Here is a 121,896-nt window from a genome sequence, read left to right on the forward strand (position 1 = left end):
GAAAAAAGACCAACATAAGGACAGATCACACCCTGTGGCAAGTGGAACTAAAGGAAGTAGCAGATGGTATTTTAGCACAGTAATGGTTTTTAACTGGCTATGCTCTTCAGGGTGGCCATATGGTCATGGGCAAACCTCCGACCCAGGAGCCATTTTGAAAAAAATGCCCACAGGAGATTGCCCACTTTGCAAATGTTTCAAGATCCCTATAATTCCATGGGAGGACCAGAGCACCTGGAACATACTTCACAATGGAAAAAAGAAGACAGAGAGCTATGCTCAGCATGAAAAAAATGCTATATTGAGAGGGTAAGAATATGGAATGTGGGGAAAGAGGGAGATTAGCTCTAATTTAGCCCAATACACAATTAAGCACCCGAATGGAAGGACTTAACTGTTTTACTTTCTTAAACATCTGACTTCTACGTTTTCTTTATCACATTTATTAAGAAATTTACACATGTAAATTTGTAACAATGGATTAAATGGAAGCTTTACTCTTCAAGAGCTAGATAAATAAAACAAAAGAAAGCACTAATTTTCTTTTAATTTGGTATTTTCCAAAGACTATTAAACTTTTTCACGTATATGCTTAGATAGCATGTAATTAATTGTGGGATCTCAAAGTAACTGTACAAATATTATATAGTCCTTTTGAACCCTGTGTTAAATTTTATTTAGAACATAATTTATTCTCTCCTTAAGATGGGGTGCCAAAAGCCACTCTTACTGAAAACTTTAATTGAAGGAATGGTTGTGTCATTTTTGAACATGATTTCTTTCCACAAGCATAAATTCAAGCATGCAGAAATATTTGGAAAATATTTCCAAAATATTGGAAAAGCTACAGTCTTCCTTTTGCAATAGTGAAGGGCTGCTGAACTGATTAACAGTTGGGTTTGAAACCTGCAGTCAAATCATCACCTCCTCTTCCCCAGCTTTGTTGAATTGTTCTAGAGTAGGGAGCAGGTGTGGGGGGGGGGGGTAGAAAAAGCTGGCAGAACAAGGAATGAGACTCATGGGATGAAACGCTGGAGAGAAATAATAATAACACCAGGAAGCAGATGCTGCCCATTTTAATATTATTTCAGCATGGCCAGATTTACATCTGTATCAATAGAATGGGCGTCTTCAAAGCTGACAATGCAGCCAAACTCACTCGGTTCATGCATCACCTCTTTGTCAGTGACTAACTTTCACTTGTAGCATTTAGAACTTAGCAGCTTTCGTTAATTGCTTGTTGTGCTTTCTATTAGTCACCTGCCTTCAGACATCAGAAGTCATGCTCGTGTGCCTCTGAGAGATCTCGTAAGTTAGATGAGTATCTGTTTAAAAGACTTCCTCAGGATACGGGAGAGTCAAGCTGTGACTTTGCCCATTCTCACAAACTCTGCATGAAAAATCACAAATACTATGACGGAATCCTTTGCATGAATACAGGAGAGAAGCTGAACTTTTTCATATTAGATTCGTGATCTAATGCAAAGAGAAGGGCATCCTTGCCATATTTTTTATTTTAGAGCAGAGGTCTTCAATAAGAGGTCATTCAAAAGCACAACCATAAATTTCTGGTCATTAATGCTTTTCAGTTATGCCATGCCTTCAAATTAGAGTCCCAAAGGTGCTTTTTCAGGAAGCAACTGGGTTTTCTTGTTTTTTGTTTTTGAAGATGTTTTGCTTCTCATCCAAGAAGCTTCTTCAGCTCTGAAAGGATAGTGGGGAATGGAAGGATATGAAAGAGCTGGAGAAGAGCCTGTCAGAGCTGAAGAAGCTTCTTGAATGAGAAGTGAAACGTCTTCAAAACAAAAAACAAGGAAGTCCAGTTGCTTCCTGAAAAAGCAACTTTGGGACAACCATGACTTGGATGACTAAGAATCTCTGCAGACTTTCGAATTAAAGTGTTAGCTATTTCAAGTATGAAAAAAGCAGGTTGTATTTATATAAATATAAATTCATTTCATACCAGCCAGATGTGAGATTTACATCTGCTGATAATATTTTAATTCTGATTCTTCAGAGGTTTCAATATTTACTAAGCATTGCCTTAACAAGAAATATGTGAGGGAATTCAGCTTTTCTTCTTACAAAACTCTTTTTTAATTTTTCTACATTTTCATGGTGTTAGCTAAGATTTTTTTAGGCAAAGGAAATCTGATAGCAATAGCACTTAGACTTCTTATGTACTGCTTCATAGTGCTTTACAGCCCTCTCTAAGTGGTTTACAGAGTCAGCATATTGCCCCCAACAATCTAGGTCCTCATTTTACCTCATTTTACTCAGAAGGAAGGCTGAGTCAACCTTGAGCAGGTCAGGATTGAACTTCTGGCTGTGGGCAAAGTTAGCCTGCAATACTGCATTCTAACTACTGCACCACCACAACCCATATAAATACTCATGCAAATACAAAGGGACACCCAGTTTTGCAATAATCCTTATGATACAGATCATGGAGTAATCATTAAACTGAATACCAACAAGTGGTGGGATATGGCTGCAAAAAAGACAAAAGTAATTTTTCATTGCTTCAACTGAACTACAGTACAGTATAGTTTCCAAATCTAAAAAATAATAGATTTACTGTATTCTGCTTTAATACATAACAACATCCTCAGTATTGAATCAAAGGTGTTTGCAAAGCTTCTCCCAATTCTTCAGATCAATTGTTGGAATCAACCAAAATTAATGACATCAAACTGTCCTTGTTTAGCAACCGACTTGTTTAGTGACTGTTTGCAGTTATGAAAGACTTGAAAAAGTAACTTAAATCGAAACCTAGCACTTATGGTCCTTGCTTTCTTTGGAAAGCTGAAATAAGATGTTAAGCACAGTTACAGGTTTACTAGATGATTGCTTTGCTTAACAACTAAGTCGCCAGCCTTAAATGTAATCACTAAAGGAAGACTACTTGTAAAAAGTTACACAGTGTGGTAAATTGTACTAAATTGTGGAATACCTGATGGGAAAATGACAAAAGAGCTGCCCTTTTCTGAAAATGTAGATGCTTTGGATAGAGATTTGTTTATGTAAAGATTTTTGTCTAATGGGGCAAATTTTTATCCTCCTATAAACAGGACATATTCTGTCTCTCAACAGGAATAGATCCAAGGAAACAAGGAAGGCAGTTTTTGTAGATCATGGGAAGGAATTGTTTCACCCCTACCCTGCCCCGGGCAGAACCTGTTTGGAGTTCTTTATCCAGCCTCCCAAAAGGAAAGGGACAATTTGGAGGAAATTCAGAAGAGGGCTATCATATTAGTGAAGAGTTAAGATAAAGGAACTGGGTATCCTTAGCCTGTTAAAAAGATGACAGGAAATAGTTATGACAGCAGTCTTCAATTATGTGAATGGCTGTCACACAGACGATTGAGTGGACTTATTCTCTTTTGTCCCAGAGAACAGGATCAGAACTATTTGGTTAAACCTACAAAGAAGCAACTTCCCGCTAGACATCAGGAGCAACTTCTTGATTGTATGAGCTCTCATCCAGTAAATTGGCTGTCACATGAAGTGGTGAGTTCTTCTTCACAGAAATCTTACAGATAAAGACTAGACCATCATGAAATGGTCTAATGCAGTGAGGATTGCGTGAGAACTTGATGGTGTTGTGTGAGACATCAACAGCAAAAGAAAGAAAGAAAGAAAGAAAGAAAGAAAGAAAGAAAGAAAGAAAGAAAGAAGGAAGGAAGGAAGGAAGGAAGGAAGGAAGGAAGGAAGGAAGGAAAGAAAGAAAGAAAGAAAGAAAGAAAGAAAGAAAGAAAGAAAGAAAGAAAGAAAGAAAGAAAGAAAGGCATTCCAATGAAGCCCTTTTTTTTCTTGTCATTAGAGCTTTGCCTCTTGATCAGGAGTTCCAAGATGTATTTTTATCTTTAACTGAAAAAGGTTGAAAATCCCTGCTCTAATGGATTTCGCTGTGAGCAGAGGCTGAATCAGATGACCTGTAAAGTACTGTCCAACTCTATAATTCTATTATTCTAAGGCATTGGTAACTGGGTCAGTGGTGTACATTTTTCTCAAAGCTGCATATCTCTAACTATATACTGCCTAAATCTAAAATAACATCGCAGTAATGAATAATAGCTGGAGCTAAATGAAACTGAAATAGTATTTCAAAATAAAACACATCTTTTGCAAAAACTTGAACTGCAATATAATTTCTTATATTATCTTTTTTTTTAAAATACTTGGTTAATCCTGCCAATAACAAAATGTTTGTCTCTAAGATTCAGCCAAGTTTGTTTTGGATTCAACACTGACCATTTTTAGGTTACTTCATGATCAAGGAACATCCTCTTCCCCAAGACAGACCTGCCATCTATTGACTTGAAAGAACAGTGGTGTTTAAATATAGGGAATTCACAAATGCTCTTTGCTGTAATAATAATGTCCTCTGATTTTTCCCAATCAATTCATTTTCTAATGAGCTTTCTCTCAATTTACTTTCTTGTGCTTTTCCAACCTAATGTATAATTGCAAATCAATAGTACATTTACTTGCCAAGGAGACATGCATAACAGTTCTACATTTGAAGCACTTATCTTTCCATCTTCCTGGCCATTTAAAAAAATAACATGGGAATGTCAATATTAATTCCACAGGCAGTTTATACTTTCATATCAGCATCTTTGATTGGGGGCGGGAGGGCGGGATAGTAAAATAAAATATCCCAATAATAAATGAGAGTTCATTGAAGCCAATGTGATTTTACTTCATGTATAGGAGTCTCTACGATTTCTGAATATGCAGTTTAATAAGAAGAGAGGTCTTGCCATTTTTAAATCAGTTTTTGTATATTTATAAAATAGTATTTGAATAAAATGAAAAATCTGGAACTCGCAGTGCAGCATTGTTTAAATGATGGTGCTCTCTCTTTCTTTCTTGTATACACAAAATGGCAGACAGCTTCAGGAAAGCATCATTACTGTTCATCTTACTCCTAGGCCCTCCCGCTGCCATCTTCTCCCCAGCTGTGATGCTAACAACAATACTCCATCCCACATATTTCAATATATTTTTGCTTGCCAGGAGAGTGTGGGTGTACTAATATTTTTTTTAGGGGTGTTGGTCCTTTCTAGAATAAACGATGTACTTCTTAAAAAGGATTTGCTTGCAATTTAAAATTTTATTCCAAGGTGTTTAAGAAAATTCAAAGAGTAAACAAAGCTCCACATTTTACAAATATACATACTATAAAATCCTGGACATATATTGTGCCTATGTCAAGCTAATTTAATAATCTGTTTATCAAACTGTGGGATAACATCCACAAATATAGGCAAAGCTTCTTGATAATTGCTCATAAAACTCAGAACATAATCTCAATATAATAATAATTTACATTCAACTGAATAATGTATGTAGTCCAAATATTTATTGCCTTGCCTAACAAAACAGGACAAATTGGCCATAATCAGGCACAATATCTAAATACCATTCAAAGGAGTCAATCAAAAAGGCAAAAAGAAAACAAAAGGACCAAAACATTTCCTCACCACCCAGATAAGCAGAGATTAAAACCAAGATTAACATTAGACCAGCAATCAAGAAACCAATACACCTGAGAGGGCCCTGGGGATATGCCACAATGGGCGGGCAAAGGTAGAGTTTTCCTAGCAGTCTGTAGCTTCTTTTGTTCTTCCTCCTACAATAAAATGGCAGGCAATTCTATGGGGAGGAGGGAAAGGAATGGGGGAGGAAGAGAGGGAGGTTGCAAGCCTATATTATATGTGGAAAGAAGAATTACCCAATAGGTTCCGGTTTATCTAATTGTATATAAATTGCTTTTATCAACTTATTACTGATATGAACTATGAGCCATGGAGAAACAGTGGTTAGAGTGCAGTACTGCAGGCTATTTCTGCTGACTGCTGGCTGCCTGTAATTTGGCAGTTCAAATAACACCAGGCTCAAGATTGATTCAGCCTTCCATCCTTCCAAGGTGGTTAAAATGAGGACCCATATTGTTGGGGGCAATATGCTTACTCTGTAAACCTCTTAGAGAGGGCTGTAAAGCACTGTGAAGTGGTGAATAAGTCTAAGTGCTGTTGCTATTGCAACATGTGTATTTGGGTTTGTTGAGGATTTTGTAGGTACACTTTTTTTTTTAAATGCTTCATATCATGGAGGCTTTTTTTTCTTTTCCTGATTTTTTTAAAAATATTATAACCCCAAAATTATATGCTTTAAGAAGTGCTGACATCAGCTGTAAAAATCTTGTCCATCTCTGAGATTGATGAACACGTGAGCTTCACGAAAATAGATGCAAGGGCTCCGCAAATACTTTCAAACAGGTGGTTTGCAATGTGGGGAAATGTTTGCAGATCCTTTTTGAATCTGTAAAGCTGCTGCATCTTTTTTCCAGGCTCACATGATCATTTCAGAAACTGTTCCGAGCTGTCTCTGCATACATCACGAATCATCCATATGTGCATGAAAAAAAAGGCACATCTGCTTTATTGACTCAAGAGAGTGTTTTGTATGTCTTCCCGCAAAGCTATAATAGTTAATTTTCAAAATTCTTAATTTATAAAAACTGTCTTTTGCTTTTCTGATGAGCTTTCCATATGAAGTCAATCTCTTGTTAATGAACTTACAACCTTAGACATGCAGCGCCAAAACAGTCTGATCTAGAGAGCTTTTAGCTATCATGTATCAGACAAATAAAGACAATTTCACAGAACAAGATTTGCCTGAATTTATTTCAAAAGAAACAGTGAAGCTGAACCATTTTTTGATTCCTAGACTCTGATCCAATTAAGTTGAAAGGAAGATCTCATTAACATTAATTGGATGTGCTGAACCATTGCAGAATAGATTTATTTCCTATGTTAGATATTGAGAAGAAGCTTCTGTGCCTTTTCAAATTACAGTACAACTGAAGTTTCACAGAAATACAATAAAATGTTTATATCAGTCATAAAGGTTATATGCTGCAGTGGTGCTGGAATAAGGGAGCACTACATCCTCTCTCAGCTCTCACCAATTTTTAGCTTTGCCAAAATGGGAAACAGTGAACTATAGGACAAGTAGTGCCAGAGGAGGTAAGCATCAAATGTAAGCATCAAAGTAGTGCCAGGGAAGCTGTGGTGGTAAGAAGCTGCAAAGAACACAGCATCAGAATCAGTGGTGGATTTCAATTTATTTTACTACCAATTTGCTTGTGCACATAAGCAATGCTTCTGCACACACACTATGCTTCTGCACATGTGCAGAAGCTTCTGCCAAGGTGCAGAAGTGTCTGGGCGGGTGGGCAGAGCCTCCCGCCACCATCACTATCGGTTCGCCTGATGCAGGGCGAACCAGCAGAAACCCACCTCTGATCAGAGCTTCACTTTGCTGTTAGAGACAAGAGGAACCTATTGTATTAGGAAGTGGGCTTGAGGTTGTGCTTCACCTGAAACTTCATTCAAGCTAAGCATACTTTCAGAGATATCTACTATTATGATACATTTGCAGTCCTCAAATTGCAATATATCATAGCTACCTTATGAGCACAGAAAATTGCCCGCTTGCATGACATGGTTAACATAGTCAACAAGCAAGTTAATGTCTTCTAGAAGCACTGAAAAGAGGTAAGTTGATCTAGAAAAAAGCGATTAGAATTAGCCACCAAAAGATTCATGATTGCCCAGTGATTTATTATAAAGCAACAAAACTCAATGAACTGTCTGATTTTGCTTACCTAAACCTATCTAACTAGACAGGCAATATAATTAGTGAAAAGCAATCATCCCCATTACCAAATTCACTACAAAGACTTGGCTACCACCACCAGCACATCAATACTTACTAAACCACAGCAGTCAAGCCATAAAGATTGGTATAGAATTAGTGACATTTAAATTAACAGATTAACAGAGTTGGAAGGGACCTTGTAGGTCATCTAGTCCAACCCCAAGTCATCTAGTCATTACATCCTACCAGTTTGTTCCTGACTCATGAGAAACCAAATGAACCTTTCATGTGATACAGAATCAACAAAAAAAAGAGAGATCTCATTCGATTAATGACTGGGATTTTTGTGAATTTTATGAACAGGGAAATTGAATCAGAACATACATGCTCCTAACCCAATATTATTCTAAATATTATTCTGAAATCAGGATTTCAAAAGGATTTGCTACCCTTTGATATGGCAAATATTAAACTTGAGCTTCTGTGCATAGCTCTGCTTGTTTTTTGTTTATTTGAAGACATTTTTCATTCAACAAAAATATTCTTCCATTTATTTGCCCAGGGTATGAACAATTTCTATAAATCCAAGTTTTGCTTCCATTAGCATGGAAGCTAATTCCATTTGTAGGCAGGTGACAAAGTTCAAGAAGTGAAACCACAGAGGCTCTTTCAGGATTTCTAAATGGAACTTCATTTCATGTGGGCATGAAGCAAAAATATTTTTAAGAAAAAATAATAATGGAACTGCAGCAAAATGATTTAGTTAGTAGTAAATATTTAAAGACTAACAGGAACTACATAGCATTATAGTCACTTGAGAGAAGCCCAGAGAACAATCTAACCTTTTGAAACTGCCTAATAAAGGAACATTGTGGCAGTGCATAGAAAGGCAAATCATAGAACATCGAATAACACATTTGGAAGGGACCAGCATCCTGTGTAAGCAGGAAACCCTATACTATTTCAGACATCTAGTCCAGTCCAGTCTCTCCTTAAAAGCCTCCAGTGATTGGAGCACTTACAACTTCTAAAGACAAGCCATTCCACTGGTTAATTGTTCTCACCATTAGGAAATTTCTCCTTAGTTCTAGATTGCTTCTCTCCTTGATAAGTTTCCATCCATTGTTTCTTGCCTTGCCTTCTGGTGCTTTGAAAAATAGGTTGACAACCCCCCCCCCCCACACACACACACTTGTCTCTGAAGGAGCCCCTCAAATATTGGAACACTGCTATCATGTCTCTCTTAGTCCTTCTTTTTACTACACTAGACCCAGGCTGAAGGTTCTAAGCAGAATGCTTATCTGACATTTTCACAGAGGGAATATATGCATTACAACTTTTAATTGTATCTCAGTATATATTAGAACCATATTCTTTACTTGATGTTTAATTTATTTTTAACAAAAAAGGTCTGATTGACTGGTAGCTAAAAATCCTTGAAACAGTGAGCATGGATCCAGAAAAGGTGAATAGCCCACAGCTGTTTTGAAGAATTATGTCAGAAGGTTATGGCTTCCTCAAGTGTAGAACTATTTCTGTAAGACAAATTCAAATAAGAAATGAGGAGGACATTTTAGTTACTACCTACTCACTCTTATCATCCATTGTTACATCTGAGATAAACTAGAATTGAGAGAGCAAGAATCTAGTGCATTTATGTGGGAGAGAACTAGACATTTGTTGAGTTGTGAAATCCTTTCTTGATGAACACCTATTTTTATTAAGTTCAGTCTTTCGTGATTCAGCCAAAAGGTTGAATCTCTTTTTCACTGGATGAACGAAACTATTATTGATTGTTTTTTCTATCTCTCAGTATTCTGTTCTGCAATACAGAACAGTGTGATTTTACACCTGTCCAAAAGAGCAACTGTGTAACTCTCCTAATATTCTAGAACTAGATCAAATGGCAGTGTTCTTCACAGCCCTGATAAGCCATAGGGGGGGGAAAAAAAAGATGGCAAGTTAGTTTGCAAGGATAGTTTTGTGCAGTATAGCAAGAAAACATTCTGTTGCCCAGAGTATCAATTGAATTGTAACTTCAAAATATATGAAAATAGTTACAAGGAACACCTTGGCTCAGCCGCAATATGATCTTGTAGATGCAATGTAATTAGGCAAAGACCTGTTTTTTAAATCTTTACTGAATTATTTTGAATCTGGTTCTACAAGGAGTTCGGCAGACTTCACTTCTCTAAGAGTCTTTTGCTCACCTTTCTTTTAACACAAAAAACAATTTGACTACTGGTTCTGTGGGCATGGCTTGGTTTTGTATGGCTTGGTGGGTGTGACAGGGGAAGGATACTGTAAAATCTCCATTCCCTCCCCACTCCAGGGAAGGATACTGTAAAAACCCCATTTCCTCCCGATCAGCTGGGACTCGGGAGGCAGAGAATAGATGGCAGCAGGGCCAGTCAGAGGTGGTATTTACCAGTTCTCTGAATTACTCAAATTTTCCACTATCGGTTCTCCAGAACAGGTCAGAACCTGCTGAATACCACCTCTGATCTGAATGTAAACTTTTGTTTAACATTTCAAATGCAGCTTTTGCTAGAAATTCACTAAAACATTTTCATTTGATACAACTGCTAAGTGCTAAAATGTTTCTGCAAAACTTGAGACAAAGGAAAACGTGAAAAGTTACAATGAAGGGAAATTAACAGGACAGTGCGTGTGATTTTCATAATTCCATCAGTTTTAGTCCTTAAAAAGAGAGACTCAGTTCAGTTATCATTGTATTGCAGTTTCCAGTTTTCCCCATAAACTGCGTTAAGTCATAATGTGATCTGTTCTGCTGGGGCTCAGTATATTATTTGAAACCAGACATTGTACATTGTTCAATGAGCGAAGGGCAAGAATCCAATAGTAACCTACTGCTGCATTTTCTCTGAAATAGTGCTGATTTACCACAGCAATCTCTAATTGAATCTCTGAAATTCAATGCAGATAATTTCCGTGTTTTGAAATTCTGTCAATGGTAAGCATTTCTTGATGTTCATAGAAATACATGTAGCACATCTGAAGGTTTAAATGCAGTTGGTGTAATTATGTGCTTTGTGGTAATCTATGAAGAATCCAGGGTGGGAAGCTCTTCAAATGGCCTCACCATAACAAAATCTATGTAAAAAAATCTGACCTAATTTAAAAGAAACCCAATATACCCACAAAGTGCTATATAAAATGGAGCATTCCTTACCCCCATTTTATGGTAGTGCTAATAGCAACCAATACATCCCCCCCCTGCTCCTCATTCATATTTTATGATTATTTAATAGTCTGTGGGAATGACCCTGGGATTTAGGAGGAAGAGCTACAGTCTAGGCAACCATCATGCAAAGGGTATTTCAACCTACTGAAGAAAAAAGGACATGAAAATGTCTTAGAAGGCATTCTCCCTAGTTTTCTGGAAAATAAAAGTAAAAGCAGGGAGAATATTCACAAGATTCTGTACTTGTGATCTTACAGTAAGGGTACTACCAAGGGTGCTATTAGGTTTGAATTTCTTGTCCAAAATACCTCAAAGGGCTGACAAACCATCCCTAATGGCTGAACTATGTATGCCAGCAATTCATTCTTACAGGCTAGGCCAATCAACATCAAGAAGAGGTTCATTTTCATTCAAAACTAGCAACAATTGAACCACTGCCTGTATTACTTCCCCGCAATGTTCTGATGCTTCCTATAACAAGTTAAACGATGCTTCTGTTGACACCGTGTTCTACATTCAAACATTGAAATAATGAACATAGACTTCTGAAGGAAGAAGATGGTCCTTGGTAGAAGAGAAAGCCATAACTAGCGTAACAAGCTAAGACCATGGTGAAGGTACATGATCCAGTAGTACTCTATACAAAGAGTACAGAACACAAGAATTAATTTCACCCTGACAACTCTGCTGGAGATTGAGATTGAGATTGACTATACAGGAAGACCTCAATTTATATTCATTTGGTGGACATTTGAAGTTATAACAGCACTGGAAAAAAGTGTCTTACAACCATTGCAGCATCTTTAGGGTGACATGATCAAAATTTGGATGCTTCATGATTGGCATGTACCTACAATGGTTACAGCATCATGGTGTCATTGACTGCCATTTGTGACAAGCAAAGTCAATGGGGGAAATGGGACTCATTTAATGGGACTCATTTAATGACTATAGGATTCACTTAACAACTGCAGTGATTCGCTTAATAACTTAATAACAAAAAATGTTGTAAAATCAGACATGATTCACATAACAGCCACCTTGCTTAGTAATGGTCCCGTTTGTGGTCATCGGTTGAGAACTATCTAATAACACAAGCTTAGAAATCTGATTATGGTCCTCTTCTTCCTCATAGTCTATTGAATTAGAGAGACATCTGCCTGATGCAAATGTTACCTCTGGACTTAATAATGTTTCAGGCTCTTTTATCCACATAACAGTTCCTGTGTATTTCCATCAATGTGGTCTTCCTTATTGTTTACACAACTCCACTTGGATGTTTGAGTTCAGCATTTTAACACAATTACAATGTGTGGTGGGGAAGGCACCAAGTAGAGGGAGAAGTGGGACATAGGCCCCACTGGCACACCTATACCGATCCTAAGCACCAAACACATATGCACATCTATGAAGGCAACTCCTTGTGTTAGTCAGGCACAAAAGGACAGGATAATAATAACAACAGTCGGACGTTAAAAATCAAGAATTCATCTTCTTTGTGCCACCACAGCTTCATGGAATTTTAGATGCTTAGATAAACATGTTTAGGGTGGCCCATCAATCCTTGTAACCATTATCTTAAGTTCAAGATCCAGAGGGAGAATGGATGGGGAAAGTAATAGCAATAGCACTTGAACTTATATAACACTTCATAGAGTGCTTTGCAGCCCTCTCTAAGCGATTTACAGAGTCAGCATATTGCTCCCAACAATCTGGGTCCTCATTTTACTGACCTTGGAAGGATGGAAGGCTGAGTCAACCTTGAGCCAGTGAGAATCAAACTGCTGGCAATCAACAGAATTAGTCTGCAATACTGCATTGAGCCACCCCAGCTCTTCAAAAGTCACTAATGGAGGCACAACTGGCAAATCTGGCTCCACATCCACTCCATTCATTGTTTGACTCCATGATAACCTTTACTGAAAATGAACAGATTTTTTCTTCCTATTTCTTTTAAAGCCTTTTCTATATGTAGTATAAGAAACATCTAATACAAAATTTAACAAAAGAACAGAGTAACAAAAAGAACTGAGTTGCCTAAAAAGATAATAATGGTGTAGGCAGACAGACTGGGGAGAGGGGTGAAACTTGGGAGAAGTGAGGTTAAGTTGTGTGAGAGAAAGGGTAAATGCAGAGAGAGAAGCAAGGAGCATATTCCAAACTGATTTTTATTCAAAGAAGAAGAAAAATGTATGTAGCAAGAACATTGGGAGGTAAAAATAATAATTTCATTTTTAAGAATCAAAGCAATTGGAGACATCTAAAATGGGTTCCTTTATTAAGCTAGCAAAGAAATACAGCAATACAGGTGTCTTGCTATTGGATCCATCCAGATTTTACGTAGGTTGCATCACCTTTTAAGATATTACACCATGTTCCAGGAAATCTTATGAGAGTAGAGGATAATTAAATAATTGTTTTGCCATCATCTAGAAAAGAATGCAGAGAATGTCCTCAGTGGAAAGAGGACACCTACTTGTTCAGAAAAGATAAATCACAACACGTGGGCCATAGCTTATCAAAGACACAGAATCAAATAGATTAGCCTTTCATGTTACTATAACAGTGAGACTCTTCTGATTTTCTAAACATAGGAAAAACTTGAAAGAATTTAGAATGTTTGTCCTTGATAAAGAGTAATTCAGCATAACCAGCGGACACTCAACATGAATTTCAAAGCTTTCTTTTAGATACGGGGAGGGCGTAATATAGAATGTATGAGTTACATACAAAGAATGTGGATCTTGCTAGTGCTAGGAAGATAACAGTTTGGCCTTGCTTACTTATGAGGTGAGAAGTATGCTACACTTCAAAGCAAGCAGTTTTCATCACAGCCTTCTCACTTCTATGCTATACTACTACTACTACTCATTTTTGTAGGACATTTTTATTCTGCTCTTTCTTCAAATTCCTTCATATTTGTCTTGGTACATGTTTTTCCCAAAAATGTTGAAGGTCTGTACACCATTTGGTATTTCAGTGTAGGCAGTATCTACAAATCTCACTGTTGTGATATATCTATATATTGTAGGTATGTAAGAGCTGTAGTGGCACAATGGTTATAATGCAGTACTGAAGGTTAACTCTGCTCATAGCCAGGAGTTTGAGCCTGACCGGCTCAAAGTTGACTCTTCCATTCTTCCAAGGTCAGTAAAATGAGGACCCAGATTGTTGGGGGCAATATGCTGACTCTGTAAATTGCTTAGAGAGGGCTGTAAAATACTATGAAGTGGTATATAAGTCTAAGTGCTATTGCTATATTGTTAATGTATTTGCAATTTGAACATATTTATTCTGACATTACCTTCATTTATAAGTCACACTATTGGGAAATTCAATTGTTAACACTTTCAAGGGATTTTTATTCTATTAAAATTTGAAAGGGTGAGAATTTAAAATAAAATTTAAAAAAATCTTGGTTTTGTTTATCAATGAACTGTGCACATTTTGTCTGTTTCTAGTTCCATCTGATTGGGCTCCCTGGACCTCCATTATTAAAGCTCTTCTCGCATCACCCATTACTCTGAAAAGACAACTAGTGCTGGTAAGAGACTTAGCAAAATAAAAAATAAAAAGTGTGAGGTCCTTTATCATTGTAATTTTTACAAAGTTTATAATAGTCATGTTTGAGTACCATTCTGAAAATGCTACAATATCACTTAAACACTTAATGCAAACTTGTGTAGTTTCCTACTATAAATTACATGCTCAATTGTGCCTGTGAAGAATACTCACCATGAAGTAGTGTCATTCAAAAACTCATCATCTACAATTCTATTTTGCTTCTTTGTTCCTATTCAAATTTACTTATAGAAAGAAAATACATACATACATACATACATACATACATACACACCCCAGGGGTGTTATTGTGTTCCAGATATGTCAATTATGAACAAATTTAAAATCAGATTTATATTTTCCTCAAACTTGGGAACTAGAGAAGAAAAACATGGATGGATGGATGGATGGATGGATGGAAGGAAGGAAGGAAGGAAGGAAGGAAGGAAGGAAGGAAGGAAGGAAAGATGTGCATAGCTTTAATTTTATTTAAAGCATCTTCAACCAGCATGTTTCCTTGTGAGCATCATAAAATTTATACTCACAATCTTGCATTGTCCAGATGCATCTTCAGACACCGATTAATTTCATCCTAAATAGCAAGAGTTTTATAGCACAGCCCTAGTTTTAACTCTACAAGGATTTTGTAAAAAAATGTGTAGCAAACAGAAAAAGGAACAGGTGGCAATAGAGGCATTTTAAAAAATAAAAACAGATACAAAAGTCATCAAAACATTTTACATATTCAGTAAAAAAAAATAAAGATGAAAATTGTGCTATTAAGCAATTTCTTTGTTCAGCTACTGCTATCAGGTTTTCAGGCATTCAAAGCCTTCTTCATTCAGACAATTTTGTATACTTGAGAATTAGGCTTCAGGCCTGCCCTCAGCCATGGAAACCCAGGGCTGTATGCAACTTTGAGTCAGTCACCCTCCCTTAGGCTTAAAAAAAAACTGAAGGCAATCTGATTTGAGCTCATGTAGGAAAGGCAAGGTAGAATTCGAAGACAAAACTTGCCCAGGGATGATGAAGGCAATCCTGAGGGACTTTCCAGCTTCTGGAAAGTCCATGGCTAGGATGTACCAAGTCAGGCACCTCTATTGTTTGTGAAAATTCTGGTTATAATAAAGGTCAGGAATGTATTTGCTTTTCAATAAATAAATAGCTCAGAATAAAAGTAACTGAGCAATCTTTTTTTCCAGATTTTTCTGAGAAATAAAGCATCAGGGAATTGAGATACATTACAAATTTCCACATCAGCAGCCTTTATTTTAAGCTTACGGCTACTTTCCCCCCTCCCCTTCTCCAAGCTAGTTTTCTTCATCGCTTGCTTTCTTTTCTCAACAAAACCTGGATCCTGTCCACTCTCAAAAAAACCCTCTCTTGTAGCCCTTTGCAGCATTTACCTACTAAATTGCATTTAAAGGAACAGCACCCATTATCTAATGTTGCCAGCATCTTTTCAATCCTGCCAAGATTTTAATAATGGAGTAAAAAGGGGAGCATCACCACACAGAAAAGGGAGTAGGTGGGGGGCGGGGTTAAGACTGGGATGCAGCTGTCCTGTTCCTTGAGACTGAGAGGCATGTTTAAACAGTTTTATGTATTTAAATTCATTATTCCCTGTCTACTGTGGTACCAGCAATGATTAGAGCCAAGCAATAAACACCAAAATGAAATGGCAATATTTCATGGAGACCATAAAATGGAGAGCTAGAGATAAGGCACAATAGGAAGTTGTCTTAGGTCTTGTGTGCTTCTTTTTTTTTTTTACACATGAATTGGGTTGGTATCTGAACAAACAAATGATTTGAGCATCAGTTATTTTTTTAAAAATGGCCTAAGAGATTACTTTTTTTTTAACTGAGGAAGGTTTGGTACGTGGTTTGTTATTTTATACAATTTAAGGACACAGTTAACCTTCTAATTAACTGAATATGTCTCTGGAGAACCTTAAAAACTATCAGTTATGACTACGATGTACAAAGTTAGTAAGCACAGGAAATGTAATTTGTATACAGCCCTCTGCTCTACAATAAAGGTAAAGGTTCTTCTCACACATATGTGCTAGTTGTTCCTGACTCTAGGGGGGTGATGCTCATCTCTGTTTCTAAGCTGAAGTGCCAGCGCTGTCTGAAGACGTCTCTGTGGTGATGTGGCCAGCATGACTAAACGCCAAAGGTGCCTGGAACACTGTTACCTTCCCACCAAAGTATTCCCTATTTTTTCTACTTGCATTTTTACATGCTTTCGAACTGCTAGGTTGGCAGAAGCTGGGACAAGTAACAGGAGCTCACTCCATTATGCAACGCTAGGGATTCAAACTGCTGAACTGCCAACCTTATGATCAACAAGCTCAGTGTCTTAGCCACTGAGCCACTGTGTCCCTCTTGCTCTACAATACATAATACTAAAAACACATGTCCTCGCTTTATAACAGTGACTAGAGATAATCTAGGAAGATCACACTTGCCTACTTTGTCTACTGGGTAAAAACAGGATTGAAGTACCTGCAGAAAATGACTGTTGCTGCTTAGAAAAGCACACTTTTATGATGCATTTATATTCTGAATATAACCAGATTTCCCAAGCCACTAATAAAAATAATGCTTAGCCACATGTTTGAAAATCTTCAGAGGTGCACTTTTAAAACAAAGAATAACAATGCCCAAGTCCATGAGGCTTGAAGTCTTTTTCCAGCTCCTGAATTGCAGTAAGTAAGAGAAGAATTTTCTGTTTCAAAGATGTATGAAACTCTTCACTCAAAAAGCAGAATAGTTCACTGAGAAAAGTGTACTACTTTTGCCTCATTGTTTGCTTGACTAAAACCTACAAAGCTGCTTTATATTATTTGCTGCTCAACAACTGTCTTCTTTGACTAGCAACAATTCTCGAGAGTGTTAAGCACAGCTCCTTTGATGCAGTACTATGTGAAATTCTTTTTTTAAAGTGGAAATCTGGACTGAATGTCATATATTCTCTATGAAAGAAATATTGGGTTCTATCACAGATCTTAGCCATTTAAGTTAACATGAACATCATAAGATGCTTTTGTTCTGAACATTATAATTCAGTTGTGATGATCACATGCTTTTCTCTTATTTTTAGCCCTACTTTTTTTGTTCTGCGGGTTGAGGAAATGTTAAGATCAGGAATCTACTGAGGATATCAAGGGGAAAAGTCTTCAGTAGTTGGCTGAGGCTGCCACTGAAATATAAAAAAGGCCCAAAACTTTGCTGAATATAAAAATCTCTATAAAAATTAAAAAGTATCCCTCTATTCCTCCCTCCTTTATTTAACCAAGAGATCGGTGGATGTGGCAGTGGTTAATTATTTCTACTCCTGATTTTTTTCTTCATCTTAATTTTAATTTGGAACATTTCATATTAATGGTTTGTGATTTGACACCAACTAATTTTCAGAGATATATCAATTTTATATGTGGTAGAGCACATGCAAGTAGCAGCTATACAGACAGCTATCTTAAATGGTTTAATTTCAAGGCCAACTCTTGTTTCTACAATTTTATGTACCAGTCCAGATGTTTACATTTTTCAAAATCCATTAGAAACCTTTGCCTCTAATAATTTTTCCCTGTCATTTACTTTTAAAATTAAGCATTTTGCTTTTATTTATCGGTTTTATAATTGTAGCTTCTTGGCTGTATCAATCACATGCATCTGTGTACATAAATATGCCTGACATACATATTTCTGTGTTTTTCCTAATTAAACAGGCTGTGTCACAACACTCAGCAGAGTCTACATTCCTCTATTACCTTGTGTTTTGAGCCAGCTGTCCAGAGTTCTGTATTCTGCTTTAAAATTGAATCTAAAGACATTTTCTTCAAGCCCTGTTTTTCTCCATTCTGGAAAATTGATGGCAAAACAGGTGTAATGTTTAAGCTCTGGAGGTTTTCTTGTTGTTGCTGCTGTTTTATTCAGTAGGATTAAATCCCTACTGAATGACTTTGCCTCTACCTCACAAACAAATCCAGAACAATTCAAGAAAGCAGTCTCACTTCCCAGTCAGCATGTACGCCCCACATACCAACAAAATATCAGACTAGGGAAGATTACTATAACATACAGTGGTGTCAAACTGGTGGCCTATGGGCTGGATGCGTTACACACAGGCCACGCCCAACCCGGCTCCGTAAATGGGAAAAAATGTCTTGAAATGTCACATGACATCAACGTGACATTGCAAGTTGGACAACCGTGCTATAGATCAATCTGATGTGGAATACTGCTATAATAATGTTACTTAAAAATGGACTTGGAGGACCAAGTGATGCTACAAAGCCACAGTATCAGATTCCTGAACAGTAATCAATTGAGCAAAGAAAGACAAACAAGATTTTCTTCCAACTAATTACATTTCCCTCTGATTTAACTTACAAAGGGGCAAAGAAATACCTCTTCTTTGGAAATGGTGCCTAGGAAAGAGATGATGAAGCATTTGTCTTCTTATTCGGTTCTTCCTCAATTTCACAGTATTGAGCTGCTTATTTGAAAAACACAAAGAAGAAGAAAAAGGCTGGACCAGTCAGTGCCTCCAGATGACTTACAGAACGTTCTGTGATCTACGGAGTGATTGAAATTCTCGGACGCTACTGTTTAGGTTATTGAAAACCAAAAGCTGTCAGCTCCAACATTATGGATGAAGTCCACAAGTGAGAGCTCAGCTCTTTCGCTGTTACTGTTGTGCCAATTTACTTTTGAGTTTGTAAATTGTAATCCATAAATAAGGTGGATATTTACCGCTGAAAAAAAATCCATTCAAGCTATTTGTGTTTACATATGTAAATATTTTAATGCATTGGTTTAAAAACTTTAATTGAGAGAAACAAGGTTAAGATTTTCTCATTTGTATATATTCATTCATTTCACCTGAGCTAATTGAAAGTTTATTTTGACACTGAAGGCAAACTTTAAAGTAGCAAATAAATACTCCAGAAAGAAAATAAAATGAGATTTTAAAAAATCTATTTATGCGTCTTTATATGCAGAACTGCATGATGTTCTCTTTAGATTTGGTTTACTACATTGTGGCTTGTTCAATAAATCATGATGAAGCAATTTTTAAATTTAACATGATGCAAGGAAGCAGGAGAGTGAAAGCTTTGTTGTAATCAGAAATTAGGCTTATATAAGAAAACCTTATTCGGTCAGACTACAAAAACACTTCACAGTTGTATTACATAACACACCCTATCAATTCTCTTAGTTGATAGACTAGTCCAATGTTTCTCAACCTGAGCAATCTGGAGATGTGTAGACTTGCTGTCTGGGGAATTCTGCCAATTGAAGTCCACTATATTCAGGGTGTTCAGATTTTTAAAAAAACCACTGGATTGAAGCAGGAAATGCTCTGGGACAATGTTACTCCAGTCTTCCACTAGTAAATAAAGCTAATGACTATTATACTCCAAGAAGGGACAAAATCAAGCCTAATAGTGTAAAAGTTTGTGTTTCCTATAGCCTACCAAACCAATTGATCATGGTGAACTTTGAACCAGGCATAATCTCTCATCTCATTGCCTTTTAGATAACATGATTATTACTAAGAAATCAAGCTATATCCAATAAGATTTCCTATTGAGTCCATTGCCTCATTTGCCATATTTATTATCATCATTCTAGCCATTGTCTTTCCACTGCAGGATGAAGGCTTCTTCCACCTGTTACCAACCAATTTACCATATTATCTTCAGAGAAAGCTATGAAACCAGAGAGAGTTGCTAGCATCTTCCTTTTGATTTAAAGGAAGGGAGTCAGACGGCTTGTTATTTCAAGGAGTAGAGGAATTTTGTGGAGAGGATTTGAATCAGACCATGGGCACATTTGAAATGACAAATAATGAGCATGGATTGGCTCCCACTGGCTAGCTCACGATGAGGAACGATTGGCTGAAGAAGCTTCATCTTTACAAGCTTGCAGACAATGTCACTTTGGATACTTCTTCCCCCCCTGCAGGTGGAGAGGGGGGAATGCAATTTTGATTTAAAGATTTTCAGAAAAATGTATGGTGGTGTATCATAAGTTATGAATTATAAATTCTAATTCAAACCAATCATTTAAAAAGTACCGTAACCGTTTTCAGATACACAGCCTTAGACATATAAGAACTACCCTATGCAAGTATGAGTATCTGGATTTTAGAATATAAATTAAAATAATTCTGTGAGTTCTCACACATCCATAGACAAAGATAATATGATTGCAGATCTAACCATTGTGGAGACAAAAGTCAAGGGATACAAAAGCATTTGAATGTTAACTCTATAAACAGAGCTTACTCTTAAACATTGCTGTCACTGGAATGCTTTATTTATTTGATTTTATTTCTATAGCTGCCCATTTCAACAGATAACTCTGGGTGGTGTACATCATTATTATGGCTTACTCTACTAATGCCTTCAATATAAACTACATATCAACTTGCCTAATTAGCTCTACTCTTGCTTACCTGCTGAAGACTTCCGCAACCAAAAGTAGAAGGGAACTGAATATTAGCTCACCAACATACAGCATCATTGTTTTCAGTTTTGCAAATTCTAGGACAGCCTGATAAGATACTTATTTCTGGAAAAATTTTCACAGCTTTAAACTGGCAGAGTTAAATGTCCCATCAGAAGTAAGTAACAGAAGTAATTTGGGTACAGCAAATACAAAATCAGTTCCTCGTCACTGCCAAAAAATGCTCCATTCCAGAACCTACTTCTTAACACTATTTTGTTCTAAGAGATTTTATATTTCTCCTGGATTTTTTAAAAAACAAATTAAATACTTTAGGGGAATGGAAGATTGTATCCAATTGCTACCTGTTTACAGAAAACTTTGATTCTGCAAGAACATCCAAGAATAAAAGGTGGGATTGAATTGCACTCATTTCTTCACTGAATCCTACATGCCGAATGCCATGGGTGTCAAACTCATGGCGCCACGTTGCCATCACGTGATGTATCATGACTTTTTTCCCCTTCACAGACTAGGGTGAGTGTGGCTCACAGGCCGCCAGTTTGATACCTCTGCAAAGACCATCAGCATTGACCAAAAACATTATCAGTCATTGCAAATGACAGCTTCGCTTGCAACAGCTTACATTTCTGCAAAAATACCATTAACATCAACTTCTTCCTACCCCAGATCCTGGGGATGGACTTGATAGTGGATAAAAATGCCAAATCAAGGCTAAACATCTGGTTGGCAATCAACTATAATAATAGTAATTTATTCAACTTGTATGCTGCCCAACTCCATTGACTCTGAGCAGATGTATGCATATTTTAACACCTGTATTTTGCTTTAACCACAAATGAGGGGGGGGGAGCAAAAACTCAGTAAGTAACATATTTTAAAATGTCTGAGAATGAAAGCAATACAGAGTGGGTGAGGGAATGACAATCTCAATCAGCTACAAATACGAAATGAATTCATTGCATGAATAACTTCTGGGCATAATTAAAATTTAAGGGACAGAGGGAGAAAATGCATGGATATCATTAACTACCAGAACTTCTAGTATAGCACGTACATTATTAAGTCCCAAACTGAATCCTAAAAGTGTTCTCCCCCTTCTCCCCAGCTTCCTGATTGTGGAGCTTTAATTTGGTTTATTCAATGAGACCAACTCCCTTGTAAATATGTGGAGAACCATTATCTGAGCTCCCAGCAACATCCCAGCTTGGCCTACAGCAATTTTGCTTTAAGGACAAGGAAAGAAAAGAGGCTCTTTATCCAAGCAGCAGCTTAGAAGACAGGTTGCCCTGGGCTTAGGTGAAAGCTGCCAAGTGGTATCTAGAACTGTAGCTGAAAATTACTTCAAATAAAAACAAAAACAGCTGATTTTTTTTAAAAAAAGAACTGTGTTAGAGCTTTGTGGGGAAGTGCATGGAAAATAAAGAGGTGATAAAATAAGATAGAATACGTGTTGGAATCTATTCAATATTTTTCATGATCTAGAAACAAAACCTAGGAAGAATGCCCAGGAAACATTTAAAAGAAAGAAGACAGTGTTCCAAACGAATAGCATGCAACATAAAAAGATCATCTGGGATCCAAAAGGTCTGGCAAAAACAGTCTTTTGCTAGCAAAAAAAAGTGGCTCTAGGAGGAAAAAATGAAGCGAACAAGTGAGCTTCCAGCTAATACAATATTTTTTGATCCCTCCGTGCCTTTATATTTTTTTACCTTCACCTATTTCTTTCTCCCCGTTTTTTTCCCATAAAAATCCTGTAGCAGTGAATGAGTAGTAAGGGAAAAGCTGAAGCCTATAAAAATGCTTTCCATTGTTTTGTTCATATCTGGTGGAAAGAAGAGCACCCAGAGGTGGTGTACTTTGGGAGAAGCGGGGAGAGAGAGAAAGAGAGAGACTATATCTTCCTTGCAAATGAAAGCCTGAGCTATTGCTGCAAACAAAACAACACTTTTTATTTAGTCTGAATTCCTGCCTTCCCAAGAGTTTCTTGAATAAGAAATGTAGAAATGATAATTTGAGTGCACAGATGGGTGATACACCATTTTGAAAATTGGTGATTATAAGCAAGCCCATTAAATTTGATACATGCATCAATCTATCTGAACTAAATCGATATGTAATGTCTTTTTTTGAGCACTTATGGAGCAGTACTGCAAAAACGTTAGGTGCTATCAGAATAAAAATCACTTCTTGTACTGTATAATCAATTACCTGTAAATAAATAATATCCTTCTGCTACTATTCAAATAACTTGTGAGCACAGAAAATAAACCATTGCTACCATTGTCAAGATGAGTAGGAAGTCATCTTATTTGCTAGATAGAATAAGAAATCAGAGCAGAAATCAAATAAAGAAATAAGTAGCTTATGTATTGGGTTTGATGCATTCTTATCTCTTGTGAATAAACTCTGCTTTGGAACATGCTGATAAAAAGCATGTGGGATTGCATTTTTAGAATGGAAGTCTAAATATGTTTGCTTAGACATTCATCGTAGTATTATCACTGGGACTTATTCCCTAGTAAGCGTGTTTAGGATTACATCTTGGTAGAATAATAACATGGAGCCCTACTTAACAGTAAATCCAGCTGAATTCAATTGGTTTTCCTTTGAGGTGGGTGAGTCCTCAGGTTGCATGGGTACATGAGTGTTATTTTTCATCAGACACTAAAAATGTGAAAAGTAATATGTTAGTTATCAGTGCACCTTATATTGAAAGATGCCATAGGAAGAAAATTAATAAGCTATTATGTTAGATGTTCAACTTGTATTGGTTCACAGTTCTAACTGTTCCTGGCCTCTACCATACTGGCTGGAGTTTATGAGCCTAGCAACCCAAACATCTGGAGTGTTGGGTTGCTTATTGCTGGCCATCAGCAGTTGCAACATTTGGATAGTGTTTTGCTGCTTGTGTATTATATTGCAATCTGTCTTTAGCTTTTACAGATTCCTTGTTGGGTCTGCTGGCGAATGATTTCAATTGTGGTTTATTACCGATCATCTATGCTATATGTGGTTTGATTCAGAGGTGGGTTGCTGTCGGCATTACAGATGGTTTAGTGTGCACGCAATTTTGTGCATGCGCTCTCGCTTCACTCATGTGCCAGATGCGCACTCTGTACGCATGTACAGTTGCCCATAAGTAGGTCTGTGCATGCACAGAAAATTTAAAAAATGAAACAATAACATGCCATGCTAACCGGGGAACCGGTTTGGAGGCATGGCAGGCCTGGGTCGCTGCCGGTTCCAGTGATCCAGGCTGGCAAACTACCAGTTCACCAAACCAGTCTGAACCAGTAGGAACCCACCTCTGGTTTGATTACTCTTTAATATCCTCCTTTTATTTGAGAACAATATTTTTGTATATTGGTCTATAACAATAATGTTTGTTAGTAAATTTACATCTCACCTTCATTTTGGATAACCTAAGGTGGAGTATTTAATGCCCCCTTTTCCTATTTTCGCCACAACAGTAATCCTATGAGGTGGGTTGGGTTGAGAGTGATTAGTTCAAAGTCATTCAAGCAGCTTTTATTTCTGAGAGGACTACAACTTACAGTCTCCTAGTCCAGCACTTAATTCCTCTTCTATTTGAATATTTCAGTTTTTTTACATTAAACTGAATAACCATCAGCAGCGGAGAAATTCATGTATCTTCACATCATCTGTCTGAATTCTACTTATCCCTTTAGGAACCACTTCAATACATTCTTCCCTGTATTATTACTAGGTATACATAATACACACACAACTGAAAATGTTGAAAATAGAAATAGGTAAATAGTCCATGCAGCAAGTAAACTTTTGCCTGGAAAAAGCTCTTTCACGACATTTCAAAAAAGGATAGCTGGATTTGTTCATGGTCAAATTGCTACAGTTTATTGAGTTACTAATTCTCTCTTTGCCATTCTCTACTTTCTAAATTTCTTCAAACTATGTCTGGCTTTTAGTATCCTCAAAGCAAATTCAGGCATGTTTGAGTTCTCAAAATCTGCTTCACAATGAAGAGCCGAGGTGGCGCAGTGGTTAGGGTGCAGTACTGCAGGCCACTTTAGCTGACTGTTATCTGCAGTTCAGCGGTTCAAATCTCACCGGCTCAAGGTTGACTCAGCCTTCCATCCTTCCGAGGTTGGTGAAATGAGGACCCAGACTGTGGGGGCGATATGCTGACTCTGTAAACCGCTTAGAGAGGGCTGAAAGCGGTATATAAGTCTAACTGCTATTGCTATTGCTAATATTCACAGTACTGCAAAATTCAGTAAATAACTATGGGGAAAATGTGTACAGGTAGTCCTTGACTTACAACTACAATTGAGCCCAAAATTTATGTTGCTGAGCAAGACAGTTGTTAAGTGAATTCTGCCCTATGTTTCAACCTTTCCTGCTATAGTTGTTAAGTGAATCAGTGGAGTTGTTAAGTTAGTAACAAGGTTGTTAAGTGAATCTGGCTTCCCCATTAATTTTGCTTGTCAGAAGACCGCATGTAAAAAGTGATCCTATAACCCCAGGACACTGCAACCGTCTTAAATATGAGCCAGTTGCCAATCACAGATAATATTCTTACACCAGGGGGATTAAAAAAAAAACCCATGCCTACTGCAAAATCAGCATTTAAAGCATAAGCTACTATGGTATGCAACCTAATAAAGCTCGTGCTATTTTTAGACTCGTGCTGCAGTGTCACTCAACATTTGGTTCAAATACAGACTCATTTATACTACAATATAAACTTTTACATCATTAGAACACTTTGTTTCAATTGTTGGCCCAAAATATCCCAGAAACTTTGTTGTCTTTTACGAGAGCAAATTATACATGGTCTATTCATCATTTATCACCATGGCAAAGCGCAAATAAAAGGATTGGGGGATTTGGTGCAGGCAGATTGGAGGAGTATATATTTTTATGGTGAACTACAAAGATAAATAAAATTAAAGCATTGAGGGTTAGACTTGTATTGTATGTTGGGAACATTTGTGTGGCTATTCTGATCCATCAATAGATATATAGTTTTAGAAATAACAATTGGAGCAGTAGATTTATGAATTGCCTTTTGGTCAATCATTGATTGGCATGGGGAAGGACCAGAGGTGGGTTGCTCCCGGTTCGGGCGAACCAGTAGTACCAGTGCCAGGAAGCTCTGCCCACCCGCCCGGATGTTTCTGCCCCTGCACAAAAGCATTGCACATGAGTGCACACAGGAGCGTGCCTGAACCGGTAGTAGAAAAATTGGCAACCCACCTCTGGGAAAGACATCATTTTAGAAAAGTATCATGGTCATTGAAGGCTAGATATACAACTCCCCATGGCTAATATTTTATCTTTATTGCCAGAAAGTAACATTTCCCACCATTTTCTTTTCCGTATGAAACTTTGGGGGATAAGCAGGCGTTTCTTCTTTCCCCATGCTTCCCCAAGCATAACATGAACACTGATAGTTGCTTGTTTGTTTGTTCACTAAAAAAAAAAGGTGAATTACTTTACAATGTGGAAAGTGCACCTGCCAATTACATTTCATGCAGCAACTCGCAGCAGGAGTGCTGCTGTGGGTAGTTGAGAAAACCCATATCACACAGCAACAGACCAAAGGAAAGTTCTCCGTTACAAGAAATGCACTTGCTTCCCCCCACCCTCCCCAAGGACAGTGTTTCTTCTGACAAAAAAGATTGACAGGGAGGAAATTCTCTTAAAGAAGACTGCTCATGTCCTAGGAATAGAAATTAGCAGTATATAGTTTTAAAAAATTGTAATGTTTCCTATGCTCATTTATGGACCTCAAAATATCTGTCCATGAAACTCTTGGGGACCCAAGTTAAAAAAAATACTTGAACTAAAGCAAGTTGAACCCCTCCCACTCCATTCCTTGGAAGGAGGACTTTGAATCAGTCTGCCTTTGAGGATTTTTATCAAGATTTCCAAACTGGTTTGCCACTGCTTGCTTCCTAGGGTTGAGAGAGAGTGACAAGGCTAAAGTCACCCAGTGGCAGAGGTGGGTTCCTACCAGTTTGCACCTATTCGGTAGAACCAGTTTGTCAAATCTACCGAATCGGTTAGAAGAGGTTCCACCAGTGGACCTAGAAAGCAGGCCACACCTACGGAAGAGGTTCCCAAATTTTTTGAAACCCACCACTGGTCCTTGGATATGATTATTCTACACTGTCATGCTCATATTTATAAAACTCAGTGCCTCTGAGAAAAGTAAGGATGACTACTGCGTTTGTGGTGCAATCAGAACATTGCATGTGTTGAAGTTGTTTTAACGCAAACCAAAGATGCCTTTTAAAAAACAAATTTACATCATATTCTTATGCACGCCAGTGCTGTGTGTGAGGTAATTTAAGGTGGTTCTGACAAGTGTCGTCGGCATCTTCATATCCGGTCACATGGGCAGCAAGCCACTCCCATCCGATCACATGGGTGGCAAGCCACTCCCACAAAGGAGGCCACACCCACAGAGTAGGTTCGAACAATTTTTGAAACCCACCACTGCCCAGGGGCTTTGTGTTCAAGGAAGAACTAGAATTCACAGTCTCCTGGTTTCTAGCCAGAAGTTGAAACTGTTGCTTCTCTCTCTTTCTAGCCTACTTAACATTCACTGTTAAAATATGAGGGATATTTAGTCTTACTGATGATAAAATTCAGCAGGTAATTGCTCGCCTCTCCATTATAGGTACCTTTTTAGTCATGCAGAAATATATCCGTGGAATAATGCCTGGTGGCACATCCTTTGTTAATGTGCCAAATTTCTACATGTTGCCAAGACCTCCCAGCTATATCTAAACAGGCTTCAAGGGGATCCATTTAATTCTGAAGCTGCAGAATCTAAAATCGATTTAAATTATTGTTCCCTTTGCTTCAGTTCCCTATTTCAAGCTCTTATGTATGCATGTGGAAACTCCCAACAAAATAGCAAATATCCAGGTACAAAAACACCTGTATGATAGAGTGGTAGGTATGAATTATTCACATCCCTAATTGATTTTTTAAAAAAACTTTTTTTTTTACCTCTAATCTCTCTTCCTCCAAGAAAGTTTGTGGGGTTTTTTTAATGCAGTTTTTTTTTTACCATAGCTTAGTATAGAGAAATGTAAACACAATTAGCACTCCGTGCCTTAATTATATAATTATATAACAAATCTCAAGGCTTGCTGCTAATATTCTCTGGCACCCTACTGACACTGTTACAGGTTATTGCTAAAGGTTTCAGACACACTGGTGAAAATCTACACAATTCTGATGGAAAATACAGCTGCAAAACTAGATAATAGCAGGGATGTTATTTCTACTGTGTGCAATTCTACCATTTTCAATGTGGCTTAAATAATTATTTTATAATTGTGCTGCTACAATGGATGCTGCCAAGGGTTTATTTTTATTTTTCCTCTAAACAGCCAGGGAATATCATGCCAATAAGTTGGAAAGGGGCACAACATGGTAGGCAGAGAAGTGGTGATAAATGGGGATACCAAATAGTACGATAAAAGTAAGGCACTCACTATAGAAGTTATATTTAATTAAGTGCATTTATCCCTGCTAAATCCAATATGGACTTTAGCCATTTCATAAAATCCAGTAAAAATGAAATCTATAGATTGTACCAAGCTTCCATCCTAAAAGCAGGCAACCACGTTTATATATCTGTTGTTCTGTATAAGATCACAAATAGGATCTGTGTGTCTGTCTGTCCATCCAGTGGATAGCAAAACAAACAAACAAAAATATTTAATTCTGAAGAGGCTTTAGACTGAATCCTTTTTGATGTTTGTTCAGAATACTTTCCAGGTAGTCTAAGATTGCTCTCTGGAACCTAGAAAAATATGTAAAGCAAATAAAGAAATGTTATCTAATACAATAAATTAATAAAATATCTGTATAGAAATATTTACAGATTTATTATATCCTAATATTTTAAAATACAAAACCGGGCCAGAATACTGTTCATATTCTTTGTCAGTTCAGCATGTTCGGTAGATTCGTTTAGTTGGCCTATGATGACAGCAAAGTGACATGTGGGAACCTTTGGAAGAGATGGGAATACCTAATATGCTTTAATCCTTTTCTTAACATAAAATCACCAACCTCAGAAGGTGTAATCAAAATTCTGAGAGCTAATTACATACAATAGTCCATGAAGGAAAGAGCATCCTTTCAATGAAGTTCTGCTCTCTCATCTGAGGTTGATAATAAATTGTGAAGGAGAGGAAATGTTATTTGAAAATATCCCAAATCAGTGGTGGGTTCCGGATCCCATTGCCCTGATACGGTGCAACAGGGCTGGGTGCCCACCACATGAACGCATGCAGCGTGCATGCGTACTTACCGCCCGCAATGCTCCGCGACACTCCAGCTGCTCAGCGGAGCATCGTGCAGGCGCCGTGTGCTCCGTGCACCTGAGTGGAAGCCCTGAAAACTTCAAATACCAGTTAAGGCGCGCGGGCGGATGGGTGGGCCCTCCGGAGCACTGTACCGGAACGGTACCTGGTGCTCCCGGGAGGCACCAGTATGCGCATACTGGGGTGTATTGGTCGTAACCCACTACTGTCCCAAACAAACCTTCACACAGGGGATGTCAGACATGTTTTGAATGTTTTCTCAGTGACCTTCAATTTTTAGCCCCTCATCAAAATAAAATCACACTTAATGCAACTGAAATCAGAATTCAATAGTGATTATTGAAATGTAATCTTACAAGTAACCATGAGCCCCACATTGCCAGTTGATACATTCAACATTCTCAACAATGTAAATAAAATCATATGAAATGAGAATATGAAAATTAGTATCAAGGCCTTAGGAACTATATTTCATTTGGATAATTTATGCTTGCTTATGTTTTGTAAGCCCATTTACACTCATATAATCTTTCTACGGTACTTTAATTGTTTTATGTTTAGGCTGCTAAGGAGATAATATGAATTCTTTTTCTATAGTTTGCATATCTTTTCTTTTTCCTTCTTTTTTTGCTCCTGGATATTCTGAATTGAAGATGCAGGAGAATGAATCTGTTCTGTACGCAAAGCGCATGATAGATTAAGGCTGTAAAATGCAGGTGACCATTAGAGGGAGGGACAGAAAACCCTCTTGCTGCTATTGGTGGTCATTTAGAAAACCCTCTTGCTGCTATTGGTGATCATTTAGATGTTGCAGTCCAGATGTGGTGCTCTTACATATGATCAAATAGTGTTTATTGAATGTTCCTATTTTCCAGCTGTGATAGATCCCATAGGCACTGGGATCCTGGCTGGAGCTTTCTTTGACATGTTTCTAAGGGCAGAAAGTATTTGTGTTTGCACGTCTTCATATATATCTCTTGTTGCAAGCTGTACCAGTTCTTTACTATTTCTTCCTTTAACTTGGCACTTTGAACACATATGCAATTATAATATGCACCACTCAATGTTGGCAGAGGAACTATAGGATCTGTAGTCCATTAGGAATATAATCTAACGGTTGGGTTGGCAATATATAAATCATGTAACAATGCTGTACCTGTTTCTTTAAATCCTGCTGTAAATGTGATTGGTTGCTGTTTCCTCAATCGGCCATAAGATGGAGCCAGAATCACTGTTAGATGCTAATCTGCTCTGAAAGTTTGGAAGCTGGTTATTAGAAGTGCCGTATCATGATCAACATCAGCTATTGTAAGTTTTGCAACTGCTAGCAAACTTTGTGTACCGGGCTGTTTGTATGATTATGGACTATGTTGTTTGGATTATCCCTTAACTGAAAGACGTTGGTGTCTTAACTGTGTATGACTTGGACTGTGATACCTCTATTTCCACAAAAGTAAAAGCCTATTTAAACTGCAGTGTCTCTGTATGCTGGTTTGTGTGTTCTCCAATACCACTCTCACAACACTTCTCTGAACGCACTCGCTCTCCCAGCGAGGAGCTTACCTAACATTGCCTTTGAAAGCCACCAGAGATTGGCTTTTTATGGACCATTGCTAATGTGATCTTGATTTTATATAAATAAATAAAACTATTGGGAGGTAATTATAGACAAGATACCAGTTTATTCCAACTGCAATAAAGATGAACTATCTAAGCATGAGAAAACACAAGAAGAAACACTGATGAGTACAGATGAATAGTTAAAAGATAATTGTGTTAGACAGGAGAGATTCATCATTTCTACTATATCTTCTTAATCTAGGAAAAATAATTGGGACCTTCAGATGTTGACTTGCAACTCCCAGCATCCCTTGCCACTAGCCATGCCAGTGGAGGCTCTTGGAAATTGTGGTTCAGCAGCATTTCAAGAGTCACAATTTGCCACCTGCATTCTATTTTCTCATAGCTTTTTTTAAATTTCCACCCACTGGAAAGTCAGCACCTGTGTGCAACCTGATTCTGACTGGCTTAATGATCAATAGCACTTTATCATATATAGTAAATTACCTATGTTGTACAACCAGCTTGCAAGAAAATGAAAGTCATGTAATTTTCATAAGAGTATGCCTTTTCTCAGTAATCCCACATTACATATGTATTTCATTTAAAATGTGGGCGCTCCAATGTGGAGGGTTACAAAGAATGAACTAGAAAAGTAATCACATTCCATCTCAGGAGACCTGGTGGTATGTGGTTAGAATGTAGTATTACAGGCAAACTCTGCTCATAGTCTGGAGTTCAATCCTGACTGGCTCTAGGTCGACTCACTCTTCCATCCTTCTGGGGTCAGTAAAATGACGACCTAGATTGTTGGGGGCAATATACTGATTCAGTAAAATGGCTTAAAGAGTGCTGTAAAGCAATATGAAGCAATAAATAAGTTTTTAAGTGCTATTGCTATCTCTTGACTTCAGTCTTAACATGGTCCATGAAATCTCACCAGAAAATGATACTCATATTCTCCAATTCTCTGGAGGTGTTTCTGTGGAGTACAGAGAAAGGAAGGAAGGAAGGAAGGAAGGAAGGAAGGAAGGAAGGAAGGAAGGAAGGAAGGAAGGAAGGAAGGAAGGAAGGAAGGAAGGAAGACAGAAAGAAAGATGCTTTGCCTGTGTTGTTTCTTTCTTTGTGGGCATATTTTGTTCCTTATGGATCATTAATGAAATAGCATGCTTAATAGTGTGTTAAATTGCCCCAAACAAGCAAATTCTTGATTATCCTAGGCTGCCTTGGTCAAGCTTAGAGTAATAAAATATTTCATAGATATGTGTAATCAGAACCCATATATAATATACAACACTGCCCTTTATTTGAACAAATTGTACAACTGAGAACTGCATATGTGTATCTGATTGGAGTAAACTGTAGGGATGATACAAATATATGATTTCCATTCCTTTTATTTCAGTCTTTTACTTTATTTTATAACACATGACACTAGCATTGTTTTGTGTTTTGTATTTCATTATAGTCTAATAGCTAATCAATAAAGTATCAATATTATAAGCGTACTGGCATCATTAAGCCATTGTTTTGTGAAACTTTACACATGGCATCTCTCCCCCCCCCCCATTAAACATTATAGTAAGGTGCAAGCTTTAAGATTTTGTTATAATGGCATATTTGATATTAATAACAAGATGTCTATAAAAAGAAAAACTTCAGAAAGCCCACAAAAAATAAAGCTGGATTTAGCCCCTGTCAATTTTGTTTTCGTTCATCTTTGGTTTATCTACATTTTCCAGCCCATTGGAAATCCCTGGCAAGAAGCAGAAATGATGTTTCAGGGCCAGTGAGAAAGAGGCATTTCAAATCTTCTTGCAGAAATCCCTCTGGCTGACAAAGGTGCTTAACAACATGTAGCCACAAAGCTATCTTGCAGGGAGATCAGAAAATATATGGTCTCCGCTCTCCTGATTTTCCCAATATAACACAACACACTGAAAACAACAGATCGGCTGTAAATCATAGGAATGGGTACATTTGGTTGTCTTTCCACTTAGTTGTAGTCTCGGGGGATGGGGGATTGCTGTAAAAATAATATGAGCCATTGAATTCATATAATATCCTTTGCCATTGACAATGCAACCAGGCCTTTCCCCAGGAACTGAAATAAGCATGAGGATTAAGAATATATATTTGTATTTATTCATTTCAAAAGCACACCTGTGAGGTGGAGAGAAAAAGGCAGCATGACCTAGAAATGACATGAATTATGTATTAAATATTATGTCTGAAAAATACATTTTTACAGGTCACATAGATGAAACTTTTAAAAGTAGAACTTTAGTTTTCACTGTTTTTGTTCACTATCAGACTTCTTTTATTATCACATTTTTAGGTATAGTCTTCTTATAGAAACTCTATTAGAAAAAAAGTATTCCTAATTTCTATGCTCTAAACGTAGCAAAATAAATTTCTTCTAAATGTCCATACAATGGTGCTATTTGTTCAGTGTTCTTACAAAATCAAAAGAATAAAATCTTGGGTGAAATACCAAACGAAGGGTTATATTTAGGCATTGGTGAAGAAGTGCTTCCCTCACTTCCAGAATCTGATCTTCCACTGACTTTGAGTCTCCATGAGCATCTTAACAGGATTGATGTTTGGTTTACTTTTATTTTATCCACAATTACTGCCTATGAATGCCAAAATGTTGAACAGTTGCCTGGATAACTTGAAGTAGTAGTTCAGATTACAGTCTTGGGACAGAATGAATTAGAATCAGCATCCTTTATAAGAGGGAAAAGTAAATCACCAATGCCATTTGTGTCTTGGAACCTCAACAGCATCAGGACTTCACCAAGACAAGACAACAAATTTATATTACAGAATTTACCTCCTTGAAAAAAAAGAAAGAAAAACAATCAAAGCTTCTGTCCACACAATGTAATGGAAGGTCTCCACAGACCCCCTCCCCCAACATTATTGTAAAGCCATTTAGTCACACACTTAGCCAAGTGAATGGTTCTTGCCTAATGCTTATCCTATTGACTGACTAAATCCACACAACCCATACAATTCTATGAGAAACTTACAATATTACTTCACCATTTGAGACCCAAGAAATACACTTAATACAAGGGCTAAGGTGCAGACATTATCCCATCTTGGAGCAAGGCACAACTACAGATCACACCATAGCCTCAATGCGTTAAAACTGTTGAATGGATGTAACACTGAATTGGATTTGTACAGTGAATACCTTTGCCGACAGGCTCAAACCACAATTACCACTTGTGAATTGCTTCTACCCTGGCCTTCCGAAAGGGTATTAAAACTTGGTTTTACTGGTTGGTTTGGGATCCCAAGGATTGGAGATGTTGGAGATGGTTGACTGCTGGAAATGATTGACAGGGTAAAAAGACTTCATTCCCATGTAGTCCATCTCCTTGGTTGTATGTAGGTTGCTGTTGTTGTTGTTTTTTGCAGTGTTAAAAACTTAATTGTTTTTCTATTTATCTTTTTAGGCCCAGAGTTGCCTTATTGAGAAAGTGAATAGTATATACATTTAATAAATAAATACTTTTTTTTTTTAAAAAAAAACCCTCCTCTTATGCAACAATTTCTGCATGGCAGAACAAAGTCTCGAAGTCAACAATGATTTTGTGGCCTCAAGAAAAAGGCCTGGAGACAGCCAGCAGTTGCCGTGTGAAGGATCAGGCCAGCACATCTCATCAACAATAGAAGGAAGAAGACAATGGTTGTCTTATGGGGGCAGCAGGGCCAATAGAAGTGGCAGAATGCATAAGAGGGGGTGATTGGCAGGTGGGGGAAGTTGAAGAGGCTTATCTTTCTAAGACTTAGGGAGGGAACAAGCCAAGAAAAAAGAAATAGAATACAAGGAATTTGTTGCTGTTGCATAAGCTTTCAGTGAACATACAGACAAGAGAATGATAAATCATAAATCATAAAATATAGTCATAAATCATAAGATACCAATAGGAGAATGTAATAGAAAAATGAGAAGAATAATAGCAATCCAGCCCTACTACATGGCTTGGATTAAGACAGGTCCTCTCCTAACAGCCACATGGGATTCAGTTAATAACTAAAAGTGCCCCTGGCAGTCTCACTTTATAACTGCATTGATTAGCGATGGAAATTCTACTCCCAAGTACCATATCGCTGTTAACAGAGGAATATGTGTAAGATTGATTTGTAATCATCTATTGCATTCAATTTCACTTGAAACCTGCGTCTGCACCTTGTTTCACTCTTTCCATTCACTTCATCCCAGTTTAAACTTTACATCCGGTTAGCAAGTAAGGTGAGTTTACTCTACATCAGGGATGTCCAAACTTGGGAACTTTAAGACTTGTGGACTTCAACTCCCAGCTGGCTGGGGAATTCTGCGAGTTGAAGTCCATCAGTCTTAAAGTTCCCAAGTTTGGACACCCCTGCTCTACATCATTTTACTCCATCCTTCTAACAAAGGGTGCTGTATTTCACAAAAAAAAAACACCACATTATGACTTTTAATAAAATGTGGGAATTTGAAAGAGTTATATTCCCATTTATTTTTGGCTACTAAAGATTAGCCCAGCTCTCCTCCTGTAACATCCAGAATGTTGTTAGCCTTCAAACATTTTAGAAAGTCTGTTTTGGAGATATAGAAGCAATCTGCCATGGCTTTCTTTGGAATGAAATGAAGCAATCCAAAAAAAATGATTTCTGCCTCAGCACTCATGAGTGAATTGAGTCCACTTATATTTGATTCAATACTTTTGCAGTTACAAACATCTGATAAAGATACATACCCAGTAGTGGGTTTCCTTTTTTTTTTTTTTTAGTACCGGTTCGCTCATGTGCTCACTCGTGCTTGCGCACGACACCTTCTGCGCATGTGCAGAAGCATCCAGGCGGGTGGGCAGAGCCTCCCGCTGATACTACTACTGGTTCGCTTGATCCGGGCCGAACCGGGAGCAACCTACCTCTGTACATACCCCTCCCAAGAAAATTCAGGAAATTTAAGTACAAAATTCTGCATGTTGGAGGAAGTCAGAAGCCCTAACCATTGTTATAGATATTTAAGAATGTCCACCAGCAAACTTGATACATTGTAAATGCAAAAATATGTTACATGAATAGGTCATGACCTAATCAGCCATCCCTCCTTTTTATAATTTTTTTAAATGTTCCCATGTGGATGCCACATAGATGGAAAGCTGAAAAACAAACTGTACGATCTATTTTACCATATTCAATAAGATCACCTTTTAAAAAAAGAAACAAACCCAATCTAGATTGGAATCACAGCATGTGTATAATAGATAATAACCCTTTCCCTCTGCTTCAATGAAAACTGTTCCCTATAATTGCAATGTTATGTGTTACTTTATGTCCTTAAGCCTGCTTTTGTATTTATCCTTTCCCCCTCCCCTTCTGTTCAATCTTGTCTGATTCTCAGAGACTGTATGACTAAGTCCCTGTAGTTTTATTGGTAGGATTTTTTTCAGAAGTGGTTGCTGTTGCCTCTTTCCTCAAACTGGGAGAAAATGATTGTTCTAAGGTCTAAGGTTCTAAGCTTTGGTTTTGTGTCTAAGGCAGAACTAGAACTTCCAATCTCCTGGTTTCTGGGCCGTGGTGATAGAATGGTTAGAATGCAGTATTGGTGGCTAACTCTGCCCACAACCAGCAGTTTGATCCTGACTGGCTCAAGGTTGCCTCAGCCTTCCATCCTTCCGAGGTTGGCAAAAGGAGGACCCAGATTGTTGGGGAAAATATACTGACTCTGTAAACCACTTAGAGAGGGCTATAAAGTACTGTGAAGTGGTATATAAGTCTAAGCACTATTCTATTTCTAGCCTGATGCCCAAGCAATAGCAATCAATAGCAATAGTTAGACTTATATACCGCTTCATAGGGCTTTCAGCCCTCTCTAAGCGGTTTACAGAGTCAGCATATTGCCCCCAACAACAATCCAGGTCCTCATTTTACCCACCTCGGAAGGATGGAAGGCTGAGTCAACCTTGAGCCGGTGAGATTTGAACAGCCGAACTGCAGAACTGCAGTCAGCTGAAGTAGCCTGCAGTGCTGAATTTAACCACTGCGCCACCTCGGCACAATACTAAACTAGCTCTTGTTTATTCTCTAGCATTTTTTAAAAAAGGGTTTGCATTACCAGTATGCACTGTCATTTTTTATCTTTCAATTATGTCACAACTTCCCGCAGGAAAAAAAAAAACGGATGTGAAAAGTGGCTTTTTACAATTTTGGAAGGCAATAAAAATAAATATGTGTATTTTTATTACCTGGTCATATTGTCTGGCCTTTCTTTCTAGCCATGGATTATTGCAAGGCTACGTATAAGGTATATTTCCCTTCTAGTATATTTTAGAAGCAGGAGAAATGGAAAACATCTTCAAGCTTTCTTGGCATTAGCTCTTTTTTTTTTTCCCAAGCAGCAACCAGGTGCAGGCAATCCCGACCAGCTGCTCTTTATGCTAGGCACACAAGAGAATCAAGAAGCCGATCTCAAAATTTTTCAAGTAATCAAGCACAACAAGATATGTGTGCCTTCTTGAAAAGATGACACCACGGTGATTTTTTTAACAACAACAACACAAAAGCCTCAGAACAGATCATACCAGCAGAGGGAAAGGAGAAAGAAAGGGCTACAGATGAGAAAACGTACATGTGGGCCAAGTGAATACTTTTGGATAAAAGGAGGGTGTTTCAATGCAGCTTTGCAGATTCTCCAAACATTGGTCTCTCTCTTTTCTTTTTTCTTTTTGCAGATAAATGTTGGGCTTCGTTCACATGGATGTATTGCAGGAGGAAGGTGTCTTCTTCACTGCAATTTGAATCACTGTTTGTCACTTTGAAAACTTTGACTGCTCTGGCATCAGTGTGGGTTGATTGCTTGGGTTCCTTTTCCAAGATCTTATTACACAAAGAGGATAATATATCTTGCCAATGAAGGGGCTATGATGCTTGAATGCTTCTAGTTAAACTATGAAAGGAAAGCAAATAGCAATGCATGATATTTGCCACTTGCCGGCTTCCCGTAAAACTGTCCTCATGATGGTTTAATCTCCCATTGGCCTGTCAGAGCACCTTAGCTACATAACAACTTTAGTTCCACGATAGCTGATTTTCCTCCTTTCTTCTAAAACCAAGCGATACTGAGGCATGCGGTAACCTTTCCACCGCTCTCTGAGTGTTTGTTACAATCCAATGTTTCCCCCTATTACAGACCTGTCAAATTCCTCTTCCTTCTCTGCAGATTGCATGTCCCTTGGGTTTTCCAAGACATTCAGCTTTTGACAAAATAATAAATAGGACCAGGACTGATGTAAAAGCAAAAACAGTTCTGTAATATGATGCCAGCTGAAAAACGGAGGTGTATCCTCAGCCCCAAAACAATACTCTTCCCATTTGGATTATCACTCAGACTGATGCAGAAGTACAGCAGATATTTGAATATTGTTTTAGTATATTTGTCAAGGCTGGCGTCTATTAAGTCGTCATCCATCAAAGATTGAATAAACAAGAGAATCCAGCATGTCTGTTGTTGAGAACAAGAAAACAGATCTTTGCAGGTAATCTCTACTTTACAAGAGAAAAGGGGAAGCCAAAAAGTTAAAGATGTGGTATGAATAATATAGAAGTTACACAGAACGGTGGACACAATCTTGTGATTCTTTCTTACCTGCAGGGTTTGGCCTTCATCATGAACCTCTTGACTTTAACTCCCTTACAGAAATCCCAGGGGAGAATTTCTTTGAGACATCATCTTTTCTTTAGAGGAATTCCTGAAAGATATTTCCTTTTTCTTTGTATAATTAGAATTATAGGAGGGCTATTACTGACCACGTGGCTCTTCCTTCTCCCACTTGTTTATTTCCTTGATTATATATGCTGTCTCTCAACATGGTTTATTGTTCCAAATAAGATAGAAGTTACTAACGCCGTGGCTTATAATCAGGAGTAAATGCAGCCTGAAATCTACTCTACCCCACCAAGAGCCCTTACATACTGTGCAGTCGCAGAAGATCAGGGTAAACACCTCTGTGAGGTTGATGGTGATCATATGTTGTGCTACTTTTCAATCCTTCATTGCTTTGGGGATTTAAAATGCTTGAATGTATCTGAAAACTAGCAATACAAGGAAACATTAAGCCAGACACCTGTGGCCCTTTTCTAGCACTCTGTCCTTCTGTTTCCTAAGGAGAATCGGGAGTACATGAAGAACTGTGATGAATTCCCACCCATTCATCTCTGCCTCCCATTGCATTGCCACTTCTAAAGAAACAGCATGGCGCATAAAAAAAATAAGATGGAGTTTTTTATTTTTCTGAGTAGGGAAAGGTACATAAAATGTGTCAATCTACAGTGGATGCTCAGTATTCACACTGCTAGTTATTGTTCTTCTCCTGCATCAGTTCTGAGCCATGATAAAAGGAGGGATACAAATAGGATGTTCATGTACTGTACATCTGCGCACTCTGGTGCTTTCATTATGGGAAGTGTTCTTGGTATCTTTGCTGCCATGCTTTTCTAGCCAACATCATTCACTATTTCTGTCTCGAAATCTGGGTTCTGAAGAAAGTCAGGAAGCAAGTTTTCCCTTCGTTGAGGCTAATGGCATCATTCACTTCCCAGGGTAGCCATACACAAATACAGACTGTGTTTTTTGTTCCCATGCCAATGTAGTTGTGTTACCTGAATCCATATCTGCAAAAAGATGAATAATATATGTAGAGTTAAGTTATCATCAACCGGAGCTGCAATCACCCCCCCTCTTTGTAACTATATTATCGGTCTCTTTTTTCTCTCTTCCAGATGGTGCAATTACAAAAAAAAAAAGTTTTTAAATTATGCCTTACAGAGATGCTGAGAAGCACTGCTAATAACAGGCATATTTCAAGTGAATACTGACCTCTTTTTCTTCCCCATCAAGCTAATGCATCCAAAGTGCTGCCAGTATTTTGTATAAATTACCTGCTCAGTAAGAACTTAAACTGGAGCCTCTACTTAATTAGAGCCTTTTAAGTACCATCTCTTTCCAACAGTTTATTTAGGTTTTGAATTGACTGCAAAAAATATACATAGTTGAATTGCAGAGAGACAGAGAGACAAACAGACATAATACCAATCTTAGACAAATTTAAAGTGGGTTGTTTTTCTAACAGCTAACCAAATGAATGGCACTTCTATGCAGAGCAGTTCTGACTCTGCTTCTATGCCTTCAATCTTCTCCATTTCAGCCAGCTTCAAAACCCTGAGAGCAAGCAAGAAATATTATGAAGCAATATGTTTTCTTACCAACTGATGAATAGAAGAGGAAGGAGAAACAAATGGGGAGAAGGCAATTCTGCTGTGAATGAACCATTAGTTCTATTAGAACCTTGTATTAGCTATGATGCTTAAAAGGTAGCATGGCAATAATTTTACTCGTTCCACTTCACAAGATTATATGCTACACACTGCCACATGTGTGTCTATTTGTTTATATGTGTATGGAGGAAACAGACAAATATCTCATTTCAAGCTGGAAGTGAGGGAGGAAATAACAAAACTGCTTGTGTAAAACGGGAAAATCAAATTAGACACTTTTTACAGAAATTGTGAAATCAACTAGAAATCATTTTACAGGAATAAAAGAGCATTCACAAAGAACATTGCCATTACCCCCCCCCCACACACACACACACACACCTCACCTCCAGTTGAGTTTCTCAAACTGAGGAAGAACTTGTTTGCAGTCAAAGATTAGGAATACCGAGAACAAAGTTACAGAAAATAAATTCCAATAAATGTTTAAAAAAAAAGGTAAAGTGGATTATTCTCAAGCCCCAAAATTAACAAAAAGTTCAGCTTTGCTCTAGTTTCAGAGATATCAACATGGAGACAGTAAACTGCCAATTCACTAGAGCTGAATTTAAGCATAGGTTGGAGGAGGGTTCTCAAAATTTCACATTTTTAAAAGGTTGGTATAGTTTTATTATAGCTTTATATATGAAAGTAGGGCTAGCGTACCTTTCATTCATTATGACATGTTTTATTTCTGTATATATCTACACCTTCATTCAAGAAGGCCCTTTCTCAAAAACATGGATTTGTTGTGCATTATGGCCGGTACAGTGACGTGCGGTAAAGTTTATGGCTGGTGAGGCAAAAAGAAAGAAAGCGGCTTTTGCCCACGGGGCGCGGGACGCCTCTATGTCGGAGAGAAGGGGTTGGGTGTTTTTTCTCGGCTTTTGCTCTGCGGGGTGGGCAAAAGCCGAAAGAAAGCACCCCGTCACTTCTGTCTGACATAGAGGCGTCCCATGTCAGACAGAAACAGTGGGGTGCTTTCTTTCGGCTTTTGCCCACCCCACAGGGAAAACACTTCCACCTTTCAGACGCCGGAGCCACAGGCCACAGGTCCCGCCGCAGCAGAAGAGCGCTGGTTCCTGCTTCAGACGGACGACTTGCTGCGACCCGAAGGGGTGTAAGTTGTAGACCTGCACCATGGCTCCAGTTTGCCCAGGCTCCACACCCAAAATCAACTCTCTCCTGTGCGATCCTCACCTCGTAGCAGCTGCAAAGGCTACCGCCTCCGTAAACGGCCCCACCTCAGGCCGGTCAGCTGGAAGGAGGCGTCAGTCATGCCCCCAATCCAGCCACTGCTTCCCGCGAAGGCAACTTCTCTATCGGAGGCTGCATGAAATCATTTATACCAGGCAACAGAGCTTAAGGCTGCAGCCTGAAATTGTTTACCTTCTCCCTGAAGGTGATCTAGTTCTAAGTGTGGCTTTAAAGTCCCGGGGCCGCGCCCGCCATAGAGCAGGACACGTCCCGGTCTATGGTGGGCGCGGTGGCATGGCTTTAAAGTCCCGGCGCCGCACCAGCCATAGAGCAGGATACGTCCCGCTCTATGGTGGGCGTGATGGCATGGCTTTAAAGTCCTGTCACCGCGCCGGCTATAGAACAGGACGTGTCCCACTCTATGGAGGGCGCGGCAGCAGGGCTTTAAAAAATAAAAAATAAAGTGCCAGCCCATGCCCCAGCAGAGGCGGGTAAAACACACACACACACAAACACACATACACACACACACACACACAAAAATTACTTATAATAATACAAATTACAATTACTTACAAATTACAATAATTTTGAATTCCTCCCCCCTCCCTCCGACCCACATACCTTTTCCAGCTGTTTCACAGAGAATTTCAACTCTCCTCTTGTCTGCCATGATGAAAATGTAAAAAATGTAAAAAGAAAAAGGCAAGAGCTGCTGGTCAGGCTGGATTAGCTGCTGCCAAAGCCTCCAATGGATGACTCTGCTTAATTGTTTAAAAAAAGCCTCTAAAAAAAGTGCCCTCTACAGGAAGAGATGAGAGAACCACATGCCTCATGTACATAAGGAATTTTTCGCCTTTTAACCCTTGCTTAACTCTGCTCATGTGATCATAATGATAGACTAAATGAGGCACGTGGTTCTCTCGCCTCCTCCTGCAGAGGGCACTTTTTTTAGAGGCTTCTTTAAACAGTTAAGCACTAAGCAGAGTCATCCACTGTGACTCTGGCAGGAACTACCTCAACCTTTTTCCTTTTAATTTTTTTTTCTTTTCATGATGACAGTGGTGAGACCCTGCCTCCCCTGCCTCCCCTGTCTGCACGTCACTGGGTGGGTATTCTTGACACATTTATGTTTAACCTTAAACTGTCTACTGTGGACCTCACACCATTCCTAAGAGGTCTGTAAGGGGGCGTGCATAAGTGCCCCAGCGTGCCTACCATCCCTGTCCTACTGTCCCCATTTATTTGTACTCATTTCATGTGCTCATGTCCATGTTTATACTTATACCTGTTATCGCGTACATGTTTGACAAACTAAATAAATAAATAAAATAAAATAAATAAAAGCTCAATTGTTGCAAATGCCTATTATCTGCCAGCACTTGCTAAATCTAATCTAATCTCTATAGCTCCTCATAATTTAGGGACTAGCCATGTCTAAATCTAGCCTTACAACTCATCAATATCCTACATGGGACAAACCCAGAAGCTGTCCAAAGAGTCTGAGGAAGCCCTTAGTAGTATATTTTATTTCAGATAAAGATAAATGTCATAGACAGGCCTAACATCCTTTCTTTGACATGGTTCTCCATGCCAGTTTCCCCAATCACCTCCAATGGACTCCTTCTATGAAAATAGATGCTAGTAAAAACTACCATTCCTGCTACATACCAAGAACTAAATGCTGGCAAACCAAGCATTCTGTCATGTTATGATAGAAGAATGCTTTCAATAGACAGCACCAGGAGCAGAGAAGGCAATTTTAACAGCTCTCTGTCCTGCGTTGACAAAGTATGTAAAATGGAGCCTGTCCACAGGACACAAAATATAGCTGCCTCAAAGGCAAGTTAAGAACATTAACATCAGGGTATTATTCCAAATACATTCTCCCTTGGCTTTATCCCTCCCACTGAGCTTGTTTTGTAATTGTCGATAACTGGAACACATCCCGATATGTCGGTGTCAAACACCCACAGTCCATTTCACAAAGAAACAAACTTTGGTGTAAAGGGGTAAAATGGCCTTTTCAAGACAAGTGACCAGTTTCAGTGATTATATCACATTAGCAATCCTTCCCAACTGAAAAGAAAGGAAGCAGAACATGAAGCTATGCCAAATATCCCTAATAGATTTTTGCTCTCCTTTTCTTTTGACTGGCAATTGTTTCAGTACTGCTATTAAGGGCAGAAAGGCATCAAAAGGCCAGGTATTGATTTGTCAACACAAAAATGTATTGGTCACTAGGTCTAGCAGCTCCAGGAACACCATTATACTATAGAATTGATCACGCCAGGCATGGGAGAGGAGATAATAAGAATGGAGAACAGAAAAATTAGATCAGTAATTAGAACATTTAATAGTAAAAAAAAAAAGCTTCAACTTTTACTCTAGCATAGAGTCCATTATGTGGTACTATCTGGAAGACCTCCAGGTATCTAATTGACCCAATCAGAATTTAGAAAACCGAGGGTCATTTCTCTGAGCCATATATCTGCCAACAACTTGATAGATGGATGCCGAGACAGAGAAGTAATGGACAATTAATCCTTAACCATTTCTTTGATTGTTAGCAGCTGCTCTTACTCTAGTGCCAACAATAAAACTAAAAAGGTTACATTTCTTAGTATTCTGTGTTTTCTGTACAGCAGAGATGCTGAGCTGAAGTTTGCACATTTGTCGTTAAATGTTTTTATTTTCCATTTTTCATTTTCATACAGTCACATATATACTGTGCATAGCCAGGGCCATACAACATTAAACAATAATCACAGCGATTGCTCTTGTCATCAATACCCCCAAAAATAGAAACCCAATATACCTCTTCCACTCTCCATACACCTCTTTCTTCCGCCCCCCCTCCAACTTTCTATCTTCCCTCCATCGTTCCCCTCTACCCTACTTCCCCTCCCCCTCTACCACTCCTCTCTCCCAGTCCACTCCCTCCCTTCCTTCTCACCCTCCCTCCCATCCTCTCTCCCACCCTCTCTACCCCTCTTTCTTCTATCCCACTGCTCCTCCCCTTGGTGTATTTAAGTTTGCACATTTGTTTTTAGGAAAACTCTTGCAAGCCCAGCCATACTATACTACAATTTACCGAAGCCAGATGTGAACCAGGGCTGCATTTATCTACAAATATTCTGAGCAGACATGATGTCTAAATAATGACCAAGATGAAGGGAGGAAAATAAACACAATTCTCCCATGATTTAGCATAAGGAAACACAAAGGAAAGTGCCTTTTTATTTCATAATAGTGGGAAATAAGTACTTTATAAGGATGGAAAACATGTTAAATTTCAAAAAAGGAAATTGCTGCAGAGAGTTTTAAGCAACATTCCTTCAAAATCATATTCTTTAGGTGACTGCAATATTGTTGTTTTAGGAGAGAAAATAATGGAATTGATAGAAAATATAGCCCCATGCCAAATTTCAGGCACATTTGTTTAGGAGATTTATGAAAAAGGAAAGGGTATTCATTAGGAATTGTGATTTTCTCCTGCTGAATATGACAGAACTGATTCGTAGAAGGAATGAACTCAGTGGCTATTTGCATAAAATAAATCCAACACTAAGTGAAGAGAGAAAATTATTTTAGCTGAGAAAAAAAATCATGAAAGAATTGTTAAGGAAGAGAAAATGGTGGCAAGATGTAGAGTCACAGGATTAAATAGCAAAGCAAAGAATTTCTTTTCACCCCTATCTTTCCCTCTCTCAAACATGTGTTTGAGTTCATCAATGCTGGCCTAAATCAAAGAATCATTTTAACTTGAAGGGATAGATGATAGTCTTTGATCTCAGGTCACTTTCCTTTTCACTAGAAGTTTTGGAAAGGTGACTAAAGACATTGCATTGGTGGATGTAGTATGGTCACAACTCTTTCCAAAGTTCTCAAGAAACAGTGAGATAATTTGGAATTCTGTTTTTCTCTAAAGCTTTATTTCAAAATGCCTCTTCCACCAGGAAAAAAAAACCAAATTATCTCACTTGAATTCATGAGTGGGACAAATGCTCACCCTTAATATATAACATAGCAGTGTTTCATTCTGTACCATGTATACAATTATAGGCTTCAAGCTTAGAAATTCATGCATAGACAGCGGGATGTCTGCAGACAGGAACCATGCAAATCTTTGCTAATGTCAATTCTCTGCCAGCAATTTTAATTCATTCAGTGCATCTAAAGGTCTGTACTTGCCTGAATTATTTGACATCGCTTAAATATTGGATGCCCTTGTCTTGACAGATGTTTGGCAGGGCCTATTGATCTCCACTCTAGTCCTGTTGTAAAACATTTTTTCTGTGTTCAAAGACACCTTTTATGTATAATGATAAATCAGCAAAATTTTGTCCATTCTTTTTCTGACCTAGTCTATGTTGAATGCCAAGCATAATTGGTACATCACACTAAGCCAAAATCAAACATTCCATGTGTTGGCTTGTTGTTACATCTAAGGAAAGCCAGTAGGATACTAATCTTTTATCACTGAGAAAAAAGAAGCATGTGACACTCAGAGAAGTATCAAAATGCATGGTTAAGAGTTAATTAATATACTCATGCCTGTCTGGCAAACAATTCTGGTTGTTGTATTTTCACTAACTTTTGGGGAATACTTGATGATTCGACATATGATGATCACAATTTAGCCATTTGTGAATGATGATGTACCAAAAAGATGTTTTTAGACATACTGTAGTAATCTTTGTAGTAGGACTGTACATCTACTAAAATGAAAATCAAATATTATATTGGGGTTTTCTAGAGGAATTTCTATGTTAGAAACAAGCTGGGCCTTTATTGGAAAGTCCAAGATAAACAGGATAGAAAGCTCACACACGTAAGTCTCTTTCCAGGGTGAATTTTTCACACACACACACACACACACACACACACACACACACATCTAATTGATTAATTACATAAGTTTTTCCAGACTTACACCCAAGAAAGAACAGCAGCAATATTGTTCTGTGATTGATAAGTATATCTATTAAATATCCCTTTCCCCAGAATTTGGAGTTCATCACCAAAATGTTTGGGGAGGGATAATGGAGGAACATATCAAGAATTCTTTTAATATCATTTCTGAAAGTGAAAGTGGTTCTTTGATTTTGCAGTGATGACCTTATTCGAATCCCAATGTATTGTTTCTGATTTCTTGCTCTCCAATTCTTGTTCGCTGTTGTTTGTCTCTGGTATGAGTGTGAGTTTTCTTCTCACCCACCCACTATTGTGGCTTTCTGGGAGTTTAAATTAGGCTTTAATATTGGTAGATTTATGAGTCTCAGACCGCACTCTACTGATACCTCTGAACACAAATGGTTTGTTTGCCCTTATAAGCAGACAAGATGGAACAGTGTTTCCACCTGGACCTTCACTGCAACAAATTTCTGCAAAGATCATATAAAGATGTGTCCTTTATATATGGTCCTTCTAAAATAGCATTTGGATTCATATTCTATATTATATTTTAAATTTTAGTACAGTTCTTATTTTATACTGCTCTCCATTTTGTTTGATTTGATTTGATTATTATTTTGGTAAGAATCAGAGAAGTTGCATAGAGATATTGTTGTTACATACTACCCTATGAAATTAATATATGGTCGCACATCTGTTGAATATCATTTGGCCACAAAGGAATAACATGTGAAACTTTTGAGCTTATCATAGGATGAGAAGAATGATTCTTGAGAAGAAGATCACGTTCCTGAGCCTTATATCCTCTCTAATAATCATTCAGGAGAAAATCCTCTTAAGAATCAGGATAAGGAAGGTAGAACCTCCATCAGCCCTTCTCAGCAGCTGCTTCTGCCAGAGTTCTTGGTTTGGGTTTATCTGTAAGATGCAACTCCACCTGTTGTGACATATAAACTGTTGCTTGGCATAGTTTTCTGAACCAAGCCAGGATGGCTCATTCAAGAGACTGTGCTGAAAATAAATCACATCTTAGTGAAATATTGGTCACAATATAAGTGGACACAGGAGGAACTGGAAAAAAAAAGGAAATGAGCAATGTAAGAAGAAATACCGGTATTTAAAAAATCAGTTATGGAGCCTGAGTGGAAAGACTCTTCAGGGAGGAGGGGAAACCATGCATTTGAATTTGATAGTCACTCTTAATTAGACCTAGCAATTGAATCAGTCAGATAGGTTTTTATAACTGAAACAAAAGAATGATGATTTAGCTCCAATTTCTGCCACTAAGTTAGAAACTTCCTTTGGGCTAGGAATTTTCTTCTGAGTTTTCTTCTGTTAGCAAATGTAGACTTTATCCTACTTAGTGTTGGCATAAATTCCTCATAAGATTCCCACTGCCTTCAATCAAAATTCCCCTGACCCTTGAAGACAGATGTGTCAATCAGCAACACATAAAAATTGTAAGAGTCTTGAACTCATTTCAGCTCACATGAGGTTCCTTAAATCACTCAAGCCAGAAGGCTGACTGCCCATACCTCCAAACTGACCTTCGGGAAATTCAAGATCAACAGTGTAATATGTGGGATCAAAATAAAACACAGCAGTGACACAGAAAGTATTTCATCACGAAGTTGCTTTCTTTCTGATATGAAATTCATGAATAAGATTTGCAACCCAGCCCCGTCTTACACGTTCTATTTTGCTCTGGATTTCATTTCAAGCAGAAAAAGAGCACCCAGGTCTTCTATATGCATGCAAAAGCTGATGAACAAGGATCAGCTAGCCTATATATTCATTCTTTGCACTGTTTGTGGCAGAGTATGCAATGCAGAGATAAAACAGAGTTGAAAGGTAACACACATCTTTCTTGAGAAAAAGATCTGCTGCGATACAGTGTGATTGTGCCAGTTGTGATAGGTATGGGGGAACATCCTTTCCCTAAATAAAGGCAGAATCTCTGGAGCAAAAATCTAATAGCTCAGGCATTATAGTACATTTGCCTTGCACACATCTAGAGGTAATAGTGAAAATATTCAGAAACTTTCATGGAAGAAATGGTAGTTTGAAGACAACTCTGTGAAAGCTAAACCAATGATGACAGTGGAAAGAAATGCTGGGGAGTAGGCCAGCTGTTCAATAATTCCTCTCTAGGCAAGGCGGGGACTTGAGATTGCCCACAAGTGCTCCAGATCAGGGGTCCCCAACTCCCAGGCCACTTGTGGGCCGTAGCTCATTCGGAAACAGGCCACATGAATGGTGGGCGAGCGCACATGTGCATGCGCAGCTCCACTTCCATGAGCAGCGTGTGCATGCCTGTCATTCACACTGAACCATCCCATTCCTCCCCCCAAGCTGCCAAGTTGAAAATATTGGGGACCATTCAGTGGTGGGATTCACTTCTGTGCATGTGCAGTGCTCACCCATTACGTTGGGGTGGGTTGGCGGAGCCTCCTACACTACCAGTTTAGCCAAACCAGAGAGAACTGGTTGAATATCACCTCTGGAACAGCTGCTTGAAATAGTTGCTTTTCATAAGAGGACTTCAAGACAGATTTAGACAATACAAGGAAATAACCATTTTGCTCTAACTGTGATCAGCACCTTTGAAAGGCCACTGGTTTCACAATCTTCCTTTTCTAATTGCTTTCTAAAATTGCTTGTTAACTGCTATTCAGATATTAGGAACTTTTAGATGAACGAGTTTTATAGCACCAGGTGAGCTTCCTTAAATCATTAGGAAAAAAAGTTTAAAATACAAGTTTAAGGACTTAAAAATATTCTCTTGGAATAAACAGCAAAAAATAATTAAAACTTTGATTTTAGAAAATTATAAATGGACTAAGGATCAGATAAATTTGAAAATTTAGAAGATATAAAGATTCATTCCCATGAAAAATGCTTTAGTTCTGAATTTTTTTAAAAAAGATGACATAATAAGATAAAACTTTAAAAATTGGCCATTAGAGGAAACTCAAGAAACTAAAGATTACAATTAAAGGAGAACACTGAAATTTGATTTACCAAACAGAGTCAAGCAAAGTATTTTAACATATCGAAGGATATTTTTGTCCAATGGACCCATATGTTAATTTTAACAGTGTCCATTTCTACAGGTTGGGTTTGAAAGATATTATGAAAAAGGAATAAATTTTACTTGATGAGATTGAGATTGATCTGAAAGTGGATTTAAAAAGACAGACTACAAAAATAATATGGAAAAAATGCTACACACACAAAAAAAGATATCTGAATAATTAAAAAATATACAAACAACAAACTAAAAGTAACCTGGATAATATTCCTAAATTAGGGTTACCAAAGACATTTGTTAAAGTTTTGAAGAATGTAAAGGAGGGTTAAAAAACAACAACAAAGTTTTTGGATGTTATTTGAAGATACTAAACATTAAGATTGTTAAGAAGTAAAAGGAAGGAATATAACATTAATGGACCCTAGAGAACTGGACTTCTATATCTGCCAGTAATGGTTGAGATGTTTTATTTTTGAAAAATACAAAAGTGAAACATACAAACACATATGTGCAATTCTTTTTAAGTATTTTATAGTATAGTTTATACTATACAATTTTCTTATATTATATTCTACTATATTCTATCCTATTACTTGTATATCTATGCTATACTATAATACCACTGTAGATCAGAGGTGGGTTCCTACCAGTTTGCACCTATTCGGTAGAACCGGTTCGTCAAATCTACCGAACCGGTTAGAAGAGGTTCCACCAGTGGACCCGGAGAGCAGGCCACACCTACAGAAGAGGTTCCAAAAATTTTTGAAACCCACCACTGCTGTAGATTAAACTATTACTACTGCTATGTATTAATAGCAATACTAGTATACAAGAGCATTTTAATTCTTATAGACCCTGGTCTGTTGTTAAATTCTCTCTCTCCCCCCCTCTCTCTTTCTCTCTTTCTTTCTCTTTCTGATTTTCTTCTATTGCTATTTTCTTCTTTGTTGATGGGCAGCGGGTACAGCACTTTAAAATCCTCCAATAACACTGAATCCTTATGTCCTATTCTAGCTAAATATCTTTACTTTTGAGCAGCTTCCAGCCAATTAATCCCCAGTGATTGGCAGGTAGCACTGAACAGGTACGAAGCAGGGTAGCAGACAGCAGAGTCCCTTGGAGGGAGCGCAGAACAGGCAGGATGCAATCTAAATCTCACCTTTTGTAAATGGGTTAATGTTACATGCTATATATAAGGGTAAGGTTGAATCAGCATCTAGATTTCAATCTAGAAAACAATAACTTATTGACTGAACTCTCGAGGTTGACAGAATATGGAATGTATTATTCAATTGAAAACTCAAAAGTTGGAAATCTTTGGTTTTATGTTTTTAGGACAGTTGTAGTCCTGATCTTCTGGTGAGCAAAAACAATTTGGGAAGCCAAATTCACTTAACAACCACATAACTAACTTAACAACGGCAGTGGCTTACTTAACAACTGTGGCAAGAAAGGTCATCAAATTGGGCAAAACTCACTTAACAAATGTTTCACTTAGCAACATAAATTTTGGGGCTCGGTTGTGGTTAAGTTGAGGACTACCTGTATACCAAAAGCAAGAAGCCTTTAAACACTTAGTATTTCTTCTGGGATTGTCTTCACGTATCACCTTCACAAACTTGGAATTGTGACAGGTTGGAAGGCAGGTATCTACCGCATGCTTTTGAGCATCTCATCATCATCAGATGGCTACTGCTAGGAACCAAATACTGAGCTAAGATTGACCTGATCCAGCATGATTAAACTTATGTTCTTGCCTGATTTTATTTGCCACATTTTGCTTTTGAATGTGCAGTACGATTATTTTCCCCCCTCAAATTGCCAGCATGGTGTTCTGTCCAAATCAGGTCTCCCATGCCTGCAACTTTCATAGCCAAAACGAAAATAAAAATCTCCTTGAATGGATAAGCCAGTGTTTTTCAACCACTGTGCCGCGGCACACTAGTGTGCCGTGACATAGTGTAAGGTGTGCCGTGGGAAAAACACCCAATATACACTCAATATAGGCACAGAGTTAATTTTTTTTAACATTTTCTAATGGTGGTGTGCCTCGTGATTTTTTTCATGAAAAAAGTGTGCCTTTGCACAAAAAAGGTTGAAAAACACTGGGATAAGCAGATGTTTAGTTAGACATGGAAGACTAACTTCTTGTAATTCTCTTAAAAGGTAATTATTGTTATTACTTTGCATTAAAATTTGAGGAAACAGGGACATAGCTATTTAAACCAGTATTTGGGAATGAAGGAATCTTTCAATGGCCAATATTTTACTATCTCTCAGAACTATCACAAAAAGTATGTCATTTTTGTATCAGTTCAAATGATGACACACAAACAGTGCCACTTTGTATGTTGTTATCTGACAATGCTTCTGCTCCAAAATAATTTATCTGTCTCAAAGACACTCAGTTTTCTTTTAAGTTATTTTTTTCATGAGTGTTTTAGATTTTCTCTCTACCTTTCTCTTTAGAAAAATGTTCCATGTGTCTAACAACAACATGAAATCTGAAAATAAATTACATACCAAGTTAAAATAAGTAAAAATGACAATGTTAAAATTATGGGAGTATTTCAAAAGACCATAAAATGTTTGAAACATTCTCTACACAAGTAGACAATACAATTGCTGGTAGCCTTAAAATGTGTGACAGGTTAAAGGGTTTTCTTTATGAAAAGCACACACTATAATAATTGAACCATATTATTGCTACTTTTCAAAATATATTTGTTCAATAGTTCAATTTCCATGCATAAGTAATGTGAAAATCAGGAACTGAAAAATGAATGTTCAAGTCTATATACCAAAGAATTATATTGCATTTTTGTAAAAATGTTCAGTGAATGAATCTGCCAGTCAATAGTATATGGTATAAATTATCATTATTCTACCACTGGAAAAAAACCTACTTTCAGCTCCAATAAATACTGCTTAATGTTTTCACTGATATTCTCATTTCCTTTATTTTATTCAGAATATTAACTCTCAGCTTGTAATACATTTGCAGCAGCTGAAGACATATTTTTTTTCATTTGATGAGACTTGATCATTTGAATAACTTGTTCTAATTATCTCTAATTGGTTTCTCTCTATGAAAAGAATCAATTGGGTAGATCACAGTTAATATCCTCTAGAAATAAAAGAAATGGTAAATGGTTTGGATAATGACATATGGTGAAATGTATCTCAGTGCCACCAAATAATTCAGTTAATAGGAAGAGATGATTAATAATATTACCATCACCAATATTGCTATATGGAATCGTGTTGTGGTTATTCAGTTGTTAAGTCATATCTATTTCTTTGCAACCCCATGGAGACAGCATGCCAGGCCTCCTTGTCCTCCACTGTTTCCCAGAGTTTGCCCAAATTCATGTTCATTGCATCAATGACACTAACTATCAAATTCTCTGCCATCCTCCTTTTGACTTCAATCTTTCCCAGCAGGGTCTTTTCCAATGAGTCCATTCTCCTCATTCAGTAACCAAAGTATTTGACCTTCAGCTTCAGTATCTATCTTTCCAAAGAACAGTCAGGGTTGACTGATTTTATTTCCTTGCAGTCCAAGGGACTCTCAAGAGTCTTCTCCAGCACCACAATTTGAAAACATCAATTGTTTGGTGCTCCTTACAGTCCAACTCTCACAGCCATATATTACCACTGGGAAAATCCTAGCTTTGACTATAATGGACCTTTGTCAACAAGGTGATGTCTCTGCTTTTTAATATGCTGTCTAGGTTTGCCATAACTTTTCTCCCAAGAAACAAGCAGCTTTTAATTTCATGTCTGCAATCACCATCTGCAGTGAACCTGGAGCACGAGAAAATAAAATCTGTCACTGCTTCAATTTCTTCCGCTTCTATTTGCCAGGAAGTGATGGGATCAGATGCCATGATCTGTTTTTTTTTTATGTTGAGTTTCAAGTCGACATTTACACTTTTCTCTTTTACTCTCATCAAGAGGGTCTTTAGAACTTCTTCACTTTCTGCCTTCAGGTTCTTTGGAGAATAGGTTGACCCCTCTACTGGTATGTCTGCATATCTGTGGTTGTTACTATTTCTCCCAGCAATCATAATTCCAGCTTGTGATTCACTAAGACACATCACTGGTTATTAAATAATGAGACTACATGATGGATGGATGAATGGATGATGGGCAGATTTTGTACTTGTTTCTGTTTTATGAAAAGTTTGTCTGTATTGGGTCTGTTATAGCCCAGCAACAGCCTGTGCTGCGTTCTAATTGGTCGGGCGAAGCACAGCCTGTGATTGGTGGTTGTAATGACAGTTAAATGACAGTTGGTACCTGAGAGTATAAATACTGTGACAGTTGTAACACATTCTGAATCGCTTGTCACCTACTAATAAACATCTTACTCTCTGATTCCATGGCTCCTGCTTCGTTCCCTCACACAATATACAACAGGGTCCTTCCATTTTATTAAAAAAATAGGAAAACTACTACCACCTTCCAGGTAGAATAAAACCATTACATCATTTGTGAAGCTCTGATCTTCTTCCTCCTCCACCTTTAGCCTTGGATAAGTATCAGCTTCCCATTCAAGGATGATGTATAATTTTTGGGAGGTGGTGATCCTTCTGGACTCTCAGCTCAGGATCAATGAGCAGATGGAAGCTATGTCCAGGGAGGGCTTTGCAGAGCTTCAGCTAATGTGTCAGTTTCATCCTTCTCTAGATCGGAAGGCCCAGGTCACTGACCTGGTCACCCTGCATCACAATGCACTCTACATGGGATTGCCCTTGAAAACCGTCTAGAAGTTCAACTGATTCAGAATGCAGTGAGGTGAATAGTGATGGGCATTCCCCAGTAGGCCCATGTAAAACCTCTGCTTCATAAGCTAAACTGATAGCTAGTTTTCGGCTAGTGTGATTCAAGATGCTGGTTATTACCCATAATGTTCTATGTGACATAGGGTCTGGTTACTTAAGGAACTGCCTGTGTCCTCTTGTATCTGCCTGCGCAATTCATTTTGGCAGGGCTGCGATGCTATAATTCCTTTAAACAAAAATAATTGAAGCTGTATTTTTTTGTTAGGTTGGGAAAATAGTAGGTAAGTAGTGGAGTCTTTCTGGACATTTTGGACACTTATCCTGCCAGATTTCAGCTGAACAGCTTTTTCTACAAAACATTTTAGAAATATCCTTATTCCTGTTTTAGGACTGAAATAGCAGGCAGAGAGACCTATAAAATCAATGAAGAAACTCTCATATTCCAAATTAAAAATGCAAGCTATCAGATTTTTTTCCCCTTTAAAAACTAATCTCACATATTTATTTTGTCTGGATTGCCTGACTTGGAATGGCATGAAAGAATTGGCATTGGTTACCTTTGTGGGGTGCTGTACTTGATGCCTCTGATCATTGGGATTTCTGGTGTGCCAAGATAATTGTCACAGTTGATTTGTTAACTTGTCCCTCTTGGAAGACATTGTCTTGCCAATGGCAGGACTTGGTAATGTCATGCTTATGGCTTGCTAGGAATACTGTGATAATTTCATAGTTAGTTAAGTAAAGGCAGTGAAAACATTTGGCACCATGAGATACAATCCCACATAAATAGTTGGGTCATAAACAAAGAGAAGGTGCACAGTCACTCACTTTCAGGAGATTTAAACCAGATCCATTTGTGCAAAGTTTAAAAATAAATTTTAAATGTTAAGATATGTGGGCCTTGAGCCCACATGGGCAATGCTGATTGATGAGTTGAACTTTCGGCTATATTGACAGGACTATCCAGAAGCTGTATATTCCATTAGGACAGCAGAAAGAAAAAATAAGACTTTGTGGCTGGCCACGTTAAGTAAGTTAAGAATTGCAAAAGCAAGTAAAGCACAAATTGTCAGGCCTTTGTGCATTGGGCTTTCAGGCCTGCCACATTTATTGCTGTAGGAAACTGGAAGGGGGGATTATATGGAGTGGGGTAGATATAGTCCAAATAATATTCCTTTCTCAAGAGAGTCAAGGACATTTTGCCCTGCACCTGGAGTGGCGTGACGGGAGGCATCTCCAGTTGGGACGGTGCTTGATTGGATCATGTAATGGACATGTGGGTGCTGGACAGGGACTTAAACTTTCATTTGGGTGGGGAAAACCTAGAAACTGTCAGATTCGGATTTTCCCAGATGTGCCAATATGACACCTTTAATAAAATGGAACTTTAAAGAATCTCAAGCCTCAGAGTCTTCACAGTTAGTGGTATTACTTGGAACCCTGGCACAAATATTATTTGAAATAATAGAACAAATGTCAGCTAACCCTAACCTAAATATTTTCTATGGAAAGGATTTAAAGAGCCATTGCATTATCTGGCAAACTATGTATGTCAGTTTTAGAGAACCCATTACAACACTTAACCCTTGCTTAGTGTTCTCCACATAAACTACTGAATTTGCAACATGAAGTCTGAGTGCCGGAGCAATACATATGCAGTATAGGTAGTCCACATTAAAACCACAACTGAGCCCAACCTTTATGTTGCTAAGTGAGACATTTGTTATGTGAATTTTGCCCCATTTTATGACCTTTATTGCCACAGTTGTTAAATGAAACTGCAGTTGTTACATTAGTAACACAGTTGTTAAGAGAATCTGCCTTCCCTATTGACTTTGCTTGTCAGAAGGTCACAAAAGGGGATTATATGACCCAAGGACACTGCAACCGTCATCTATATGAGCCAGTTGCCACTGCAACCGTCATATATATAGCAATAGCAATAGCAGTTAGACTTATATACCACTTCATAGGGCTTTCAGCCCTCTCTAAGCGGTTTACAGAGTCAGCATATTGCCCCCAACAACAATCCGGGTCCTCATTTTACCCACCTCAGAAGGATGGAAGGCTGAGTCAACCCTGAGCCGGTGAGATTTGAACAGCCGAACTGCAGAACTGAAGTCAGCTGAAGTAGCCTGCAGTGCTGCATTTAACCACTGCGCCACCTCGGCTAAATTACCTCGGCTAAATTAAATTAAATTAAATTAAATGCAGTGATGAGCAATGAGCCAGTTGCCAGTTTTGATCATATTATTGTGAGCATGCTGCAATGGTCATAAGTGTGAAAAATGGTCATAAGTCCCTTTTTCAGTGTCATAACTTTGAACAGTCACTAAATGAACTGTTGTAAATCAAGGACTACCTGTACTTCTGGTGGAATATGACTAACAATATATGGTCTTGGATTAGATTAGAGATTAGAATTTCATGAGCAAGTTTTGGCTAAAACCAGACTGCTATTATAGTTGTGGCATGTTGGCTAATTTGTGTGAATATTGCTGCACTGATACTATTAGCAGGGAATGCAACAAACAGTCAAGAGTAGTAACCTTATCTACACCTTTTCTATCTTATCATAATGCGTATTTCCTGAAAACCTTCTTTGGCAAAGTCATGAAGACAGCATCTATGAGGCAATCTAGCAAGAAGCATGGCAAAAGTACAGCAGAAGAGCTGCAAATGGTAAAAAGTATCAGTTAAATTAAATGGTGTATGGTGTGTTGACATAATTAATTAAAAAGCCAAGGATGCAGTGGAGCTGCATGAAGGTGCCTTGTGCTTGTAGAGTATAGTTGACGAATACATTTGAGGAAGTAGCTGCATTTTAGCTATTAATGAGAGGACTAACTATATAAATTGCTGTCATAGAGAGATCATTGTAAATACATAATGTATAAAATAGGAATCCATGGAGTGATAACAGCTGTATGTTGTGGTCCAATAAATGGTGATACAGTGTGGTGTCTTTAACATAAACAGACTGGCTCTCACTTTTAGCACCTATTACTTAAAACTACATTTTCAGTATTTAAACTGAGGCATTTTTACTTGCTTTTTGAAGTGCACAGCCAAGGATAGATATCTATTTTTAAAAAAGAACAAGAATTCCACTTTATTTTCAAGTTGCAACAGACTTCTGATGTCATGCCAACTATCATATTTACCATCCTGATTTTTTCACATTCACACATTAATATTCCCTCACTTTTTCCTTGTCTCCTCCTTGGTCGCTCTTTGAGTGATGTGTTAACCCTCCCAAATCACAGACATTCTTTAGTTTTATTTCAGAACACTTTAAAAAGTCCTCCTGGAGCATTTTTGTTTTTGGGTCATAAAATTGGGCAGTCACACGATCCATCGGTTAACAAATACACCACTTAACAATGAATTTTATAGTCCTACTTGTGATTGCAAATCAGGAACTACTAAATATTTGGGTAGATCAATTATTTGGGACAGAATTAATAGAGGGATAGAATCAAGGTCATGTGAAGTGTCAGTATACTTTATAAACTCTTGGTAAGACCACACTTAGAATAATGCATCCATTTTTTGTCATCTCAATATAAAAAAGATGTTGAGATTCTAGAAAGAGTGCAGAGAAGAGCAACAAAGATGATCAGGGGACTGGATGCTAAAACATATGAAGAATGGTTGCAGGAATTGGGAATGTCTAATTTAGTGAAAAGAAGGAACAGGAGTGACATGATAGCAATGTTCCAATATCTCAGGGGCTGCCACAAAGAAGGAGACAAGCTATTCTCCAAAGGCAGAATGAAGGCAGGACAAGAAGCAATGAGTGGAAATTAATCAAGGAGAGAACCAGCCTAGAACTAAGGAAAAATTTCCTGACAGAACAATTAATCAGTGGAGCAACTTGCCTAGAGAGGGTTGTGGGTACTCCAACCCTGGAGGTTTTGAAAAAGCGATTGGACCACCATTCGTCTAAAATGGTATAGGATTGGACTAGAAGACTTCCAAGATCCATTCCAATTCTGTTGTTCTGTTATTGGATAGTTATAACTGCAGAATTTGATGTTGTTTTTTTCTTCCCAACTCAGAAACAAAATTATTTGAAGATACACAATACAGACTCTGACAATAAAGGAATTTGAAGAACTTTGATCTCAAGATGACAAAAATCCAATATAGACATTTTTCTATCAAGTTATATGTCTCTTTGAAACTCTGCCTCCACATCTCTACTGCTGACATCTTTATGTACAAGGATGTCAAAAGCAGCCATACATATGGAGATTTATGGGGTGAGTACAAGATATGTGTACATGCAATCCCCATTTTAGCCCTCTTAGATTGCAGGATAATGCCTGCATGGGACTAGGAGGGTTCAGTATGCAATAACCAGCACAAAAGAAGGCAGTTATGAGAGACTTTTATTACAGTTTTGTAGATTGAATGAAGCATTAACAAAATCATTAGGGTTTCACCTCAAAATATTATCTTACCAGACCATAAACTGCAGTTTGAGCTGCCACTTTTGTGGGCCAGCACTCAAGCTTTAAATAACTGCAAAAATAAAATAGGTGGATCTTTTTCTGTCTTAGAGAATTTTGAACCAAGTGTATTCCCCTTCAAGATTGTGATAGGGAGGCAAGACCTGAAAGATCAATGAAGGGAGATGGGATGATTAAATTGGCAGGAAAAGAAATAATGTTGGATCTAATACTTAATGCAGCTGTCCCCAACAGATCACCAGCCAGATGTGCAATAACAAGACCTTGTTTTCTAGGAATTCCGGGAGATATATTGGCAAAACATCTGAAGAGCACCACATTGAGGAAGGTTAAGTTACATCTCAATTTGCATTATTGGTATTTAATAGTGGCAGAAGAAAGGAGAGAGAATTTCAAGAGATTAGTAGTTCCCCTCAAAAATGCTATATGTATAGGGCAATTCTAGCAAAAACAATTGTTGCCATAATTTAATGGAACATTAAACTAAGTTACATGGAGCTGCCATTCTAACTTGCTAGACAGAGACTAACAACTCTAAGATTTATTTTCAAGATGGATTTAATCTTCCACTAGTGGGGAATTTAGAAGATGGCCTCATAATAGTTCTTCTGCATCTCTGCATTATCCTGTTTCAAGACTAAGCCATAAAATTACGTTCCAGACATATTTATATGTTTGCTTCCACGGGTCTCTTAAGTGCAGCCAGGAACCTGCAGCACCATAACAAAGCTTTGTGTTATTCATTCCTCTTGTTTTCTTTCATATGCAAAACTGGAAGAGGAGTGCAGGGAGGGAACAAGTGAGCACACTAAGTAGTCTTAAAACCAATAGCTACAACTCAGTTCGTAACTGCAGTTGCTTTTGCTGCTGCTGACCTCAAAATTCTAAGAACCATCCATTTCCTACTGCAGGTTCATTTTAAGTATAATTTCCCAATGAAATGAGCAGTTATTGTGAAAGAGTTAGACACCCCACCATGGACACTAACCTTCAGCTGCCCTATTGAAATAATGGTGCCTCGCCATAATGACATGGAGGCTGAACAATTAGAGAGAAATGGAGAATTTAGCTTGAACCCAGGAGCTACAAGTCAGGAGGAGTCGAGTTATTCCCACTGGACAAATGACATGGCTGTCCACAATCTCTGCAGAACTTCAGCATTGCAAACTGAGACCATTTTGAGAGCTTTTGGATAAATTCAACTGAGCAAAAACTAAATAACCACCACAGCCAAAGGCTGATCAGACAGGTGCAAAGTTGCTTCTGGATACTGGAGCCAATACTGGAACTTTCCTATGTTATATTGCTGAATACCGCAAATGAAAGCATTTTGTTCTACCAAGAAGCACATCTTTAGGGCTGATCTGTTACAGGGCTATAAGGTAAATGCAACTGAAATAAGCCATAGGTAAGACCAGAGGCTTCATTATTCAAAAACACCTTTGTTCTCCATCCCAACCAATAACATTGTATAGTTACTTGGAGGTGAGAGCTGATCTCTCATAAACGAGTTGTGAAATTAAACTGAGGCTATATTAAATTAGCCCAAGCATTGCAAGTGGCCATAGAGCCAAGGGAAACCCATCTTGGCTAGATCAGTGATGAATTGGTGCTATCACTGTATTACATGATTGAAAGCCAATGACCATTTTAGGTCATTGTAGTTTTAGGATGCATTACCCAGAAAAGAGTTATATTGTTTAAACTCATCTACAGAGACTTCTCTCCTCCACACCATATGTATGTGGTGTGTGTGTGTGTGTGTGTATATATATACATACATACATGCATGCATGCATACATACATATATAGATACACACACAGACACACAGACACAGACACACAGACACACAGACACACTGCAATTTAGATATTGCAGAGATAGATATGGCTTGGGATTCAACTTCTTGGCTCATTTACTTTCCGGTGTTTGGATGGAATTGAATGTGGCTCCATTCTTTTGGAATGGTTTGCTGATGCTGGTCAGTCACCTTATTTTGAAACAATCTCACAGAGAGTCAATGGGACTTTTTTCCTAAGATAATTGATTTGGAAACTGTAGCCTTTGTCATTCTGGCCAGCAAATTGATATAAAGCACATTTCTGAGTGGAAGATAGGCACTTTGATACAGTCATTCAATTTCTGTCTACTGTTTGGAGGCTGAACGCATTTTATTTTTCTCTCCTGCATGGTTCTTTCCCAGTTGTTTTTTATTGTTCCTGCTAAAATAAAACTTTCCCAAACTGCAGTGATGGTGCCTACATTACTAGCAATTTTCTATCTAGGGAGATATTGCTAAATAAGGTACAAGATTTATAAACTCAGATATTTAAAATCAATGGTGAGTACCAACAACAAGTTTACGTGGTTAAAAACCTCTTACAGCTTGTAAAGCAAGCATAAAATATTATTTCCCTTCTGTCTTTGTTAATCTATCTAATATAATGTATTAATCTTAAGCAACCACCTTATATCCTGCTATGCTGCCTCATTGTGAAAGAAGCATGTGTGTTAATTCTTGGGAATAACAAAAGAAAAATGCCAGGTATGTACAGCAGTGAGTAGATACTTCTAGCAGGATGCCTCAGGTTTGAGTTGTCTTGGGAACTTTAATGGAGAGCTCACTGTTGCTTTTCCCCTCCAATTTTATTCATTTTTGCAAAATGAAAATAGTAGTAGCCATGGTGGTAACAGTAGCAGGGGGCTGGACTAGAAGACCTCCATGGTTCCTTCCAGCTCATTCATTCTACCTCTATTTCTAATAGGTTGAAATAGGAGCCCAAAAGTCCATCTTTTAAAAATAAAAATACCAAGAATAGGATCATATGTTAATTTTGGGGGGAAATACATAATTTTAAAATCCATAATCAATAGTTATATGCAAAGTGACATGAATACAAAAGTAAACTATTGACAAATTATTAAGAAAGCATATATTTTCTCCAAAATAAAAGTAATTCATTCAAGTATGCTTTTTTAAGGATGTGAATAAGATAACATGTACTATGAACCTTAAGAATTAAAATGTCACAAATTCTGCTCTGTCTAATGAATGGAGGCTGAAAAATCACTGTGCAAAAAACTTCATGACAAAGTATTAACTAAAATGTTTATGGTCTTACCTTGAAAACTGATTTGCACTGAATACGATCTAGCAAGGATACATAATATAAGCTGTATCTCTGGTGCTATTTCTTTTCAGATAAACAGGTATGCCTCTCTTTATAATAAATTGGAATGTCTCTATAATAAATTGGAATGAAAGCCATATTTATTTTAATGATTGCCTAGCCCGAACTTTGACTAAATGTTTTATACTGTAGCCTTTGCTAGAGTGCCCTAAAGTGCCAAAGTTTAGGGAATGCTAATCATGCTAATCATGCACCTCTATCACTACCATCTTCTGAATTCTTCTAAGAATGCAAATTACATTCGTGGAAGATAGCACCATCAGTCAATGGGGCCTAAGAGCACCATATACCCTTGAGTTGGCACTGTCCTTCAATTTGACAATCACTCTTAATGCAAATCCACAGTTGGATAATAGCTTTATCAGGATCAAGTGGAATGACATAAAAGGGTTCTCCTCTAATGTCAGTGAAAACATTTAAGGGCAAGTGTTTATAGATAGAATTCTTAAATTTGAAAAATTGCACGATTGCATATTGCCAATTGCAATTTACATAAATATGAAGGAAAGGGTCACTTTGCCCATGGCAGCAACAGTAATTTCTGCAGCAACCTTTTTTTTTTGTATTGGATGGCCTCATAACAGTTTGTTCATTATTACCTTTATCTCATAGGATCTGATTTGTTACAAAATTAGCATATATCTGCACATACGTATACATCTAATTTTCTTCTTTTCCCTTTTCCTATGTTTTGCATTTATACTTGATTTCTTTCCCTTTTTTGCTAAGGTATTCCTTAATATAAAGAAAAATCAACTGTAAATATATTCTGTAGCTTTCATCTCTATAAACATGTCCTATAAGGCAACTAGACCAATTGATTCATGGTTTCTAAGGTCCAATTGCAGCAATAATTTGAAATGTGCCTTCAATTTGTTACAAGTTTTTGTTTTCTGTTTTGAAATATTGTTGCAAATTTCCATAGAAAGTAGGATTATAGGAAGATCAAGAAAGTTTTGTGAATCAACACATATGATTTACCATTAAAGCAATTATTATGAATCTAATTCCAATTTGTCACAAGAGATCTCTGATATTTGATACTTAATCTATGAATTGATGCATTTTAACTGACACAAAGATAGGGATGCTTTCACAATATCAGTATAAAGTTTACCTTCCATTTTATTGGATAGCATTCCAGCCCATCAGACTTTCCTTACAGATGTTTTTAAAATAAAACTAAAATCACATTTGTCATGGCTTCCAAATTTCTGTACTGTGCAGAGCTTTGTATACAGCTTTCCTTACTGTTCAATTTTTTTTGTCAAATGTTTCCCAACAATTGAAGTTATATAGATAGAAGCATTCCTTAAGTTCCTCGAAAACATGCTCTCCTTTGATGTGTGCATTCTCACATACAACTTTTAAAACACTTTTACCAGACCCAGTAATCTGAGAAGAGTTATAACCAGAAAAAAGACGATTGCTACAAAATTCCATTTAGTGATCCTTTCTAATGTCCCTTTGGCAAAGCAAATTAATCTTTTCCCATGATAATTCATGAATCCAAACCAAGGTTTACAAAATAATGATAAAACATTAAAACTCAAATTCTCAAAATCAGCTTCAAATAGAAACTATGTGTCCAGATAAAAGAGATAATGAAGAAGAAATCTCACCTCCACTTGACAGAAATTGTTTTTTATAACTATTGCTATTCACACTATTGCAAGAATTACAATGTTGGGAGTAGATTGAGCAGAATGACTAAACTGTGACACTTAGAGAAGTCAGCTGTGTACTGAACCAAGGCCCTATTTTTGGAGTATGGAAAACTAAGAGCCAAGGTGGCGCAGTGGTTAAATGCAGCACTGCAGGCTACTGCTAGATCAGCAGGTCAGCGGTTCAAATCTCACCGGCTCAGGGTTGACTCAGCCTTCCATCCTTCCCAGGTGGGTAAAATGAGGACCCAGATTGTTGGGGGCAATATGCTGACTCTCTGTAAACCGCTTAGAGAGGCCTGAAAGGCCTATGAAGCGGTATATAAGTCTACTGCTATTGCTATTGCTATTACTATTCTGAAACTTCATCCAGAAATAAGATAGTTAACTGCCATGCAGCAAATCACGATTGATCCAGCAATTTAACAAGTCCACAAAGGGACAGATGAGGCGATACATGATAGAATGCTGATGGAATGCAGCTGATAAAGGATAAAAAAAGACTAGAGAGGGGATTGGTCAAAACAATCTGCATGTTGTCATCTACAGAGTATCTATCATCCCCAATCCCTATGAATTACCTAGGCACATGCAGGGGAGCTAATGTTGAGTAGTCTTGAGAATAAGAAGTGATTGTGACAGTAACCACAGCATTCTTCGCTCTGTTCCCCTCCTGCACTGACACATGTATAGACAGACAGACAGACATACAGACAGAAACACACACACACACACACACACACACACACAAACTCTGTAAAATAGATTGGGCTGAGAGGGGCTGAACAATTTCATCTTGGAGCTTCCATATCTGACGTTTCACTTAAATGCAAGTTACTTCCCCACAACTAGGTCAAGACCTCAACCATTATCCTACATTGGCTCTCAAACTAATAACTCTACGTAGATATGTTGTCACATTTTTGGAGGACCCAGTCCATTGCTTATAACGATATTTGTGAAAAGACCCACAATACCAAGATTTAATGACTGTTCCAAACCAGCCACATGCATATTTGTGGTTGCCAACTTTGCACTAAAAGTTGCCACTAAACTGAGCATGCGGGGGTGAGCACCATCTGCCTTAGATTGACCTCATGCTCCGTTGCTTTGAGCCATCTTTTCCCCAAGCCAGCTTTCCAGTTCTGCAGAAACCAAATTGGGAACTATAAAAAGTCTCGCACACTGTGGAACAAAAGTTGATCAATAAAAAATGTTCTCTTTATGTATTTTTTTCACTTGTCAGGTTAGCTATTATTAGAATTGTTTCCACACAGCAGTGTTCTAAAACTCTTAATCGACCCACACACACACACACATAAGAATATGATTCCTAACAGGATTTGAAAAGAAGTATCTAAGAAATTTTTTAAAAAGTTTTAAAGGATAACGAAAGCTTTCCCAAGATCCAGTTGCTTTGATTTTTTAATCACAACTCTCTCACTACTATCCAAACCATGGCCATATTAACCATTTCTGACAATTCATCAAAATCCATTTTAGTTGGTTTTGTGTGATAAAGTCTTCCATGGTATCTCTGGCTGTAATCCTTAATACACTTACCTGCATGAAAAACCCATTCTGTATGATACCATTGAGTTGAAAATGAACCTGTCTTATATTATCAATGATTTTGTCAAGGAACCAATGAGTAATGATGGTTAATGTTACTGTCTGACAGGGGGCAGAAAAACATTGTAGCACACAATGCTGTTACTGCAAAATATCTTCAGAGAGCATAACTGGGCTCTTTCAAAAGCAATTATGAGATCCAGAGATTCATAATCTATAGTTAAGTTAAATGTTAGTGACAGGGAAATAAAGTTCAAAGAGTTAATTAAGGGAAAAGTTTATAGAGACATGTCATATTATGAAATTATGAAGGACAAAAAATAGGTGCTAGCAACAGCATAATCTAATTGGCAATCAGTTCAAATCTTTGATAAATCAGAAACTTTCTAATTGCTCTATTAGTTTAAAACTATATTTAAGCCAGTTTTTCTATGAACACTAAGAGCCACTATTTAGCATCTGCCTGCCTGTCTATAAATCTAATTATTATTTATTAGATTCTATACCACCATTAATTTGTACAATTCAAAGCAGTGTGTACAATGCTGCTGAAAGGTGGATTGGGTGCCAAAAGGATGAGAAATCATGATTTCCCAGTTTTTAGCCGAATATCATAAACACTGTATCAAACTGGGCATCTCTACCTAAATACCTACCAACTTACTGGCCTGTTCATGCATCTGTCCTTATTAAAACTATAGTCAATGTGTTTACTTCAAATATAAAAACAAATTTCTTTCTGAAGTTGGGAAAAACTTCATTTCTTTTGGTGTATTTTAAAGTTATGGTCATCCATCCTCAAAAACAACTACAAAAAGAAGGACTGGATAAATAAGATAGATCATGATGCTATGGATATATGCTGTGTTGCAAATCCTTCACTGAATACAGAGACAGACAGAAGACTATGAACCAGGGATGACACTCAGCAGGTTCTGACAGGCTCTGGAGAATCGGTAGCATAAATTCTGAGTAGTTCGGAGAACCAGTAATACCATCTCTGGCTAGCTCCAGAGTGGGGAGGGAATGGAGATTTGCAGTATCCTTCCCCTGCCATGCCCACAGAACCAGTAGTTAAAAAATTGAATTTCACCACTGCTATGAACATCATTTAATTCTCTCTTAAGTGCATAGTTAAGGACATATTTTGGAAATAGCTTATCTTTCATGATGAGGTTTCCCCCCCCCCCAAAAAAAAGCTTCTCTATCCAGTATCCATACATAGATCGCAGATACAAAAGCCACATTTTTTTTTGCCCTAAAATGAGTAGATCTTCCAACTTTGCTGGTAGAATGAACTTTCCTTCATTTTGATCATTAATGTCTAAGAATAACAACACATGCAGTCTTCTGAAGATCAATTGATTTCCTGTGAGGCCAGTTATATAAAGAGACTAATGTCTGAACTGCAAATTTTCAGGAATGCTGCTAAGACCATTAAAAGTTGGATAAGAAAAACTTAAGTGGGCAGTAAAGAATGAAAAAAGAGGAGACAGGTTCCAACAATCATTTTATAAGGATTGAACCAGAGGAGGGTTCCTACTGGTTCGGACCAATTCAGCCCAACCGGTAGTGGTTTGGCATTCAGCCATGCCCCAGAAGCAGTTCTCCTATGGGGCCGCCATCTTGATTTTTGGTTCTGCACAGAACAATTGCAATTGTACAAATTTCATTTTTTTAACGTTTTGCGCATGTGCAGACCTATTTTTGTGCAAATGTGCACGCACGGATAGTGCACCTAATTTTTGTGCGCACCAGTGGTGGGTTTCTAAAATTTTGGAACCTCTTCTGTAGATGTGGCCTGCTTTCCAGATCCACTGGTGGAACCTCTTGTAACCGGTTCGGTAGATTTGACGATCTGGTTCTACTGAATAGGTGCAAATTGGTAGGAACCCACCTCTGGTGTGCACCGAACGGGCAGTAATGCCAGGATCAACCCACCCCTGGATTGAACAGTAAAGATATAGACACTGATTTATAAACATTGGACAGGTCACTGCTTGAATCCATAGCTGAATTGGATGTGTCCAATTCAGAAGAGACAAATCTGAGATAATGGTTCTCACTCTGTTGCCTTAATAAATAAAATAATAATAATAAATGAAAGGGACTAGAGCTCATATTATGCCACTATAATAAAACATGCCACAACAGAAGGTCATTTCTAAAGGAAAAAGTATTTTGTGCATCTATTGAGTATGGCCTATAAGTGTCCAAATCAAAGATTCCTGACATGTAAAAACAATGCCAAGTTTGAGCAGTCTCATAAAGTATTGAAAGTTTTTTTCAGCTTTAAAGGGAAACATAAAAAAAATCCCAACACCTTTTGTTCAATGTCTTCTAGTTTTCACAAAAATACATCATAATAGAACAAAGACATCTGTATGGTATTAATGGACTTGGCTAATTTTCCTAATATTTTTTCACCATCTGTTCTGACAATTTAGAAAACATTGTCATTTCAGACGCTAAGCTCAAAAAAGAAACAATGGCAGGTGTTTTCAAAAAGTAATGAAGTTAACTCGAGCTGCAGTGTTTGATCTTTGGAAAAGAGTATTAAGATCCATAGATGAATTCTCCAATCAGATCAGAGAATGTCTCTGGCTTTGAAGAGAAGATTCTAAGATTAGATGTCCTCTCTTGATTCACTACCAATTTCTAAGGTTGACTTTCGCACAGGGAAACTGCTCCTTTTGGGGTGGGGGGTTTCTGGCAGGCACTACTGCCGGTTCACTTGAGGGCATGCTGCGCATGCACACGTTTAATGTGCACTGCGTGTGCATGTGCAATGCAATAAAAATTGTTCTGTGCATGTGCAGAATCAAAAAACAAGATGGCGGCGCCTATGGCACTGGCTGGAAAACTGGTTCAGGGGCATGGCAGGCCCGGGTCGCTGCCAGTTCCAGTGATCGAGGCAGCCAAATCACTACCGGTTCAACCAAACCAGTAGGAACCCACCACTGATGCAGTGTATGGGACAAATCTTAAAAAGGGGAAAGAGGCACAAATTCCTTAGTTGTGCCTGCTGTTTTGAATCCAGTGCCCATTATTGTAGATACCTCTATGGAGAAGTGTCGTATGGATACCTCTATGAAGAAGTGTCTGTTTGGGGAAAGAGCAGAGAAGAATTTAGAGGCACATTCCAGGAATTGTTATAATTGAATGTGGGAGCAGATTCAGGTGTCCAAAATCCATTAGCGGAGCCCATTCCACATCAAGCCAAACCTGAATTTAGCAAGCAGTAATTGAGAGAGAAATATATTACTGTAAATGCAGCAGAATTTGGAAAGCCACATTTTGAAAAATAATATCAATGTTTTTCTCCCATGAAATATTAAATGGAGAAAGAGAGACAGATGCATCAGAAAAGTGTCAGAAATCAAATGTACTTTTAAAGAGGAAGATTTATTAAATACTTTTAATGCAAAAGGTTAATAACTCAATTGGGGAAGAGTTTAAAGGTATAATAGTTCAAAAATGTAGCTTTAAGTTGGATTATTGCTGAATATGATTTGTACTGTCAATTTCTCTGACTAAATAATGGCAGAATAGAAAATAAATGGTGTTATTTTCAACTGTGAAAATAGTGACTATTGCCCAGGCAAGAAATGTATATTCTCTTTAGTAGAACATAGATGAGTTCAGTTAAAGATTTTTTTTAAAACAAAAGTTATGTTCAAGAAGTGAATTCACTTCTTCTTGAATAAGAAGTGATACATCTTCAAAGAAAAACCAGAAAGTCCAGTTGCCTCTTGAAAAAGCACTTTTGGGACAACCATGACCTAGATGACGGAGAATCTCCATAGGCATTTAGTGATGTTCACAACAGTTATCACAAAATTCCTCCTTACTAACCTAGGGATCTAAGCATAAGTTTCATAATATAGCATTCAAACTCACTAGACATTATCTTGAAGATTTAAAAGCAGAAAATAATAAGAAAAAATAAACTGCTTTTATTGATATCAAGCATTTCCTAAAGTTGGCTCTTGCCTATCGTGTGGGTCTGTTTTGAGTTTTTATCCAATAGAAGCCTGCTAAGGTTCTTCCTAGTCTTAAAACTATAAAGGTAAAGGTAAAGGTTTCCCATGTCCTGTTGCATCTGACTCTAGGCAGGGGTCAGCAACTGGCGGCTCTGGAGCCGCAAGTGGCTCTTTCAACCCTCTGCTGTGGCTCCTTGCCGCCCGTCGGCTCCACAATTGATAGGGCTTTTGGTTAGGACAGGTAGAGGAAAAGGATGCTGTGCTAGGAGGAAACTCTATGGTGGAAGAACCAGACTTCTGGTCAGCAGCAGAAAAAGAATGGTACACTAGGAGGAGACTCTATGGTGGGAGAACCGGATTTCCGGTCGGCTCCAGAATTGAAGGGGGGGCTTCCAGTTAGGACCTTTGCGGCTCTTTGAGCATTTAAGGTTGCCAACCCCTGCTCTAGGGTGTGGTGCTATCTCAGTTTCTTAGCCGAGGGAACCAATGTTGTCTGAAGGCACTTCTGTAGTTATGCTGCCAGCATGACTATATGCTGAGGCGCATGGAATGCTGTTATCTTCCCACCAAAGTGCTATCTATTTATTTTTTTTGCATTTGCATGCTTTTAAAGAACTAGATGGCAGAGGTTAGGGCAAGTAACGGCAGTTCACTGCATTGTGCAGTGCTCAGGTCTTGAACCTGGGCTGTCAGCTTTCCAGCTGACAAGCTCAATATCTTTAACTGCTGAGTCATTATGCACACACACATGTACACATGGTATGGAAGACTATACTGTAATAGTAATTTGGCAGCTGTCTACTAATTGTTGTGGTGTTAACACTGGCAATAGTTCAGAGACTCTGAAGTTGTTTCTGCAAAATGAGCTGGCAAACTTCACAATTTGGGGGCAAAATGTCTTCACGTATATACCTTTCCCAGGATGGGGCATGGAAGCATTCTAAAAAAAAATATTGCCAATGTAAGAAACTTCAGTAAATTCTATTTTTAAAAGTTATACCCCACTCAAAATGTAAATGTATTTGCCCAGAAATTTTGAATGGCCCAATTTCATCTTTCCTGAAATGAGATTTTTAGTATCAAGATTTTAGATGGTAAACGGGAGCAGATCTTACAAATAATAATCCCAGAAATTGGATCTCAGGATGTCAACATGAGGCTTGCTGTCAAAAGAATTTGGTACAGTGAAAATGTGAGGAGGGAGGCAGAGGACCTCTTCAGATTACAAAGTACAAAATGGTCACTGAAAACAATTCTGACATTCTTCCCTTAAAGTTTAACATATGTCACGTAAGCTGGTCCAAAGTATCTTACTGAATTGTACAATGCTTTTTTCTAGGATGCAATATAATTGTTGGAGAACCAGTTTGGTGTAGTGGTGAAGCGCCAGGCTAGAAACCAGGAGACTGAGAGTTTTAATCTCGCCTTATGCATCAAAGCCATCTGGGTGACCTTGAACCAATCTCTCTTTCTCAGCCCATGATGTTAGTCTGGTCAGCCAATTGGTCACAACCAATGGACCAACACCCAGCTGATCTGAAAAAAGTGGATCCTGAATTGCGGGGGGAGAGGGGGAAACTGGGAAGAAAAAAAAACCAATATGGTTATCATAAATGAAATCTGCCTTTCCCGCTTATTCCACCCATATCATCTGGAAAAAAATGATTTCAAAAATCATTAAGAAATTATTTGGACCTCATGTAAGTGTGTGTGCAACACATTCCTGGAGTGTTGTTTTTTTTCCTGCTGTAATGAATAAGCAGCTTGTAGTTCTTCAGTCATCTGGGGGAAAAAAACCACCTATTTCATTAAATTAGATTAAGAGATTGGTTAAGAAGTAGATTACTAAACAAGACTATGTCTCTTTTTCTCAAACTCATGTAATAGTCATTAGCAAGATTTCGAAAACGTCTTCCTAATCATTTCCCAAGTGACCACTGCAGTACTAAATAACAAATATATAGTAGATCAGAGGTAGTATTCAGCAGGTTCTGACTAGTTCTGGAGAACCGGTAGAGGAAATTTTGAGTAGTTCGGAGAACCGGTAAATACCACTTCTGACTGGCCCCACCCCCATCTATTCTCTGTCTCCGAAGTCCCAGCTGACCGGGAGGGAATGGAGATTTTACAGTATCCTTCCCCTGCCATGCCCACCAAGTCATGCCCACCAAGCCAAGCCATGCCACGCCCACCAAGCCACACCCACAGAACAGTAGTAAAAAAAAATGAATCCCACCACTGTAGTAGATTTGTTCATTTAGAACAGGGCTGTCAAACTCACAGCCCATGGGACAAATGTGTCACGCACTGGCCACTCCCACGCCCAGTTTAGCAAAGAAGAAAAAAGTCCCGATACATCACATGACACTGTGACGCTGTGAATTTGACACCCCTGATTTAGAATAAACAAAATGTAACATTTGTTTGAAAACAAGTATCTCTCTTCTCTCAATCTCAATTTCACTAACTAGATAGTGCTGAGAAAATAGATATTGGATTATGTTGTAAGGCACTAACAAAATATTAGTTTTCAAAAACAAACATATCTTAGAAAAACAAATAATTGCTTATTTTTTTAAGGAGAAAGATGAAAGGATTTTGTTTTCTTAAGAGTGCCTGGAGTGGTTGCAATGAAACCGTATTAGCCTAAAGACAATTTAATTCTAATGGACATAATGTAGCCCTTGACCACAAATAACAATCAAACATGGTATGTATAGATAAATATTCTTAATTTTATTGGTATTTCCTTCGCTCAGAAACCCTTGCAACTAAGAGACTTTGAAAAGAGGCTTTTTAGGGAGAAATTGGTTTTTTTCTGAGTATGATTGACAATTTAATATCTAATTTGTAATTTTAATAGATTTGTATGCCGCCCAATCCCGAAGGACTCCGGGCAGCTTATATAAAAGCAATTTTAAAAAAAATATTAGAAAAGATTAAAACACAAGACAGAACGACTTAAAAACAGAAACACAACATGCACTCAGTTGTAATGGGGCTGAAGTTCAGTCAAGATCAACAGCCCCAGGCCTGCCGGAACAGCCAGGTCTTAACAGACTTACGGAAGGCCAGGAGAGTGGGGAGGGTCCGGATCTCAGGGGGTAGATCGTTCCAAAGGGCCAGGGCAGCAACAGAGAAGGCTCTCTCCCGAGGAGCCGCCAGACGGCATTGCGTAGCCGACGACTCACCCAGATTGGCCGTCCTCTGTAGCCTCCTGGTGTGTCTAGTGCTTCCTTTGGTGGCTGGCTTGCTCACTCATCCAGATCTTCTCTGCAGCTTCCTGGTGTGTCTGGTCACTGGCCTCGCCTGGCTCAGCTCTCCTCTTACATTATTGGATTACAACTCTGATCATCTCCAAACATTGGCAATGGGGGTTGGGATGAGGAGAATTGGAATCCCAAGATTATCTGGAAGGCTATAAGTTATACCCTTTATTTGCAGAAAATGCACACAGTCATGTCTTATTTGTTCTATACAGTAGCTGCTGTCCTGAGTGCAATTTGCCACAAGCTGAGCTCTTTGCTCATAATAAATAAATAAAAACCTAAAACAACCTATTGTTTCTTGAGACAGCATTTCATGGGTTGCCATTAGATTTCTGATCACTGAATAGAAACAGAGATAGAGTGGCCAGCAGCAGGAGTCTTCCAAATATGGCATTTGTTCTGTTCAAATGCCACCACACTAATGCAAATGGACAAAGATCACCAATGGTCTCCAAAGGTTAAAAGCTTTTTGCTTTCCAACTTTCTGCTAAATCTAATTTTGTAAAGATAAAACAGCACCCCCCAAAAATAAAACAGTGCCTTTTACTTTAATTCAAGGATGCTGGTAAGAACGAAGCAATGTGACTCTATGATTGTTTCAAGGCAACCCCTCCAGGAGGCCTAGGAACAAATCACAAAGAGTTGGGCCCCAAGAGCTCCTTGTGTTGTTGCATATGTTTAGGTTTAGGTTTAGATTTAGGTTTAATTTATTTGTATGCCTCCCTTTTCCCTGAAGGGACTCAGGGCGGCTCACAACTCAAAAAGGGAGGGGAAATACAAACAGGGTAACAAAAAACATAGGTTCTACCACAAAACCGCGGAGGACAAAATCGCGGTCGACGAAAGCGCGTATGTGACGTCATCACAGCGCGACGAAAAAGATCGAAAAATGTAAAAATAAAGCTAAAACATTCCCCTAACCCCCCCAAACCTAAACCTAAACCTAACCCTTAACCTAACCCTAAACCTAACCCTTAACGTAACGAAAAACCTAACGCTAACCCTTAACCTAACGCTAAACGTAACGCTAACGCTCTAACCCTAACCCTAACCCTTAACCTAACCCTAACCCTTAACCTAACCCTTACCTTTATGTGAATCGGCTTGCTGTAATTTAATTTTTATTTCAATTTTTCGATCTTTTTCGTCGCGTTGTGATGACGTCACACACGCGATTTCGTCGACCGCGCTTTTGTGGAACGCGCTTTTGACGGGTCACGAAAACATAAAAAACATACATAGTTAAAAGTACAACAATCATACCATTCGAAGTGGGGCAGCGAGTCTTTAGCCCCAGGCCTGTCGGAACAGCCAAGTTTTAAGGGCTATGCGGAAGGCCTGGAGGCCTGAAGAGACAGTTGAAGGATGCAATCAAACTGGTAAAAGCAGAAGTTTTGGAAAAGCAAAGTGCAACATAAGCTAACCAAGACTAACCAAGGCCTTAGATCTCTGATCAGACACAAATGAGACAACTGTTTGCACCTTAGGATTGTGAGCTCAGCTACCTTCTCTTTAGATCCATGCTTTCCTGGCTTGTTAAGGTGACCTGGGGATATCACATGAATGAGTTCTAGTGGGTGTGAATTCTTCTTTGAGTTAGTCAGTTTGTTTCATTACCTCTTAAATGATACACCTTCTCCTCAAGAAGTCATCAAAGACACCACTATACCAAGCAATTTTCATCTAGTAGCTACCTCCCTTTTGTAATAATGTGACTGAAATAGTAAATAGAAAATAATTTCAGTGGTCCCTGGATAAAGTGGATTATCTGGAGCCTTTTCTGTAAAGATTCAGACCAAGGTATGGGGAAGAAATGGCACTGGTCAGACTTTTGTCTATGGAGGTTCTCAGTCATCCATGGCATGGTTGTCCAAAAGGTGCTTTTTAAGAAGAAGCTTCTTGGATGAGAAGTGAAGCGTCTTTAAAGAAAAAATAGAAAGTCCAGTTGGCTCTTGAAAAAGCACCTTTGGGTCAGACTTTTGGATGACATCTGACATGGGCGGGGCAGGGGTTCTATACCCATTCTTGATCTATTGTGAAAATCTAACAATCAGCTATTTTGAGTCAGAAAGAGCTAGCTCTGGCACACTACTGGATATACAAGATACAGAATTCTGGAAATCTAGCCCGGGGCAATGTGAGGGAGAATATGGTGTCTGACAACAAGCACTAGCAGTTAAGTACTGGCTTATTTAACTCCAGCACCACACTTCTTGGACAAATACATGTGGTGATTGACTAGTACTTGTAGTCAGTCACCAACGAAGTGTGACCAAGTATGATGCTGGAGCTAAATAGGTCAGAGACAATTTGGGTTGCAGTAACAAAAGCATTGCTTCTAGATCATAGAAAATATTTTTGTTGCATTCTGTGTTAGGATAAATTCACTTGTAATTCTGTGTCCAAGTTTAAACAATTTTATCTTAAAAGAGACATGAAGAAGTGGAAGTTGTATCAAACAGAGCTACCACAATAGAAGGCCTAAAAGAATGATAGGAACTGACCATGATAGCATTATCATCAGTATCATGTTTACCCTACAAACAGAAGACTAAGGAGACATACACTATATTGCCAAAAGTATTCGCTCACCCATCCAAATAATCAGAATCAGGTGTTCCAATCACTTCCATGGCCACAGGTGTATAAAATTAAGTACCTAGGCATGCAGACTGTTTTTACAAACATTTGTGAAAGAATGGGTCGCTCTCAGGAGCTCAGTGAATTCTAGTATGGAACTGTGATAGGATGCCACCTGTGCAACAAATCCAGTCGTGAAATTTCCTCGCTCCTAAATATTGCATAGTCAACTGTCAGCTGTATTATAAGAACATGGAAGTGTTTGGGAATGACAGCAACTCAGCCACGCAGTGGTAGGCCACGTAAACTGACGGAGTGGGGTCAGCGGATGCTGGGGCACATAGTGCGAAGAGGTCACCAACTTTCTGCAGTCAATCGCTACAGACCTCCAAACGTCATGTGGCCTTCAGATTAGCTCAAGAACAGCGTGCAGAGAGATTCATGGAATGGGTTTCCATGGCCAAGCAGCTGCATCCAAGCCATACATCACCAAGTGCAATGCAAAGCGTTGGATGCAGTGGTGTAAAGCACGCCGCCACTGGACTCTAGAGCAGTTGAGATGCGTTCTCTGGAGTGATGAATCGCACTTCTCCATCTGGCAATCTGATGGACAAGACTGGGTTTGGCGGGTGCCAAGAGAACGGTACTTGTCTGACTGCATTGTGCCAAGTGTAACGTTTGGTGGAGGGTGGATTATGGTATGGGGTTGTTTTTCAGGAGCTGTGCTTGGCCCCTTAGTTCCAGTGAAAGGAACTCTGAATGCTTCAGCATACCGAAACATTTTGGATAATTCCATGCTCCCAACTTTGTTGGAACAGTTTGGAGCTGGCCCCTTCCTCTTCCAACATGACTGTGCACCAGTGCACAAAGCAAGGTCCATAAAGACATGCATGACAGAGTCTGGGGTGGATGAACATGACTGGCCTGCACAGAGTCCTGACCTCAACCCGATAGACCACCTTTGGGATGAATTAGAGCAGAGACTGAGAGGCAGGCCTTTCCCTCCAACATAAGTGTGTGACCTCACAAATGCGCTTCTGGAAGAATGGTCAAAAATTCTCACAAACACGCTCCTAAACCTTGTGGACAGCCTTCCCAGAAGAGTTGAAGCTGTTATAGTTGCAAAGGGTGGACCAAAGTCATATTGAACCCTATGGATTAGGAATGGGATGTCACTTACAGTAAGTTCATATGCGAGTAAAGGCAGGTGAGCGAATATTTTTGGCAATATAGTGTATGTGGTAGTAGCCTACAAATTTCTAAAAAAAACCTCTTTTCTAAAACATGGGCCCGTTCTTTTCTGGAACAGAACAAAAGAGAGGCTGGCAATTGGTGACTAAAAGAAAAAAATCAGGCTGAATATTACAAGAAACCAGATATTAAGAGCTACTAAACAGTGAAACAGTCTGCCTAAAACTATAATAAATGTCTCACTGGAGATGAACATCAGTAGGAGATAGTTTAATGGATATTAGCTAGGAACAGATGGGATTGTGATGGGTCAGACACGACTTCGCAACTAACAACAGGCTATGAACAGAAGGCTCAACAAGAAAAATTGTGAGACTCCTTCAACTTATAGATTCTATGATTTTAATATATTCTAATCTATAACCTTCAGGAATTAAAGTTATGGCCAGTTTATTATTCCTCCAAATATTTGCTATGGAGTCATTGTTTTATGTTGTTTGCCTATAATTTCTAAACAACTCATTTTAGAACTCAGTTTGACATACCAGTTTTATGGGTGTTACACATTTTAGAAAAGAAGTTTATAGAATATCAATAGATTACTTGAAGGGCAAACATTATGAACATTATGAAGGATTTTAAAATCAAATTGCACATCTATTATTAGAGAAATAGATGTAAAAATATTTATTATTCCATTAGTCACTCTTTAATAATTGATTTTCAGCAAACAAAAACTGGGAAACAAACTCTACAATAAATGAAAGAATGTTACTAATATAAAGATATTGAAAATGATTTGAATTAAGAATCAAGTTTATGAACTATTATTTCAGATTAATATGTGTGCTCTTTGGGGGGAGGGGCAGCTACTTTTAGTTTGTATAACAGAGCAAATGACATGTGTGCATGACCAAATTAATGAATACAGTTCCATTCAGATATCCCAGGTGCTAAAACAATGTTATTTTGAATTTAAAATGAATGAATGTTATATTCTTCAAAGATACTCAAGCATTGAGTCCAGATGCAGCAGTGGTTAGAGTGGAGTACTGCAAGCTACTTCAGCTGACTGCTAGCTGCAATTCAGCAGTTCAAATCTCACGGTTTAAGGTTGATTCAGCCACTTCCGAGGTGGGTAAAATGAGGACCCAGACTGTTGGAGGCAATATGCTGAGTCGGTAAACCACTTAGAGAGGGCTATAAAAGCACTATGAAGCAGTATATAAGTCTAAGTGCTATTGCTATTTAAATTTAAGCCCAGGATTAAACTGCAAACAAACATGTAATTGACAATCCTCTTCAACTGTTAATCATTTTTGATACTGATTTTGATAGTGTGTTGGCACTCCTGTGATTTCCAAGCTCAGATTATGGCTACACGTAACATGTTCAACTCACCTCATGGGGTCATATACCATACAACTGAGGCTCACCACAATAGTAATACCTAGTATGAGGAAGATCTCAGTCCCTTTCAACTTTGTCCTCTGGCAAACTATTTTGATAGCCATCCCTCTCAAGAGGCAGAATGCACAGAAGCTGCTACAGAGAGGACATTTTGAGAGGATTGTGATGGGCAGGTGGGCCTTAGAAAAGCGATTTGTTGAGCTGTAGACATATTGGTATTATCCTTCAGACAGCAAAAGGTCATTCTTTTCAAACATGAAGAAGCCACTTGGAGAAAGGATTGAAAAAAGGGATGTGTTGGGAATTATTTATAAAAGGCAACCTGGAGTTCTTTGAAGTCTAAAACATCAATAGCATATTGGTATCAACCAGTGGTGGGTTGCTAATCCCGTTCCAACCGGTTCAGTTGGAACGGGGCCGGCGGCGTCTTCGTGCACGCGTGCAGTTCACGCATGCGTCTTAGCGCCTGCGCGATGCTCCAGCTGCTCACGGAGAATCGTGCAGGCGCTGTATGTGCCATCCAGCTGCTCGCGGAGAATCATGCAGGCGCTGTATGTGCCATGCGCCTGCATGGAAGCGCAGAAGCCTTCAAAGACCGGTAAGGAGTGCGGGCGGGCGGGTGGGCCCTTCGCCATTCCTGGAAGTTACTTACTTCCGGGTTCGCTGACCAACCGGTTCGCGGGGACCGCCGTGAACCGGTTGAAACCCACCCCTGGTATCAACTAACTAGGCAATACATTTCTTTTATATAGGAGAATATCTTTACAGTAACCCAAACAAGTCAAATAGTATAACTCTAGAGTCAGAAAGATTCCAACTAAATATGATTCGTCTTACTCACGGTTTATATTTCCTCTAATAGTCACTTTGAGACAAAGGAAACAATAAAATAAAAACTATTAAGAAACCAATTTCAATAAGTACAGGAAAGGTTCAGGGAGATTTTAAAAATGCCATATAAGAATGTTTCACAAAAGTGGAACAAAAATGAATCCATTATCAATTAAACTAACAGAAATCAAATTTGTATTATCTCCAACAAGATTCCAGTACTGTAATCAGTTATCCTATTCAGTCTCTTCTAGATTCTAAATAATGCAGGCAGGCACGTAAATTGCTTAATTTTTCTGTTAACTTTAAAAAAAAATTATTGGTGCATAATACACTTATCAGATCTAGCACAGGCAATTTTGGGAACTATCAAGCTGGTAGTTTTAACAACCAGCTGGTTGTTTTAAGTACAGTATCTGTTTTGATGCTTCCCTGTCAGAAATTATTCATGATTTCACAGTTGTCATTAATTTCTGGCCTAGTCACTTAAATAGAAGTGGACTGTCTCTTCTGCATTTTCCTATGTTATAGAACATTATTCTATGTTCTTTTTTCAAGTTGAGCAGGAAGAAGGCTATCTATAGGTGGGGAACATTATATTGAACCATGATTATAGGCAGATCCTCACTTGCTCAGATTTAGAGCCATTGTCACCTATCCAGGAAGTCAATATTCCTCCTGATAACCCTCTATCAAGACAAACAGCTGTTAGTTCCTTAGCAATCTAAAGACTTGAAAAGAGTAAGTTGATATTGACTATCCTATGATTAAACAAGGTGAGAGATCACATTCCATCTTATTCTAATGGGCTAGCAAAAGAGCATCTCAAACAATATAGTAAAATAATCTATTTCAAATACTGAATGGTCTATTATAAGATGAAACTCTAGGGCTAAGATTCTTATTGCAACCAATCTGTAAGGCTTAACAAATACAATTATCCTATATCAATATTAAGTTAGATGCTGCAGTTAGAGCACTACTAGTAGATAGTGGAGCTTTGGTCAGCTTAGTTGATCCAGGAGTTGGGATTTTGTCTATGGTTTGAAAGCACTCTGTTTAAGAACAGAAGTTTGTTGTTTGGCAAGAATTATACCAAAGACCATTAGATAGAATTTTGAAGAACAACTTTTTACATAGAACACCAGAATTCTAGAGTAACTTTCTCTCCGCCCTAAGAAGGAATTATAAACCACTTCTAAAAAAACCTTGCCAGCAAAACTGCAGGGACCATCAGCAGAACTGAATGGAAGGGGGAAAAAACCTGAAATCCGGTTAGTTGAGGTTGTTTATTTGATTTATATAATCACCCATCTCACAAACACGATTCTAGGCAGTATACAATGAAAAGTTAAAACATCTATGGAGAAACCAGTTAAAACAAATAAAAAATTAAACAATATAAATAAGTTGAATGAACCAGCATCCCACACAGTGCTACAATTTTATGGGATCCCCATTTCATTGGGGGGGAGGGGCGCAATGATGTCCCAAAGAGCAGATTCTGTGAAAAGGCCCACCTCCCAGGCACCATTAGATGGAATTATTCAGCAGGTAGGAGCCATACACACACTCCTCCTTCTGGACCTGATGGATGAGTAGAAGTATCCAGGGAAAAGTAGTCACTCAAATAACCTTATCCCATGCCATGTAGGGCTTTAGAGATCAAAACCAGCACCTTGAATTGAACCGTTGCAAGCCAGCAACTAAGGCCGCGCACACAGAATAGCTTGAATATGGGCCATTCTAGGAACATTCATAACTTCGCTTTTCCAGCAGTTGAAGCTTTTAGATGCTGTTCAAGAACAGCCTCATATACAGTACATTACAATTGTCCATTTGGAAGGTGACCTGAGCATGAATAACTGCAAGTAGAGACTCATGATCCAGGGCACAACTAGGACAAAGTCCCTCCTACCATGATTGGCACCTGCTTTATGAGTTATGAATTCAGTAGGACTCCCAAATTGCACACCAGATCTGATTGGGGCAGTGAAACTCCAGTATTAAATTCCCAGATCCAGAAGGCCCTACAACTCAAAGCCACTTAGCCTTAACAGGTTCAGTTGAAGCCTGCTGTTTCCCATCCAGACCCTATATTTATACCCATCATTTGTATGTAGTTATTTATTGTTAGCTGGGTATTATTTCTGGACCTTGTTTCCATGGCAATTAAAATAGTTCCTGACTATCGTCTCTATGGCACACTTTTAAGTACTTGAATCCCAAGATATCTTCTTTCAGTTTTTTCTCCAAACTGATCATCCCAAGTTCTTTTAGCCTGTCCTCACAGGGCATGTCATCTCTCTATATCAATTTTCTTGCCCTTCTCTGAACTTATTCTAACTTGTCAATCTTTCTGGAAATGCAATACCCAGAATCAATCAGTATGTTCCAGGTGTGATAGATTAGAGGGGAATAACAACTTCAAACATTTTTGATAAAATGCTTATTTTAATATAGCCCATTAGCCCTTCTAGCACTAGCTGATGCTTGCTAGCACTAGCTGATGCTTGCTAGCACTAGCTGATCTTGCTATTCATAAAGCACCTGGTAACTGATAAGTTACCATAATTGTAAAACGATAACATAAAAAAGTTTTTTATTCAATAACGATGCATTTTTACATCCTTCTAACAAAATAATTCTTAACAACTTCCTTGGAGGCTCAACACTACTTCTATTATATTCTAGATAATATTATATTGATGTATGTGTATATTTTTAGGTGGGAGTTTTGTTGGGTGTTCAGCATTTCAATAAACTATAAGAGCAAGCTTCATATATCAATTCTGCCTTTGTAACAATTACAATGCATATTCATTTTCATCTTTTTGTTTCCCCCCTATGTGAATGTTTTGTTCACATATGGAAAAATGAGGGCAAAATTCAAACACAGCAGGAAAGAAGGATTGTCTTCACTGTTGCTTAATATTCATACTGCTGGGAACATCCATCCTGCTTTCAACATGTTTAATAAAAGAGAGGAAAAAGTAGGGAAACAGCAGGCAGTTGGCACACTTTTTGGGTCCATTAGCCAGCTGTCCAACAGCTGTTCAAATGGTTAGACCATTTCATTGCTGAAAGAAATTAAAAATGACCCAATGGAACTGCTGTGCTTGGTAAATGTAAATTCACTCCAGCTCACTCCAGCAATCTTCATCATAAAACTGCAGGATGGAAAGCTGTATGTTGAAACAATATCTCTATTTCTCCAGAATATAATTTTATTTAATCAAAACCTAAGTAATTTGAAACTCAAATATTTATCTAAGCATCACCCAGATCCCTATTTGATGTTTATAATATTTATTTAATGCAACTAATTTGCTGATTCCAGGTGGATATATTAACTAACTCTTAGCACTTCAGCTACTTGATGTACCAATAGTGAAAAATATGTAGAATATATATAGATATGTCACTGCTTGTTATAAGTCTGATATCCTCACTAGTCTACAAGGAATTTTAAGATCCATTAGAATCTTGTAACCTTGACCTCTATATATTTTTATCAAATACATTTCACACTTCAAACAGACTGTTTAGTTATACTTAATAGGGTGCCTCAAGTTAATCTTCTATTTCACCCAAATGTACTTAAAATGAACTAATTAAATACCATCACTGAAAAGGTTTTACAATACAAAAATGATTTGCCATTCTGAATTTAGATAGAGGCTACTAAAAAACCATAAGCATTTACAAATTTAGGTACCCCATAATGTTTTGCAATGGTTCACATTTTAAGGGCTATATTGGTAATCCAAAATATATTAATACTGTAGCATTTGTGTATGTTTATGATTTTATACTATAGCAGAATAATTAATATTTTTTAAAAACTAAATTCTTATTCTTAGATGTCTTTATGTGATCATATAGTATAAATTCACATCATCTCTTAATTCAGTTTCCATGAAATATATTCTGTCAAGAAAAATTATACATACAGGAAAATACAGGAAAAGCTTATTCCTTTTGGCTAGTAAGCTTTTCCTTTAACTAAAGATTTGGGAGTTATTTTTCAAATGGATGGTTTCTTATAAATATTTACATCTTTGAAATCAGAGAACAACTACACAGTGATCATTTTTCAAAATAATATTTCTTTCTCCCTGGTCGTTCTGGAGCACATACTGTTCAAATTATGTCATTCCATGTAGGCTATTTAGGGGAGATTTCAAATCTTTCTCTTCTCTTCAACAATCTTTTTTTCTTCATTAAAACAATCCAGACGGTTAACTTCAGTAAAATGTAAGGTTGGAAGTAAGGATGTAGTGCTATGTATCAACTTAGATATACGGAGACTTTAGTTCCTGGGGGGAAAAAACAGCAATAAATGTGTTATAAAAACAATCTAGAGTCATTTGCTCTCTTTCCTAGAGCCCATGGATTGATTGATTGAATTTCTATTTTGCATCATCAAACTTCAGAACAACTCACTTAAATATGGCTGGGAGAGATTTACATACATACATATGTACATACGTAAATACGTACGTGTGTGCGTGTGTGTGTTTGTGTGTATACTGTTTAGAAAACAATGCTATAGCAACAAACATAAAATACTCTTTATCTGCTATTAGAATTTAGCCAAATGTTTCAAATACTAAACTCTATAATACAAGTCATAAAAAACTTGTGAAAGTTCTTGTACAAGCAGAATTCAAGTATTAGATTATTCAAATAGGCTCAGAATCAAATGGGTTATAAAATCTTTTAACTGTCTTGGTTAATTGTTGCACTGAATAAAACAGTTCATCTGCATACTCACATTTTTCATTATAAAACAGGCCCTCCAAACTGATCTTGCAGAAGCCTCTCCATGATTGAAATACTCTGTAAAAAACATCACAGACTAGATCACTTTGAAATCTAAATATTTTACAAATAACCCTATTCACTCCATGTCACCCCAAATCTCTTCCTAATACAATTAGTCACCCCTTGGAGTCCTACTGGACTAAACCTCTTACAAGTTTCACGGATAAACTGCTAACTTTCAGGATAAAATCACAAGAGTCCCGAGGGATATAGGCAAACAACAGGGCATTCTATAAACTCTATCCATACCATACGATTTTGGGAAAGCTGATCTCAAGTAAAAATCTACATAGAAAACTAGGCAATAAGACAAGTTGCAAGTTCCTAAAGAAGTTTCTCTTTTAGATTCTTAACATTTTGTCAATAAATTGCTTGACCTTTTGGCTAGTAATTTTGAATGTCTTTCTGGTCACAACCTGCAAATACTTCAGGAAGGGGGATGACAATATGTGTGTGGATATACATATACATAATTGGAACCTAGAGCTCTAGCTTGTTGCAATTTTGACCAATGTACCAATCAGAATTTGGTAGTTTGATTCTAGTATTTACTATATTCTGTTTGTTTTCAGATGTGGATGTCAGTGGCTGTAGTTCCAAGGCCCCACACTAATTGGGATCTTTTTGTTCTCTGATAAAGGAGAAATATCTGTAAATGTAACAAAGATCTGGCAGCTCAAACAGTGCAGTACACCATCAAATATTCTTTTCATAATAGAATTTGGAAATTATGTTTACCGTGCCAACTTTGGATCAGTTACAAACCAATAACCCAAATGATCCACATTTAAAAAATTCAGAATGGCTTGGAAAATGCTTCTTTATAAACTTTAAAATATTGGAACTTGCAGCTCCTTTTTCTGTTTTCATCATCTCCACAGGAAGTGAGAACTGACTAATACAACTCATCCATCTAAATTAAGTTTGCCACCATTTACTAACTACAGCACGAACTGACAAATGTGAGAACTCTTGAGTTTTGCACTGGGAATCTTAACATGTTATTTATTGAATCAATTATGTTCACAGTGTGAAAGCTGCTTTTCCTTTCTTTCTCATAGTATTGATGCCTCTAACATAGGGGTTAGGAAAGAAGAGGGTGGGGGAGGAATATATAAAATGGCTAAAGATCAATTGTAAGTCATATATGACTGAAATAATGGTACTGCCCAATAAATATATTCCTTACAACTGAGGTTCTAATACTTGTCATTTTAATTTTATCAGCTAAGCTGATCTTTTTGTTATAACAAACCTTGTTTGTTATGTGCAAATGTAGACAATAGAACTTAACAGATCTCTATAGTGAAAGGATTTTCTTCTATAGGTAATCATGGGGTCCCTTCACCTTGCTAGATCTCACATAAAATGAATTAATATAAAATGAGAGAATGCTATATTTAATATTAGTTTCAATATGTTATAATATCTGCTACATAACGTGACTTTGCTCTGACTCTTTTAAGATTATACCAGGTGCGCTCCAGTGCACCCATGTACTTCTGACTGTAAATACTTTTGACCTCTTATTTGTCTTGTTTTGCTTATGCCTATTTTATTACAGCAACGGATGAAAATGAGGAAAAAGGTGAACCATCTGCAAGTAAGACGAATGTCAAATAACCACTGAAATAAAGTTTCTGAGAATATTTGACAGCATCCCAGAATAAGCCTGACCAGATGAGTTAAAAAAAGTTATCAATAAAAATAAAAAGAAATATAAAAAGATCTCATGTAGTATCACTTCATCTCATTATGTTCTATCTACACAATCTTAATCTTTTTCCAGTTCTGACAATTATCCCAAGAACCCCAAAATGGGTCAGGATCAATTCTTCAAAAGTGCTAGGAGTTCTCAATTTTTCTTCTAATCAATTTTACAATGTATGTGATCACATATTTGCTTGACTAATGTCTCTGTTTGTGAATAAATATACATACTCAGTCTTATAAATTATATTCTGGGAAGATACCATGACAGAACCACCATCAGCATAGCACCCTATAACCACATTTGCTGCTAAATATCTCAGGGATAATTTATGATTAATTGAAAAAGGGGCACATATGAATGAATCTGCTTCAAGTGCTAACCCAAATGCTGCCTGAATGAAAACTTCAAATAAATACAATGTAGGCATGTGGTGACCTATGACATTAGTCTAAACAAATACATATATGGGAATGTCTTCTGTACCAATACTTGTTTTGACACATTTTAATATAAAGGAACTAGAATATTGTACATATCAGAAAAAAAGCATATTAGATGTCAAGAACCTGGGAATTAAATTTAAAAAAATAAAGCACTTACCCTTTTGACTCCTTGATTTAAAAAGGATCGTGCAAAAATTTCCAGTAAGCAATTCAGCAATCCAGTCCCTTTTACTGTTATATTTCCTTTCTGAACAAATTCTGTCCTACAAAATAAAAATGTAACTGAATTGGACCATTGTCTGCAATGCCTAGAATGTCTGCAGTAAGGTCACCCAATTGCCTTCATGCATAAGGTAAGACTATAAAAAATCTACTAATAAAGGATCCACTCACCAACACTTGCTAATGACAAAAAGAATGAGTCAAATATTCAAATAGAAAAATGCCTTAGGCTTCATATATTTTGGTTGTCATGGCTGTCATGGTCATTATGAATTCCAAAACAATGTGTTAAACTGTTCTTAAAGTAAAAACAAAAATAATAATAATGAGGTCAAAGCTTAGAAAATATTCAAAATCATCTCTTCAAGGTCATATATCACATACTATAAGAGTGTGTGTTTTTTGGCTATGGTTTTATTTCTAGTTCATTAAAGTTTCACATCTTCCTTATGTCACCAAAATATGCCTGCATGATGCAAAGATAATATATAATATACAATATAAGTGCTATAGTGTTTTAGAATGAATGTAAACAACATATTCTACTTTAAACTTCATTAAAGTGATTATTAATTAAAATATTGAGATCATTTGCTCTAACTTAGTCCTATAAACAGGGGTGCATAGAATATGGGTTGCAATGTTTCTACTGTAGTAATATGACAGCACTGTGTTTTCTAATGCCATTCAGTAATCTAATGCCAATTTTAGTAATTTAGTAATGTTTTGAATACATGTGTGAGGCAAAGAAACTGCAGACAGCCATTTCCCTCTTTTTTAGAGTTTAGAGTTTTATTAGTATTTGTAGGCCGCCCTTTTCCCTGAGGGGACTCAGGGCGGCTCACACAAAACCGGGAAGGGGGAATACAGACATTAAGATAGAAACATATAATAAAATAGTAGGCAACATACATTCATCATTCGGGAGGGGTAACTATCCTTATCCCCAGGCCTGACGGGCGAGCCAGTTCTTCAAGGCTATGCGGAAGGCTTGGACGGTGGAGAGGGTACGAATCTCCACGGGGAGCTCGTTCCAAAGGGTCGGGGCTACTGCTGAGAAGGCCCTCCTCCTTGTAGTTGCCAGCCGACACTGGCTGGCCGATGGGACACGGAGGAGGCCTAATCTATGGGATCTTATTGGTCGCAGGGATGTAATTGGCAGAAGGCGGTCTCTCAAGTATCCAGATCCACTGCCATGTAGGGCTTTATGGGTGACTAATAGCACCTTGAAGCGCATCCGGAGATCGACAGGTAGCCAGCGCAGCTCGCGGAGGATAGGTGTTATGCGGGTGAATCGAGGTGCACCCGCAATCACTCGCGCGGCTGCGTTCTGCACTAGCTGAAGTCGCCGGATGCTCTTCAAGGGCAGCTCTCATCAGTAATTATCACTTTCAAAGCTGGAAGAACTAAAATACCCATATGAAAGAAAGAGAAGGAAGAAGGGGATGGAGAGGAAGAAGGAAGGAAGTAGAGAAGGGAGGGAGGGAGAAAAGAAAAGAAAGAGAAAACAAGGTGGTGTCATAGCAGGTGCGAAGGATGGTAAACAAAGCATTCCAACCTATACCTTATAACCTCTTAAATGGAATAATAATAATATAAGAATGGCAAAGAAAAAGAATAACTATGTGAATGTATATCTATAATTGTATGTAAGAGAATAAATGATAGTAAAAATATAAAGCATAATATAGGTAAATAATATTTAGTCATAAGTAGCTAAGTATAAATAAATAAAGAATTGTACATAAAAATGGATAACGAACAAGGAGATTATGAACGCAAGATAGAAATGTATAGTAGGGAAAATACTAACCGCAAAGAAACTGATTCGGAACTGCGGTATGATATACGATGGAACTTATTGTTCCTATGTTGTTTTTAAGTTATGTGTTTGTTTCTGTTGATGTGCTTATGTGTATAAAATAAAAAATTATAAAAAAATATATAAATAAAAGAAAGAAAGAAAGAAAGAAAGAAAGAAAGAAAGAAAGAAAGAAAGAAAGAAAGAAAGAAAGAAAGAAACGGATCAAATGTCACCATTCCTAATTTAAAACCAACAAGGCTGCAATCACTGCTTATCTTCCTCAGAAGAAATTCGACTGAACATTGTTCATTTGACTTTTAAACAAACTTGCATCACTAATTATGAAAGGCAGGTCCAGATAACATCGACTGAGATATCATCAATTTGTTTGATTGAAGAGTTGAACCCAACTTGACAGCACCAAACTATCTGGGCTACTTATTAAATTTTAAAGTAGACTGTTAAGATTAAGAGGAAAAAGAAAGGGAGGAGTAGCTTTACTGTGTCAGATTGCTAAGCAACAGACTGCTTTAGGTATTTGACAAAGTGATATAATAACTATGAACAAGTATTAGAAAGCAAAGCATGTCTATAGTAAACATTCAAAGTTATTTTGAGCCATGATTCTATAAAATACACCAGTAATATAGATGCATGCATGGAAAAGGCAGGGCTATGCAAATTATTGTGGTTTCCCCCCACCCACCCCCCTGTAATTGCTTTATTGCATTATAAGTTGTGACAATCACATTATTAAATACAGATAGTAGCTGGGCACACTGGTTTTTTTGCAAAATAAACTAAAAATTGTTAGCACCCTGATGGTTTAGATAAGTCAACCTTTAAAGAGAAAAAAAGTTTATGACAATGTTCAATATAATCTCCAAAATGTAAATAAACAAAGTTGCTTGAATTGTACAATGAAAGCTAAGAACGGCATTGATAGACAATTCTATGCATTTATTTTATAATATCAAAAAGTTTCTATGAGCTTAATACTTAATAATAATTTCTACACTATGTTACAGTATTTAGATATTTTATATACACTATATATATATATATATATATATATATATATATATATATATATATATATATATATATATATATATATGTTATATTTGTGCTGATAAATATATCTATCTATGTATCTATCTCTCTAGCTAGCTAGCTAGTTATAGCTATAGCTATAGCTATAGCTATAGCTATCTATATCTATATCTATATCTATATCTATATCTATATCTATATCTATATCTATATCTATATCTATATCTATATCTATATCTATATCTATATCTATATCTATATCTATATCTATATATATATATATATATATATATATATATATATATATATATATATATACACACACACACACACGCAAAACAGAAGCTAATATTTGATTTCCAACTTCCTTCTTTATAATCTGCCCAATTTGCAGCATTTATAAATATTTCGATCCCCTCAGAAAGTATAAAGTTATTGCTTCTCAGCCCCACGTCCCCAGCATCAAAATTAAGGCTAATTCACAATTTCACTGCACTACATGGATATGCCTTTGAAATCAGAGCCATGTGTAATATACTACAGAAAATTACAGGTACTACTGTAGACACAAATGTTTACATCTAAATAGTACTCTAAATGACAATGCAAAAATTTCTGGAGTGCACTTCTCATTCTTGTCATTGTTTCCCTCAAGCTCCCAAAATTGGCAGCTACTTTGGTTACTGGCACAGCTGGTGTAATTCAGAACCGTAGACTGAACAAGGACTGGAATATACAACAGAATGGCTGGCCTGTACGTATTAACAAAGTATGTATTGCAGTAACAGCCAATTTTTGTGTTGGTTACCACTTATACATGATCATTGCACATCCTTCTGTTGTTTTTTAATTTAATACTGAAATGTAGAAATCTACAGTACCAACAAGGGAAAAAAAGTATTCTATGAAATAAAGAAAACTTAGATATATTATAATAAATAAAGCTAAACTGACAAAAAAAGAAACCAGTATATGCAATTGGGGGGGGGGGAGGGGAACTATAGAATTAATTCACAATCAGATCAATACTTGATTGGCTTCATCTTCATTCATGGTCCTCAGATCCACTGACAAAAAGACATTTTCAGAGCCTTTGAATGCTTCTGGAGAAATATTTTCTAATGATTTTTTTTAATTTTTAAACCATAAGACAGACAGACAGGGAGACAGACAGACAGACATACGTTTCTTAATAACTGGACCTAATGATAGTCCAAAACTAGTCCTTCAAATTCTTCATTCTACAATTCAATTACTGTAACTAATGCTAACTTTCATTTTAACTTTCTAATTCCTTATAACCGTGATGGCGAACCTATGGCATGAATGCCACAGGTGGCATCCGTGCCACAGGTGGCACCCAAAGCCATCTCTGCAGGCACAAGAGCCATCGCCCACATCAGTTCCACTGCGCATGTGCGTGCACCTCCTGCCAGTCAGCTGATTTTCAGGTCTGCTGGGAGAAGTGCACGCATGCGCTGGGATGGGGGGGATACAGTGCTCCCCGCACCCCCTTTTTGATCCCAGGACCAAAACGGGGCTCTTGAGCGCATGCACAATGGCAGGGGAGCACGAGGAGGATCATGTACACATGCATGGGGGGAGTACCGGGGGCTCATGTATGCATGCACGGGGGGGCGGGCCTGCGGGGGGGGCATTGGATTATGGTTGTCAGCACACACACACAGCACACACACACCCTTTTGGCACTTGAGGGAAAAAACGTTTGCCATCCCTGCCTTATAACATTGAATTTTTACTTCATGTTCAAGTATCAGAACTCTTATGGATCCTTAAGAGGCTGTTACAGCACCCAAGATGTACTATTATTTAATAAATGTTTCAGTTCCGTATATTGCTGTGCAATTATAGGGAAGTCATTTTCAACACATAACATCAAGATGTCTTTAAGACGACTGCTAGAAATCAATATATTTAAATTGCTGAATCTAATCACTCTAATAAAACATTATCCCTGTTATTTTCAAATGAAGATATTCCTCAACATTAATTTCTCATGTGATTTGGACTGAAAAAGTAACCTGTTGCCCATTAATAACTAAACATGCCTACACCTGAGAAGCTCAAAGATCTGTGTACACTATTTGACGACATGAAAAGAAAATAGAACTGCATTTTAGAATCAGCGCTGCTCAATATATAGGCTCCACTGTTCACCAAATTTTGAAATATGTATCAATTCAAATGAAATCACTTAACATTTTTAGCATTCAGAGATACCAATAGAGAGCCAAATTATATGCCTTAACCCTTTTGTTCTACAAGCAAGCAGAAATTAGATGAGCTTAGAAAGTTTAGAGCTGCAACATTCAGTTTGATTTTTTAAAGCCAAATGTTCCTCCTGAGGGTTAGAATAGGATGTCCAGAAATCCTTTTTCCCCAGATCAAGGATCAAAGACTAATTTTCCACATATTTCTAAATGAGAAGGTCTGGGAAGTAGACAGCAAACTAACTTTGCCATTTTACCTTCTTGTTTTTTATGATTATTGGGGGGGGGGACACATATTTTGCAATGCACACTATGGCAAAGAATGTCAGCAAACTGAATTAAAAAGGAAGAAATGATCCTGCTGTAATTTCAAACTGTATCTTTCAGGTATTGTCAAAAGCAATCCTAGCATACTTTAAAAGCTATCCATGGAGGTCTTTCTCCCATAAGTCTTATTTAGACAACCCATGTCCTGTTAGGTCATCATTGCACAGATATTCCTTACCTAAACACAGGAAGAGAATGTTCATTGTTGGGCAAAAAATCAGTGGGAGTGGAGCAAATTCCAACTTCATGCCAGCTCTTTACTGAATCCCCTTGAGAAAGATAGCAAGGAGCATCAGAAGTCTTCCTTCCTTCCTTCCTTCCTTCCTCCCTCCCTCCCTCCCACCCTCCGTTCAACACAATTGATTTTAAACTCCCTGCTAGTTTCCCCATTGACTGTGAAAAGTTCTTATGGAGCATTGGAAATGCCAATCACCTGACAGCAGCTGACCATTGTAATGTGGCTATGCTGAAGAAACCAGAAGTTTTCCAAATTTCAAGATGGGATTTTGGATGCATTCTGTAAGTTAGTTCACCTTAACTACCTTGGTTGAAAAACTGTTGCCTTATGAGGCAGTTTTGCCAAATTGAAGGTTACAAACAAATGTGAGTGATTGAGTGGTACATACAATAGATTCATTGTAGAAAACAAAAGTACTTTTCAAAGAATCTTTTTTTAAAAACCGACTGGCACAGTGTAGGCTAACATGGTCTGTTGTTCAGGATTAGTTGAAAAAGAAAAAGATGAATTCCACAAAGAATATATATATAGAGAGAGAGAAAGGCAGAAATTCAGATTTTTAAGCCTCCTGAAAGCACCTGCTTGGCTACCACATTGAAAAAAAATAGGTAAAACAGGTAAGTTTTTGATCTGATCTGATCGAGCTTTTCCTTTGTTTTATTGTCAATATAAACTAAAGAAATGAACTACATTTGGCTATAAATGCTATCTAAGGTTAATAGATAAGAAGACAAGGTTGACACTCAAACTGCAAATTCCAAGGTAAACTTGATGGATCATTCACTGTCTTTTTTGAATCAACAGCATTAGTAGATTATTCATCTACTTCCCATTCACAGTATATCAATTGTGCATTAGCTTATGTGATTTTATCGTCAGGAAAAAAGATGATTACTTAGTGGTTGGGAAGCTCCAAAGAAAATAATGCACCAGACTATACAAAGCAGATCCGTGATATGCAAACCATATGTCAGTTTACTGTGTGATACAAAGGAATTTTTCCTGAGGTCTATCGGCAGTCATGTTGCACGAGCTAGCTTTTGTTGACCATTCTTCTGAAACCTTTGATAATACTTTATATTTCCTCTTTCCAAATTAAATCCTGGGACTACATCAGAGATTACACAGAATCCTTAGAAATCCCTTTATTTTGAGGAGCCATAGGTTCTGTTTATACAATCTACAAAAACGTTTATCCTTGACTTATCATGCTAAGTCAACTGGCACTTGAAAAGACTCTCCTGACTATTGAAATAAAATTTCCAAATCATTGCCATTATCATTTGAAGCCCTGATTAATGTTAAGAGTCCAACAGGAATTAGAATATAGGTATGTTTTAGCGGAAAACAATTAAAAGATAAACTGATGCCCTTGCACTGTTTCAATTTTGTTAACCCAGGATGAAAATCATATTCTTCTCTTGGGAACCTAAATGTCTCTCTCGCTTCAAAATAAGAAGCTGATCCATATACTTTTGTAATGGACCAGTTGTTTCCAATACTTACTTTCATATAACATTCCCAACTGATTTGCTCTTTTTCATCCTCTACAACTCCAGGCTTTAAAAGTGAGCCACAAAAAACTAATGCAGACAAAGTTATGAGGATTGCTTTCTTTTCATACTGAAATCAAGATTGAAATCAAGAGCATGTCCTTCTCAGACTTTTTTAACCTGACTCATTCTAACCAACTGAAAAAATATCCCTGCACACAGCTTTCCATAGATTCAAACCACAGGAAAATGTATCCCAGTCCACATGAACAAAGTGGCACCTCTTTTGGGTGTGTCCATGTAAGACAACTAAGTGACTATTATTTGCTGTACATTGTAATTATCTACTAAATGCATTTCATGCATAAAATGGAGCTCATGTAAAAATACCTGTCAGAAAAAATCCACATAACTTTTACTTCGACCAACATTAACTTTTTTAATAATACATTAACTTTGGGCCGGTTGCTATTACATTACATTTTTATTTCATGGGCCTTTCTAAAAAAAAAAAAAAATTGCAGTGAGCCAATTGTTTATAATATGCAAGACAATTTTTAAGCTCCACACAGCTACTCCTGTTTTTATCAATGGTTCATTTCTTTTGCTTATTTTTCCAGAACTGCAAAACAGCTCAAAAATAAAACCAAGTTCGCCTTCATTTGAAGAAATCTTTACTATTAAAGTGTAACCAGTTTTTAGAAAATACACCTTACAGAGTTGTAAGTTATACAGGGTTGGTATAAGTTTTCTCTCTGGGTGAAGTATGAAGGATTGGATCTTTCAGATTCCACATTATCTTCCCCACTTTTCCCTTGTTGAGAGTTCTGATGGTTTGCAAATGTTGAAAAACATGGTTGAAGTTCTCCCTTCAAGGTGAGATGCCTGTCACTGAACTTAGCCTGATTAACCCCTCCTCTATAGCAGTCCTGAAATGCCAAAGGCCATCAGGTTAAAATTTACATCAGAGTCTTTTTATAAAAATAAAAAAGGGGGAAATAAATACATTTTCAGAACCACATTGTTGTTTTAGTGATTTTAATGGGATGTTACTATTGGTTTTATATTTGTCTGCCGAATTGTTTCTTTTTCATTTGTAACAGTTTTCCAAAAATGATTATTAATAAAATGTTTATGAACAACTTGTTCATAAAAATTGTGAAAAGTGGCACAAAAATATTGCAACCAATAAATAATGACAGCAGTATAAAGAATATAAAAGTAAAGCTTCAGAGTCAATCAGGTACCAAAAGGATCATTTTTATACTGTCTTTTATGACTTTTATAGGGCTGTATGACATTCCTATCTATCAATTGTAAGCTGTTTGACAAACTAAAAGACCATGTTAAAGTCTTAGAAGGGCCCCAAATCAGTGTTTTCAATGCATCTCAATATACATACAGCAAGCAGTCCTTGGTATGGTGGTTCATACATTGTACAGACTTACTATATTACTAAGAACCATCATGGATGCCCAAGGTAAAACCTTCAGTTCTTCCTATTGAAGGTGATACATGAAATGAAAATCCAAATACCACTTTCTAATAAATGAACCTACTATACCTTACCAATTTGGATTTTCAGAGCTTTCTCTGAAGACTGATTCTTCATTTAGGGTGGCATACTCTGTCCACGTAAGACAGTGAGTCTTCATAGACATAATTCTATCTTGCATATTAAGCCACGACTCCTCTTCTAAGTAGACTTCTGATACTTTCAGGATACTAATCTGTCAAATGTAACATTTACAATGGTCAGTAAATGAAGTGAGGAAAAAAAGATCAGATTACGTACATTAATAAATAATTTCATTCTTTTAAAATCATTAACAGTCATATTAAAGCTAATATCTATCAATAACATGTAAACACTGACCCAACATTGACATTTGATAAACATGCAAGCTTTTATTAGTTATTTCCACTGCTTAGTAACTTGTTAATTGTTGCCAATTGCAACATTTTAAAGCAAAGCATCAACTTAATGTGTGCCATTTTATTTCTCTTTTAAGTCCACTTTAATGTAACAGATCCAAAAAAAAGCATCAACTGTTTGCACACAAGACATAATTACTCAAAACATTTGGGTTCATTTTTCATTCTCTTTGGTACCTGTCAATTTTATGCTTTCCCATCTAGATGAAGCATGGAAAGAGTAAAAAGAAATGTGGTAAAATTGAATTATTATATTTTCAATATGTAAGATTAAAAAAGCACTTTACAAAATTGTATGGTACACAGCAGAACATACAGTATATCATAAATATTGTAATTTAATTTGAAAGTTGAAGATATTAGAAGCTTAAAACAAGAATCACCTTTCTATTTGGATTCTAGAACTAAATTAACTATATTGTAAAAAATGTTACTTTGATTGTTTTACAAATCCTCATTTTGAGATAAGGACTTTGAACATTAGCTATCTCCTCTCTAAGACACAAAGTCGAATTTTAAATGCTATCATCTGTAACTCAGAAAAGTTGAACTAAAGTATAGTTTGCCTCTATCACCTTTATAATGAATTTTAATGGATTGAACAGAGTTACCTTTCTTAAAATGTGTGGAATTACATTTTGGCATGTTGCAATCCTTCTCCGATATATGACTCCTGTAGACAAGTCTGATAATAAAAGAATACATTTTCAGTGTAACAAACAAAATCAAACAATATCAGCAGGAAAGCTTGAAAGCCATAAAGGGATTTAGTTAATTTTTTGCTTTAGCACTCAAAGAATATTGCAGTATGTTAATCTAGGAAGGATTTTATTGCAACAACCCTACCTAGTAATCTTGGAAAACTGATTTAAATCTACTGTGATGGTGATAACAAAGCATAAAATACAATGCTAAGTTCAAACTTTTTAGAACTTCCTGGAACTGCCTTGAAATCACAGTAAATTTTGGCAAATAGCAGTAAGGGAGTTAATTTCGGAGGCACTTGTGTGCTAGTTACAAGCTTCAAGTATCTTCCTGGGTCAGCACTTCAGAGCAAAAACAGCTCATTCTTCTCATTCTGCATTCTAAAGAACATCCTAAGAGCATAAACTACCTCTCTGCCATCTAGCAATGCCAATGTTTGAAGTCTAAAGCCATTTTCTTGGACAACAAACATTTATTTTTGCTCTGAACTGAATCAGTGACAAGAATAAAGCTCCTTTCTGAAAGTTAAAGAACAGCTCCTTTCTCAAATTATAGGTATTGACCTACAATGCAAACGTGACTGGCTTCTAAAATCAATTTGCATTTTAATATTTAATGATTTAAGATTAAGTCCATAAGCTTCAGGAAGATGTTAATTGATAACCTGGGTGGGCAAATAGCCTGGAGCAAGGCCATTACTTGCTCTTGAAAAAAGGCAACTCTCTCTGAAACCTTATCTAAATATTTCTTCCCTGGAAACAGCATTCTGCAGTACATTTTAAACAGACGTAGTGGCACTGTATATGGATATCCCACTTGATATATTTACAGGGAGTCATATGCTGATTATTTCCCAAAGAAAAAATTGAATTGAAATTGCATGCCATGCCGAATACAAATTTTGAATATTTTGAAAAATAACTTGGTATCCCTTCCAACATATTATTTCCTTAAAAAAACAAAACATGTAAGGCAACAGTTGGAAACTGGGTTGGTGGAATGACGGATTTTGGTTCTAATTCTTCCCAGAAGTAGTATTTATTTACTTATTTCCTGGCTAGTATTTGTATTATATATGCAGGTCCTTTTAGTGTATTTTGTACTAGTAGCTATATTGTAATGAGATTCTTTTTTCCTGACGATAGGACATTTCTCCTCTGTGCCACAATGGATAAGAAGGCAGTTCGGGGGGGGGGGGGGGAATTGGGACAGTCATTTAGGGACAAAGAACAATAGTTGAATAAATCTGTGATTTAAAAAAAAACACCTAAGAGCTTTAAAAAAAAGATACTTGCAGAGTTTGAGTGTTAGAAAAAGAAGACATAATTAATATAATCCACAGATGATGATTATTGCTAAATGAATCATAGAACTAAGGAATGAATTAGCCCTTTTGACAGCAACCACAGATTGTCGTGAGATTCAGCTTTTACCTTAGAACAGCAATGGCGAACCTTTTTTGGCTCACGTGCCATAAGTGTGGGGAACGCAGGAGAGGGTCATGTGCAGGTGTGCCGCACCCATAAAGCAAAGCGCAACCCCCCCAGTGCGCATGAGTGCACTACAGGCACTCCCCATTTTTTTGCATGTTTTTTTCACCCACCCCAGGCTCCAGAGGCTTTATAAGAGCCTGGGGAAAGTGAAAACAGCCTCCCCTGCCGCCCATGAAGCCCTCCGGATGCTTCAGGGACCTTCAGTCAAAATGACACTCTGAGCAAACCCGAAGTGACTTCTGATTTGCTCGGAGGATCGTTTTGAGAGCTCCAAAGGCTTCAGGGACCTTCAGGAGGCTTCCCTGAAGCCTCCGGAGCAGTCAAAATGACCCTTCAAGCAAACCGGAAGTCCATTCCTGAACTTCCGGTTTGCCCATAGGACTGATTTTTTGCGCTCTGGAAGCTTCAGGAAAGCTCATGAAGTCTCCGGAGGGCCTTTATATAGCCTCCTATAAAGCCTCTGGAGCCTGGGGAGGGTGAAAAATGGCTTTAAAAAGGGTGAACTCAGCTGGCCAGTGCGTGCATGCACGCTGGCCAGCTGACAGGGCAGTGCCTCACGTGCCCTGACAAATGGCTCTGTGTGCCACCTGTGGCACACGTGCCATAGGTTCACCATCACTGCCTTAGGAAAATAGCTCATAGGAACTTTCTCACAATCCTGAATTTACTTATATTTCCTGCTCCAGCATAATTTTCAGCAGGTATGCAGTAGTCATAAAAATATATGAAACTGAATGAGATGATTATGCATAGCTGAACAAAATTATATAGCTCCATTTTACTCACTGCTGCAAAAATCAAACATTCTATTATAACTGCCAGGGACTAGCAATTAAATACTTCCTACCAACTGAAGAAAATACTTTTATTGTATGTAAGTATGTATGTACAGTACGTATGTACGGTATATGTTTTCCTTATCAAGATAGGTTGGTAACACCTAGCACTCCTTCTCAAATCTGACCAGAGTGTAGTCTCAAGGGAAAAAAGGAGATATTACAGGGCAGAAAGATAAATAGAAAGCTGATGGTCCAGGCAGTTAGGCAATGAAGATTATGAAGCTAAAGATTAACTAGTTTTTATCTCTAAAGCTTCCACAGAAATGTCAGCTCAGTACAGTGAAGGATAGCAATTGACCAAGAACTTGATTTTCTTCTCACTCAATTGCACCTCAAGTCAGTATTTACCCAAATGGTAGCATGCAAAAACTACAGAGCCAAAAACAAAGGATTATGTTTATTCAGTTCTATTCCTCGGCTCTCTAAATGGGCTGGAGGAACCAGTGAGGAATCTCAGCAGGGTTATTGATGAGAGATGCCAAAGTTTGCATTGCAGCACCATCTGAAAATCTACTGATGCTTCACCTCTGCTCTAAGACATTTCACCTGTAAACCGCATGTTTCAGGTGAAACAATTGTTGTCTTGTGCCATATTTTGAGACCAGGATCCACAAAAGGCCAACGCACCAAATATATCCACTCAGTAGTTATCTGGCATTTGAATGACTATCAAATGAAATTTTCATGATATAGAAATCATGTCATTTCTACCCAAATATATGGACTTCCCTTTCACATTATTTTCCTCTTAAAAAAATAAGCCAGTTTTTCTTTGATATCCATAGCATTTATCAGCATTGCTGTAATGCTGAGAACTTCAGCCACTCCTCTGAGAGTGCTCATGTGAGCATTGTTTAGCTCAAGACTTTTCCTAAATTGCCGAGGCAGATTATTTCAAATAAAACAATTTAAACTCAAAGTAATGTATGTGGTTCTTGTTTAATGACTACAATTGGGACATTGCAAATTAAGCAAAGCGGTCACTAAATGAAACTACAGCTGTGCTTAAGATCTTTACCTTTCCTTCGCTTTACAGACCTGTGAAGATCATAATTTCATATACTCATTAAATGGGGCAGTTGCTAATTGAAGATTATCTGTACACCTAATACCGCAAGAAATACATTAATCAGTGAATTTTAGTAATTAGCTGGCAGTGCAATCCTATCCATGGTCACTCTAAAGAATCCTAGAACTCAATGCAGCTTACTTTAGTTAAGTGAATGCATCAGCCTTCCCAAGCAATGTTACTTCAAATGATGAGACACATGGTATTTTTCTCCCATATAAATGATTTCTCATCATACTGCCTGTCACCTCCTGGCCCAAGTTCAGCTTATTTCATTTCTAATTGAACCCAAGGTAGACCAATTTCAATCACTTTCTCCCTTCCTTGCCCACAGAGGCTTAAAATCTTGTTATCCTGCTATTATGTATGCGTTTTCATAGCGTGTCCTCCTTCCATTCCTCTACCAAGCAAAATTTGTTTACAGCTTTAACACTATGTTGTCAGCTATGGAGGAAGTTTGGAATGCCAGTTTACTTCACTTCCACCAAAGAGCTAAAACAAAACGTTCATTGTTTAGGTTATCTGCCCTCATCAACTAAGCTGGTCAAAAAGCTTTATTTATTTTTCTCACTAGGTGCATGTGAATAAATACTGTAAAACAATCTGTGGTTGGTTGACTTTGCCCCACCTGGCCCCACTCCAGCAGAAGAGGGATCAAAATATATTATTTTACCAGGAGTTTTACTTTGGAATTTTTAATGTTTATATATTTTTAAGTTACCTTAGAAGTAACCTTGCATGTGTATTTTTAAAATAATCAAGAATATGACTGATGAGGGATGATTATAACATGCTTTTTCATTTGTGAAAGGAAATGAAAATATGTCTGTTAGATCCGTGCAAAGGAGGTGGGCCTTCTAGATGGACACAAAGGACGAATAGCTGGGAAGCAGGAAGGACAAACATGATTAACTTTGTCTAAAAAATCTAGACTACCCAAAAACATAGGCACAGCATCATAAGGATCTGTACAAGGTAAAGGGAAGCAAATATATCCTGGTTAAAAATACAATTCCAAAGATTTGGGTACTCTGGAAATCCTGAAAGTATTTTTCAATTGCTAGAAAAGGAATTAGGAAAGCAAAGGCTCAGAATGAACTTAAGACTAGCAACAAATATCAATAATAATAATAATAATAAAATGTTTATTTCAACATACAAAAAACAAGAAAAAAGTCAAAGAAACAATCACTCCACTAACGGGAGAAAATGACAAGAAAGTGATGGAAGGCAGGAAAAAGCAGAGCTGCTTAATTTTTATTTTATTTTTTTGCATCTGTCTTCATTCAAAAAGAAAAAATACCCCAACCTACCAAAAACAGATCCATAAAAGACAGACTAAGAATTCAAATTAAAATGGTAAGAGAACACCTGTCTACTCTAGGCAAGTTCAAACCACCTGGGTCTAATGGATTATATCCCAGAGTTCTGAAGGAGCTGGCAAAAGTTATCTCGGAACCATTGAACCATATCCTTCAAATAGCCTGGAGTAACTGGGGAACTCTACCAGAGGACTGGAAAAATCCTGATGTGGTTCCTATCTTCAAAAAAGGGAAAAAAATAGATCTGGAAACTACAGACCAATCAGCCTGACATCAATATCTGGGAAGATCCTGGAAAAGATAATCAAGCAACAGATCTGCAAACACCTAGTAGTAAGCAGTTATAACCAGAAGCCAACATGAATTTGTCAGAAACAGATCTTGCTAAACAAATCTTACTTCATTCTTTCACAAAATGACTAAATTAGTAGACCAGTGGAACCCTGTGGACAAAGTATACTTGGATTTCAGTAAGCAATTTGATAAAGTAGACAATCTACTTCTTGGTAAACTAGAAAAATATGGGATAGACAGCATCACCACAATTTGTAACTGGCTGACAAACCACACACAGCATGTTGTCCTTAATGGAACTACATCTTCATGGAGCGAAGTAAGCAGTGTGGTACTAAGGTTCTGTCTCAAGCCCAGTACACTTCAATATCTTCATAAGCGATTTAAATGAGGGAATACAAGGGGAACTCATCAAATTTGCAGAAGACATCAAGTTATCAGGAATAGCCAATAACCCAGAAGATAAACTCAAGATCCAAAAGCATCGCAACAGACTTGAACAATGGGCCCTATCTAATAAAATGAAGTTCAAAGGAGAAAAAGTAAGCTATTACACCTGCGGGGAAAAACCCAAATGTACAAATAGAGATTAGGCGAAACTTGGCTCAATAGCAGTAATTACAAGAGGGATCTTGGAGTCCTAGTAGACAATCCCCTAAATATGACCAGTAATGTGCAGCAGCTGCCAAAAAAGTATTTCTTGCTCTTCTCTGCCTTATTTCTAGAGTCTCAACATCTTTTTTATATTGTGGTGATCAAAACTGAATGCAGTATTTCAAAGGTCGTCTTACCAAGGCCTTATAAAATGGTGCTAAGACTTCATTGATTCTGTCCCTCTGTTAATGTAATCCAGGATAATGCAATCCTACGCTGCATTAACAGAGGACAGAATCAATGAAGTCTTAGTACCACTATATAAGGCCTTGGCAAGACTATACTTTAAATACTGCATCTAATTTTGGTCACCGCAATATAAAAAAGAGACTCTAGAAAGAATGCAGAGAAGAGCAACTAAGATGATTAAAGGCCTGGAGACAAAAACATATTAAGAACGGTTGCAAGAATTGGGTATGGCCAATCTAAAGAAAAGAAGGACTAAGGGTGACATGATAGCAAGGTTCCAATTTCTGAGGGAGTGCCACAAAGAAGATGGGGTCAACCTATTCTTCAAAGCACCTGAAGAAAGGACAAGAAGCAATAGTTGAAAACTAATGAAGAAGAGAAGCAACCTAGAACTAAGAAAAAAAATTCCTGACAGTGAGAAAAATAAACCAGTGGAACGGCTTGCCTTCAGAAGTTGTGGATGCTCTCATTCTGGAGGCTTTTAAAAAGAGATTGAATAACCATTTGTCTGAAAAGGTATAGGGTCTCCTGCTTGAGCAGCGGGTTGGGCTAGAAGACATCCAAGCTCCTTTCTGTTAATCTGTTAATTACATCACTGAACAAAATAGAAGTGCATAAGACCACATGACTGATGATTACACATGCTACTAAAAGATCTAGGACAACTTATAGCACCATACTCATTTTCCAACCTAGTCTATTAAGACAGATCACCCACCTAGAAAACTACAGAAGTTTCATTTCCAAAATTAGGCCAGACACTTAATTGAAACAGATGTAAATGACTATAATTTCAAAGTATTTTGTACATTTCTATCTAAAAATACCACGTAACTATTACAGTATGCATCGTCTCATAAATATTCTTAAACTAATAAACTCAACAACAAAAGATTTATTTTCTATAGAGTTCTATTATATTTCTATTAGTGAATAAAATTAAATAGGCATTCTAGAATACACTTGAATGTGTTCTCAGTTACATGAAGTTAACTGAACATTTTCTTGATCATTTTAAACAAAGAAGAAAATAAATCTGTTTTACTTAAACTTTTTAATGTGGCTTTTCAAAACTGAGTTTTGCAGGGCGGTTGCATTAAAATTGCAATGTAAAAACTGTAACTAAACTAAATTAAAATATACAATAAAAATTAAAACAGCCATTCAATTAATGAAAATATTTCCATGCAACATGTAAATTTTAAATTAACATGAATATATTAAAAGGTTGAAAGCAGGGGTGAAATCCAGCAGGTTCTGACAGGTTCTGGAGAACCAGTAACAAAAATTTTGAGTAGTCAGGAGAACCAGCAAATGCCATCTTTGGCTGGCCCCAGAGTGGGGTGGGAATGGAGATTTTGCAGTATCCTTCCCCTGCCATGCCCACCAAGCCACGCCCACAGAACCAGTAGTAAAAAAATTGAATTTCCCCACGGGTTTAAAGCATTAATACATATTTGCATAGTGCCAAAAGGTTAATAAAATTAGCACCAGAATCATGCAGCTGCTATGGAAAAGGCTTCAGCCTAATGACTCTTTATTGCATCTCAGCAATAAGGTCTCTTGTGAAGGCCAGCTCAGACTCAGAAGAATCTGAAGTGAGGAAGCTGCTAAAGATGCTCAAGACAAATATCAGACTTAAAGGAAGCTTAGCAACTAGGCATCTAAGGCTGGCATGACTGAGGAACATTCAAGCCAGCTGGAACCAGATGAAGGCTGGATCCCAGATCTCCTTCCCCTCCCACCAGAGCATGCTGAACTGTGTGCAGAGGAGAACAGATCAGTGTCACTCCTTCCACGGCAAGGGCATTTCTGCCCTGGATGCCTAGCACAGGATTAATTTAAGAGCCAGCATTGTCCGGTAATTTTGTTGGGGGCAACTGCTCTGCTTGCTGGAATACTATGCATTTGCATCCTGAGTCTTGGAACCAGGCTCTGCAGACACATTTGGATTTTTGGATTTCTGGATTGTAATCTATTTCTGCTCCCCATTTTGCACTCTGGCTATTCCAAGCCCATTGTAGGCAAATAGCCTGGGAATTTTGAGGCTTTGCTGCTTTTGTACATTCAACTTTAGTATGGCACCAATTACAGAGAAGATGAGAGAAAGCAGACTCCACTGGTATGGACATGTCCTGAGAGCAACACCTTCTAATGTTGCCAAGACTGCCTAGCAACTAGAAGTCAATGGCTGGCGACCTCACAGGCACCGAAAACAGAGATGGCAAGACACCATCAACAAAGATATGCAAGCCATGGGCCTGCGCCCTGGAGATGCAGCGGCCTGTGCAAAGTGGCGTTCAATGATCTGAAAAGTGGACCATGCACTTGCAGAAATATGCTAGGAAGATTTTCACAAAAGTTCTGCCTACCATTGCTTATATTTACTAAGTTCTAAGTAAAGCTTTTACTTCTCGTGTGTGTGTGTGTGTGTGTGTGTGTGTGTGTGTGTGTGTGTGTGTGTGTGTGTTTTCATGGGGATGTGTGCATATATCTGGCCAGGGACAGACATTTCTGAAAACCACCTCCAGGCACACAGTTACAAACATCCAGGAAGAGACCATTGGAGTTGGATAGCTTATAACTTCTAACAAATAAATAAAAATCCTTCCGATAACATGGCCTCATACCCTAAAGGGCTTTCTAGATTAATATTAGCACTTGAATGTGGATTGCAATGAACTGAGAGCCAAAGAAGAATACGGAAAGTTGACTTAATATTTTCACAATACCCAGTTCTAATCAGTATTCCTGCTGCTGTATTTTGGATTACTTGAAGTTTTCACATCCTCCTCAAGGGCAGTTCCATATAGAACATATTGCAATAATCTAAACCATAATTTACTAGAGCGCAGATTCCTGAATCAAGGCTAAGTAGGGCAGAGCTGAACATTTTTAAAACGCTTACCTGTTTTCTCTTCTACTGTTTTTACAGCAATAACATTTTTCTCCATGGAACTGGGATACTAGAGAAAAATACAAAGTGTAGGTATCAGAAATTATTATACAGTAGAAGAAAATGTCTCCAAATTATTTACCTATAAACTTTTAATTTAACAATTAATCAGTGGTGTGGCTTGCCCTCGAATGTTGTAGGTGCCCTAACACTGGAGGCTTTCGGAAGAGATTGGACAACCATTTGTCTGAAGTAGTATAGTGTCTCCTGCTTGAGCAGGGGGCTGGACTAGAAGACGTTCAAGGTCCCTTCCGACTCTGTTATTCTGTTAAACATTTGTTCTTTATTTCTCAACATGGAAAAGGGGTGTTAAATTATGCCAATAAATTTGCTGTGACTGTTGATTAATTAAGAAATATATTTGGAAGCCAGAATAAAGAAAAATACCAAAATGTTCTGACTCAGTTACAGTGGAGAGAAATGTACCATTGGGAGACTTGAAAGAACAGATTGGGGATAGATTGTCATGGAGAAAATTTATCTATGTCAGGGATGTCAAACTTGTGCCGTTACGGCGTCATCACGTGACATATCATGACTTTTTTCCCCTTTGCTAAACCGGAGGTGGGCATGGCCAGTGCATGACGCATCCAGCCCGTGGGCCGCGAGTTTGACATCCCTCATCTATATAGTCGCTAGGAATTGAAAAGGATTTGATGGCACATATCTATCAATCAATTTGTGTGCATGGCCAATGCATGACGCATCCAGCCCACAAGCCACGAGTTTCACACCCCTGATCTATATGGTCACTAGGAATTAAAAAGTATTTGATGGTACATATCAATCAATCTGTTCTGAATTTCAACTGTTTCAAATTTGAATCATGCTGCAATATTATTATTAGTGAATTTTAGTAATTTGCTGTAGGGCAGTGCAATCCAATATTCATCTACAGTACAGGAATTATTCAACTTACAATAAAAATTGAGTCCAAAATTTCTGTTGCTAAATGAGACATTTGTTAAATATATTTTGCCCCATTCTACGATCTTTCTTGCCAGTTGTTAAGTGAATCACTGCAGTGTTAAGTTAATGACACAGTTGTTAAGCGAATCTGGCTTCCACGTTGACTTTGCTGGTCAGAAGGTTGCAAAAAGGGAGAGTGGGAATGCAATCTGACTGGCAGTAAAGAAATCTTTGAAAAACTGTTGTTGTAACAACATATTCTCCATATCTCACATATGGCCATGAGTTCAAAATGGCTTCATACCTTCAACTTCGCTGAAATGATAATTTAGAGTTAGAAATGTGCTTTCCCATAAACAGATTAACACTTGGGAAAGGATGTTAAATATTTGATTATGGACAACTTGAACCTACAGAGCAGAGCTGGTGAAAATGAGCAAAGAAGTGATTATTTAATTATGAGTAAAAGTGTTAAAATATAAGTCAAAAATATTAATTGATGTCAGTTTTGTTCTGGCTTTGTATGAAAGTATGAATCCATAGGTTGCCAAAAGCTCATTACAGTGAATAGTGCTAATGAAAATATGAGCTTGGGAGAAAATCATACAACATCCTGAATGAAAACAATCCAGAGGAAAAATATTTTTGGAGGACGTGAATGGATTGATGGAAATAAGATGAGAATATAGTCAAAGTGATTGTGCCATTCAGAGAACTAAGAATAAAATAGAACGATGATTGGTGAGTTTCACAGAAAAAAATCTATTTTGTATACATTTATTTAAATACATGTACTGTCATATATACAAATGGTAAAGAATTGAATATAAGTCTTAAAAAAATCAGATTCATTCATGAGAAAATTGTTCATTGAAAAGAATTAGTGAAGGATATAAAATGAAGCAAGATCCTGATTGTGGGACAGATCATTATTCTGTAATGTTAAGAATGGAAAATGAGGAAGTGAAAGAAAAAAGAATGAAAATAAATGAAACTGCCAACAGGGAAAGTATGAGTTCTTTATGAAAAAGTGTTATAAGATTTATTAGAATGAACAGAAAGTATATCTAAGAAAAAGGATGTGGAAAACTGGAACACAATAAAAAAAAATATATGTTACAGAGTGCCATTCACATTTTCAGACTAAACTAAGTGTGAAAAAGTGCGGCTGCTGGACTGATGAAGTGAAATTGTGGTTTGTGAAGGAGGAAAAAACCCACATATAAGATTGCTGCAAAATAAGGATGAGAGAAAGGTACTGTGTACTGCAAGGTGCACAGAAAGAAACAATAGTTACTAAGTATGTTGTCAAAAAGAGCTAAAATTAAAAGAGAGAAAATGCAAACAATTCATTATTTTGATGAAATAAAAATTGTTTTGGAAGTGAGCAAAGGCGACTAGAGTCCTGCAGAGTGGTTGGAAATAAAAAAACAGAAGTAATGAAATGATTTATGTTGAAACTTGTGAGAATGCTGGAAAAAGCCTTTTAAAGATTAGTATGAGGATGATAGCTATGTAATGTTGCAAAGAGCAGAAGTAAAATAATTGCTGTAAAATTAATGTCCAAGAGGAAAAATGATGAAAAGGGTGTCATAAATGCTATGACAATGTTAAAAATAGTAATTCTGTGGCTATAGGTAGTATAACTGTGTCTGAAATAGTGTCACTGCTGTTAGTCTTTATTATCTACTGATAATAAAGTAGATATTCTTTATAGGATAATTATTAAATTTATAAAGTGATAACAAATACTTCCTAGATTTTTTTTAAAAGTTACACAATAGAAGTGCTTGCGGGAAGGGGGGTGTATCAGATCCGGATGAGGAGGAAAAATCTCAAACATGATCCCTGAAGACAAAGTGGCTTTGGGTTTATAAGCCAAATAATTTTAGCAAAGCACTACCTTTGGCCAAAGGTGGGTTGCTAATTTTTTTTACTACTAGTTCAGCCTGTGTGCTTGTATGCACAGAAGCGTCTGGGCGGAGCCTCCAACCACAGCTACTGGTTCGCCCGATCCGGGCCGAACCGACAGCAACCCTTCTGCCTTTAGCTCTTAAGAAGGCTGTCATTCCCCACTCAGATTTGTTTTACCGTTTCAAGGGCCTCCTGAGCTCCTGCTGGAGGAATCTAGCTCCTGTGACTAAGAAGACTTCTGCAATTACATCCTGTGTATCACTTGCAACCATTCCTGCTCAGTCGCTTTATGTCCTAATTACCTCCCATTTGAATAATCATCAATGCATTCTACACAGGAACTCCTTTTGGAAAGCATTCAGACGTTGTCATAAAAACAGGTGGCCTGGACAGCAACAAGTTTCTGGATACCCTCAAGTGACCCTACTGCATCAAGAATTAAACACCACTTGGCTTCCAGGGACAATGCAAGGTGCTGGATTTCTGGACCAATGTAAGGGCTGTCTTCTCCCACATTCATCTGCCCATCCAAGCAGATTAAACAGGATCAACTCCCTCTAATTAAATATTTGGCAGGATTTTTGAAATTGTCTTTTTTTTTATTGTTGCCTTCATCTTGAGAAAAGCACTCCTTATGGGGATGCAGTCTACCTTTTTTCCCTATATTTTAGTTTGTGACTTTATTTTTGTATTTGTAAGCCGCCCGGAGTCCTACGGGATTGGGCGGCATATAAAATTTATTAAATTCAAATTCCTCCTTGGTTGCTCGAGGGGAATGAAGATCTGGCTTTCACATTTGGTCTAAAGGGAAGGCAAGCTCTGAATGTTGGGATGCAGAAACAGACACATTACGCCTTCTTTTGATACTGTTGAGATTATTTTTTGTAAGTTTATTTCTATTGAGGACTCTTTTCCTGTGTTTTTGACTATTAGTTGCTCAGAGCTTTGAAAAGAGAAAAAGAGAGAAAGAGAAACAGAGAGAAGGAAAGAGAAAGAGCGTAAGAGAGAGAAGGGGAAAATATTTCAGCATCACTTTTAAATAGGTTTTTTGGTTGACATTTTAGAAGCTTGCTTCCTGATCTCTACTATCTTTGCACAAAGTAGGGATATTCTTTAAGAGAATATTCCAAAAATAGGCTATGATCAAATCCTTGCAGCTACCCAGTTGAAGTTTTTCAGGATGATTGTCCTCCAAAGAGTATACCATCCTTGGTATTTTTATCATTCTACCAAAAAAAATACTTTAAATAGTTGCACACAGTGATACTTTTCCCTATTATAGCTCATTGTTCATTTTTTCCCTAAATTTAATGTCCAATCAGTTCAAAAGTATGTAGTAGAACGCATTCAAGTAAATATACAGTGGAAAAAACAAGGAACCAACCAAAATGGAACAATGAATGGTAAAACTACACTTAAGGCTGTGGCAAAAAATGGAGTATACCATAATCACAAAGTTCAGATATATGTCTATGTATTAGTAATCATAAATGCTATAAAAAGTAAACTTTCAGAATAAAATAGTAATTATAAAATACATTTCTAATTGTATTGCAGTAAAGTTTCAACTGAAGAAGAGGGTGTTAAGCATGCCTTTAAGGCAATTAAACCAGACATTTCTATTCTGCTTATTTCTTTCAAATAACAGATTACAGTGTAATTACATAATCAATGAAACTTACAATCTATAAGATCCATTCATGCGAAACAAGAAAGTCATTTGCATAAATCTTCCACTAAACAGCAGATTCCATTACCGACACATATTAAAACATAAGTAACTTAAATTTTGTATGCTACTGCAGAATGATGAATTAAGTAAGGTATTTTAACTATGGTAGTAGTTGCAATATATTGAAACGTTGACATAAACCTAATCTATGTCATGAAAAACCCAACTGCTTTCTATTACAGTTTATTACCTCAATAATAGGTAAGAAAATGAGCTCAATTACATACAAGAAAAGTACCGAAGAAATTTCTTCCAAAAATCAGGCAAACTTTTGCTTTGCCTTAAACATCATTAATGTCTCTCTCTTCTAAGATCTATGTCTTCATGCTGAGATAAACTGAATAGGAAAACTGAACAAGAATGCATATTGACGGTCAAAAGGAAAAATTCTCTATAAATTAAGTTTAGAGGGTACTTTCATATTCCCAGCTTGACTCTCAGTGAAAAAAAGCTTCAAACGGTAAACAGAATCACAAGACAGATTTCCTCAAAAACTTCAATGGACCAAAAAGTGAGATGCAACCTCTATAAAATGTCCTAGGAATCTGTAAAAAAAAAAATCTTGGCAGGAATTTATATGGCATTTATTAAACTTCTCTGAACACAGAGAAATTAAAATAATTAATATAAGTATGGCTTTTTCTCAGAACATGCTTAAACCAGTCCCAAATTGAGAGAAAGGAAAGCAACCCAGACTAGAAATAAGTGATTCTCTTTGCTGGTCCATAAAATCATACTTCATACACATTCTAATTTTCTCATATCTGAAGATATCTCATATCTTCTCTAAAGTATTCTCAGCTTGGAGAACCAAAGTTGTGGGCACGAGTAGGATTTTCTTGCATATACTGTACACATGGTGATTTTTATTTGGATTTTTTTTTAATTTAAACTGCAACTTACCCTATTAAAGCTACCTTGATTTCCACTGTTAACATCTTCCAAGATTTTCTGGAAAACCTACATGACTGCTATGTGCTCCTTAAACAGCAGTGAAAAGGGGGAGATAATTGTTTTTTTGGCTCATGCCTTGCAGTTTCCATTGCCTCACAGCTGCTCCAGGCAGTCGGAGGTGTCTTTGAGATGGTGGAGTTGCAAATGGTAGCACATTATTGAATCAAAAGCTGTTATGACACAAAGGGAGGCCTTTCACTTGTGGAAGTATCCTTTGATATCCACAGAAGACTTCTTGCTGTAAAAAAGCATCTAAGTCACTTGACTATCTTTAAGGGGTCTCATCCTATCTGCCAGTCATCTAAACCTGTCTCAACTATTTTGAATGAGATGTAAACATTTGAAATCTGGGTTAGTTGTAGATTTCTGTAAAATGCAACACCACATTTATAGAGGAAAAACAAAATGAAAACAAGAAAGACCTTACATCTCCATTCGTCAAGTGTCACATAAAATTAATCGCTTGACAATGTCGTAACTAAATTTATATATATAAACATATAAATTTATATATACACATACATACGTACATACATACATACATACATTTATTATATATAAATATATAATAGGGGTTTAAAGGGGAAAGGAAAACAGAACAGACATGTAGCATGATGGATTATTTCACTTTTGAAGAGATATTTGTTTTGAATAGATGAAAATGTAGATTAGCAGCCCTAATGGAAACCTTTATCAGTGCACAAGGTTAATATTTTCTACAAACAGAAACTTATTTAAGTAGATCAGTGCCTTTGAAACAATTTAATGCCATCTTGTGGTCAATTGTGTAAATGAATTCAATAAATAAGAACCAAATCAGATTGTTTTTGTGTATATATGGAGATAGTGGGAATATTTGGCAGATCTGGGACATACAAATATCACAAACAAATAAAGCAGAGAAGAATATCATATTATTTCCTGGCTTATCTCAAGACTACTTAGATCTTCAGAAAGATATTTTACGTGAAGGGAAGCACTCCTTCAAAATAAGCTGTTGCGTGCCACAGTATTCATTATAAACAACCATCAGTCACAATGTTTCACTTCAGTTGGCAAAAGTGACTTTTGTCAAAAGCAAGTAATCAGGCTGACTGGCCAAATTCAATGCTTTGTGCAGGTAGAATATGCTATAATTAGATAGAGTGGATAAGTTAAAGTAAGATTAGATTAGACTGAATTGGATTGGATTCAGATATAGAGGTAAAGATAAATATACGTAGATAAAATAGATATAGACAGAAAGACTCTTGGACTTACCACCATTCTAATGACTGTTCAAAGTTATGATAGCCCTGAAAGTTACTTATGACCATTCCTCACACTTACAAATATCACAGCATCCCAGAAATAATTGGCAACAATCATGTATTTATAAGAATTACAGCATCCTGGAGCCACGATTGCCATTTACCACTTTCCTAAGGAGCGTCCAATAAGCAAAGCCAACTATTGTTTCCTTAAAGACAGCACAATCTTTATGCCAATAATGTGTGTGTATGTATGTATGAGTGTGTATGTATGTATGTGTGTGTGTGTGTGTGTATATATATATATATATATATATATATATATATATATATATATATATATATATATATATATACATATATACACACACACACACACACACACACACACACACACACACATATATATACATACATATATATATACATACATATATACATACATACATAAAATAAAATAAAAATAAATAATTGGCCATAATTCATTTAATGACCACAACCTTTAATGACAGAAGTTCTGATCTCAATTGTGGTTGTAAGTCAAGAACTGACTGTCAGATGGTATATATAACTAAGTCTCATGAATATCTCATAAATATATAAATATCTTGGAATTCTGACATATGAGTTAAGATTACAATAAACTCATTTTGCTATCTATTGAAAGACAGAATATTGAGATTCAGGGTATATTACTATTGATTTATATTGCTATCCACTGACTTATACAGCTACCTTTTTTATACTATTTCTGAAACTGCATTTATCTTTCACATCTATGATCAAATAAAAAATAAAATAAAATAAGTGTCATCATTATGCCAGCAGGAACTTACTTTGTAAATGTGGTTTCTACTAAGGGTAAGTAAAATATAATTTTAGACATACTGTGCATACTTAAATGTTGGTAATGGGGACACTATGTAAGATCTGCCAAAACAATGTGAAAGTAAAGCCTTCTTCTAGCCATGTTCCTGGGAACTTCACTGACAAGTAACATCATGGAAGCTGTTTGCCACTCCCTTCTTTGAGGATAGATGTCAGCCTTCCAGTCTATCTGTACTCCTACATAATCTTCCATTCAAGTCCTAACCAGGAGCAATCCTGTATAGTTATTCAGCCCAGCAATATCAATGAGGTGTGGGTAAGTAATCCTTGGATTATTATGGCAATTGGGACCAGAACTGTCATTGCTAAGAGATGTGGTCATTAACATGATGTCATGTGACTATGTCACTTAGTGATGACAGTCCCTATTGTCATCATTAAACAAGGACCATGCAGGTCATTAAGCAAGGAAGTCATACGATTGTGACTTCCCGCTAGCTCCTCCACTGACTTTGCTTAAGGGAAGCTGGCAGGGAACCTTAGAACCCATGATCATGTGACTGCAGCTCACTGGAATGTGATAATCGCAAGCCAGTACTAAGCAACTAGATCACAATCATGTGTCTCTGGAGATGCTGCAATGACCTGAACTTTGAGGGCCTATCATAAGTTCTCCTCTTGTTCAGCACTGTCACAAGTTTGAACGATTACTGTAAAAGTAGTCGTGAACCAGGAGTTACCTGTATTAACGTTGTTACATATGTTACCTGAGGCACGTATGTTACCCAAGACAAATTTTAGCAAAACAAAAATTAAAATGCATCAAGGAATATTTAATATGAGTATCTGTAAAGAGAATTCTATTACTCATGCCCACAATGGAGTTTGATGATGAGCTGACACAAGAACTGACAGCGAGTGGGAGGGCAGCTCTGTTGGCCTTGGAGAAAACTGGGGAAGGAAAAAGTCAGGCTTTTCGGAATTAGTAAGGCCTGCGGGCAGGAACAGAGGCAGGATATACGGGAGAGACAGAGCTCAGATGAGGAGCAAGAATCACCCCCTCCTGATGCAAGGGCTCGGAAAGTGCAGAGAAGGCATGATCACCGCAGACTGAGCACACTACTTGCGAGGAGTGCCCCACCCATCTTTACCAGGCACACCTGGGGAATGAAACTTAAGGAGTTGTGGGAAGGGGCATTTGTCGGGAACAAACACTGAGTTCCTGAAGTGTTGCTTGCCGACATTTGAACTTGCCAGGGTCCTTGCATTCCTTTTAGCGCTCTGGATTAATTACCTGGATCTTTTGCTCCCTGAATTCTTTGATTTGCTTTTGTTTTGCCAAATACATTTGGGATTTATTGCTGTGCAGCCTTGGTGCAGATAGCGCAGGGCTGGACTAACTGCAGCCAGAGCTGTTTGAGGTTTGTGTAGGGGTTTGTTATCACTCTGCTCAGGGACTTGCCAGAAACGTGGGAGCGTTTGGGGAGATTTGGAGCAATAAAGGGGCGGTTTGAACTGCCAGCTGTTTGTGCCGTTCCCTGGCTCATCACATCTACACCGGAGACAAATTCCTTGTGTGTCTAACCACACTCGGCCAAATAAAATAAGAGATAGTTCTTGTCTTACAACCTTTTATTTAGTGACTGTTGTAAGTTACAACGACACTGAAACACTTTCAGGCTTATGACCTTTGCAGCATCAAATGATCAAATTTTAGACACTCAGCAACTGGCTCATATTTATGATGGTTGCAGTGTCCCGGGGTCATGTAGTCACCTTTTGTGACCTTCTGACAAGGAAAGTCAATGGGGAACAACTGTGTTACTAACTTACCAATGCAGTGGTTCACTTATCAACTATGGCAAGAAATAACATAAAGTGGAGCAAAACTCACTTAACTGTTTTACTTAGCAACAGAAATTTTGGGCTCAATTGTGGTCATAAGTTGAGGACTGCCTCTATTCTTTTCCATTCCATAAAAACGGGGTATCAAACTCAAGGCCCATGAGCGTGGGGTACTTAGATCTGGCCCACGAGGCTGCCCTGGAAACAGCAAAGGATCAGCCCATGGTGCCTCTGCCAGCGGAAACGGAGCTTGTGGGGGCCGCTTCATTGGCAGAGGGCTGCAGGAGGCCATCGCAGCTGAAAACAGAGTTCACAAGGAGCACACATGGTCCCCAAGCTCCCTTTTCCCTGGCAGAGGGCTGCAGGCTGTTGCAGCCGAAAATGGTGATGTTGAGCTGGCCACACCAACCCTGACCACGCCCCCCCTCCTCGAGGTAAAACACAACCCTGATGCAGCCTCAATGAAATCAAGTTTGACACCCCTGCCAGAGTATTCAGAATTGATGAATTTCACATACAATTACTGATGTATAAAAAAAACAATACTGAAATCAGCTAAAGAGAAAGAGAGAGGTTACATCATCATTTTAGATGCATGCTTGTCTTTCTTTGTTACCTTTTTCTCAAACAATTATATTTAAGGGTGAATCCTTAAAAACTACATAGTAAAGATAATAGACTCTAAATAAAAGCTTTTCGCCTAAAAGCAAGAATTTCTTATCCTTAGTTGAAAGAATCAGTAACTAAAGATGAGAGAATCTGAATTTCTTTTCTTATTTAAGCTTTAGCATAAGAATAATTAAAACATAGATGAAATTATATAAATCTAGTCAATATAAAGACGTCTTATATATTATTTTTATACTTGTTGCTGCAGAATTTAGATCAGAAAACTCCTTTTACAATCTAATATCAGCCATCTTATAGTGTTTTCCCCCTGCACTGTATTTCTGATGCATAACAACACTTGGGAAGAACAACTGGAATTCACGGAAGATTGTATGGAAAACAAAATTGAAATAATCTCTGAGTTTGTGTCAATCACTTTCTTTCAACTCAACTAACAGAGTTGTTATAGGGAAAACAAGAGGAGGGAGAAATATAGGTATGTTTGCCATCTTGACTTCTATATGAAGAGGCAAGATAAAAATTTAGAAAAATTCACAACAAATAATTGTTGAATATTTTGCACTGGTTAGAGTTCATGCTGTTACATTCTAGGTAGTAAATTATAAAAAGAATAAAATATGTCGAGAGAAGGACAAGAATAAGGTCCACAGGTCTGGAAACAAATTCCTATGAAATCAAGGAAACGTGGTATCCTTGGCTTTAAGGGGGAAAAGACTATGAGAAGATAGGAAAAATCTCTTCAGATACCTGAAAGGTTGTCACACACAGGGCCAAGATATGTTGTCCCAAAATACTTAAAACAGCATAATAGTTTCCAGTTATCAAAAGGCTAATTTCAACAGAACATGAAAGCAAAGGCAGCTTTTTTGTAGTAACGAGTAGCTGAAAAGTAGAACCAATTACCCAGAGAAGTGATTGGAGGCAGTTCAGACACAGGCTGGACAATTATCAGTCTGAGATGTTTCAATCTCCATTAGATCAAGCAGAGTAGGCATGATGCAGGTATCATCAGCTAAGGATCTACAGTTGGTGGCTTCCAGGAGAAATGCATTATTTGCCCTAAAGTGCACTTTATGGAATGTTCTTCCCCCAGAAATCAGATCAGCTCCATTTCCTTTTGATACAGGTAGTCATCAACTTACAATTGATTGCAGGTAGGATTGGATTTTTGGTCATAAGTCACTATAGTTGTAATTTGAGGCACCCACATTTCTGGACCCAATTTTATGATATTCTTTGTAATAGTCATTAAGCAATTCACCATGGTGGTTAAGCAAATCCGGAGTCATTAAGCAAACGTAGGTAAGTGCAAATACATTCTTCCAAATGGATACTTTTTGCCAGAAACCAGAAAAAAATGCCAGAATCCACAAATCATTATCATGTGGCTACAGGATGCTGCAACCAGTCAAAGGGAGGCCAGTTACCAAATGCCCCAAATACAGAAATATGACCACTGGGGGAGTGGCATGACATTTTATGGTGGTCAGAAGCGCTTTACAAGAAATAAAACACTTGTTTTGGGCCCATGGTAATTTCAAAAGGTCATAAGCCAAGGACTACCTGTACTCCAAAAAAGGCCTCAACATCTGGCTATGTTATCAGATGTTCCCAGGCAAAAGGAGACTTGTTTAGATGGCTCTATTAATGAGGTGGCCATTTTTAATCCTCCCTTTGCTTATGATTTGGTTTTCATATGGATTTTTATGTTTTATACCTGCTGTTTTTAATATAATTGTTGTGGACCACCCAGAGTTGTTTTTGGTGAGATGGGCAGCTATATAAATTTGATTAATAAATGAATAAAGAGCTGGATTACCCTATTAAGCAAATTTGGAATCAGTGACCTAAATGGTTGCTTCTAATTCTATAACAGACCTGAGGCACAGCCCATCAGCACTGTTAAATTTTCTGAAGCAAGTTAATCCTAACTTCAATCTAGGGGAAAAGATTGTACATCTGCTCAAAACATATTTTTATGTTTCCAGAGTGTGGTCACAACTAACACAATATATGAACTTGACGCACCATCAGATTTTGTGAAGAGACATGTTTAGTTTGAAAATAGGCAATGTTACAATTGGATCACCGAGCAAATCTCATTTGAACAGGAAAAAGGGAGGAAGCTTATTTTCTAAAGCAACACCCTTTACAAACATTAGAATTTCCAGGTAGGTACAAAACAGTATGTCATTGGGTCATTGTTACAGAGACATTTCCTTAACAGATTTGTCAATGTCTTCGACAACAGCAGAGCTTTTAATATACTGGAAATTTTGTTAAAAATTCAGGGAAATATTCAGAGATATGTCTGCCTTGAAAACTGTCCATGTTGAACTATATATATATATAGCCCAGTCAAATATCAAGAGCTGACTACAGGAAATGTTTTATGACTGTTTTGTGTGTGCTATGATAATTTTTTGTCATAAAGTGTTTCTAAAAATTTGCCACATTTCAATTCCATGGGAGTCATGGGACCTGAATTTTTAATTCTGTAAGTTAGCCATTTGAGGTACCTTGGTTTAAAAATTTGCCTCTTATGCCCAATTTTTTATAGACATAGAGCTTTACTAGTATACTAGACAACCTGGGCATCGTTTCAGAGCTATCTGCTTACTAGATTCCTCAATGCCTTCAACAATGGCAGAGCTTCTAAAGTACTGGGAAAGTTCTTAAAAATTCAGGGAGGTACTCAGAAATGTATCTGCCTTGAACAGAGTCCATGTTGAACTGTATAATATAAATCAAACATCAGCAGCTGACCACAAGAAATGCTTTATGGCATTCTGTATTAGCAGTATATAAGTAGATATGCTTTCATACACTTAAAGCTACTATTCCTTAAGAGGGTGGTCCTTTTTAGTGGTAAAATCATTTACTGATGTCAGAATCAAAAAATACCAATAAGTTCAAGAGATTTATTATCAATGATTGATGACATCATAATTGAATGTTTACAAGGAAAGCATGGAAAGGGGGAGAGAGACAAAGAAAAGATTTAGCTAGGACACTAAAATGAGATACTGGAGAGCAGATGATAGACGTTTCAAAAATGAAAAATATGACCAACAATGAACTGAACAATGCCTAACAGGAACATACAGAGGAATTGGTAAGACATACATGGCAAAATTACACAAAGTCACTGGATGTAATTCTATTGTGTGTGTTAGGCAGAGTTCCCCAACCTTTCCAGATTGGTGGCCCAGAGCGGGGGGAGAGGGGAAAGAGGGGAAAGAGGGGATGATTTTGTGGGAGGGGCAAGCACATGTGCGTGCGAGCATCTGCGACATTCCCAGAGAAGCATTCCCGTGTTGACACCTGAGTGGGGCTGTGCGCGCGAGTGGAGGCACAGACCAGCCAGCCATTCATGTGACCCAGTACTGGACTGTGGCCCATAGATTGGGGACCCCTATGTTAGGGTGTGAATTACAATAAGACTGTATTTTAAAATGAATGCAATTCAACATAAAGTATGCGATGAGATTACACTGTTAGAAACACTTGTGAATATCTATTCTCTTACAACAAAAATCCAATAGAAACTAAAAAGAGTTTACATGTATAAGGCTACCTGTGAAGGTAAATTAAATTACAGAGCTCTGTAAAATTGAAGGTGCCTGTTTGCTTAAAAATTGCCTATCCTTTTATTCAACTTGAATAGAATAGAAATAGTTTCGAACTAGATCATTTGATCTTAGTATGAGTAGAAATCAGTCAGGGAAGTAGTAATTATTTCTTTTACTCCAGTTTCATTTCTAAAAATTCACAGCTAGAGGGCAATAAAGTCAGCATATTATGCAATCTATAATTAAACAACTTGTGCACCCCTATTCATATAAAGACAAAAGGAAAGCAAGAATGTCCAATATCAAAAATTCACACATTAGGAAAAAATGTCCCTTTTAAAACTGTAATCAGAAGCACAATGAATGCAAAAAGGAAGTGCCGTTTTCTAAAGATGTTTTTCAGTTTAAAAATTGTTAGAGCTTACAGATATGTCTATATACAATATCTGTTTATGTTGAATCTATTGGAGTTCCAGGCACAATGTTTTCAAGTCTTCCAAACAAAATTATGTTCAGATGACTATGACTACAACTCTTCACCAAAATATGAACCTTGGTTATCCTCTCCTTAAGTGTTTTTTCATCAATATGAAAAATCCAAGGATTTACTTATTTGTTACATTTATGTATTGCCAATCTCATTATGCAGTGACTCTCAGCAGTTTATAAATGTAAAGATAAAGGAAAAACCACAGCACACTTACTTAGGGACTATGCACCACATAGTTTCAAATACTGCTGTACATTTTAATTTCTGCTCCAGGCATCAGTGCCTACCATGTGAGCCTCTCAACAAAGTAGCTGTTTTTCACGCATACAAATTGTTTATGCTCAGCAATCCTTAATGAATAGGGATAGCATTCTTCAAAAAAGAGAAAGAAATAATACCTGGATTCCATGTAGAGAAGAATTTCTCTATCTGAATCTGATTTAATCTGATTCAAGAGTTTTTAAATCACCTGTGCTATTGTGTTTCTATCTTTGTTTTTATCTATCTTTCTAATGTTCCAATGTTCCAAGAGTGAAAACAAGTGAAAACATTACACATCAACTTTCTCTAAGCCATATCTAGCCACTGTAGCATGTGGACAAATCAGGAAATACTCCAATATAAACACAATATGCAGGATTAGCATTTGTCCTCTTTTGTGAGCTAACATTGTACAGACTTGTTACTTGCAGCTTATGTAATAACCAAAGCCACAAATGGATTTTAACATTCTCTAATTTTCCATCTCTGCAATCCAACCTGGAATATTGGGGCCAGTGTAGATTTTTGTATCTTGCAAGTTTTACTATTGTTAATCAGTGTTTTTGGACCTCTCCCTTAAAAAAGGATTTAGGAAAGTAAATCCCTGCAAACTATACCAGCAAAGTAGTATAATGCTAATCTTACCAGAGTTAAAAATAGGTATCATCTGGCTTCTGTCTTATTTCAAATGTTTGATTTTGACTTTAAAAATTAATGATTCCTAGTCCAAATGCATTTTGGAGGGATGGTTTTCTCTAAATTGCTTTACCTATGTTGGAGTCTATGACTGGATGAGAATACAGCAACAATGGAAACTATTCTACGCACCTCATTTTAATATGGTTGTAGCTAATAAAGAGTCTGACATGCATGAATTAGTTATACAGCATCTATACACCAGTTTTGATGGAAGCAGTTCGAATGCGATAAAATTAGCTTTGGGAATTATCCAAGGCAGGAAAAAAAATGTATAAAGAAGCACAGAGCAGCTTGGTAAGGCAAAACAGGCATAAAACAATGAGCACCCTTCCACCAGGAATCGCTAAGGGTGGGAAAAACACGCAAACTCACACAAAAGTTCGCGAGCACTTTCTCCCCTCACCCTCCTCCCCAAAAAAACCCTCTCAAAGGCAAAAGAGGAACGGGGTTGACCGCATTTTATGCGACAGCTGACAGGGAAGCAGAGAGCCGCGGCCGAAACAAGAAAAGCAGGGGATACGCTCGACGAAGATGTTTACAGCCATGGCTTCGACGCACTCAAAGGCAAGTACGCCAAGGAAAGCGGAGCTGCACACACACCAAGGGGCTTTGGAGCGGAACCGACTTAAAACGAGAAGGACGTTTGACCGAGCCGCCGCCATTTTTTTTTTGTCTCCCAGCTCCAACAGCTGAGCTGCATATACTTTTTTCAGGCGGGCGACTGCTCCGAGTGCAAAGCAAACAGCATTCCGCCCCCTCCCCTCAGCTTGCGTTTCGAGAGCGGAGGTGCTGCTGCAAGAGTTGGGCCTTTAAAGAGGGGGGGGGGTGAGGAGAGAAACGGGAGACTTGGTCGCGTGCTCGCGCCAAGCCGTACAGAACCGGGACTCTTGAGGGGGGGGGTGCGAGTGGAGTAGCGCGCGCTCACTCGCGATCCCCGCTTTACCTTGCGGAGATAACTGGCCACCACCTGCTCGAAAGGATATTTATAAACTCCCTGGGCCTCCACGGTCACCCCCATGTTGGGGCACGGACGGAGCCGCCGCGGCCCCTCCCTGCACACACGGGCGGCTTTTTTTTTTTTGGCAGACCAGCAGCAGCAGCAGCAGCAAGTCGCCTGTGTAGGCCCCTTCTCTCCGCCAGGCGCCAGCCCTCACCCGCCGCTGAACTACGTAAAACTTTTGTGACGGGCGGCGGCATCGCTTGCAGGACAACCCCGTCCTATAGGTCACAATGTAAACACAGGACCAAACCGCGGAGGGGGAGAGGAGGAGGAGGTCGCTGGCCCTTTTCCAAAAGCGGCGCCTTCTCTCGGACGTCCCGAACGATGCTCGGAATTTGCCGTCCGCGACCTCAAAAAAAGGAGGGGGGGCAGCGCGGATTATAATTCGGTGCTAAGGCCCGCTTTTTTGGTTAAACGTAGAAATGCCGCCTTTAAAGAAAAAGGATTGACGTATGCTCTAACTAGAAAAAACGCGCTCAGAATCCAATTAGGCTTTTCCCACGTGCCTTTCGCCACACCTCCTGCCTCCCCCTCCCACCCGCATGCGGGTCAAAGTTTGCCCGTCTACTCCAGAGCGCTCAAATAAGAGGCAATTCCCTCCGGGTTACCCCCTCGGTTACTAAGTGCTGTAAAAAGGAAACGGGTCTTGTAGATACAGCCCTGGCGGCGGCGGCGGCGGCGTGGTGGAGAATTTGCGCCAGGCAGCAAATTCCCTTTCCTACAGAGTCATGAATTCGGAGCAACTCGGGATCGACCCGCGTTCGCAGGCGGTTCGGAGCTTAAGGCGGCGCTCGAGCTAACGCCTGCCGGCAACTCCATAAAGAAACATTTCGTCGACTCGTCTGGGTCCTGCTGCTCCGTTCCCAAAGCGGGGATTTTTGTGGAGGTGCCGGCAGATGTTATGTGGGCGGCGACGGCACCGTCTCCGAATAATATTTTCTGTGTCGAATCCGAATGAAGTCATTTCAGATGATGGGCTCAACCTTACGGGGAGATTTATTTTTAGCTGCGAATAAGTATTTTGTGGTAGAAAATTACCGCGCTGTATTTTATTTTATTTTTAAAGAATGATCTTAGGCAAAAGGAGAGCCTGGCAGATCGGAGTTTCTGGTTTAAAAAAAAAACCCCTGTTGTCAAATTAGCTCAATAATTGATGTTAGACCATCTTCCACTTTCCCCTACAACCTGCCACTCCCTGGGTGGTTACTTGCTTCCAGTCAAAGTTCAGTTTGCCTGTACCAGCTGGAAAGCCCTTGTTTGAAATGAAATATATATGATATAAAAATGCTTATTTATAGATTATAAAACAAGTGGCACAGCATGCAGTCTTCTGGTAGTTGTGCTACTGAATATTGGAAGCAAACCACCAAGGAAAAAAAGTGCAATTTCTCTTTTCTGGTGGGAATTGTGCATAAACTGATCCAAATCCCATTAATACTAGTCTAACTCATTTTAGTACAGGCGCTGCCCTTCCTCCTCAACCCTTGACTACTCTAAAATAATAGAAAAAAGATCTACAAATCTTAATAGATCAGAAGCAACATCACATAAATCCATCACTGAAATACTTAATACTGCTATTCTGAAGTAAATATGATTGAGGGTGCAAAGTTTTACTGTCAGAAGTAGACAGAAAATTGACATCGCGGGAAGGGGGGAGGGTGCAGTGAAGAACAGTCGCTTACAATGAGAGATCCCAGCAGTAATATTAGGACAATTACCACAAGGATCCATAACCTCAGTACAACTGCCTAGAAGGCCCCTTTCCACATCTCTG

At 37.8% G+C, this 121,896-nt stretch overlaps 1 protein-coding gene across 3 annotated transcripts; it reads right to left on the bottom strand.

Moving 5' to 3' along the window:
- Nucleotides 1–39,119: 39,119 nt before the first annotated feature.
- PRELID2 (PRELI domain containing 2) lies at nt 39,120–120,219 on the bottom strand. Of its 3 annotated transcripts, none has more exons than XM_087709592.1 (7): nt 120,063–120,219; nt 103,988–104,045; nt 95,126–95,199; nt 94,149–94,309; nt 85,369–85,474; nt 83,005–83,069; nt 39,120–39,488 (listed from the first exon to the last, which is right to left on the bottom strand). In XM_087709592.1, exons 1-6 carry the CDS (start codon nt 120,135–120,137, stop codon nt 83,013–83,015), a joined length of 531 nt encoding a protein of 176 aa, XP_087565718.1. In that variant the 5' UTR covers nt 120,138–120,219; the 3' UTR covers nt 39,120–39,488; nt 83,005–83,012. The 3 variants fall into 3 exon arrangements, with proteins under 3 accessions (XP_087565718.1, XP_013914360.1, XP_087565719.1); XM_014058885.2 differs by lacking the exon at nt 39,120–39,488 and adding an exon at nt 79,498–82,546; XM_087709593.1 differs by lacking the exons at nt 39,120–39,488; nt 120,063–120,219 and adding exons at nt 79,498–82,546; nt 115,001–115,566.
- Between the last annotated feature and the right edge of the window lie 1,677 nt (nt 120,220–121,896).

This window comes from Thamnophis sirtalis, unplaced genomic scaffold (assembly GCF_051295495.1).
Source record: "Thamnophis sirtalis isolate CommonGarterSnake01/CBP01778 unplaced genomic scaffold, rThaSir2_p1.2 scaffold_3, whole genome shotgun sequence".
In the NCBI taxonomy this organism is placed as follows: Eukaryota; Metazoa; Chordata; class Lepidosauria; order Squamata; family Natricidae; genus Thamnophis; species Thamnophis sirtalis.

Bases quoted from the DNA above. Each gene is read 5' to 3' on its own strand.
- PRELID2 (XM_087709592.1), bottom strand. From the start codon at position 120,137: ATGGGGGTGACCGTGGAGGCCCAGGGAGTTTATAAATATCCTTTCGAG. The intron at 95,200-103,987 runs GTAAGCGTTTTA...TTTTATTATCAG, and splicing joins AACAGTAGAAGAGAAAACAG to ACTTGTCTACAGGAGTCATA. The intron at 94,310-95,125 runs GTAACTCTGTTC...TACATTTGACAG, and splicing joins TTCCACACATTTTAAGAAAG to ATTAGTATCCTGAAAGTATC.